Genomic DNA, 144179 nt, shown 5'->3' with positions numbered 1-144179 from the left:
TTTATAGAAATTATAGAGTTCCATATAAACTGCAAAGAAAAATTACCTATTTGAACAACTCACAAACGAGAAGGGTCCAGGAGTAAGTAAGTCAAAAAACTCATCCAGCTATTTCTTTGCCTCTTTCCTACACCGCCCTATTCCTCGTTTCTTTAGACAGGGTAACAATAGGAACAAGGGTGACTATGACAGTAAAACTGGCTGAAAATGCAAAACAAGACGATTTTCGCGAGGACAAGACAAACACGGAGCAATTGTAACTCGGTTCTTCCCTTGCGGAACACAGACATCGATGGCTGTAGAGTTTCTAGCCAGCTAGCAGACATCACACTTTGGTATCGCCCTTTTCCTAGCTTCTCATCCTCGTAACTTAATTCCTCGATCAAGTCAAGGAAATGAAAGACGTAGGGAGTATGAGAAAGGGACGAGCAATTGCAAGGCAGCAGCAAAACTCTAAAAAAAAGAGAAGAACGATTCGAGCGGCATCAGGAAGGGAGTAGGACGTAAAAACGGTGACTGGTACAAGGGACGTATGCTCTCCCTGGCCCGGCAAAGCTCGTATCGTAAAAATCGAATATTTCCACGAGCGTAGGCGAGCACAGGCACACACGAGGCGTACTAGAACTACCTTTATATCTATAGACGTGACTCCACTGCCACCACCGCTGCCTCTAAAGATATATGGTGCCGTAACGGTCGCCGGCGCGAGAAGCTCGTGTATGGGCCGAGGGAGAGACAACGGAGGAGATGGTGAGGGGACAGAGAACTCGGAGCGGCAGAGAAAGAGAAAGGGGCAACCCTATACCACCTTCCTGTCCGTTGACCTACGGGACCCTCCTGGCTCTGGCAACCCTTGCGACCCTGTTATTTGCATACGCTGACCTCCTTTGCCGATTTCCATGGACAAACACAGACGTCCCGCCGAATCTCCTACTCATCCTCCTTTCGCCGCCGTTTTCGCTGCCCATGAAATGTCACTCGACCGTGGAAAGGCGGCACACGTTGTGCGATGTATCGCGTCCTGAGTCACCACGATGGAAACGCGTGTGCATTTATTTGTGGAATTGTAGGCGAGAAATTGTGGTATTTGTAGTAGTAAGGGTGTTTATAAAGATAAAGCTGTATAAGGAATATAGACAGGACACATGGGGAGACTTCATTCAGGCTCGGTTGGTGAAAAAGATATGTATAGCGGATTTGCTGAATGTGGAAGTTCTCAGCTTGTAACCTTAAAAGAGTCTCAATCCTAGCTATTACGGTTAGAATGCCATGCTAAGTCTGATATACTAAAGGCAATTTCTGTAATGATTCAAACCAAAGTGTATATTTTGTGCTATTCATTACAGAGTCGTACTAGTTCAAAATACCTGTTCGCCTTTATAAGATATTGAGATCTGTACAGTCCGATTTTCTGGAGTTGAGCCCTAGTGCCCGCGTCCTCTAACTTGCGATATTGTCGCTTCTGTAACTCATGAATGGTGCTTTTCCCATCCGATACACGCCCTACTCATTTGGCCTTAACCAATTATCTACGAATACTTAATCGTGGGTCCTCATAAGTTTTTACTTATTCCTTATCTTTGTCTGGCGTCTGTCGTTTTTCTTTCTCAGCGGGGTCATTTAGCGCTATTTTAATGACGGTTGACAAGGATGTTGAATCTTAGTGACGATTTAGGGATGCTCGTGTCGTAGAGAAAAAATAGCAGACAACTCGGTTCTATTTAACTCAAACTCAGAACAGGTTAAACAGTGTCTTAAACTACCTCGTAACTTCTGGCAGGCCGTATAATATTAAATCGGTATCAGAATCACTTAGATTGAGAAACAAATACGAAAAATGTAATCAATTTAGCATTGGATATCTTGCAGATGAAGGAATCTGCTTTATCGAATCACTAAGAACGGCGCACTTGCTCCTAGGGATAGAAAGAGAGATCGGCTACACAGTGTAACAATAGTGCTTGAAATACGCATCTAACGTTGAGTCCCTGCCGGACCACGTGCTGCGCAGCTTGGCATGTCCAGAACTCAACTCTGAAAAATCGCAATGTAGTGTACTAGTGACACAAAAATATACACAGTAATACAATATTTCATAGTTCTTTTGAAAAGATAATTGTCAAAGAATCATATGAATGTTGTAAATTGGTAGCTTTTTACGTTACCGTACTCCAACATTGACTATTTATATTATTCGGTTACTTAAAAGTATTCTGTATTATGTATCTCAATTTCCTGCAAGCTCAAAACTTAAAACACTGACAATAAAAGACTTACTTAAAAGACATTTGGAAGGAGATTTAAGAAGAAACGTTAAATGCAATAAAATAACTGCCAGATTATCTCGAATAGTGGATCCTGTTATTATCTAGTGAGGTGAATATACAGATTAACGAATTGTTTAATCATTTTGGTTTAGTTTCTGGTAAGATTGTTTGTATTTGTCTCAAAAAATTATATAAAAATAAGAAGTATTTCACGTTTTATGTTGAATCTTTAGGAATCTGAACGTCAAAGATGGCAATTAGGTCACACGCTATGGTCTGTAAATTTTTAGTGATTCAACTATGGCATCGCGAGAGCTAAGATAACTACTTACATCAGATATTAATGTAAGTGAGCACGCAAATGAAGTCACCTATATTGCGGCATATTATTTGAAATTTATCCCCAAGAAAAGCCAAGAATGTTAACAAAAATAACCAATTCCTTATAAAAATTCACACTTGCTGAAAAGTGATGTAGTCAATTTTACCAACATTATTAACATTGTTCGAGGAAACAAGTAGCTTTCAGAGAGAAGAAACAACGCTGTCCACAGCAGGGTCGCATCAGCAAAGGTTTGATCTCTAAATCGATCCCCAATCCGACAGACCCATCACCGCATAAGAGACCATAGTCCCGCGAAAGCGGACGTAAACGTCTTCCAATAAAAATCGTCGTTTCCATCGACGGAAACCCGGTGGCTGGAAGACATATGAGATCGAAAAGACTCGATAGAACTAGACAGGTCGAGAGATCGGGAATCCAGGCTGTGACACGATGCTTTTCTTCGGTTTGGAATCAGGCCGTGGCACTCCGTGCATCCATTGTTCAGGGTATGGACAATGAGTTAGCAACGTCTTTATCACGGTGCCGCAAGAAGACGTTCCCCATCGTTATGGGGAAGACAGCCCAATGAGTATATTCGATTGTCTAGGGTATCTGGATATCACGTGTCAGCAATGCTAACTCAGCATCAATAGGCATAAGTGTAAATTAATTTTAACTATGTAACCTACTGTTAAAGAAGGGCCTGCTTCTTTTGTACTAATTCTGTTAATAAATCTAATTAATAAATTCTACTACACCAGTAAGATATATTTATACTTTTATGAGACAAATTATTGACCATCAATATAGATAATATTTCAGTAATCTCAGCACAGCGAACCAATAGACTTTCTGCGCTTACGCAATATACGTATACGTATCGACATGTCATTAACTTTTTGACAGTCATAACATATCTAATATTTGCTTCGTCATCGCCTTGTCACCCGAAAGTTGTAAGTAAAATACACTTGACAGTAAAAGAATTCAATGCGTAGGTACCTCCGTATACGCGGTTAGATACTATTGCCTCGCACATCACACAATAGGTCTGGTGCACACTTACAACAACCCTTAGCTTCCTTCTCCTCCTTGTTTCACAATCTTGCATTTTATCTTTGTCCATCTCTTCCCATCGGCTTCTCTCGGCCTCCTTGCCTCTTGATATCATTCTACTTTCTTACTTCCCCTTTTTGTTATCCACGTCTACTTCTCCATGAGTTCCCTTTGTTGCAGACCCTCTCTCTTGAGATCTCTTGCTGAATCCATGATCTCTCCTTCTCTTAGTTTCTATGTGCATCTCTTTTGAGCGTTTCTTTATCTCCTGATATTTCACCCCCTTCTTCTGTGTCCGTTTCTTTTTTTTACACGTATTCCGCTTGCATATCTTCTAGCTTGTTATCTTGACTGTTCTTGTCTTCGACGTCTCCTCCTTTCAACATTTTTTTTACAAATGTCTTTCAATGGAGATTTTTCGACTTACATTTCCTGCTTACCGGTTCACCTTCCTGCAGGTTAATTCTCTTTGAAGAACACCGGCTAATTCCTATCCAAAAATCGCAGAGCCATTGTCTTGTGCTTTGTATGATTTGAGATTTTTTGTTTTCAGTGTGTTTTTATTTAGAGACATTACCTTTATATTTTATACTAATTGTAGAAAGTGATGATAATAGAATGTATAGGTAGAGGAAACTTATGTTTCTGAAAGGTAAAATCAGTTTTTATAGGTATCGAAAACAACAGTTTGGAAAACGAATTTTCATCAAAAAGTACCGAATTATCCAACTAGTTTATAATTTTGTATTTTTTTAACATTGCTCGAAAACTTTAAGCTTCTCATAACATGGTAGATTCTTTAATACTGCATTCTGTATGTCTATACAAATAATCATAGATGAGGTGGACACTTTGTGATCAAGTGGCTCGCTTCAATCATTTAGAGATGATGACACCTAGTGGTAAAAAAGTGAGTATACTCTTGGAAGAAGACCAGAAAAGTAGGAAGTATACTAGAAAAACGTGACCTATGTTGCGTTGAAGCTGAGGCTTGGAACGATCTTCCAACGAAACGGATGCATCCAAGTCACCGACACGTAGAGCAGTCGCGGTCTGTCCCAAGGAAAATTACACCACATCGAGTTTATAGTCGCTTATGCGCAACTGTTCCAAGCACAGATGTTTCGCAAATACGATGCAATTTCAGTGATTAGAGCCGCCAGGTCTTCGAGGACTAACCTTCATGACATCCAATAATAATCAACGCATTTTAACGTTAAAAAAAGAACGATTGTTTTAGGGAGACTTTAGTTTTAATACAGATCGTGGTCAAGAGATGAAAGTAAATCTGACAAATTACGGTACTAAACAGAGGTTTTAGGTGGACTATTCAGCAATTGTAAACAAATCGAAGTTGTAAAAATGTTTATTCATGACAACAGAATCATTCATATTTTCTATCCTATTAATAGTACATTTCTCCCAATTACAGGTTCAAATGTGGATATACTATAAATCAAAGTCCGATTAAAATGAGAAAGGCCTGTCATTTTCCTTACAAAATAACATCAATTGTGAATGAATATATTATTCTTAATTAAACTTAGCAAAATTGACAATTACCAAAGAAATTCAGTAGAATGAGTATTGGGTTGAACGTTTAAATAACATCAGCAATCTTTTATATTTCCGAAAGGCAATTGTACATGAATTCGATGTACTTTTCACAATTGCCGACAATAATCCCCGCGCAAGGAGACCCGAGGACGGTCCTACTTGAACGCTTCGACAACTTTCAGCAGCCGGCCACCGTGATATCCCGTAAAAGGATAGACTGCTCGCTGGAAAGGAGCCAGAACTCATTCAGAAGAACGTGTCTGGACGGCTACCAACTTGCGAATGTGCCACGAACCTTGAGCGCACTGTATAAAGTAGCGTATACGTACGCAACTCGAAAAAATGTAGGAACAATTACATTTTCGAATCTGTAGATATAAATTTTCAATTAATATTTGTAACTATTTCAATAATGTTTCACTAAAATTTTAACATATATAACACATTATTTTAGACAAAGTTAGCAAATTTTTGTACTTAGAAGACAGTTCAGAAAATGATTAAACGTGTTTTTTCTTCATTTTTATAGTAGATTTTAAAAGTATTTAATTTTATGGATATTAAAACAGTAAACTCACCTAATTTTTAAATTTTGACAATTACTATTATAAATTATATATAAATTATTTTTTAAAAAAATGGTTGCGATTGTCTAGCGACAAGAAATTTAAAAACTATGTTATCACAAATTAGTTTACCGTTTGACGATAAAATACTGGCATCTAGGGAACAACTTGGGAATGTATTTTTACGAACTATGCTACTACTTTGTGACAATATACACTCTTGCCCATAGTCGATAAAGTAGGACTTAAAGGGAACATGACTGCATTCATCAATTACTGACGATGACAAGTATATAGGCATAGGCATAGAGGCATAAGTATAGGCACCGACCAGATAATGATAGACCTAACATTCAATGGGGTTTTGTGTCTCAGGTCAAACTGCCTTACCGATGCATAGTTTGTAGACTGAATTAGGCGACCTCTACTCACGAATAACGTTTACGTGGAGAACTATTTCAACCTGTGGTGAAATATCGAATAGTGTGTGTGCTTACATACGTGTGACTTCTCAGAATAGAGTCGAATTTGACAGTTCATTCAATATAGAAAAGGAGCTTTGCCCACCCACGCTTTAGCTCACATACTATGTGTTACGAATTAAAACATTGTAAAAAAATGTTATTTTGCATAGTTATACATATAGTCATGTCGTTACTTTTGTCTCTTCATGATATATAAATATAAACATATATATGAAAATATAATTTGTTCTTTTACATAAAAATAATAAACTAATTAAGAAGACCATGAAAAACAAATTCCAACTTAAATAATTAAATATGCTAGCGTTAAGGTATTTTGAGAGAGAGTTTGGGACGGTTATCCGAACGAGAATGTGTCTTTGAGGGATTTATGATAGGGTAATAGGGTCTTAGTCTGCCTGTGGCTGATTGAAGGTGCATGAGATTAAACAGTCCCGTTGGCGCCTGATGGCTGATGGCTACGTTTGGCCTTCCAGTTATTGGGTGTTGTGTGACTGTTTGAAAGAAGAGCGAGTGTTTAAAGAAGGCAAGCGGCCCGACACCGTATTGCTAAAGAATGGGAATATTGTTCCTAAAGGATCTGACCACGGAGTGGGGAAGGCTATGCCTTTCGGTAACAGGACTGTGATGAACCCCACAGCACTTACCCCAACCATTGTCTAAGGAACAGATTTCTTATTCTTCGTATTTTTCTGACAAATAAATTTCAATACAATTTCTTACAAATTTATCCAAACAAATTGAATCAGAGAACCATATCTAAATTTTAAAATTGTTTATTATTATAAACAATAATTTAACGGATATTTTCCAGTTCTATGTAAAAGATCAGAGCGTTATTTATAGCAAGTCATCTTGCGAAATAATAATTGAAACGTTACGAGTATTAAGAAAGTTAAATATATTCTTATAGATATCCTCCAGAAGAATATAGAAAAAAATATAGAATCTCGTTTCAAAAATATCAGTGACCTTGAAATCTCGTAAAAAGAATGACTGGGAAAAATTCTTTCCATTGTTAAATTACATTGTGTAATAATAAACAGGACAAGTATGTAGGTGCTCTCATTTAGCTTGTTTATATACTATAATTATTATGTTTATTTATTATTACTATTTACTTCGAAATACTTTGAAACTTTGAAACTTTACTACTTTATACTTTGAAACTTTACAAAGATTGCAAGTTAAAGTAAGTTATTATACAACTATTACAACATATAACAAATATTGTTTCTTAGTACCATGATTTTTTTTAGTTATATACATTAATATATATACATTAAGAAGTTTTTATAGTTTAATAGTTCAAATCGTTAGAAAATTGTACTGTTTAATAGCTTAATACATTACAAAATGTTAAACTTTAATATCTCAATGGCTGATACGTAGAGTATAGTTATTATTTATGTAAGTAGTATGTCTTATTTTCTAAATATTGCAACTTGATTTATATTCTTCATATTTTCTATATTTTGGCAGAAATGAATGAAATTCGCAATATAGTTATTAACTATTACTCTTACATAAACATTCAAAAATTGCGGGCTTAATATAACCTGCCTACTCCATTTTAATTGTAATTCCGAAAATTCGTAGCGTTGCAATCTACTTTGAGACTTCGCCGGTAATATTGGCGGTGACACTAAAATGATAGTGGGGTGCTAGCACCCCAAAAATCAGGGACAGAAAAATACATAGGATGTTAGGTCTATTATTACCTAGTCGGTGGTATTAGCACCGAACCTTACTTACATTTGCAAGTAATAAATTAAATAATGTGTATAGGAAAACGTTACTCGAAATTACGTCCTTTACAACATATTTCAAAGTTATTGAAAACAGTAACATGGTCTCTTTCCTGCATGATTACCGTACATTTAAGAAAAATTAGCGGCTTTCAATAAGTAGTAGTGAATATTTACCCTAATGATCATCAGGCCCAAGTACACTTCGTGGTTCCTCGCCCGGGTAGTCACGTGACTTTACGTGATTTCTTGGTCGGTATCTGCCGTTACAGTTTTCTTTACAGAAATAAAATTATCCACAGACATGTGGCTGCCTAATGAATGCGAGATGGAGCCACACTGTGATTCCCCCTCCATTATACAACTACTGCATGAGCCGTATGTACGTGAATTCGGCCCTTCGGATCACTTCGGATAGCTTCGGAAAGACGAGAGAGAAGGCAAATGTCAGATCTTACTGTCGCGTTTCTACAATGCTATTATGGTTTGATCCAAGCCACCCGCAAGCGGCATTGAGCGGCACGAATCACTCGCGAAATATTTCGAGTGTAAACTCTGATTTGATCTGCAAAAGTAAATCAGTTTAATAAAAATTACTTTTCGAATTTATATAATTTGAATGTAAAAGATGATATACTTACAAGTTTTACACTTTCTACGTTCTTGATACCAGCCTTTAAAATCAATTAAAACAAGTTCATGATGATTTTCTATTAATTTACTTACAAACAATAAGAGTAAACGAATTTTAGTTATCTCTTTGTATATGCGGGTATATACAAAATATTAGCTCTGGGTATATACAAAATAAGAGGAGACGTTGCTAAAAATACATTAATTTAATATATTTATAATAATCATCAGAATCTCGGTTGCCGCCGCGACCCCGACCGCGGCTTCTCCCGTACTTCCATTTACGGACTTTCTTTTTAAAATCCCAGAACTGTAATTTGAAAAATAGACACATGTTATTCACGAAGTTTACTTCGTTCTTGAACAAAAAATGAATAGATAAATTACTTAGCGCTTTAGCACAAGATCGCCTATGGTCTATGTACCTTTTGTCCGACGCCGACGCCGGAGTCGGTGCAAGCTTTAGAGGAGACATGACGACAAAAGGTACGTAGATCACAGACGATCTTATGCTAAAGCGCTAAGTAATTTATCTATTCATTTTTAGTTCAAGAACGAAGTAAACTTTGTGAATAACATGTGTCTATTTTTCATATTACAGTTCTGGGATTTTAAAAACAAAGTCCGTAAATGGAAGTACGGGAGAAGCCGCAGTCGGGGTCGCGGCGGCAACCGTGGCCTGGCCGGGGGGAAAGAAGGGGGAACGGGGGCAAAAATTTAATTATTAATTATTATAATTAAAAAATAAATATGTTAAATTAATGTATTTTTAGCAATGTCTCCTTTTATTTTGTATATACCCAGACCTAACCCAAACCTAAGAACATATAAATATTATAAACAATTTATATTCTTTATTTTTAGTTTATTATTGCATGTAGACTCGCTCTTTCTCGAATGTATCAGCTTGTACATAAACTTGTTTTAATTTAATTTTTCATACAAAATACACATAGAATGTCATCGTTTGATCTTTAAACTCATCCCTCAAAATTTCATAAAAATTTTTGAAGATCTCACCGAAGAATCTCCTTCCGAGTCGAAACGTGAAAATATCTATAATATCAAAAAGGCTGCTTGTGCCGTGTTGCGCTTGCCGAAGCGTTTCAAGCTTCTTTCCGAATCTTCTTTCCGAAACCGTCCAAAGCAGTCCGAACCGCCGAGCTCACTTTCTGTTCGAACTTTACAATGTTACTCGGAATGACTTTTCATGGAACTTCTTGTGGGACATGAACGAAACACGCAGCTCGTATAGTTGCATGTGTAGTAGTGCGTCAAATTCTCGAAACTCGCGTGCCAACTCAGGGCAGCACGGGCCTCCTGATTAGGCGCTGCCTGGTGTGTTCAAGCGGAACTAAACTTGTCAGCTTTTTACTCTGTTTTATTTCTAACCTGGCAAAAAGCACTGCCAAATCGCGCTGACGCTTTACGTCCTTATATTGGAAGGTTTTGAGCTGGAAAAGGGCTCATTCGATAGAGGAAGGATCAATCTAGCCCGCACTGGTCATGATTTCGCTCAGAACAATCTCTAAATTAGCTAAAAATGCTTAGATTTCATGGCTGTGAATTTGTCGATTTTTGCTTTACTTTGAACACTCATATTACTGAACATCAGCAGAATCTGATTAAATAATGACCATCGCGGGCCAGATTGAACCTTCCTCTATCGAATGAGTCCTTTTCCATCTCAAAATCTTTCAATATAAGGACGTAAAGCGTCAGCGCGTAAACCTCTGTTTTTGCCTAATTTTGTCGGTAATGTCACCGCCCTGACATATCTGATCCTAGGCCCTTAATATCGAGCGGCAGAGCCGGCAGGAGGGTTTAGGGACTCGCAAGCAAGGATTTATGACTTCGTCAGAGACTATCAACTTTGTTATTATGCATTGTATCATTAGGCTACGTGTACACGAGAGATAAAATATAGTAGAGTTTTACAGGAAAGAGAGATTTGCTCTACCACACGCGTTTACACGAGACTGTATCTCTACCATAAATTCGCTCTACGTGAGACTCTGTAAACTGTAGAGAATTTTTTGGTAGAGCTCTACATTAGTACTCTACCAGTTATTTACACAGCCTACTCTATTTTCTTGTCAGATAGATACATGGTAGAGCGTTAAACGACATACATTTATTAATTTATATAATAAATCGGTTTGATGTCTGTCTTTCTTGAGTAAAGAGCCGTTTAAAATGGCTTCACAACAAATGGAAGTTGCAGCTGCTACTATTGTGTATTTGTTAAGTGAAGACGAGGAGCAGAAGCGAAGTCGAAAGTGTTGGGTTCACGAATGGATTCAAAGACGAGAACATTGTGGGTTTTATAAACAATTATTGAATGAATTGAAGGCTGAGGATTCGAAGACTTATAAAAACTTTTTGCGTATGTCGCATTTGGATTTAACACAGGGGATTTATCACATCCCATAACTCTGATTGTGATTCAAATAACTCAATCAATTTGGATGTCTGATCCTTCGATCAAACATATGCACTGCATCCCCGACCTCTTTTTAAAGACATTCTTTTCGATTAATTAACAGAACTACTGAATGTTGGCAGTGTTGTCAAGAAACAAAACACATAAAACGAACTAGAACTCTACCGGCTCTACCGTAGAGCCGATGTCGAAACAAAAATTTTTTTGCTGAAAGGTATTTACACGGTAGAGAAATCTCTTAAAAAAGACTATCGTGTAGAGATAGTGTAGAGCTCGACGGTGCAATTCTACACGGTGTTTACATATCTCTACACGTCTCTAGCGAGATTTTTCTCTAAACTCTATCATTTTTCGTCTCTCGTGTACACATAGCTTTACGATAGTAATAGAGATGAACTTCTCTTGCTCTCTTGCTTAAAATGACACCAAACATTATGTATATCGCGAAGTTAGCTTGAAATTTTGCACATCTTTTTTCATATAATTTCTTCACAAATCATTCAAATTGTAAGTGTATTTCATATCATTTTCATCGGAAAAACATAAAGAATCGATTGATGGTACTCACGTTATCGAATAAGAAATGTAGAAGTTCACACATTCCATTATTAAGGCCTACTGCTATCTTTGTTTTAGGGGTATTCCTTTTCTCGAACATAGAAACTCCTGAGCAGGCCAAGGGTCTGGATGCGAAATTAGTATCCATGCTCGCTTAGCTATTCCGAGCAGGTCGCGTGCTTTTTATTTTTATATGTTGCAACGATTACAGAAAAATTTGTGAGTGTATAAAATAATATCTGGCACTCATGGGTTCGTACAGAAATGTGACCACATATGAGAACAGTATGGTAGCAGTATTCACCCTTCCGACCCGCCATCAGTACGGCATCAGAAAGGTTAACTTAAGCTCACACATATTACATACAGTGAGTGTAAAAAGTATTCGTACAACAAGTAAATTCAAACGAAACTTTGTATAACTCAGTCTATTTATAAAATTTTATAAAACGGACAGTTGGTATATATTTTCATAGATATTCGAATAATTTTCGAAAAAATTCAACAAAATTCCATTTTAGGCAAAAATATCTGCGTAAAAAGTATTCGCATAATTGCTATTTTTTAAATATAAACAAGAAATTAATATTTTTTAGAATTTCCTTTTGCTCGTATAAAGGCCTCACACCTCTGGCGTCGAATGAATTAATTTTGACGTTATATCCTGTGTAATTTTGTAGCATTTTTCCCGTAATGCATTTTTCAATGTTTCTTTTGACGAAATACGATATTTTCTTATATTTTCCTCTAAGTAATCCTATAAATGTTCTATTACATTTACATTTGATGACTGTGAAGGAGTTTTCACATATGATGATATGTTATATAATATTCATATCCTGATATTATAAGTGTTGGAAACCTAGCATTTTTCATCTTAATAAGAGTAAAACAACCTTGCTTTTCCTTCCAAGCGCAACCTTGAAAAAACCCAGAAAGCTCATTCAAGACCTATAGAATTTCCACCACCACCTATCCTTCGGTGAGAAGAGCAGATTTTGGTTCATTGTCGAAATGTACACACTGTTGTAATAATAAAGCATTTTATAATTAACACATCAATTAATTGTTCCTGGGAATCCAATATAAGCAACATACTTGGGGTCATGTCCTGCATGAAGACAAAATTATGTTTGATTCCTAATTTTTCCACACTAGCATGGAGGTTTGTTTTTAAAATGTTAATATATAATCCAGAATCTATGATCCCTTCTATGAAATGCAATTCTTCAACTCTAGTAGCACTCATGCAATCCCAAACACAAATAGACCCACCACTATGCTTCACAGTAGGTTGCTTGCAAGTTTTCAACATTATAAGCTTCATTTTTTCTTCTCCATACGGTATAACGTCCATCGGAGCCGAAGATATTAAATTTACTTTCATCTGTAAAAATTACACGATTGCAGTGGTTTATTGTCAGCATTTCTATAAGTTCTCGCGAATTCTAATCTCTTCGTTCTATTTTAGTCACTGATAAAACATTTCCTATGTGCTACTCTGGCATGACATCCTTGTGTCCGTAACACATTTCTAATGGTACTAGGTGAAATGTTGCCATCTAGGAAATTATTATAAGTATCCGCTTTTTGCGTGCACTTAGTTTTGGATTTTTGTTAATCGTACAGACAATAATTCGTTCGGCGTGTTCACTAATTTTTCGTGGACGCCTACTTCTCAAATTATTTTTCATTGTTTTGCGTAATCCGTATCGATTAAATGTGTCTTGAATCGTAGATCGAGGTCTGTTAATGATACGAGAGATTTCTGAAAGAGTTTTACATGGATTATGTAAATTTATAATTATTTTCCTGTCTTCAGTGTTCGTTTCTATGCTTTTTCGACCCATTAAGCTCTTATAGTCGTTAATACTGTCAGATTTTAAACACTACGGATTGTAACGGCGATTTCAAACATACTGGTACTGTTAAATACTGTATAGAGGTGGCCGACTTTTATTTACAATATACATTGTAGTCCTAAACAAGAGCTATACGAATACTTTTTAGGCGGCTATTTTTGTCTAAAATGGAATTTTGCTGACTTTTTTTTATATCTATACAGTGTTTTTATGAAATTGATAAAATTATATACCAATTGTTCATTTTATAAAATTTCATAAATAAACTGAGTCATACAAAATTTCGTTTGAATTTACTCGCTGTACGAATACTTCTTGCACTCACTGTACCACTTATTTTGGAAAAGAATAGTTCATGCTTGTTCATCTTCTTTCTTCAACGTTCAATTTGTATCCGTACAGAAAAAATTAGATTTTCTTGGTCACGATATTTTGCTTCTTCACGAAAGCTTTCCTAAAATCGGGCAAAGGGCACCTTTTTTATGATCCTGAACTCAGGTCAGTGGTAACTCAGATCGAACCTCTTGAACGACTTGCACCTAGGGTTCTAAATACGTTAGTTTTAAAGACAAAGATAGCAATAGCGCTTCAGGGTCTTGAAGGTCAATTCTATTTATATAAACATAATGATGCACTTTTCACGTTAAACTGTAAGTGTCACTTTATGAGCAGACTATGTTTCAGGCGAACGTCTGAATTATTCATGTTTTGTTTAATATTTGAAAGAATAATACGAAATTTTTATTTTTTTTTCACAACTATTATCAGTGATTACTTCGAAATTACATCCAAATCAATCATTAAATGGAAAGACAAGTCTGTTAAATACGTATAAGGAAGTTGTTTAAACACTCGTCATGCTTGGAATTACTATATATAACTTATTTTGTACAAAAAATACAAATGTTATTTCTACCGTTTTTTCATTTTTACTAATATTTTCATAAAAAGTATAATTATCGCAGTTATGTTTGCATAATGTTTATGTTAAAAATTTCTCGAAGTAAGCAATTACTTATTTACTGAAATGCATTAATAAAATAAGTTATATAACTTATTTTTTTTAAGTAATTTTAAAATTCAAAGTAGATTAAGTTTGAAATTCTGGCGAAAAAAGCAAAATTTTGACTGAATCGATAACGTCAAAAGTAACATGTTTGCCTTGGATAGAAAAATGCATTGGATGTTAGTTCTATTCCTATATTTATATGTATCTCGGCGACCGAGAGCAAAGGAAGCCGAATCGACTACCAGTCGCGGACGAGAGTCGCGACCAGACCCGAGAGCGGCTCTCGTCCGCAACATTACTGTAGATTTCAAATATGGGACGTATTACTTATAATGAAACTATCATCCGCAGCTACCCAACCGCTTGTTTTGAGAATACCATTAACTTCTGAACATACACAGGCAGGAGACGTGTGGTACAACCGGGAAAAGGATGATTCTACATACATATAAAAATAAACGAAAAACAAAGAATACAATACTTTTTATAAAGTACTTAGTTTTCAGGAAAATTAAATTTAAAGCTTCGTCTAGTCTACATGTATCTGACTATCTCCGAGCTTCATACATGTAATATATACATGTAATATATATGTATATACGGGTCCCAACGTCATATAATACAAAATTATGTATTATTTTACATATATAAGTATATACTAATTTAATATATATATATTTGAAATTGGTTTGAGCTAGGTCTGGGTTAGGATCGTTGGATCTTAAATACAGTAATAATATGATCGAGGGCCGTTTTGTCTACACGAACAAGAGTTGCGACCAGACCCGAGCAAAGTTCTCGATCGTACCATTACTGTAAATTTTAATAAGTAAGGTCTCTGAAAATGTGAATCATGACTGACTCGAACATTGGCTTTCATTGCCCGTATTCCGAAGGTATAAGAATAAACGTCCCAGCAGAACAAACTGAAGGCAATTATAGTTGTTTTGAAGTATTCACTTTTCTCGTCCGAAGTAAGAAAAAAATATGGCATAAACCTCGCCGTTTCAAAAAGGTGAGCGAGGGTGATTGTAATGGTACGAAGGTTCGATATGCGGTATAGAAAACGGCACTCGAAAACTGGGGTTGGTAATTTTGACTGCACGGAATTTCCGTGACAGTTTCATGGGGTTGGAGAACCTTCCTTTCTTTATTATACTTGACCATTTCTTCGACCTTGGCTAAAAATGAATAAACAATCGGATTTTGCAAGCCTCCCTTCCTTAATTTTCATGTTGGAACTCTGCGACAGTTACAGAGAATAGGCAAAATTATTTTTTCATCAGTTTTTCAGGAGCCTTTAGAACGTCTACATTGGTGCAGTGTACCAGTGTTGAAATGTTATTGTATCATTGTGTGTTTGTGTACATTTATGACTACATTTATTACAATGGTACAAATTCAAAAAACCAAAACTAAGGTTTTCTTGTCTTTCAAAGAACCAGAAGAAGGAAGTCCAACAATAGTACAAGAACAACCAGAATAAATAGAAACCCCCACAGAAACCCAGACAGAAGCAGATACAAAGAATCAGACAGGAAGAGTCATAACGAAAGAGAAAAGGCAGCATTTATTAAACCTGATACAAAATATAGTAAATTTATTTGCAGAAGACAATAAGCCGCTACAAAAATGGGGAAAGCCATGAGAGAAATGCTTGACGAAACTCAAGAGTAATGTATGTTAAGGAAGATAACATACATTATAAAAAAATAGAAGAAGGTATCATAAACATTTACAAAATGTGCAATAAGCTCTTGTAATTTTCATAATATTAATTAGTGTGAACTTTTTTACAGAATGCTCGAAATTGTATACTTGCACAAACTGCGAACAGCAATAACTAATATTCAATAAAATCCCAAGGTAAGATACACGTTTTAAGAATGTTCAGAAACATATAATTTTTGCACTTAATCTACGTAAATTTTATTACAGAATGCCAATCCATCCACCATTGCCCCGGATATAACCTAGACCTAACCCTTCAGTGATTAAACGAAGCTAAAAAACACCGAATGAAAAATTTAAATTAAACCAAACAAATAATTTGCAAACATTTTACAACTGAAAATTTTGTACAAATAATGATGATGCAAATAATTAACTAGAAATCGATCAGAATCGATTTGTCCACATTTATTTAAGTTACAGAATTGACAGTTCCATAATAGACTATACCAGCGTTTAAGAGGTACCTAGAACGGGGACCAACGGGGACAAGACCTCTGTATTTCTATCTCTGGCCGATAGAGGCAGTACTTTCGAGAATTTCTAATTAAGTTGGTCACACTATACATACAGGATATATACAGTGTGTACATGTAGTTTTTACGTGTACTTTTATATTTCATTCAAATCAATAAATGCTTTATAAAAATTACATATAAGCGGCACTAAATTTTATTAAAGCATTATTTACTAATTTCGGGTTTTTATGTTGCACTATAGAAATAGAAAACATTTGTTAAGATTTTTAATTTTATAAGCAAAATATCTAAACTCTAAGTCTGACTACTTCATCATGTACATATTTGAAAACAAGAGTTTTTGTGCACTGATAAAGCAAATTTTCATGACTGATGGTTCTCTAAAAAAATAAAAAGTGTTAAATATACTTAGCAATATCAGTTATTTTATTAAATTACCTATTAAGTTGTCAAACTCGAATTCGAGTTAACTATTTTCAATAACTATGTGCTTTATTTGTCAATGGGGGAAGGAAAAAATACAATTTCAAAAAAAAAGTGTAGACACTGAATGTTATGAATCATAGTGTTATTGTTATATTTTTGATAAAGAATTAAATAGCTTTCTTTTTAAATCTGAATCGTTTTAAATTTGGATCAGAAAAATGGGCGCTGAAGTCTCGGCGACTAACCAATGTCTTTATTACTCTTGAAAACGCAAACACGTGCAAAAAAATTTATAACTACATTTTATTAATGTTTTTGTATGCACAATCGATTAGAGTTAGCTAGAATTAGATTGGTTGACCTTGAGTGCTAACTTTCTAGAGCTATTTTTTCACATCTTCTTCGCACATAAATAAATTTGATAAAATATAAATTTTATCAAAAGAACAATGGACCAATATGTATATATTATTGGAAAATAAAATTTAAGTGTTAGTGAGGAAACACATTATACTTACAATTCAAATTTCGAGATACAGATTTTGCGGGGGAAATGGCACTACTAACCTAACCTCATCCTAACCTCAACATTATTTTTGACATTGATTAATAGATCTCTAGATGTGTCCACACTATCAAGCCACCAACGTGGAATTATTCTTGAACTTCTCGAAGATCAATTTATTTTCCACCTTTATTCTATCGAGTATAAAAACAAAATTTCAAGGATGATTACCAAGCGCAATCGAATTGATCATGAGATCGGAGCGTGAACCGATCGATAGTGTAGATTGGAGTTAAGATTTTCCAAGAAGCCATCTGAAAGTGAATAGAGGCTGATCAATTTATCTGGAACTTCTCTGTGTTGGCAGCATTTATTCTAAATGCTGTTAGCATTGTAAGTGCTGCCAACACTCATTAGAAGGTTTCCAGTTAAACTGATCACTCTGTGTACCAAGAATCATCACATAACTGTACCACGTGACAAAAATTGCACAACTAGCCGTTACATCATGTAGAAAACTCAAATAAATTTGCGCCAAATAGACAATGCAAGCTAACCTGTTTAATTAAACAGAAAACAATGTTGTTCTAAAGAGATCTTGTACAATTTTTATAAGTCACCATATGTTAATAACAGTAATTATATTTGGAATATATGTCGTTAGATATTGAACATTTTCAATGTTTGTGAAGCTGTCATAGTTTAATTCAGAAATTCAATAGCTATTTCGAGTCATACAGAATGTGTTAATCGTTTATTTATATCACTACCCTACTGCATTTCCAGATAACCGGCCGCTGTATTATTAAAAGTGCATAATGTAAACTGTTCCATTAAATTTAAACTGTCAAAACAAGTACTTTCTAAAACCATGGAAGAGATCTGGTTCCATCTATCAAATCAGTTTGAATCGTTTCAGGTATTCCTATGTTTTTAAAAATACTGCATTATTGTTTCTTTTTTTTCATATTTTTGTCGTGATTTTATATAATATCAATCAGCTATATTGTTATAAATCACAAGCAAATTTTTACATTTGTACTGTATTTTATCATGTAAAGTTAATAATTTATTTCATAAAATGTATGTTTTTATATAATTACATTGTATTTCAAATGTCAATTAATAAAAATAGAATATAATGCAATGTCAACAAATACATTTGCATTTTAATATTGATAATTCTAACATATCATATTCACATTAACAAATGAATAAGTTGAAATCCAATTATTTTACAAATTTAATATTTATTATTGTGTATGGTTAATCTTTTTTGGAAAAGATTCGAACATCAGTAGTTATACAGCAAGCCCAACAATGGATCACAACATGGTTAACACAAGCACGTCAACTTTTTTATGAATTATACAATGATGAAAACACACAGAACATGAAGGACATTGTACAACATATACTTTTTTGGATTCAAAAAGTCTGGGAACAATTACAGTTTCATTATTATAGCTCACATTTTAGTATGAAAGGATTTTATCAACAAATAATAAACTTATGTAATAATGAAGGTATAGTAATTGGAAAAATATTAGGAATATTTATTAAAACAACTGATGTTTATGAAGACCTTGTACTATTACTAATCAATTTTTTTTAGTATCAAAAAGGGAGCTAGCATTTTGCCTAGCAGGTGTAACCATAGGTACATTAATTGGTTATTATGCTGGAATTAATTGGGGACATATATCACATCATATGCATCATATGAAAGCTATTATCTGTCACAGTCTTATTGGTATCGAGGTATTACATAATATAAAACTGATAGATAAGAAAGAATATTTATGTTATTTGCTGCTTCTACTTTCTTGTTATTATTCATTTTTTAAATACAAATTAAAGACAAAAGATTTAATATTAAAAAACAAGAGTCTATATTGACAAATAATTTTGAGTCTGTTTCATTTATCAGTATATTTTAATTCTTCATGGATAAATGTCAGGATAGACTTCATATTTTCTATATTTCATTTGTAAAAAGTAAACCTATTCAATTTATAAGCAGTATCATAAAATTAAAATATCTAATATAGAGCTAATATTATTTTTGTAAATAATACAGGGTGTGTCTATGGTAGAAGATGTAGAAATGCCTATGATTCAAAGGTCTAACGAACTGCTAATACAAGTTAAAGCAGCCTCTCTTAATGTTATTGATGCAAAAATTTGTGAAGGATATTCTAAAGTATATAGAAGACTGCTCAATTCTGGAGTATGTTAAATTTAAATTTCTCTTAATTCAATACCAATATGATTAATGAATTAATAAATTTCATCTATTTATTTTCAGAGATACAAAGATCTTCCAGTAACATTAGGCAGAGATTGTACAGGAGTGGTGGTAGGTATTGGACAAAGAGTAATTAATTTTGATATTGGAGATGAAGTATTTTTAGCTGTACCTTCATGGGCTTCTGGTACAATGACAGAATATATAATCGTCCCAGAAACTCAGGTAGTTAAACGACCAAAACGTTTTACTTTTGAAGCAGCTGCCTGTCTACCATACAGTGGTTGCTTAGCTTGGGATGCCTTAGTTAATAAGTCTAATATCCAAGAGGGCAATGCAAAAGGGAAACGGTATGAATAAATATAAATAAATGTATGTAATACATAATTACATATAAAAATTAAATTTTGTAACCTTACACTCTCAGTGTACTCATATGTGGTGGAAATACGCCAGTCGGTTGTATTTTAACTCAACTGGTTAAACTGTGGGGTGGATATGTAGTTACAATGTGTAGACAGAATGCAATTTCTGTCTCAAAAGCTCTAGGAGCAGATGAAGTTATATTATTAAATGGTTCAAATATCGAGAAAGAGTTACAGTTATACGACAAGTAAGTTTAATTTCAAAGTTATTTAGTACAAAAAAGATATCAAATACAGTCACTGAGATTCTTGTAGATATACTGCTATTTTTTATACTGGGGGAGAACAAATTGATGAACGTATATTAAGGCAACATTTAGTGCCTTCTGGTTCCTATGTATCTACAGTTCCTGAACAATTAACATCAGATTCGTTAGGTTTTATATTTGGAAGTATATTTGCCGGATGTGTACGAATAACATTACTAGTACAGGTAAACAAAATTTTGTATTTAGGAATCAATTTTAAACATGCTATTAACTGGTTGTTTATACTATAGTACGTATTTGGATTTAATGTATATCACTGGAAAGATGGTTCAAAACTTAATGCGACGTATTTACAAGCATTGTGTGATCTAGCTGATGCTGATCAATTACAAATGGTTATGGACAGAGTATATGGTCCTCATAATATTGAACAAGCATTACATCACATACTAGACCCCAATGCTATTGGTAGTACTATAGTAACATTTCAATGAAAACTGAATGTTGTTAGTAAAAATGTTTGTTTTTACTTGTATATAATAAACATAATAACCTTTTATTCATATATATATATTGTAAATAGTAACGCTAGCGTTCGATCACTGCCAAATACCATATTCAAATTTCACAAATCCTTACAAAAATATAGTTGATATACCTGGTGCTAAAAGCAAGACTGAAAGAATGTTGTATAAAAATAACAATTGCACAATAGGTCATTTTAAATTGTTACTTGTAATTTACTTGTAAATAAAGCGAAAGAATGAAGCAATGAAATATAAATTATACAATAAACTCAAAATGCAAATATTGGATGATATATTTATACTTATATATAAAAGATACTGTTTAAATATGTATAATCTATTTTATCAAAATAAATATTAAAAAAATACAAAAGTGTTTACAATTTTTTGTAATGAGTTCACATATTGAGATGCATAAATAATTCGAGACGTTTTCGCATACACAAGTAACACTTTTAAGCACTGTATCATATAGAATACTATTTGGGTCGTCCTCGTTTTCCTACAGCACCTTTTTTAGTTTTCTTATTTGGTGTACTTGTTCCTTCTGTCTATTTTATAATAGAGTTCAGATATATAAATTCCAAATGAAGGACTATCATGTATATGTTTTACGAATTATTATAAATTGTACTTACTTTACGTTTTGTAGTATTTGAATTTGGCACCACTTTGAAGAATGTATCTAGTCTTCCTTGTGTAGAGGTATTTCGTGCTTTGTGCAGTTTTTTTGCCCCACTTCTCACTCTATCTTCATTAAATTGTTTATCACCACATAAAAACTTAACTAAACCCTCTTCGTCAGGTTCTAACCATTTTAACTTAAACAAAAATTAAAAACATTTGTTAAAAAACACATTATATAAATATCTTTAGATTTCAGTTTAAGCTATATGATCAATTTTACACATTAATATGAGAAAACTGTCACAAGTTAAAAATTTTCAATTTTCGTTTAATTGTAAAGAGTATTTTCTAATACATAAATACACCATCATTTTTAATTCTAAACAATTGATTTCAATTAAAATTTAAACTTTTTATAATATAATAATTATTTATTTAAAATTTAATTAATTTCATTTTTGCTAACATATGTTTCGTAATGCTATTATTAAATAATTCTGCAAACAGAAAATTTTTTTGTTGTTTCTTTTTTCAGAAATTTCATATTGCTAACTTGTAACAGTTTCTTTGTAGGAATGTGGTATGTTTAAACATAAAAAAATAGTAAAATATGTTATTCAAGTCATATGTAATATTTCTTACTTCAATTTCATCAGGATTTATGACTTCAGGCTCTTGAAACAATAATCGGGCTTGCTTATAATTCCAATCTTCTGGAATCGGAAATTTCTTGGTATCTAAATTTTCTATTATTTTTTCAAGTGATCTATGTGTTTTAATCAATTCAATGGCTCTTTTCGGCCCAACTCCTTTAATACTATTTGTGTAATCACAACCCAACATTATGCAGAGATCAATAAACTGTAAATAATAAATGACTTAAATAAAACATGTATTAATAAACAATTGACGATTCAAGTATCAATTTTACATACTTCGTCATGATTTAACTCAAAACCCTCTAATACTTTATCAAAATGAAATTCTTGCACAGGCATTTTTTTAGCTTCACTAAACGTTAATCGTCGAAGTAAAATATTACATCCAAACGTAAGTGCATCCATATCTTCTGTAGCTGTTGCAAAGACTTTTCCAGCTTTCACTAAAGCAGCACACTGTGCCTCAGCTTCACATGGAGCCTTTAATAGATATTTATTGTTAGTCACCATTAAAAACTTACAATTCTATCTTTCTACCTACATCAACATAAGGAATACCCATTAACTTTAACAATTGTTTAGCATCTTCTGCATGTTCTTTTGTAACTTTAACTAATCGTCTATTAAATTTCTCCACATCCTCAACATTTCCTAAAAACCATGTTAGAATAAAATTTAACATTCATTATTTAATACTAAATAAGATTAATTATTTAATATCATTATTTAGACTAAGGAAATATAAAACAACTTTCCAAATAAAAATTAATAATTATCTATAATTACCAGCTTCTTCTGCAGCTTGTAAAAGTTTTTGTGCTTCATCTCTTTTCTCTGCACGCTTAGCTAATTCGCCACCCTTTAAATTTGGTGGTTTGCCATCAAATACGTATACAGGTTTTACACCATTTTCTACCAGGCGTATTGTTCGATAAAATGTGCCCATTAAGTGACTGTAATAAAGGCATACAAATGTAGTAAATAAGATTATATAACAACTATAAGTATAAATCCTCTAAGATTTATCTTCCTATAGTTGTGGGTATAGTTATATATTTAATTTAACATTATACCCACATCTGTAACACTACATTGTTGCTTATGTAAAAGAAATCAACGAAATTTCAAATTACGTTTAATTTTAACATCATACACAAATAAATTTTTATTTTTATATGCTGCATCTGGAAACTATTTATATAATTTATGCTTTAATATATATTTTCTTGCATTAAATTGGAATGGATATTAATAAAGTTATGGAACTTTGCACTTTGAAAATTTTTTACTATACCATTATTCAACGAGAACTAGCAGAAAATGTAAACAAAAGCACATGGGCAAGACAAGGACAGGGGCAGTCGACACACGTCTACGTTTCCTGTCGTTTCTTATTGAACTAAGTACAGTATTCAAATAATAAAATTAATTTTGCCAGTAATGTACATTTTGTGTAGTTGTACATGTGAGGAGTACAGCAATTGTAGATTCTATGCACTAAATTAAGAAAAAAAGTTCAAGCATGCTTGATATCATTTTTTCAAGTTACAGTTAGTTTTTTTTCTATATGTAAGATTCATGAAATGTAAATGGATATCAGCTATTTTCTGCAAGATTTGAGGATCATGAAATCAAATGAATTTGTAAGCAATATTAGATATTGTATTATGAATGGAATAGTCAATATCGAAGTTATGTTCATTGATGTTTATCAGTTAAGGTATGCTTGTTGTGAATTACAGATAATTGTCAATTTGTGTAAAAAATAATATTAAAATGATAAAATGACTAATATGCATCTTATGTGTAGATTTGCAGAATGTAATGTAAGATGTATTCACACCTGTACTGAAGTTGGAGGTGGTCACTTTGTGCAATTTCTCTCAAGGTAGATAATCAATTGTTACAATACGAAACATGCTATAATTCGATTATTACAATACAAAACAAGCTGTAATTCAAAAACAATTATATTGGGCATATGTTTATATGAACCTTTTTTCTTATTTTAATATGTAGAATCTATATCTCTATATAACTCACATGTAACTGGACACTCTTTATATACTGTGTGTGGTGAAAATTTGATAAATGATAAATGACTTGTGGTTTCATTACAGATGAACCTGTAACATAGCCTTCTTAATTATCAGATTTATTGCCTTTATATTTTTTTCTATGGAGTTACATGAAATCAAAGGCGAACATGAATGAAAACTCTAAAGGATAAGCACATAACAAACAGATATTAACATTAGTAAGTCACTAAAAAAAAGATTTCATATAATTTCAAATAATTAATTATTATCAAAATTAAACAGCTTGAATGCATCTGATTACTTGTTGTTTATATTACTTGATCATCTATATTTTTAGGGCAATAACAAATTGACTCATCGTGTAAATAACATTTCTTGTTCATAGAATAACTATCAACCATATGAATTAAAGCATATTATTGTAAAAAAAACCTTGTCGTTTCTCCATCAACAGTAGTTAGCTGAGCACCTTCACTGCGTACTGCGATCAAAAATTGATACAAACACATAGACGCATCTATTGCTACTTTGCGACCTAAAATAAGATACAAAATCAAATGATAAGTAATAAATGTTTATAAAATCTTATAAAAATTAACTTTAAAAGATTCAAAATTTTAAGTTAAACAGAACTCTATAAAACATACCGAAATAATGCTTTAATTCTCGTTCTTTGATGGAATTCGGTGCTACATCTGCTATTAACTTCGCTAAACCTAAAATACCCATAGTGCTGCAGAAAAATTTATTCAAATTATACTTTACTGGAATGAAAATAGGCAATGGAGTCGAGAAACGAGTTCAGCGAGTAACATTAACGATTTCGCGCCAATATTGCGTTGTACAGACTACCCCTACCCCAGCCTGCAGAAGTACGAACTTCAAAAAAACAAAATACTAGCCTATTCCTTCCTAATAGCACCCTCCGAAAATACATACCTTTTTCATAAATTGCACCCTCACAGTTTTTCCAAAAAAGAAAAATTAAAAACAAAATTCCAAATTTCATTATCAAAGATGCTATTATCAAAATATTGATTTACACACTAAACGAAAACATTCACTATACGAATAATATTAACTATCCTCGCCGTGGTTACCTAACATACTTCCTTACCTAAATTCTTGCGACTTTTGTAAAATTAGGGGGGTGCAATTTCAAACAGTCTAATGGCATTTATTATACATTGGAATGGTTTTACAGTATACAGTTTTTCGTGATTTATCAGTATGTTTTCTAACATACCAGTTATAGCCTTTACTTCATATTACCATCTTTTAGCATATCTATGAAGGTGCAGATAGGAAAGAGTACATTTTTGGGATGTGCTAATTCCAGACTTTCGATTTACACTATTAGATTCATAAAATTCTAGGTGATTCACTCAATTTTCTGTTTTAGTTACGTATCAGAGCTTTAAATCGTTTAAATTTTCTGCCTATTGTCTTGTCACGCATGCACAATAACACTTGCTGTTTCAAGAAATCACTCAATTACTGATTTTGATGAAACTATTGTGAATCTCGAAAAAGTAAAGGTGTAATAAAGGGCAGCAAAGGTGCAAATTTTCTGTATAGTCAAGTATACTAGAAAAGCAGTAATGTAGAAGATATCAGTGTGTTTTCATGTATGAAATTTGGAATTTCGTTTCTTTTTTAAACTGAAACTGCAATTTTAAAAAAAAAGGTATTTTCAGAGGATGCTATTACGCAGGAATAGGCTAGTATCTTATTTTTTCGAAGTTCGTACTTCTGCAGGTTGGGGTGGTCGCATTCCGAGTTTCGCCTCTATAAAAATCGTCTGTGTTTCATTGAGCTATATAGGTTGTAACAAAAATGTTGTAGTTCCTTGAAGGAGGTGATTCAGAGGGTGATTCAAAACAACTTTTTCCTTAGCGAAAATGTTAGATGAGGCTTCGTTAACGAGTTATTAACGAAAAACACCGACCAATGAGAGCACGAGTTTGCCGCCCGAACGCCCGCGGTAGCGTTGGGTACGCGCTAGGCGCTACGGTTGTACTCCGAACAAGAAAGTCGGCATGCGTCGAAGGAAATAGCATTAGTATGAAAACTTAAAGCGACATAACAAACAATAGCAAGTCCTTTTTTTGTTTATCACTTGAAGTGAATAATTAATTAAAATCGAGGAAAAGTACATGCAACGTAAAAACACGAATACGTAAATTTCTTATTCGCATAACGTATAAACGAAAAAGCAATACAACAAAAAAATAAAGGGAGAGGAGAACAAACTTCACCTATAATTTGTAAACCTGTGTCACTGGGTCACTGTACCGATCCTGGTCATCGACCGTCGAAATGGTTTATGCTAGGGTAGAATTTTTTCAAAGAAGCTCCTTCTACCCTAACATAATTTCCCATCGTTCTATTATGAGTTAACTTCTACTACGACAACAAGATTGAGAGAGAAAAATATCAGTATCTGCAAAGAAAACATGTGCTTTGCAGAAGTCACAACGAGCACCATCAAGCAGTTTTACAAAAGCGCTCATTTCACTCTTTTACTGCCTACGTATCCAATGCTTCGAGAAAGAAAACGGACATATCGTGCATCAGTCCAAAAGGGTTCGCGAAGAAGAGAAAGTCTTTCCCGTCCCCGAAGAATAAGAAACAAATTTTTAGGACCATGTGTCGAGTTGTCGCTGCTAGGACCAGTCTAACCACCTTAGCGGAGATCAGGGGCACGCGTTTAGATAATTTATAGCTTTATTCCTTTGGCTTCGAAGGAGACGTGATCTCGGAATGTCCGAACAAGGAAGGTCTGAGGTGCTTAAACTACGTGGGGGTACAAGGAGCTTCTTTGGAAAAATTCTACCCTACCATAAACCATTTCGACAGTTGATGACTAGGATCGGTACAGTGACCTAGTGACACAGATTTACAAGCTACAGATGAATTGCATTTAATTCATTAGTGATTGTTATTTTTTAAATCTAACGCAGACTACTTTCAACGTTTTTATTTTCAACGTTAATTCTCCAATTCACCGTTCATTTTTTTGTTGCATTGCTTTTTCGTTTATACGTTATGCGAATAGGAAACTTACGTATTCCTTGTCCTTTCACATCAAGTAATTATTATTCTTGATTCTCTTTAAACAAAAAAAAACTGTGTACTCGTGTTTTTACGTTGCACGTAGTTTTCCTCGATTTTAATTAATTATTCACTTCAAGTGATAAACAAAAAAAGGACTTGCTATTGTTTGTTATGTCGCTTTAAGTTTTCATACTAATGCTATTTCCTTCGACGCATGCCGACTTTCTTGTTCGGAGTACAACCGTAGCGCCTAGCGCGTACCCAACGCTACCGCGGGCGTTCGGGCGGCAAACTCGTGCTCTCATTGGTCGGTGTTTTTCGTTAATAACTCGTTAACGAAGCCTCACCTAACATTTTCGCTAAGGAAAAAGTTGTTTCAAATCACCTCCTGAATCGCCCCTTTCAAGGAACTACAACATTTTTGTTACACCCTGTATGCCTAACTGGAGTGCGGACCCCTGTAAGAGAAAAAAGGAGGGTAGGAGGTCAAAGCGAGAGATCCGAACTGGAGTGAATCTGTCCTTGTTCTTCCCATTATCCTTCTCTTACTAATTGCTATACTGTAGAGGGGGTACTGAAATGATAACAATACACGTGCCTGCATAGTTAGACAGCGATAGCATCACCCCAGTCTTTGCCTCTCCTGGACGGCCGCCCCTCCGCAGTACGCACTTCAGTTAGGTATATAGTTCAATTTCAATGCATATAACTCAATGGTTCCATGATAGGCTACGACCAGTGTTAAAGAGGTATCTAGAGCGGAGACAAGACCTCTGTATTTCCACTTGTGGCCGATGGGTGCAGTAGTTTCGTGGGTTTTCAAAGAAATTGATCACCCTTACTATCATTACCTGAATAAAATAATATTTATTAAAATGATTACAATAAAATTAAAGATGAATAACGACATAAAACAGTATTCAATTAAAAATATACGAACATTTTAAAAGCATAACTGTAAATATGCACCAATGGTGTTTAAATCTGTTTAATATTTGTCTGATATCAAAAAATTTGATTACAGATGGTAAAAAATTTAAAGTACAGTTCTATATACGTTTCAAGATAAGAGGAAAATCAAGCATAACTGAACTGCATTTAAGCATTTGTTTGTTAGTTTTATTATGAGAAATTAAACGTTTAAAATAAGTAGTGACTATCATTATCATTGAAATAAGGGGGTTTTACTTTAGGGGACACTTGCTACAGCTGCGATGGGTTTTTAAGGCTTATTTGGATTGGTCAAATTATTTCAAGTTAAAATTGTATTCGAGTTTCGAGTTGTGCTCACACAAATCAAATTACTTGAATTCAGGTGTGATAGTATCAATCGTCTATAATGTACTATGAGTTGCTTATTTATTCTCAAAACGGTTAACTTTGGATAACTGCGCAGAAGAAAAACATATATTTAGTTTATATATAAACAGTTAAGTATCAATCAAATGGTTTGGCATTAGAATTTTTAAAAATTCAAAAAGCGGAGTTAATCACGTTTTGATCTGTGAATGGTTCATAAGTAGTTTGTATCACAAGATATGATATATTTTGTATTTAAAATTTGTGTTAATACGAAATTTACTAAACCATACATATTTTTCGTAGTCAATTATAACACAACAAGAAAACTTTGAGGTCGATGTTCCTCCATTTGCAGGACACATCATTGCAAACCGGAAGTTGTCTTTCTTCAGACCTTTTCTGTTTAGCACATGTGATGTGCGTATAGACTGGTTCAGCGCTGATCAGTTTTATTGAAGAAAATTGATCATCTCGACCAGGAAAACATTTAAACAATGGTAAGTAATAACTTATATACTATTTATACATTTAATCTTCTTTTTAGTTAAATTTTCATCATAAATTACGTTTTTTGCATAATAATTGTAGTTGCTAGGTTAGGTTACTTAGCACGCGACTCTTATACATATGTTTAACATAGATTTATTTTTTATTTTAAGCCTTTATTATTACCATATATTTATATGTATCAGTTATCTTGCGTTTATTTTAAATGTCAATCATTTAAAGTGCTTATGCAAATCCTATTTTTCGTAATATAAAATATTAAATAAGATACTTAAAATTATGCTTTAGGCAAGTACAAAAACTGATAATCCTGAAAAACCAGGACAGGAAGTAACTCCTATTCACAGAATCAGAATTACGCTTACCTCAAGAAACGTACGATCTCTTGAGAAAGGTAAACTTTATACAAGATAAGTACCGTCTATTATTATACAAATTTTTCTAATAATATATATTCTTTCAGTCTGCTCTGAGTTGATTAATGGAGCTAATAAGCAGAAGTTAAAAGTTAAGGGGCCAGTTCGGATGCCTACAAAAATCTTAAGGATAACTACACGCAAAACACCTTGTGGTGAAGGATCAAAAACATGGGATCGTTTTCAAATGCGTATCCATAAGAGAGTCATTGACTTGTATTCACCATCAGAAATTGTCAAACAAATCACAAGCATTTCTATTGAACCTGGTGTTGAAGTAGAAGTCACAATTGCTAATGAATAAAGCATTTCACAACTATGTAAGGTTTTAATAAAAATGTGAAAAAAACTGAAACCTATGTAAAATTTCTTTATATTCTATACCTAAATATAGGAGTATGTTATTAAAGTGAAAATATGCAATAGATACAAGTAGAAAATATAAAAAGACATTTTTAAATATATTTTTTACGAAAATATTAATTCTCGCATGACAAACCATAGTGTTCGGTGTTTGAGTCTGAGTGGTTGTATTACGATTTTCTTTCATCTTGTATATACGCGTTCAAAGTCTTGCTGGAACACATACAATATGTAAGAACTTTATTTTACTTGCATTGATTTACTTATTTTTTCACTATTACCATTATTATTATAATTGCATTCGTTTACTTAATTTTTTTCTATTGTTATTAGAAAAATCATCAAAAAAATGATTTACTTTTTTTATTTATAGTAAATAACTTATTGATTTCTAAATGTAATTCATAAAATTGCTTTTTGCATACACAGTGGTTATTGTAGATGTAATTTTTAGAAACTAATAATAATATAATGTAACGCAGTAAAGAAACTAGTAATATTATAATGTAAATAGTATATTACTAAGCAAGATAGTGAAAAAAGTACACTGGGATACTTTTGTCTGCTCACTCTGACTGTGTCTTCCAAACTGTTCCAAACTGACTTGTGCGAGAAATTCTCATTGCCAATTCGACTTCGTTTTTATTGCTAAACTTTAGCCACTCAGTCTAACTTTACACAGATGCTCAGGCTTCAAATGAATCACCATTGACCTAGTCACCATCATGCGACGGTTAATATAAAGAAATATACAGTATACTCCAACATTGTTCAACTATGGAGACAAGTAGTAACTTAACTACAGAAAAATGTGAAATTAAATTCTTTGCATTTTTGGATAACTTTGACCATTTTATATCTTGTTTTAGTGCGAAATAGCTGCAAAATATTTTTAGTAGATGCTGCTTTTCTCCATAATTGAGCAGAACAGGAATCCACAACTTGAGAGACAAGGTAAACTGTATTAAGTTGGATCTCGCTGGATTCGCTTTTGTTCTTTACCGCACTGACTGAACAAGAATAAGTACGTGGAAAGAATAAGGCATAAATTTCGTTTAGCATTATTTTTATAGAAAAAAGAAAACGAAATAGAAAGAGAGATGAGAAAATTAATAGAACAAGCGAGAATAGATGAAGTTACAAGATATTTTATCCATCTAAATCGTGAATAAAAAATTCAAGTGCTGCAAAATGAAAGGAAAATATCCTAATTCATCTACATTATAAAGATGGTATCGTCGTCGTTGTATCGAACGAAATTAATGTTTTATAACTGTTACCATCGTGATAATCTACAATTAAAGTAGTCGGAATCTTGTATTGTGAGCTGAAAGTTGGACTCGTGTCGAGGTAATACTGTATCCATTAACAGTAGTTTCTATCAATTTGGTTTATTTTTTATGAAGTTAATAGAAAATTATTTATAAATTATAATACATGGAGTTTTTTTATGTTTATTTGAAATGTTCTGCTTAACATTCAACAAGGCATACTTGTAAAAGTACAGTTCTGATGCAGAAATAATTGTCAGTTAATGAAATATGATTTATTAATTAGTCAATGTTTACTCTTCTTCTTGGGATTCATTTCCAGGCTTTTTATCTTCTTCTGTACCTTCACCGCCGCTAAAACCGTCCATTCCTTCAACTTCTTCTTCATCATCATCACCAGCTACTTCTGCATTTTCAAGTTCAGCTCGTTCCATTTGCCGAGCTAATTCTGCTTCATCAGTTGCAGTAACAACTTTGGGCTTTGAATAAAAAAATGTTCATTGTTCATATATCCTATGTTCTTAATACATTTTCACATAATAATAAAAGATTTTCAAAAGAAAGTCAATGTAACTTACAGCCATTTGCACATTAAATACACCTCCAAGTGATGTTATCTTACTCTGTATAGCTTCAATAGCATCGTTTAATGCTTTTAAACCATCTTGTTTTTCTGGTGTAGATGTTGTCATAACTGTAATATAATATAAATATAAATTTTATTAGTTATAAAATTGAAAATAAAAATAAAGCTTTTACAAAGAAGGAAGGAAAAAATGATATACCATATAATGGTGGTGCAATTAAATTAATTTTAATTGGGAGTTCATCAGTAGAAAGAGCCAAACCAGCTTTTAATGCAGCTTTTACAGCATCAATTCCTTCATAACCATAACAAGCTACTTCTACATCTGCTCGAATTTTAACTGCTTGAGAAGTTAATTTTCTTTTAATATTGTTCAGTAACACTTCTTTTGTATGTTCATCAAGACCACATTCTGCTAAAATAGAGGGGTCCCTGAAAGCATCATTTGTAATTATATAGTCATCATGGTATTTTTATACTTCTCTATATTTTCTACTTACAAAACTGATTGTTTAAAGAAATCATATGCAGAAGCTTCTTGCTTTTTATATTTTTTTTCAAAATGCCACGCTGTTTTCTGATATAATTCTTCCAATTGATCATCACTATCATAATGCAACAGTTCTGCTACATGTCTTAGTATTGAATTAACAGCCTTAGCTTTTGCATACCTCTCTGTACATTTTTCTACATCTTCTGCTGATACACGACGTTTGCTAAGATCGATATAACCTAGATTAAATTATTTAATATTCCCTTAATACATATTAATCAAAATTGTATAGTCACCCACATTTCTTAAAAAATATTCTACAAAATAAATTTTCACTTTACTTACCCTTTTCTTTGTCAACTCTTATAACAACAACTGGTTCAGTTTTTCCTACCCTAATAAGCTTATTAATAGATCTAATACGTCTTCGTGACAATTCAGAAAGAAGAATCATGCCTTCGATGTTATTATATTCCAATAAATGTACATATGCGCCCATCTCAGCAATACTGCGCACATTTACCATTACTACATCTTCCACTTCAGGGTACTTTTCTTTATAAAATCGACATGACAACACCATGTTTGCTGTTGAAACATAAAATTTTCGCTTATTTTAGTTCACTTGATAATAATAAAAATACAAAATAATTTAAATGATAATTAAATTTCCTATTAACACATATTGTTTCTATTTAATAATCACGATACTGATGACTCAAGCATCTACAATGGTAATACTATTACATCGATCGACGAGGATTAAAAAAATCTACGATTGTCAAGCATCTTGGTGAAACTTAGGAAACAAGTTGTTGTATAGGTTAACTCTATGACTGTTTCAAGTTCCATGACAATACTTATTTCATAATTACCGGTATGAGTTTATGCACAGAAGAAATAGTGAACTGTTTACTAACACTATCAAAAAATACTTAGAATGGTAAAAATTTGTCGCAGTCTGTCAATAATCCATGTGCAATCTTGACTTAATTTTCATCCAGGTTATTAAGAGGGATACACAGTGGTGATCAACTTGAATATTATTTGCTGACAATATTTTGTCGAATACAGCGACATCTATTGCGCTAATATCTGCATATAGATAAGTATCGCGATTAATATCAATGTACATATATTGAATAAAAAAGATTTACGTATAAATATAATAGAAATGATAATTTATAATATATATAGATATCTCTGATTAATTCCAACATTAGTTATAGCCAAATGGGTATATATCGACCAAGCAAACTTTATTCAAAATTTCAAATCGATTATCGACCGTAACATGCACACCAACCTATATTCTTTCCCTTACATTGGCTATCTAATTGTAATAGCTAATTTTTTCAATGCAACTATCTGCAATGACAATCGTTTTCGTGGATAATATTCGATTATCAAGAACGACATGTCTCGATCAGGTTAGAAAATGATTGTAATGTTAGACGAGTCGCGTGCTAGACAAATTTTAAACGAATGTAACAAATTAAAGTATATGTGTGATCTTACATTCTACGATCAATAAAAATCGACAGCACAAGCATCAAAATCCAAATGCCTCTCGTGTCAAGGAATTGTCCTCACGTCGCCAACCGTGGTGATCTTGCGTTTATTGAAGCTGTAGTGTCTCAAAAAGAAGGATTTGTAAAATGTAGTGAATGTGATACAGATGGGCCTAACTTATGGTTATGTTTATTTCCCGATTGTCGTTGGGTTGGATGTGCAGAAACCCATTTGGACCATAGTACTGTACACAACCAGAAATTTCCTTCCCATTGTGCTCATATAAACCTTTCTACTAATCGTATATGGTGTTACGCTTGTAAAAAGGAAGTTATTACTAGACATGTACCATCACCACCTTTATCGCCTACACAGGTGGATGTTAAGACACAGAATAATAAATATTCTGGTGATGCACCTAGTAATGTAGATTGCAAAACGGATGATCTTAATAGACTTATGTTGGATAAGTAAGTACATGTAACTTGTATTATTACTTATAACTTAGTATTTACTTGTTAAATTATTTTCACATATAAATCTACATTTATTTAATTAACTTAATTCATAAAAGTCAATGCTACTATAATATAAGCTATTATGCTATAATCAGTCAAAAAATATCTTGCATTTAAAGCCAAATGTGATACTAATAACAGAGTTCACAACAAACATTATATGTTTTATTAAATATATAACTGAGTAAATTGACAAGGTATAGAATATTTAGCTACAGCTGAGAGAAAATTTACATGATGATTCTGAATATTAAAATAAGATGTGTTTGAGCTTATGTTTATTATATAGAAATGCTCAAAAATTGGTAAAATCTGCCTGAAATTTGATAAGTCGAATAGTACCATTATTAACAAAAAACTCATAATAGAAATTTGACCATAAAGAATAGTAATTATCATAGCTATTGTATGGGTGAAAAGTCATAAAATCCTGCTGTAGTTATGTGAGGAAAATGTACCTTATGTCAGTGGCTATGGTAATTCCAATTTCCTTTAAATGCTTATAATTAACAAACAAAGTCTCAAACACGATTTTCTTATTCTTGATTTTCATCTTATTTTGATAAATGGTTTTCACACCCTACATTTTTCATGATTTGTGGCTAAACATCTTATATTTGTGATATAGCATAAGAAACATTCTGAAAGGAAATATATTAGATAAAGCTAATTGATATGAGAATACAAAATATTTTTGACATAAATCTTACTTTCGTATTTTGTAAATTACAGATTCTATGGTGAACTTATAAATAGAGTTAATTACGAAAAAGATGGGCTGTATAATGAAAAATCTGGTGATTCCCCAGATAGCACAGACTCAGATGAAAGCAAAGATTTTTCTGGAAAACCAAGAGGTCTAGTTGGTCTTCAAAATATTGGTAACACATGCTACATGAATGCTGCCCTACAAGCATTATCAAATGTACCTCCTCTGACTCAATTCTTTTTGGATTGTGGTCATATGGTTAGTTATATGTCCAAAGATAGAAAACCTGGGTTAAGTTTAAGCTACCTAAACCTTATTCGAGACATGTGGAATAGAAAAACAAGAGGATATGTTGTACCACATGGAATACTGTCTGGTATTCGAACAGTTCATCCAATGTTTAGAGGATATCATCAACATGACACACAAGAATTTTTGAGGTGTTTTATGGACCAGTTGCATGAGGAATTGAAAGAGCATATTGAAGATGATCGTGATAATGTGTTAAGATTAAAAGGTCTTGGGGAACAGTCATCAGATGAGGACGAAACTGAAATTGATGGAAATGGTTCCAGCCAATCCGATGCTGAATATGAAACTTGTGATTCTGGTGTAAGCGAACAAAGTTCCCTTAGTGATGAAGGTGAACGGGGTACAAAACGGAGATATTCTCGGGTTTCTCAGTCTGAAAAGTTAAGAAGTAAATTTACTAACAGAAGTATCAAAAAGTCTACTGTAGATCAATCTTTCTCTCAGCCACAGAGGTCAACACAAAATTCACCTGTTAAGTACAGAACCAAAAAACAAATGAAAACTCGAAGTATCATTAGTGATATATTTGATGGCAAACTTTTAAGTAGTGTACAATGTCTTACGTGTGATAGGATTTCAACAAGAGTAGAAACATTTCAAGATTTATCATTACCCATTCCAAGCAGAGATCATATTGACATGTTACATCAAGGATCTCTTACTCCACAAAAAGCAGGACCATGTTCAGATGTTGTATATGTAACTAATCAATCTGGTTGGTTATCTTGGTTCCTGCAATGGATGCGTTCTTGGTTCTGGGGGCCAGTTGTTAGTCTTCATGACTGTCTTTCTGCATTTTTCAGTGCAGATGAACTTAAAGGAGATAATATGTACAGTTGTGAGAAGTGTAATAAGCTACGTAATGGAATTAAATTTTCTAAAGTCTTAGAACTACCAGAGATACTATGTGTTCATTTAAAAAGGTTTCGACATGAATTGATGTTTAGTTCAAAAATAGCAAATTATGTATCATTTCCCTTAGAGGGATTAGATATGCGGCCATATTTACATAAAGAATGTGTGTCTAAAGTAACCATGTATGATTTGATATCTGTTATTTGTCATCATGGAACAGCTGGTGGTGGTCATTATACATGTTATGCATTAAATCCCATTGTTAATAAATGGTTTGAGTTTGACGATCAGTGCGTTACAGAAGTTTCACCAGAAACTGTAAAGCATTGCGAAGCTTATGTATTATTCTATAAAAAGTGGTCACCGGAAATGTCACAATTGCGTGATAAAACGACGGAATTAATGGAGATCTCATCTCGAGAATTATCTGATTTGAATTTCTTTGTATCTCGACAGTGGATAAATCGTTTTAACACATTCTCAGAACCAGGGCCTATAGACAACTCTGATTTTCTATGTCCACATGGTGGAGTTAATCCTGTTAGAGCACAATTTGTAGATAAACTTAGTATGCCCATTCCACAAGCAGTTTGGGAATATTTATACAATACGTATGTATTATTTAATAACTATAATCCTTTATTTTTAATTATAATTTATTAAAATATGATTAAGAATAACTTTGTTTTAGATTTGGAGGAGGTCCAGCATGCACGCATTTGTACGAATGTCCAATTTGTGAAGAAAAATATGAATCATTACAGAAAAGGAGGCAATATGAAATGGAAGTATTTCAACGGTTAAATCACAGTACCGATACTACTGCGATTTATGGATTAGCTATGGCTTGGTTACGCCAGTGGCAAAGCTTTGTACGAGGTAAAGAAACCCAACCACCTGGGCCTATTGATAATAGTTCCATTATAATAAATAAAAATGGTCAAAACATCCTGAAAGTAGGTAAGTTTACAGTTAGAATATATACAAGCTTTTAAAATATTTATACTTATGTGTAGATAGGTTTTGTATCATTAATAAAAAAAAACAATATATAGGTTCTGATTATGGACAAATACCAGAAGAACTTTGGCAATTCTTTGTCACAACGTATGATGGAGGACCAGAATTAATGTTGCATTCATGTCAAAGACCTACTCAATCTAATGCGTCATTACATTCCACTTCAAACCCAAATCTAGATCAGAGTTTTAAGTCCAGTCGCACAGAAATTAAATCTAATAAGCTCAGTATAATTAGGAGTTCTGAAACGATTTCACAACAAGACAGTGCTATTGAAAGTTTAACTTCAGATAGTGACTCACATCAAACACAAAGGGATGTAAGCGAATAAATTAATCATTTTGACATCCCATAGATATGAGTACACAAATTAACATTTCCAGGTGAACATTAAAGATATAATTAGTGTTGTTGTGTAAAAAAAATAATTTTTTAATTCTTATGTTCTAGCTGTGTTACAGATTAATCGTTAGATTAAAACAACGATGTTTTATTTGATGAAAACATTTGCACTGTTCTACTTGTATAATATATATAGTGCTACTTGTACAACATTGTGGAATATTATCTAAAACTTTAAACAATTTCCGTGTACCTTACGATATTCGCTTGTGTGTTTCACTATGTGTCACTGTGTGCAATTTAATGTAAATTTGTGGGTATTATATGTATTTGGCGAGCAATTAGCTAGTACAAAATTTGGTATTTGCGACTGTATTGTTCAAAGACAAATATTTAGGTATATTCTTAGTCTAAAACCGGCGATGTATTATTAAGTTTCTCCGATTTTAGCATGAAATTTAACATTTTTTCTATTTGTATATTTACTATGTGTGTCATTTTTGCATATACAAAATGATACAATACTATTCGTAGTTACATATTGTCTGATTTATATCCATTCATTTCAAAAGAACAGAAAATTATATATTATATATACATTTAAGCGGAAGACTGAAAAGTAAATCAACTTAATTTAGTAAAAATTATTTAGTTGATACTAATAAAGTATGCTGAGCGTGACTTGAAATAACAGAATTTTACAGAATATTAGTAACATATTCAAGCTTTGTATTGTAAAAAGATCTAATAGAAAATTGAAAACGTCTACTATAATAATGTTATTGTAATTAATTTATAATATGCATTGTAATATGTATGTTCATCTTTGTGGTAGAAGTTAGAGAAAGTGAGAGATAGAAAGCATTTTTTGTTACGATCTCACGGCCTTCTATTGTTACCAAAATTTATTAAATACAATCGTTAGTATTTATTTTGTACACATTGTACTAACGATATATGGTAATGCATGCTTAAATTCTAATGGAGTTGTTTCACCTAACTTCCAATAGCTTAACTGCGCTTTTTAGTATGTTGAGATCAATTTAACCAAACTAACTCGGGTTTTTTTCTGGAACAAAATTTTGACCTGTTACACGAGAATGATGATGCGAACAGACTTTATGGGAATTTAAGCATACACTACTTTATACGTACGTGTGAAACGTTCCATTTGGGTGTCTAATTATAATTTCAATTTTGCAAACACAGGGACACAAACTATTGTAAAGTTAATATCAATTATTAATAATCACTGTGAGTAGTAATATACCTAAGATAAATAATAGACATGTTGGTTTATTTATTTATTAAAATCTACATTGATCTTCATTAATATCTTTTAATATTGTATTATAATGAAGAATAAAAAGTATTGTATTATAAATTCAATTAATAACATGAAGTTCATCAGCTCTAAATATTTTTCTACAATTATAAAACCTTTTCTTATTAAATTTGTTTAATACTTTTTCAATCACGAGTTATTCAGTTCTTTTAAATGTTCACATACATAGTTTTGTTAATATTATCTTAATATTAGATACCCTTAATTCTCTTAAATATCCAAATAATAAGTATTTTAGAATATATGTTACCTAAGTGACATTCAAATGGTTTACATTATTAAATGAGAAAAGTAGTTTGATTTGTACTATGTACAAATACTTAGGAGCTACATATGTCAATGGTTGTAAGAAATAGTTGTCTTTTATTTTTTGATTGCACAGTTTTCTATTTTAAGTTTTATTTTATATATTACTGATTATTAATAATTCGTACTTTTTATAATAGAAATTTAATTTCTATTAATAAAATCGTACTGTACTTGTTAAGACTTTTCATACATAGTATTCTTTATATATTTTAAACTATACATTTACTACATTTGATACGTGAGTTTTAAACATATCGCTCATTCGCTGCAACAGTAATATAATTCAAGAATCATTATTTTTCGAGAAGTGAGACAACAATTTTACTTCATGCAAAAACTACTTTTTTATACTCATAAGAATATCTTAAAAACAGTTGCTTTTTGAATGGTGTGTCGTGGATCCCGCTCCGATTACATAATGACCTTAGTTGATTTTTTTGTTATGTCATTATTGCAGTAAATGAGTGATATTTTTCTTTCGTTTGTTTAACGCCAACAGTTAAAATTTGTATATTTATTTTTTTAAAAATTCATAAAAAATTGTATCATTCAATGTCTTCCGTCACGTTTGTCTCAAACAGTCGTTTTCTCATTCTATGTCCAGTATTAAATATCGTATTCATTTGATGTCAAAAGAAGACAAAGTTTAACATAAACATATTAAACAAAGACATATTAAAACCAATTTATGTATAATACATGTAAAATATTATTTATTAACATAAATAAATTTAAGTAATATTCAAAATATTGAAAATTAATTATATTTACACATTATTAAAAAAATTGTTGTCTAGCAAAATTTTATCTGTATTGTATAGATGAAAATAAATCGACTTATATTAATTTCTTTTATAAATGTAACGAATTGAATATTTTTATACTGAATAATATATATATGTTCCGATATATTCTCTATTTTCCAATACAAGTAATAATGAAATTTTAAATTATGAATAAGACTTTTATTGTTAGATGAATAAATAAATAAATAAATTACAAAAGTTTATATTGTTTCATTTGAAAAAGAGTCCTATGAAAAAATCTACAAATACTTCATTTTCGTATTTAATTTTGTTGGGAAAAATATATACAAAAAATGTGTTTCCTATTATCGTCTCATTTTTCTTTGATTACTTAATAAGTTTTTGCTTCTACTAAGAATGATAGTTTATATGATATCGTACATGTATTGTATTTTAAGAGCGACACAGCTAAAAACACTCGATTTTTGAGATAATATGACCTTAAGAAAGTTTAGTAAATAAATAATTGTTTATTATAATAATTTTACAAACTGAACTTCAAAACCTAGGAGCCAAAATAAAGACTTCCTTAAATAAATATAACTACAAATTATTTGAAATAGTGTAAATAAAATAACGATTGAGTAACTTTTTCAGACAAATTATATGAATTAGATAACTTTTATTGAATAATTTCATTCTTTTTACTAATTTTACTAATTTAGTACATAATTTTTTCTAAGCTTACAAATATGTTTTTCGCTTTCCCTGAAAAACATATTTTTCTGAGTTATGTCATTTTCAAAATGCACGTACACGTTATATGAATAATAAGAATACGGTGTCAGATGACACATATTACATTTATTGCAAACTTAATGTAAGTCGCCTGCAATCAGTTTTAAATATTTCAATTGAATCGGTGAGTTGAAAAACAGTACAAGTAGTCCAAAAACCACATTTTGAAATATTTGATCCTAACGTGCAGCTCTATGCATTTTACATAATTTTAAGATTATATTTGAAAATGGCGAATTTTGGATTTGTTCTGTTCCTCAACTCACTGATTCAATTGTATAAGAGGCATTTCTTATTAAAAAAGACCGCTAAACTTTTCTTTGTAAATTCAATTTGAAAATTTAACAAATTTATATTATAGTTCGTGTCAGACAGAAACAACACTCAAGCATGGCATCGATTAGGAATGTTTATGACAGACAAACGGTGAGCTTGATCACCAGTTTGAATTTCATGCTGCTCGCAGTCCTTGTTTCTTTGAGTCGTTTCAATTTAGGGAGACCCGATTTTTGGCTACAATACTGTCGTGTCAAGAGAAGTCTCGTGGTCGTCATCGATCGAGGCTTGCGCGTTCCAGGGATGCTGGCCATATTCTCCTCTGATCTCCCAACCCCTAGATACGGCAACCTCTTAGTCTATGTCGCGATTAAGGGCTCGCGATTAGAGACTCGACGATCGCGGTAGACCCGTAGACGACCATGCGGTGTTGTAGCCCACGTAGTTAGACGGTTTCAACCTTTTCATTTTCAAGTATTTCCGTTCTCTGGGACCTGCTGCAATCCTTCTTTTTTAGTTTAGCCACTGGTTGACAAAAAAGGTCTCGTACAGGAAGAGGTTGCGCCCCTCGTCTCATTCAGGAATAGTAAAGTTTCACTTGGAAGACGAATTCTATTCGTTGTTCGGTAAGTTAGTACAAAAATCAGAGATTCGATTGAAATTCAGGAAGCACGAGAGCAGCCTTCTGTGAAAAGGGTTCTGAATATGCATCATATTTAGAAGGTTTGAAAGTGATTGTTGAAAATTATAAACAACTAAAATTTCATTTATTAAACATCAGATTTCTTTTGAATCAACATTTTTAAAATAATTGTTATTCAAAGTAGATTTACCTTAAGCCTTTCTTTTCGTACCTCGAGTAGTCGGTTTGACCTACATAATATATTTATTTGTTACTTTAAATCCGCTTGGTAAAAGTTTTTAAAACCTACATTCAATGTTTTATAATGTTTTATTTTGTGTGTTTTAATAGTGTACAACGAGAGTATATAGTTTTTACATGAATTAGTGATAGGTCACTGTGTCACGAACAAGTACGATTTATAGTTTTCTCTACCTACATTTTGTAATTTTTGCATAATACAAGAAATGTATGAAAGAAAAAAGTTGTGTATTAAATAATGCCTAGAGATATCATTATAGTAGTATCGTTGTGTAATGTTGCTCATCCGCAACTGTTGATAGTCGACAATCATTTCGGTACCGGACTTTATTATACTAACCGTTATCTCTACAATTTTATTAAATTTACGGAACGATTAATAATCATATCTACTTTCATAGGTACAAATATTACGAATTTATAGAATTCATAATTTCTAAAAATCTTGTTACTTCTCTTCATTTATGGTGTCACCTGTAACAAATCTTTTCTCAAGCTCTGCGAAATAAATATTTCATTTCATTTACTAATATTCTCATATGTAATCCGTAAAATAATAGTAATATGGTATATCTTTCATTAATATTTTCAAATAACGATAATTATGTATTTAAGATTTTAAAAATGTATGGTGACGACGTGTTGAATTACGAATTGCAAAAAGGAACATATTTATTTACAGAAGCAGCGAATTAAAGAAAAATGGCCAATTTTCGCGGATTTTACATACCATCCTTCGGAGCAACGATCAACGTTCTCTGGGAAACAATGAAGGCTAAATGGCCAGAGAACAGCCCTTGCATGGAACTTATTTCTGGTAATGGCATGGGTCAACGACAAGCTCCAGAAGAAAGTGGTCAAGGACAATTTAAGTCTTTCGATGAAGGACGCGACAATACGGAAATGATGACAATGAATGGAGATCAAGCTTATCGGGACCAGAACAATGTAGCCATCGCGGAAGATTCTTTTAGCTATCAACGAAACGGGTAAATTATTGACCAGATCCATATATGTAAATTCGCATGTTAAATCCAAACATGCTGTCATAACATTTATATTAATCATAGTTTTCTGCAATCGAAATTTACCAACTCCATGCACCTATATTAAAACGAGCATTTTTCGTAAACAAGATTATACGTAAAACTTTTATATCTGAAATGTTTTGGACACTTCGTTACGTTGGATATGAAAAATTCTATGTGCCGCCTTCAAATGTGTGGAAGATTATTTATTGTTATTTAGTTTGATGAATACATTGTCCGAACATATCAGGATATAGATTTTATAACTAGCTTGACTATCAAAACATCGAAAACTGACAACACGTTTGAATTTAGTACAAACAATATTATAAAAGCTATTTATTGTAACTGATGTAGTAAAAAATTAATTAGGATTATGATTTGTTTGTTGCTCTATTATTTTCTGTAAAGGTATGTACGGCTAACTCGAACAATTTTGGTCGCATCGACATTTTCTATCTCTCCCTTTTTTATTCAATTACTTTCGTAATCTGAGCTAGGTGTATATTACCGACTAACAGTTTGAATCACTTTCTATATTAAGAAATCAAAGGTTCCTTTGTTAAGCTTATAATTCAAAAAACAATAAACAATTGTATAAATCTTTTTCCACAGTACACAGATAAAGAATATTACGTCTATACTAAAAGTATTATAAATACTTTTCTATGTAGTGTAGCTTTAATAAGAATTTGTAAGTGATTTCAAACTTTTAGCCTGTAGTGTGTGTGAAAAGTTTCAATTATTATAGTTTAATTTAAAAGAAAAATTTTTATATTTTAGTGAAAACAACAAGTACTAATTATGACTTATGTGCCCTTCAGTGCAGCTGTATGCATTTTTGAGAAAAGATCATTTGTATAACAAATAATATTATAAGTTACCTGTTTTAATCCGTAAAATGTACTTCACCATTTATTCATACTTTAATTATTTATTATTATATTTGTATTATTTACCTCATTACAGTGAGGCTTCGTTTCAGATTATTAATTCTTAAAAAAACGCTTAAAATATACATGAAATTTATTTGACACAGGACTTATTCTATTGACTTCACAGTTTCTGACTTGACTACATAATGCACATTGGCAGTAGAATAAGTTCCAAATCAGACACATTTCACGCGAATATCAAGTATTTTCTTAACAATTAGGAACTCAGAAACGAAACCTTAAACGCAATTTTATCATACTTGATTTTCACCTTACTTTAACGTTTAGAATCTTTTTGTTTTAATTTCTGATATCTGTTGTCAAACACCCTGTATAATAATTACTTTGTTTACTTCTTTGTCAACCTGGTTTAACACATTCAGGACAGAGCCTGAATTTACTTTCTTCAGTGTGGGGCAGCTTTGTTTTTTGACAATTGTGTATGTACCACTGTTGGCGCAGCCCATCCCTTGGAACAAACACGAATGTACCACCGGGTATATCCCGTCCCGAACGTGTTAAGTTGATTTATAAAATTTTATCAGTGCAGCTCTTGTTCTTATGGATGGTTCCTTTTCCATTATCGTTTGTTTGGCTCTCATTCAGATTCAGATTGCATTATATTTTGTCTACGCTTGGATTTAGGTTACATCATCAGGAATTTATCTCTAATAAGAACCTGATTTGATGTGCGCAGAAAAATCTGTTTCATTTTTATGTCTGTATTTTAAGCTATACTAAAAAACTATATACCAGGAAAAATCATTTTTTGTTGTAATTAAATACTATTTCTTCTTTAAATTCTATACCTATTCTGTGTTATGTGTTGCTGAAATTTAAAGTAAAGAATATTATCAAAAGTTTATATAAATATGTCGACAAATATATATCAAGATTCATGAAATTTATAAGCAATTATAGAATGTGATGCAATATTTACATGGAAATTTTTATTTTACAGAGACAAAGTTAGAACAGGAAGTGTTAGTAGCGGTGAATTTAGTGAATATGATGAGGGTGGCGGTGAATTCGGTGGGTCAGGGGTGAAAATCAACGAATGGCAAGCTGCGTGGAATGTTACGAATGCCATACAGGTATCTTCCATTTACCAAAATACCTATACGTTATTTTAAAATTAATAAATTAAATAGTACTGCCTATATTATAATTGAGCCATTCATAGACCAAAGTAATCAACTCCACTTTCTGAATTGTTACAAATTTTAGTGCCAAAGCACTTGATTGATAATTAATTGTGTGTATCTAAAATAAATATGAACATTTTGTTTCACGGAGTTAGCCGATTTAGCAAATAAGCGGCTCAATTATACTCTTGGATGAAAGAAGGACTTCAACGCTAAAATTGTGTTTCGAGAAAGGGATCTCTAAATACATATTTCTTATTTGTAGTGAAGTTATTTTCAAACTCTCCAAGATATTTGAGAATTCAATACTTTTCCTTTATATTTTCAATAGTAGATACCAGATGATTTTATATAATAAATAAATTAGTATGACCTTGACATATGTTATCAAAGTTATCATTCTAAACAAGTTTCCCCTATACTACAGCCGACTCTAGTATTAGCCATACTGAACGAAAAACAGCAACATTGTGAGAGTCCGATATTACACTGGATAGACAAAGGTACACAATGCTGCGTACTCTTTCTATTAAGTGTAAAATCGGACTCTCGTGGTGTTGCTGATTTTCGTTCAGCATGGTTAGCACTAGAGTTGACCATGCCTATACATGTATCCGTCACATGGCTTTAGTTTCTGAGATATTCGTAAAAAACTGTCGGTACGTATATACACGTCCATAGCAGTATCGTGTCGCATGGCTCTATGCAGCGACTGGATTTTTCTTTGAAGTACGAAAAATTAAGAAAAAACCATCAAGAATGTTCGTTTCGAAACTTGTCAAAAAGTTTGAATTGACAGGACCAGTGCTTGATGACCGTAAAGTTTCGAAACGGACGTTCTTGATGGCTTTTTTTCTTTCTTCTTACTTGAAGACCACCTTCTTCAAGCTTGCGTGATGTTTTGATTCGACATATAATATATTTTCACCAAAAAGTCGATTTTCGATAGAAATTCCCATTTTTAACCACTTTAAAAACTTTTAAAATTGCCACTAAAAAATTTGTTTTTTAAATATAAACGCACGAACAAAAAAAGTTTTTTGAAAAAGTGTTTTTCAAAAAAGATATTTCAATTTAAAGTTGTCATCTAATTTTTGTCCACCCTGTACATCGCAACGGCCTGTAGCTGATACATGCAGGATATGAAAAAAATTAATGATTGTGGCTTTCAAGAGTGAATCTACATATATCGAATCGGTGGATCGGTGGAAATTTGCAAAAAAATTGTCCGCAAAATTGTTTATAACATTGAAAATGAATATTAATTTTTGTTGGGAAAAGAAACGAGCCGTTTAGGCAGGAAAAGTTGTTAAAAATTTGGCATCGGTTTGACTATGTAAAGCCACATAGTATGGTACGCGGCAACATCTGCCCTAAACGTGAGGCCCAGCATAGTGGTGTGCGTACGAGTAACTTTTCTTTTTTTGTCAACATGATATGACAAAATTAACAATCATAAACTATAGGATTACATATAAATGATAATATATTTACTTACCAATTCTATGTTTAAACTTCCAATCTCTTTAATGTTTCATCTTATTTTTCGGCACACGTTTTATTTAGTACTAATTTAGTCTTAATTGTTACAATTTTACTAATAATGAAAATACTCTAAATAGCACTGATGGTCAAAGATTAACGATTAAGCATAGAAATACTAATAACAAATAGCACTGCTCCACTATAATAGACTAAAAAATAAAAACTTCTAATAAGGCATGAAGGAAATCAACGGTCACTTAGATGTGTTTTCGATGCCGGTGTTAAAACGATTCTAACCTGACCTGAGTTCTGTAAGGCCCATCCCAACATCCGAATTATCATAAACGCAGATGTCCAGTTAAAGTCAGGGTTACTTTCTCTATTATCCACCTCTTTTCTTAAGAATGTTAAACAATAAACAATTTTGTGGACAGGTATTTTTGCAAATATCCACTGATCCAGAGATGTAGATTCACCCTTAAAAGCCATGAACATTAATTTCTTTACACCCTGTACATATAATGGGTGAACTCATCGAAAATGTACCTCTTCATGGAATTTAGTGGACTTGAAATATGTCATGTTATAAGGGACACAATTCAACATGATTTCTCCGTACTCCACGGAAATATCTGTGGCTGTAAGACAAAACGACCTATAACACATCTTCAGGAAATTCGACTTCAGATTTTAATTGAAACCTAGAATATCGAATTTGTATTTTAGAAAGAAAAAAGACATTAAAAGATCTTTTTCACTTAAAAATAAGGGTTCAAGAAGATACAAGTCTATAAGACAGTATTGAAGTTAAAAACCTTAAAACGTCAATATCTCGAAAAAAATGTAACTTATTGTTAGGTCATTTTGCTTTACAATACAACGCAAAGCATCTTACACCGTATTTTACAATCACAGGTATAGAACATCCTTCCGGCGAATAAAGACTAAAATTGCAATTATATATAGTGAGTGTAAGACTAATATCGTTATCGTTATATTCCGCGGAATGTAGAGGAATCATGCTCTACAGTGTTGTTTATTACATATATCCGTATTTTAGGCTGAAACTCATTCTCCGGCCCCGATTCCATATAATTACTGTAAAAATTGCTGCACTTATGGCTATTTCAGGTCCTTCTTGTATAAAATACTGACATGTAACAAAATACGTTATTTATTAATATTATTTTTTATTATTTACTTAATATGTATAATTTTTGAAAATATAGACCATTATATAATATTAAAAAAACATATAATTGCAATAAAGTGGAAGATCTATTTATATATTTTAGTCAAAAAGGGCTTAAGTGTCCTTAGGTCAGTCTTATATCCAACTGTAAAATAATGGTAATAGCTTTCGTGTTTTAAAAAGTTTGCGAAGAAGCATTTAGAACAGTTTAACAAATTTCTAGATGAATAGGAAATATAAAATAAATAAAACATTTTGTAAGTAATTTTAAAAAGAAATATTATTTCTGCCTTCTGAGTACGTAAAAAATTCCATATGAGTTAAGATAATGTCGAAAATAATGGTAAATAATAAAATTGTGATAGCAAAATTTGTGTTAGGAATTCAGATTTAATAAGGCTTCATAAATACACGATTGAAATGTTACAAATTGTACATATATACATATAATAGATATTTACGTAGATAAAAAATTATAAATTTTCATTGGACCATTAAAAACTCTAAGGAATTTAATTATCTACAGAGATGTGAAAATGAATAAATTTAAAGCGTTTCTTAATATTTTTAGTTATTATTTGTAAAAGTACCAGGAAATAATAAATTTAAAAGTCACACAGTGTAAAAGCATTCAATTTTGACCGTATTAAGTTGTATAACTTATACACGATATTTGAATACTACCCAGTACCACAGTAGTATACATATTTCAAGCCCATCAGAATCTGTGAGAAACACACCGTATCGACAAGTTTACCCGATATCTAGATAATCTTATGTCTTCTTGTCTTAAATAATTAGATATAATATCATTTTTATGATACAATAATAATAGAGAACAATAATTATTTTTAACGTAACTAGGATTTCATCTTTTCTCTATCGTTCGGTGAACCTAAACATTAGCTTAAATACTACAGCATAACATGTCCTGTTATTTTGTCGCACTCGTTTTAGTTATAATTCTTTGAAAGTAGCTTTTACAATAGCCGTTTTCTCATATCGTACATGTATTTCAAAAGCGAAACAATTCAGAAAACGCGATTTTCAAGTTATTACTATGAATCAGTTTGGTGCATATGCCTATAACTATTCATTATACAAATTTTACTAATTAAACTTTAAAATTGTAAGGTATATTTAAAAAATACTTTAAATATACATTAGGGGAAAGTGGGGACAAAAGTAAAATTTTTTACATTTGGCCTAGTTGCCAATTATCTTTTTTTACAGATATAAAAGCAAAACGTATGCCTTAAGAAAATACATATTGGTCTATCATTTGACTGACATTTTAGTCTCATGCGATAAGCAGTCAAAGAGCTATAGCAGTTTTGCACAATTACTGTCATTATTACTTTCATCTTGGAAGGTGAGAACAAAAGTAACATACTATGAGGACAAAAGTAACAGTAATTGTTTTGAGGAAGACGAAGTAAAAATATTTTTTCCAGTGCAATAATAGAATATTTTACTATAAAAACGATAGAAACAAGCATTTAAATAAACGTATTTTAATATAATATTCAATGTACACATTGAACTTTTATGTGGACAAAAAAAGTAACATGTTGCTTTCGTCCGTTTTTCGTACGTTTTTCAGAATAAAAATGTTATACCTACCGTATAAACTACGAAAGACTTATTGAAAATAAATACAAGAACTTATAAATTATCTAAGAATGCCCTAGCAAATGGTTGGTTCAATATTTATAGTTGAACTATGGATATTAACAAAAAAATTAAAAAACAGAAACTTATCTGGATGTTCTGAATATCCGAATTCAACTTGAGCACTTGCGATTCGTGTTACTATTCAGCCCCGATTGATGAAATAAATGAAATATGTATTACTATATACATGTAATTGTGTAAAAGAAATTTTTTGAAAATGTTTATTAAAGGGTGGAGGAAGTCTGTTACTTTCATGACACCATTAGTTTTGCTTCCGCTTTCCCCTAATCAAAGACTGCCATGCTCATATTTGTGAAATATCCTAACAAAACTTAAGTATAATTAAATACGATAGTACACGCTTAAATTCCAAGAATTGTATCTTATCAGTGACGGGCAAGTCCTAACACTTTAAGAACATACTATATACATTATGATGAAACATCTAGCTACTAACATTGCACTTCCTATCATTTTCACCTTATCTTTATAAAAATATTACTAATGGATTAGCGAAGCTTTTCGAAAATAATGACTCCACGCAATCAAACTAGTCTCGATCCATTTTAGAAACAACTCCTTAACAACTGTTTTTAACCATACCTACTGTCACAACATTCTGAAAATTCTGCAAATTACTGAAATAAAATACATAGCAGCAATAAATCAATAAGATAGTTGTTATAATAATAAAACAACTTCTATGAGCAGACTTTTACTTATGCTCCAATATTATTGACTTCGTTGTAAAACTCCTTCGATTTATGTTGTATTTGAATCCATTTTCATGAAAGAGACTTCGTTAATTCATCGGTACCATTTTTATAAAGATAAGATGAAAAATATAGAAATTCAAATTTTTGTAATTAAATGTATGTATCAACTATCACTATCTGAATACTAAACGTTCAATGAGTTAAGGCACCAAATATAAACAAAACATTCACGTATTAAAACATATGATAGGAGCAACGATAATAACTATTGGTTGTCGATGACTGTCAAACGTTCGTCAATTGTTAATATTAGGAGTAAATTCGTATCAGGTAGTAAAAAGTGTTAAAACATTGTAATCTATATCGTTATTTGCTTCTTGTTTTCGTGTGTTTTTTATCTGTATTCATAGTTGCTGTATTATAGTTACATTTGTTATTTTTTTGTATTACACTGTTATATTCACAACAAATAAAACTATGACTATGCTTCTATCTCGTCAAAATGCTGTCACGTGTATTTGTTTATAACTGATGCTTTGACTCATTGAATGTAGTAACGATGGCCAAACCTTGGTTCGCAAGTTACATGTAATTGTTCTATATATGTAGATACAAATTGCTCTTAAACCGGCAGTAAATAGATTCATATGTAACTTAAACTATACATAAAAACAAAACATACAGAACACAGCGAAAAACTTCAGATTCATAGTAACATTATACTCTTCTTTTTAGAAAAAGATTCACTTTCTGCTTTAGGCGCAAATAATTTTCAACCAATCATTAATCATCACCACTTTGTCTAATCACTCCGTTGACAATCGCTAGATACTAGATACTTACTGTAGTTCCTGGGAGTCCTAGGTTCAGATTTCTAATACAGCTATTCTCTCAAGAAGACATATTTTAGATAGGCCTTTTCTGCATACCTACATAAACGTATGCATTCTTAACATAACGCAATAGTGATATCCGATTATCAATATTTATATTTATAAAATTCTGTCCCAATAAAGTGCTTCTGATATGTGAGATATAACTTCCTGTCATGATAAGGTTTGGCCACCGCTGAAATATAATACATATGTATTTTTCGTTTGCTCTTGCGTTGAGGTACTCAAATGACGAACTCAAATGTATTCCTGGAATGAAATCGTCTCCTGTTACAGAACAATTACAAAGCGAATTCTATTGGAATTTAAGCGTGGACTACTGTAATTGTGTTTTGATACAATTTCTTATCATTGCAGGGTATGTTCATCGTGTCGCTGCCATTCGCCGTTTTACGTGGTGGTTACTGGGCCATCGCCGCTATGATTGGTATAGCTCATATTTGTTGCTACACTGGCAAGATACTTGTTGAATGTTTATACGAGCTTGACACCGTGACTGGTCAACGTGTACGGGTACGAGACTCGTATGTAGCTATCGCAAAGGAATGTTTTGGGCCAACGTGGGGTGCTAGGGCGGTCAACATCGCTCAGATCATTGAATTACTGATGACTTGTATCTTATACGTAGTCGTCTGCGGTGATTTGATGATAGGCACGTTTCCGGAAGGCGCAATCGATACTAGAAGCTGGATGATGCTAATTGGCATATTTCTCCTGCCTCTCGGTTTCCTCAAGTCCTTGCAACACGTTTCGGTACTCAGTTTCTGGTGTACCATGTCCCACTTGTTTATAAACGCAATTATCGTTGGTTACTGCCTCTTAGAGATTGGAGACTGGGGTTGGTCCAAGGTAAAATGGACAATCGATTTCGAAAATTTTCCGATCTCCCTTGGCGTAATTGTCTTCAGCTATACTTCCCAAATATTTCTGCCCACTTTGGAAGGCAACCTAATCGACCGTTCCAAATTCGATTGGATGTTAAATTGGAGCCACATTGCAGCCGCGGCATTTAAGTCTTTGTTTGGCTGGATCTGTTTCTTGACGTTTCAGAATGACACGCAGCAAGTCATTACTAACAATTTACATTCGGCTGGCTTCAAAGGCCTGGTGAACTTTTGTTTGGTTGTGAAAGCCGTGTTATCATATCCTTTGCCGTATTACGCCGCTTGCGAACTCCTCGAGAGAGCGTTCTTTAGAGGCAGACCTAAAACAATTTTCCCAACAATATGGACAGTGGATCGCGAACTGAAAGTCTGGGGCCTCGCGTGGCGGGTGGGTGTTATCGTTTTCACTATTCTCATGGCGATCTTTATCCCTCATTTCAGTATTCTTATGGGCTTCATAGGTTCGTTTACTGGAACGATGCTATCATTTATATGGCCGTGTTACTTTCACCTAAAACTAAAGAGAAATTCCATGGAATGGAGTGCCGTCGCGTATGATTGCTTCGTCATTTTTCTAGGAGTTCTGTTCGGAGTAATCGGTGTATACGATTCGGGCTCTGCTTTGATCAATGCCTTTGAAATCGGCCTACCTTTTTGAATAATTACGTCTGAATCACTTTTCTTGATTTGTATATATGTTACAACAGAAAAAAGAAAACTTAAATTGTAATTTAAGTTAAGTTTCAGTTCAAAAAGTATCCAATACCTTTGCCATGTTTTATATTTCAAATCAGTCGATAATTAATATTGAAATTCAATTATATTGATTTTGAATTCTTTTAAATTAACAGTTTAAGTTTTGTTCTGGGCTGCTAAGAGCAGCCTTGAGAGTACGACAATGAAGCAGCAAGCGTGAAATTGAAGCGACAGTCTCATAGATAGACAGTAAGAATAACAATAGTAATATTGTGTGGATGACTAAGCCTTATCGTCATCGTTAATAGTTAGATCTAAAGCTTAGTCACTCATACTCCCATACGTCAGTTCAATTGTGAGACTTTTGCTCTTGAATACGCGACTTGCTTGGCTTCGTTACTCGAGAAATGAAAGCGACTCTTTATTTTCCGACGGAGCAAACACTTCAACAAGGTTGCTTTAGTCATGTAATCGCTGCTTAGAAATATGAACGTTTGCTCGTTCAAATGGATATTCGGATTCATTTCATCGAAGGCTATACAAGATGTTCAGATATTTCGATATTGTATATTTATATTCAACCAGAACTTACACATATCTAGTCAAAGAATCTATTTAAGGGAAGAAAAAGCGCGAGAAAGAATCACAGACAAAAGAGGAGTCTATTTCATGAGTACATATTTTGGCTTCCAAGAATTGTTCTATGTCTTCCTCTCACATTAATGTCTTAGTTTTCATAACGTTTTTTGACAATGATTCATCGACATCAGGGGCTTTTTAGGCAACATTTAGAACTATTTAGCGCGCAGTTAAAAGTGACAATATCTTGCTCTAGGTACGTAAGTATAATTGATGTCTTCCACACGCGTTCGCGTTCGAATGCGTTGTATATTGTATGTACGTACAACTTGAAATAATGTTACGCAGATTTCAGGATTTTATAATCATAATTGCGGATCTTGTAATTTCTACCGATGCGCCATGACTGCATGCCGCGCCCGTTGAGGAGACACTTACTAAATGTTGAAATTAGGAATTACGAGTCAAAAAAGATATTCGCCAATATTTTTTAAGGGGGTATCCTAATTTGTAATTTAAAAGAACTCTTTTTTTAATTTAAAGAGGAGAAACTACTAACTAATTTAAAGACATCGTATATTTTTACATACTATTCTAGAAGTTGAAAAATTGTTTTATATTAATCACTTAATGTAGACACAAGTGATAGATATGTAAATTTATACATATCTACGATGGACGCAGTTACGATACTGATATCACTGTTTGTTTAATATTGTGACATGAATTAATATAATACTAATTATGCAATGCCAGACATAAACAGATTTTTTATAAAAATGTTGTTTCAAATTGAAAGCTTGTTTAATTTTTAAAATAAGCTCGGAATTTTCATAATTGGAATTCATACAACTTTATTAACTTTTTAACTTTTGACGTAACATTTTTGTTAACTATAATTAATACAAAATAACTAAAATAATGAAAACTACAAAGAATAAAAATTGGCTTACTTAGACAGTTCAAAATACAATATCTCCTTAAATATAATGTGCGTTTGAGAATGTTTCAATATTGTTTATGTATTGTTACAACGAGTTGAATAACATTCCGGGTAAAGTTTTTAGAAACTATGAGGAAATAAGTTTCTGAATATAATTGAACGTTTATCATAATTAACACTTACCGGCTTAAATCGACTACTTAACTCAAAAATGATCATTGACAAACAAATACAACTTGCGTGAATTAAAAATGATAAAAATTATACAAACAAATACAACAAAAGGAATTTATTCCATATTTTTTGCTCCAATATAGTAAAACAATGCATTATATCTTTTGTTTCAACTAGAAAGCAAGAAATATCCATTATTTGGAGATAGTACTTGAACTTTCGTAAGAATGCTTTGCAACCTATTCGAATACATTCATTTTCAGGAATACTATTATCAAGTGTATATCAGGCCTAATGAATACCTCCAAGATCTTAGAAAGCTGCCAGCGCGATAATAATGAATAGCAATTTAACGTCTCCTCATTGTGCGGGTAAAATATGAATATGTGATTCCAGCACTGTTCATAGATATGTAGAACTTTTTCACAATTTTGTTTCCTTTGATAAAATTAATGAAGACAGAGTGTAAAAAGAAGTTCTATAATCCTGAACAGCATATGGAATCAAACAGTTATGTATGGACGAGTACAATTAGTTATGTAATCCAATGTCTTCCACGGCCTCTACAGGCTGCATAGATCACTCACTAGTCTAAGCAATATGAATGTAGTCAATGCAGTAGTTTGGCGGAAGCTATAAGATGTTGTTTCTTTCTTTTACTACTATTTGTATTCTACTGTTCAACTGTAGGTACTTTATTTCTCTGAATTATGTAGTAATTCAATGTTGCTATAAGAAAATTATTTTTACAGGCTGAGTTTTCATTTTATATTCAATGTAACAACAACAACTTTTAGAAAAAATTTTTCAAATCAATAATAAATCTAGCTATTAAACTACAGTATTAGATTTTAATGACATAATTTTGAGATATCTAAAATGTTTTGAACTCAATAAGTACTGTATATGTTTATAGAGTATGGGAAAAAAGGTCTAAAATTAAACAATAAGAGACTTTAGAACTTAATTCTTAATAAAACTTCTCGAAATGGATTAAAAATAAAAACAAGGAATAATAGAAACCTTGACATTTATTATAATAATATTGATATTACTTATTAACATTAATATTATATATTTTGATAAAATAATTCTAATTATAAGAAAAAAATATAATTTTTCCAATTGTCATTTATCCAGAGATAAATAAAGGAAAAAGAAATGAAGAACATCTTATAGCTACAGAAAAATGTTATTTAAATGAGATATGATAAATATTTATGAAACATGTCTTCCAGATGATGTCTTCCAGAATGATAATAATAAATAATTACTGTAATACGATCTATTGATCGTGGAAAATCTTTGTCAATGATATTAAACGTTATATTGAGAGTTGTAGGAGTTAATTGTTAAGGCTATGATCAAATTTAATGTGTAAATGAAATCATTGACACTGTTTACTTCAGTACTTTTTTTTATACTTTTACATTACTTTCTTCTTCAATGACAAATGGAACATGATATTTTTTGTTATTTTTAAAACATCAATATCATTAAACATCAGTTTTTCTGCAACATAATTTATAATTGTTAGTCAAAAAACAATAATAAAATAAAGCATTCTGTTATGTACAATAATATGATTATGATAATTATAACAAATATTGTATGAAATATGTAGCAACTAACCAGCAAGTGACATATTTGGTGACTATGTTTTAAGGACAATTTCTGAGAATAATTTTCATTACTGTAAATTATTAATATTTTTCTAAGATGTTAAAAAAGATTGTTTAATTTAGAGAATGTTTGATATTCATTGAATTGGAGAAGAAATGTTTAGATTGAAGATTAGCATTGTCATTATTGATGTTAAAAACAATATTTTGGTTGGATAATACTAGTGACACATTTACCTTTTCAACAATAAATATTAGTATTGTATTTGATTAATATTGCAATTGGTACTATTATATAAGTATGTTTTCAAATTTCTAAATATGAAGCTGATCAAAATTATGACGTAATCTTTTGTGTATGTATAAAATTCATTATAATAACAGAAGAACTATATGGAAAGTTAAAAACTGTTCTATCATTTCAAGAATTAATTTTTGATCGTTCTTTTCGTTAAAAATTTGTTTACTTAGTTTTGTAAATGTATTATATATTCTTTTGAATTCTGGAGCACTTTTTTAACACTTCACCTTTTGCGATGGATATTAACTGTAAGAATCGAAAAAATATAAATGAGAAAGTCGATAAATTTAAAAAGTGGGCATAATTACATGCGTAATAATTTTTTGAAAACGTCACACGATCGCTTGTAAGTAAATTGGTTCTAAATCATATTGTTATAATTGTCATTGTATTAAGGCATGCGGTGTAAGTTATTGTTCTTTGCAAAACATTTATTGATAAAAATACACTTGTTTTATATTCAACGAAGAGATTATGTATATTCGGAAAATTGAATGTTTTGTTTTACTTAATGTTTCGAAAGAACAACTTCGTTCGTGTAGGTATTGTATAAAACGTACGGGCGTTACAGAACAATGTAAAATGGGCTTCCATGTATAAGAACATGACATAAGTACGTATATGTATATAAATATATAAGTTATGAAAGATGAAAATACATTATCAAAATTTTACATATGTGCGATTCATTTTTCCCGTTTTCCCCGATCACTAAACAGAGTAGACGTCAACTTCATAATTTTTGTTCTGACTTCCTTCAAGGAATAGTACACAGTATAAGTAAAAGAAAAAATTTGGTAATTAACATACTTATGAAGATATTACAAGAATTTCTGATTTTATGTCGAAAATATTGAAAACGTTACATTCAGGAAAATCAATTATAACAGAAACAAACTAGAACAAGTACAGTACTGTGTAATGTTTTTATATTAATAAAACTAAACAGAATTAAACAGCGAAATGTAATCTCTCTTCTAAACAATCTGCCTCAACTGCTAACTGAACGATTCTTTTTAATATTTTTATTTCATCAGAGTCAGAAGTACTTTTTATTTGGATTTGTAAGGATAATACAACATACAGCCGTTTCACCGCCATTTCAATATAAGTAGTAAAAATTAACAGAGTATAGTATGTAAATGTTAATAGTTTAAAAATTCGTGGATGTACGATAATGACTTGTCGTCTATGTTGATAACATAGAAAAAGAGAGGAAACACAGTAAAAATATAAATATTGTAATATAGAGGGTGAAAAAATCGTTTATAATTTTTAAGATAGATAGTACTCGCTAAATGGAGCAGAAAAGTCGGAATGAACATGTAATAAAATATTGATATTTACAAAGTTATAAACAATTTTATATTTCTATTTCAGTGAGTGAATTGCTCATTTCAAGAGCTATTGTACCGTTAACGAAGACGTCTAACTAACATTTCTCATGTTTACTACATTGTTTACATATAGTATAAGAGCTCCTGAAGCGATCAAGTCATTCACTTAAATGTAAACGGAAATAAAAAATTGTTTATAACTGTGAAAATGTTAATCGTTTTAACCATGTTTATTAGAACTTTCCAGCTCTATTTGACGACTACTATTTACCCTAAATATTATGTATAAATCCTTTTATAAATATATTGGATATATGTATATAGGTACATACTTCGGTATAAATATATTGGATATACATATGTACATAGGTAAGTACTTGCTTGATAACATTCGATTATCCCTTCCAATAATCAAATTTACGGACAACCTATGGTCAATTGTTCCGTTAATCGGTGTTTTTATAATTGATGTTCTACTGTACTGTATCGTGTTCAATTAATCTTTTGTTATGGATCGAAAACAATTACAGCAAAGTTGAAATATTATTATCGCAAATGTAATAATTATTATGTTAAAATAAATCACAATTCAAAATTTTGCATTTATTCCGATATCTTTTCTTTACTGTAAAATTTTGTTCTTCTTGCAGTATTCGAGAATATTGTATGGTATTATATGTTGTACGTCGTATTTATCGTCTTGTAATATACATGTATATACATACTGGAGTTTGAAATAAAAGAATATTCTTTTAAACGTAACATACAAATTCTATTGTAATGTCCTCTGTTTCACAGTTTTACTATCATTTTCAAGACAAAAAAGGGACTTTCACTGTGGAGGAAAGTATCTGTAAACCACGGGAGAACAATATCAGTTACGCTCTAAATATCCCGTTTAATGCTACATAAAGGGATTGTATTATTTGGGAATGTCACTATTCTTACAACGATCACGATGAAACTGTTGATACTGTTGGTAAGCCTTAACTTATTGCTGTTAATTAAGAAATATTTTTCTACTTTTTTATGTGTCTGTTAATGTTACGTCTTTTTAGAAAATCATCTGTGTACTAAGTCTTTTTGTCGTAGCAGTTACTACAAACGCAGAACACAATGCACAAACAACATTTATGATGGATAACATAAAAAATGGTAACGTTAATATTATAATGTAGATATTATTCGTATAATGATGTATATTTTCTTAAAATACATGTACATTCCATTTGTTTACTTAAATTGTGTAGAATCCTTATAGACATAGACAGTACAAGTGATTTACAACTTTTAATTCCTTTTGCTTAAGATTATCAACAAAATACAGAGTGTCTCAGAACTGATGTTACATGCGGAAAGGGGGTGATTCTACATGAAGAAATGAGACGAAAGTGTAGAATAAAAATTGCCGATATCACGTTTCGTTTTCAAAAATGTGACTTTGAATTTTGACGGAGTATAAGTATACCAAACCTCAATTTTAGGCATTTGAGGCATAAATGGGGAAAGACGAACGATTCTACCGTAGAGTCAGTCAGTGATCAGACCGAAAATGTTCCCCTTACTTCATGTACCCTTCAAGCGCCCAAATCTGTACTTCTGTACGTTTGCACCCGACCATAATTCCAACTCAGTTGTCACGAAAGCGAAGCACAATATCATATTAAGTTTATTCTATATTTTCGATTTATCTTTTTATGTAAAATTACCTCCTTTTCGCTTATACCATCAGTTTTGCGGCACCCTGTAGATCAATTTGCAAAGAAAGATAAATTATCACGACAGGAGTTTTAGAATTATTTTCTCTGAATTAAAAGACTATTTCTTTTCGTAATCAAATTATAGAAGGTGTTTCCATACCTTTTAACCACTCTTTTTCAAGCACTTCTATTAATCTGACAAAAAATGTTTTGTTATGTAATTGTATGTTATAAGGGCTTCACCTTCAATTTTAATGATTTTCAAGTATGTTATAAATGGCGATATTTTGAGTAATTTTTTCATTTGAAAAAGTGTTCGCGGTAGTGTCTGGGTGAATCTGTGGTCACCACTTATTTACTATTTCTATAGATACGAAACGGCAGCTAGTATGGAACGTATATAACAGGTGAACTTTTTTAAACCTAACCCAGACCAACTATGTAATTGTAAAAAACAACAGATAGACGGTTGTCACGGCTCTCGGAACGCTGCCGCGGATCTGCATGTATAAACAGAATACAATGTACTAACAGCAATAGTTTTTTACAAATATCTCAGAAATTAAAGGCATTCGCCAATTTTTTTAGAAGAAAAAAGTTGTTCAATACAACGCCCTTTATAACATATTTGAAAATAAAAATCGAAAGTGGAGTCCTTATAACAGATAATGGACAATGTTTTGAATAAAAATTTATCAGTTTCTAGTTGACTATACATTTAGATATTATATTTGAAAAATTATTCATTTTTAACAAAACTCAAGGTCGCTTTGACGTTTTCAAATTATACCACACATATTTGAAATTATAGCGTTGTAGCTGATGTCAAAACAAATTTAACAACATATAATACTAAGACCTTGAGGTTTACTTAAATTGAGAAATTCGGATTTCATCAACAAAAACTACCAAAGATGGAAAATTATTTTATTGCAAGTTAAGTACACATTCAAAATAATGCCACAATCGTAAGACTGATAAGATTATGAAATAAATTCAACGAAAACAGTAACATCGCATCATCATGAAATTTTAGTTTTAGATAATATAACTTCCGGTGATACAGTGGCGTAGCTAGGGATCACGGGGTCCTCGTGCAGAAATCTTCTGGTCTTCATGTCATTTAAACACATTACTTACATTATGGTCGCTATATAAACGAAATGTAGATTCAAACAAAAAACTATTATTGCTAGTTAATAAAGAAGCCACTAACGTACAGAGAAATAAATAAAATAAAAAACAAACATTTATTTTCTATTTAAAAAATAGTTATATTACGAATGTGAAAAATAGTCTATAAGAATATAAAACCACATAGGTGGCATATATAACCATATTGATTCATATTCTACTTAAAGCGTAAATGTATGCATAGCATATTGACCTCGAATGTGACTGATAGATAATTTATTGGTATTTGTTTTTTGTATAGGTCTACATAAAATTCTTTCATATACTTCACAAATTATTTCAAAATGTATTACAAATAGAATAAAATGTTATTTGCTATCTATGTACCTATAAAGAATCATTTTCTAATATGAGTTACTTTCTAAACAATTTAATTTTTTTAGATGAAATAGCTCGTGTGAAAATAAATGTATTTAGAGGACCAAGCAAAGAACAAGATGGAAAACAGTTTACCACTTGGGGATTTTGGGTGAGACAATCAACAGAATAAATTCAAGGTAAACTTTAATCCTCCTTTAGAATGATACGACAATTCTAGAAGTGAGTGACTCATACATTGACAATGCCCACATAAAATATATTTTGACAGAAATCAATGCTGTCTACTACTATTAATAATGAAACTAATGCGTTCTACAAAAAACATGTCCTTTTTGCTTAATAAAATTACAAAGAGAAGAGATTAAACTTTTTAATACAAAATGACTAGATTTATTGTTGAGTGAATGATTTAAAAGTGATTATTAACCCTTTGCACTCGAGGGCTCCGGAGCGGAGCCATTTTAAATTTGTCTTCAAACTCGAGGGCTCCGCTACGGAGACAATGGAATTAATTTTCAGTTTTTAACATGAGAACAAAAACAAATCGTAAAAATATTTTTTTGGGGGATGGAAATGTGTACAGTAAATGCATATATATTGTACACTTCTGTTAAAAAAATAAATAATGAAAAACCAATGACACACTTGAAGTTTGTAAAATTGTTGGTGGACCAATTGATTGGGAATTTCCGACAAAACAGCACATCTCGAGAATACAGTTACACACCAAATACGGAGGCCAGACTCAACAACCACCTACATATTATACGTTCTGGAACCAAGAAAGATTGTGTAGTGTGTTCGAATAGAAAAATTCCAGGCGAAAGACGGCAGACCCATTATTTTTGTGATACCTGTCTAGAGAAGCCAAGATTACATATTGGCAATTGCTTCGAGAGGTATCACACTTTGGAAAATTACAAAATGTAATAATTTTATAATTTTTTTTATATATCCTAACATTTGTATCCATAAACAATTAAAAAAAATAATAACATACAACGATGACTTTTCTTTCAATGCGTATATCATGAACTTACATGTGAATATGATCTTTTCACTCAAATGGCTTCGAGTTGCTGGTAATATGACTCAAAATAAACTTCGAGTGCAAAGGGTTAATATCTGTCAACAGTACAAGCATATTTAGGTTTAAGTAGATGTGTGTGTGCAATTTATATTAACATAAAATTGTAGGAAATATAAAAGGATCAATGCAAAATCAAATGAACAAAACATGTTTTATGAATGCAAATGTATTAAAATATCATTAGGATATACTTATTACATGTTATTATTGGAGGTGTTACATTTTTTTGATATGCGTACGTATATATATATATTTATATATATAGACCATTTATTTTCCATATTTGGGATTATTAGGGTTCAATTGCTGAGAGTGGTTATCTAAATCAGCCTTAGTTCCTGCTCCATGGTATCCAGCAGTATGACCAGGACCACTAGGAGTATGATCTCGATTGCATTGATTTGTTCTGTTAGCGTTAGATGCTCGGTCCATCTATGAAAATATGATAAGCATACATGTATAAATTAAATGAAATAATACTCAATACAAAAACATGTGTAAACATATCTATTATTTTGACTATTCAATATGTATTATAAACATAGAATTTATGCATAAATGCAATACTGTAAACTGGAGGGACATTGGCAGTTATGAATTTATACGTTTTTAATGATACTATTTACATATAATTTTTGAAGATTTAAATACTGAAAAATTTATGAAACTGAATCTTTGAAGATTTGGATTGTAATATGTTTCTATTTTCAAAGATCTGAAGAATAGAAAGGTTGTAGATTTGAATATTTCTATTTGTAGATTTGACATTTCTTTAATAGGGTTAAACAACTTACAATTGTGCAGCTAAAGAAATTAAAGGTATACGGATATAGAATTTGTCGAGAGAACAATTAAATTTTGCTAAAAATAAATTTGAGTGTCAATATAATTGCAAACTGGTACAATTTTAACTGCCAATGTTATCGATATGAGGTTTCAATGTTATTCTAATCACAAACTAACATCGACAATTAATTAACATATGTTAAGAAATGTAACATTGTAATAAGATATTTAAAGCAAATATAAACTCTTCCATTTTTGTATTATATAGCAAAATGTTACAAAAATTTGCCAATGGTTCTGCAATTTATTGTATCTAATTAATTAAGAAATACTTAATATTAATAATATTTAAGCGAAAAAAATGATAAAAAACTGCGATTTCATGTGGTGCCAGAAACTGTAAAATGTTTTTAAACAATAGTTACATAGCTCCTAATTTATATAAAATGTTTTTATAATATAGCTACGTTTATAAATATTATATATATTTTTCAATTGAAAAAAAATATTTGAATTAGAAGATTAGCAAAATCATGTATTTTGTAAATAGTATAAAAATAAAGTATATAAAAGTAATGTAAGCAGAAATAAATCAAGATTGTATTTTAATTACCTTTAAAATTGTTTCAGTGTAGGCTTTTGACGAATTGCTTTTCGAAGATAAACTTGACTTCGTTTTACTCGCTACTAGTTAGAACTCAGAACAGTTATAACAAAACATATTTCAGCCGCTGCATTTATACTCAAGATAAACTGATGAAATTACGAAGAGAGGGTAGCATAGCGACAAGGGATTTCCAGAAAATCTGTTTGAGAAAACCTAAAGTCCCCCAAGAGAGAGTCCGGACACTCCGGCATAAGTGAGCCTCTTTTTGATTGGTCGCTGCTATTTTCAGGAAATGCTGGTTATTTTTAATTGTGTTGGTATTCAAAGTTTCATTTGATTCTGTCAGAGCTACTCTATCTATCTAGGGACTTTTATGAGTTGACCGAGATTATCAAAAAATTGCTCTTTGTTTAGGATTAAATGCTCTACCCATTGTAGGCTCTGGCCTACGTGACGCGATCTTAGGGGCACGGAAAATTACTGTACACGTGGTCTTCAGTGGAATTCTCTTTATTTCCTCTGCTCGTTGCGCTCGCTTGAGCTAGACTACTTCTCGTCGCGTGGGGATGCCGAGAATACCTCGGGCCAAAACTCCCTAGAGTATCCCGGCTTTTCTCCCAGTTGGCAGTGGCGCCGCTACGCCCTCTGTGGGCGTAACTAGGGAGTTACCTCACGCTCCCTACACCATAAAACAAGTTTTATACATAAAACTTGTATCTCAATAAATGATGGCTTAAGCAACTAAGGGTTGAGCATTTAATTCTAAACAAAGAGCAATTTTTTGATAATCTTGGTAGATCATTTTGTCTATTATGTTAGAAGTTTTGTTATATACAATGACCGTTGCCAACTCATAAAAGTCCCTAGATAGATAGAGTAGCTCTGACAGAATCAAATGAAACTTTGAATACCAACACAATTAAAAATAACCAGCATTTCCTGAAAATAGCAGCGACCAATCAAAAAGAGGCTCACTTATGCCGGAGTGTCCGGACTCTCTCTTGGGGGACTTTAGGTTTTCTCAAACAGATTTTCTGGAAATCCCTTGTCGCTATGCTACCCTCTCTTCGTAATTTCATCAGTTTATCTTGAGTATAAATGCAGCGGCTGAAATATGTTTTGTTATAACTGTTCTGAGTTCTAACTAGTAGCGAGTAAAACGAAGTCAAGTTTATCTTCGAAAAGCAATTCGTCAAAAGCCTACACTGAAACAATTTTAAAGGTAATTAAAATACAATCTTGATTTATTTCTGCTTACATTACTTTTATATACTTTATTTTTATACTATTTACAAAATACATGATTTTGCTAATCTTCTAATTCAAATATTTTTTTTCAATTGAAAAATATATATAATATTTATAAACGTAGCTATATTATAAAAACATTTTATATAAATTAGGAGCTATGTAACTATTGTTTAAAAACATTTTACAGTTTCTGGCACCACATGAAATCGCAGTTTTTTATCATTTTTTTCGCTTAAATATTATTAATATTAAGTATTTCTTAATTAATTAGATACAATAAATTGCAGAACCATTGGCAAATTTTTGTAACATTTTGCTATATAATACAAAAATGGAAGAGTTTATATTTGCTTTAAATATCTTATTACAATGTTACATTTCTTAACATATGTTAATTAATTGTCGATGTTAGTTTGTGATTAGAATAACATTGAAACCTCATATCGATAACATTGGCAGTTAAAATTGTACCAGTTTGCAATTATATTGACACTCAAATTTATTTTTAGCAAAATTTAATTGTTCTCTCGACAAATTCTATATCCGTATACCTTTAATTTCTTTAGCTGCACAATTGTAAGTTGTTTAACCCTATTAAAGAAATGTCAAATCTACAAATAGAAATATTCAAATCTACAACCTTTCTATTCTTCAGATCTTTGAAAATAGAAACATATTACAATCCAAATCTTCAAAGATTCAGTTTCATAAATTTTTCAGTATTTAAATCTTCAAAAATTATATGTAAATAGTATCATTAAAAACGTATAAATTCATAACTGCCAATGTCCCTCCAGTTTACAGTATTGCATTTATGCATAAATTCTATGTTTATAATACATATTGAATAGTCAAAATAATAGATATGTTTACACATGTTTTTGTATTGAGTATTATTTCATTTAATTTATACATGTATGCTTATCATATTTTCATAGATGGACCGAGCATCTAACGCTAACAGAACAAATCAATGCAATCGAGATCATACTCCTAGTGGTCCTGGTCATACTGCTGGATACCATGGAGCAGGAACTAAGGCTGATTTAGATAACCACTCTCAGCAATTGAACCCTAATAATCCCAAATATGGAAAATAAATGGTCTATATATATAAATATATATATATACGTACGCATATCAAAAAAATGTAACACCTCCAATAATAACATGTAATAAGTATATCCTAATGATATTTTAATACATTTGCATTCATAAAACATGTTTTGTTCATTTGATTTTGCATTGATCCTTTTATATTTCCTACAATTTTATGTTAATATAAATTGCACACACACATCTACTTAAACCTAAATATGCTTGTACTGTTGACAGATATTAACCCTTTGCACTCGAAGTTTATTTTGAGTCATATTACCAGCAACTCGAAGCCATTTGAGTGAAAAGATCATATTCACATGTAAGTTCATGATATACGCATTGAAAGAAAAGTCATCGTTGTATGTTATTATTTTTTTTAATTGTTTATGGATACAAATGTTAGGATATATAAAAAAAATTATAAAATTATTACATTTTGTAATTTTCCAAAGTGTGATACCTCTCGAAGCAATTGCCAATATGTAATCTTGGCTTCTCTAGACAGGTATCACAAAAATAATGGGTCTGCCGTCTTTCGCCTGGAATTTTTCTATTCGAACACACTACACAATCTTTCTTGGTTCCAGAACGTATAATATGTAGGTGGTTGTTGAGTCTGGCCTCCGTATTTGGTGTGTAACTGTATTCTCGAGATGTGCTGTTTTGTCGGAAATTCCCAATCAATTGGTCCACCAACAATTTTACAAACTTCAAGTGTGTCATTGGTTTTTCATTATTTATTTTTTTAACAGAAGTGTACAATATATATGCATTTACTGTACACATTTCCATCCCCCAAAAAAATATTTTTACGATTTGTTTTTGTTCTCATGTTAAAAACTGAAAATTAATTCCATTGTCTCCGTAGCGGAGCCCTCGAGTTTGAAGACAAATTTAAAATGGCTCCGCTCCGGAGCCCTCGAGTGCAAAGGGTTAATAATCACTTTTAAATCATTCACTCAACAATAAATCTAGTCATTTTGTATTAAAAAGTTTAATCTCTTCTCTTTGTAATTTTATTAAGCAAAAAGGACATGTTTTTTGTAGAACGCATTAGTTTCATTATTAATAGTAGTAGACAGCATTGATTTCTGTCAAAATATATTTTATGTGGGCATTGTCAATGTATGAGTCACTCACTTCTAGAATTGTCGTATCATTCTAAAGGAGGATTAAAGTTTACCTTGAATTTATTCTGTTGATTGTCTCACCCAAAATCCCCAAGTGGTAAACTGTTTTCCATCTTGTTCTTTGCTTGGTCCTCTAAATACATTTATTTTCACACGAGCTATTTCATCTAAAAAAATTAAATTGTTTAGAAAGTAACTCATATTAGAAAATGATTCTTTATAGGTACATAGATAGCAAATAACATTTTATTCTATTTGTAATACATTTTGAAATAATTTGTGAAGTATATGAAAGAATTTTATGTAGACCTATACAAAAAACAAATACCAATAAATTATCTATCAGTCACATTCGAGGTCAATATGCTATGCATACATTTACGCTTTAAGTAGAATATGAATCAATATGGTTATATATGCCACCTATGTGGTTTTATATTCTTATAGACTATTTTTCACATTCGTAATATAACTATTTTTTAAATAGAAAATAAATGTTTGTTTTTTGTTTTATTTATTTCTCTGTACGTTAGTGGCTTCTTTATTAACTAGCAATAATAGTTTTTTGTTTGAATCTACATTTCGTTTATATAGCGACCATAATGTAAGTAATGTGTTTAAATGACATGAAGACCAGAAGATTTCTGCACGAGGACCCCGTGATATTAATGAAAAATCATCCCTTTTTAATTTCATAAAATCAGATACAAAATGAAAATACAAAGTCAGCAATTTTAATCATTAACCGTTTGAGTACCAGACGGTTTTCACTAAGCAGCAGCGCGACAGCGCTTGTCCGATCTAACTACGAAATGACCCAATTGACGCTATAGCGCTTGTTTGAATTTATGTTTGCTGATGTCGTCTTCAAACATGGTATTTAATCATTTCATTCGTATGCTAGTAGGTCATTACATTACATTGCATCGCATTGCATTGTTCAAACGATTATTAACCACACAAATCGAGCATTCATGCAGTATTTACTTCAGTTCACTTCAGTTAAAAGATTAAATTAATAGGTTCTTTGGTATAGGCACCATTCAAAGCAATCTTGTCATCTTACCGACACGAAAAGAACTACTGCGGACCTCTTGCGGCTTTTGTGATAGCGTTGCTTCCGCTTTTCACCGCTAGACGCAGCACTTTCAAGGTTTCCAGTTAAGCTGATCACACTGTATACGCGTATAAACGTAATTCCTGTTTGCTATACATACATACGTTTGATTTGTTCAGCTTCTATAAATTAATTGAATTGGGGGCATTAAGAATTACAGGAAGGATGGTGTGGCACGGTGTGATATCATTGAATATCGTACAAAGTGTAGTTAAAATTTAACAAATGTAATCTATTTTGAGATGTTTAAATAATGCTTGTGATTGTGTGTTTTCTATAAGAATACGTTTTTTTATTTTCTAAGTGCAAACCAAAAATTTAATAAGGATTTTGTTAAATTGAAAATATTTGAAGATAGATGGCACCTAACCTAACATTGCAAATCTATCGTTGGTGTATTAACATTTATAATTTTCATAAATATACAGTATTGTGATATACATTAATAAAGGTATTATATTATAGAATTGTATGAAATTAATAGTAACATCATTTTGTATTGTATGAAATATTACGTATCAAGTATAAAACTCACATAATTCTATTATATTTTAACCTAAAAAGTAAATTATTGTATTATTCTAATTCTAATGCTAGTTTATTGTAATGACGTAATAATTATAGACTACAATCTATAATCTTTCAATCTATTTAAAATAATGTATGAATACATGTTTTGTTATATGTATATAAGTACGTAATTTTATTGATATATTATTAAGAAGCATTAAAACTGAATGTAATTTATGTCACGTTACTATTACAAATATCTTAAATATTCATTTAACAAGAAAGTTTTCACTGTTAGTATGTAATTCAAGCTAGTCACAGGTTCAATTTTTCAATGTTGTTCCTGTCTGGCTTTGGAATTAAGCAGCTATAATAATACAGCGAACCAAGTCAACTATCTTCTACAATATTCACACAATATAATTATATCATTCATGTGATATGTACTCATGGATGTATAATAGGCCCCAAACTGCTAACACTAATGCAAATGTCCAATTTTCGTTGCCATTTTTAAAATGGTTTCAAATCGATTGGACTTTGGCCTCATTGGTGAAAGTGGTGTGGCCATACAACGCGCTTGATATTATTTAATCCATGGGTCATTAAAAATGGAATTTACAATTAAGTTTAAACAATATGTTTTTCCTTAATGACACTTGAAAATGCTTTATCAACTATTAATGAATATCTTCAATATTTGATCAAATACAAAAAATACTTACATAATTACGTGAGTGAAAATAAATACATATTGACTATTAGATTTTACAGTATTTTAGCAGATACCTTAATATAGACATAATGGAGGTGGATAAAGAAGTTCTTGAAGCAACACTTGAATTGGGTATAAATTCTCGGAGTGAAGTGAATTTGGATGACCATCGAAGTGATGTTTTAATAAGTACAAAACAGGATATAAACATATCTGAAACAAAGAGCACAATGGAAACAAATACTGTCAACCAAAGTAGAATATTTGATAAAAGTCATTGCAATCATGCAACGGAAGAAAAACTTCTTTCTGTTGATGATGTAAATATGTGTAATAATTTCACTACTGAAGATTGTGTTATGGAGTACAATGCAGACAATATTATAGCAACAGATGATTTAAGACAATTTGATGTTCTGGATGATTTAGAACGTCATCCAGACCAAAATTGCTCTGATATGGATTCAGATACAAACGAAAGTATGGACTCTGATGTACCTGATGAAGAAATAGAAGCTATGCTTGAAGAAGGTAAATATTCACATTGGAAAACAATTTATTAAATGATTTTTACATTTCTATATTAACTAAATAAAATTCATAAATGTAAAAGTTTAAAATTTATAAAACATATCTTTATATGCCAAACAATAATAGACCAAGATAAGTGTTGTATCTAAATCATTTACCTCCTAATTACTTTTTCTGGTTGACTATTATATTTTATTATTAGGTTTGCCAGACGAATTTAAAGGAAAAAGAAAAGACAAGAAGGATAGTGTACCATATGAAGAAAAAGAAAAGCTTGTCTTAGATGGTAAGTACTTAAATGTTTTAATAGAACAAAATTTTTATAATTGATAGAAGAAAGCATGTTTGGAAAACTGAATTATAGTATCACAAAAAGAAATCAACATAAAAATTAATCATCTAATTTTCTTTGCAGAAATTGGTCACAATCACTTTGATGTACTTCCTGAAGGTTGGGTGCAAGTCACACATAATAGTGGAATGCCTTTGTATTTACACAAGCAAAGTAGGGTTTGTACACTTGCTAAACCATATTTTCTTGGGCCTGGTAGTGTCAGAAAACACGAAGTGCCTGTTAGTGCGATACCTTGTCTTCAGTATAAAAGAGCTCTCCAAGAAGAAGAAGAAGAAAAAAAGAAGGAGAAAGATCGTGATCCAAATACAGAAATTTGTAGTCTTCCTAGTGCGAAAATTGAAACGATTCAAGAAAATCGAGCAGCTCATTCATTAGATAGCGAACAATTAAGGAATTATTGTCAATCACTTTTTCGTTTCAAAGCTATAAAAGTAATGAGGTTTCAGTAAGTATATGTTTAATGACATTAAACAAACATAAATCCCTTCCAAACGTTATAAATGTAACCAGTATGTTTATTCAATCATCAGATCATGGTCAGCTAGAAGAAAATTCACAAAAAATAAAAAGCATCGTAAACAGCTTGAACGACCAACATTACCGGATGGTACTAAATTAATAACATTTCCAGTTAGCAGTTCTAGTATAGGAGGAAACGGTGGTGGTACTACAGGAGATGATAATGGTGGACAGCGTCCACCAAAGCATTGGATAATGAACCCTTCAGGCAAAAGCTATGTATGCATACTTCATGAATATGTACAGCATGCTCTTAAAAAGCAACCAACTTATAAGTTTAAAGAATTAGGTAAGTAGAATGAAAACTGGCCAATTGATAAATTAAACTGAACATGATAATAGAGAAGTTTAGAAAACTAAATAATTTATTCTAGAAAATGCTGCAACACCATATTCTGCTGTTGTTTGTATTAATGATATGGAATATGGGAGTGGTTTTGGTAGCAGTAAAAAGCAAGCAAAAGCAAATGCGGCTCGAAAAACTCTCGAAATTTTAATCCCTCAAATGAGAGATAAAATTTCCGGTGATAACGGTGGAGATACAGCATCTGGTAATAGCAGTCGAATGATTAAAGCATCGAGATCAAATTCTGATGCGGACTTATCGTTCTTTGATGAAATATCAATTACCGATCCAAGGGTTGCAGAATTTTGCGCGAAAACAACTGAACCTTCACCACATGCCATTTTAATTACTTGTTTGCAACGAAATTATGGATTAGGTGATATGCATATTAACTATTCTGTTAATACATTAAAGCATCAACGGAACGAATTTACAATGCGCGTTGGAAAACACGAAGCCACTGTTGTAAGTAAAATTGTATATGTACTAATTTATAATTGAAGAGCTCATAGCAAAAACGACCCTTGTCAATATATGTTTTTTGGCAGGAAAGCAAAACAAAAATATTATAATATTTTTACCCCTCTGTACTCAGTGGTCCTGATTAATTTGATCTAATTAATTCATATTATTTTTAATAAATGTTTATCATAGTACACAAATTATGTTTTTGATGGGATAGGTTCCATTATGTTATGAATCTCATTTTTAATCAGTAGAACGTGTCATTAAAAAAATCGTAAAATTTGACTAGGTCTACTTTTGCTATAAGCTTTTCAATTATTACAATGAAAATAAATGCTTGTTCATTTGTTCAAATAGTGAAACATTCAGCTACAACGTTTTATTTTTTTTATTTATTGATTACTTTAAAAGTTTCTTGTTCGTGGTTCGTTTATAATATATATATATGATTAATAAACATTCTAATGTTAGGTATGTCGTAATAAAAAAGACGGAAAACAACGCGCAGCACAAGCTATTTTGCAGCTCATGCATCCTCATATTCAGTCCTGGGGTTCCTTGTTAAGGCTGTATGGATCTCGTAGTGTAAAATCTTTTAAAGAGAAAAAACAATTGGAACAAGAAATCACATTATTACAAGGTAAAGCTGCGGTCAATCAGCCAAATCACGCTATCTTAAGTAAGCTTAGACAAGAAATGCGCAAGTTGGCTGAACAACGACAAGCTATACAACCTATCGGTAAGTTTGTACCGCCAGATCTACCGACGGGATCCGCGGCCAACTTGAACAATGTAGATTTATAGCATAGTACTAGTCAACAATATTAATTTTACAAGTGTTAATTTATTTTGCGAATTTCGAAGCGAAGAGAAAGTACTTTGGAGTACGTTCAATCTCAAAACTAAGCGCTACATATTTTATACGTCTCGTTTTACGACTATGAAACAAATGTAAATTTTCAAATGGTGCTGATCGTTATAGCATGACTTCCGTAATGTTGTAATATTTTTGTTTCTTTTTTTTTACATGTCTTAAACCTGATATTTTAACCTTCTAGTGGTGACCACCGTTTTAATATCACTAGTGACTTGATGTGAAATTGACTCCGCCGTCTCGCCGTAGTATTTGTAGTGACGTGACGTCAATTTGACATATCCTTAGATAGAGATATACTCTACTTATATTAAGACGCTATTTGTCATTCTGTAGATAATATTTTATTATATTTATAACTTTTCATAAACAAAATGCATTTTTTGTTAATATAATTACAATAATGAATTTTACTTCAATACGCTTAACAAATAATGCAATAATATATTGTAGTACAAGATTAATAATTGGGAGAATAAAAATTAATTAGAATGAAAATGTAAACATTTACATTACTTATGTCAATTTGATATAAAGTCACCACTATTGAACCACTTCCTTTATTGATAAGGAGTCAATTTGACATATGTCACTATTCTAAGGTTAAAATAAGTTGACAATGGTGCAATGAGATATATTTCATCGAGAATCAACTGAACTTGTGTAATTTAAATCAATGAAATTGTTGTTTTTAACAGATTTTGTAGTGAGTTTAGGTACAAATTGAAATATCGCAAAATATTTTACTACCTCAGGCGTATTGATCTTATTGCATCATTGTAGATTGTTAAATATATGCAAGTAATTTTATATCTTTTCTAATTAAGATTTCTTTCTATCCATATAATGAGGCTAACATGGTATTTGAGCAGTTGATCAATTATGTGTAATGTTATTATTTTATACACTATTATTAAAAGAATAAAAATTCACAGAACATGATCATTTATTTTCAAAGAACTGATTACAGTAAAGTATATGTCAGTTCCATAAATATTAAGGCATCAAAACTTACATGTTAATAACAGTGATAAGTTATTCAAAAGTATTACAATTGTTCTAACGAGATTGCTAATAGAATTATTAGTATAAATAAATTGTCAAAGTATGAATAAAACATTTAACTGCTTCCATGAATATATACATTGTTTTAATAAATGTACCTGCTATTTTCTTTGGCACTTCTACATAACTGTTATATAATTTTATTAACCCTATGTTTTTTTTAATTATTAATACTTAATTACTTAAAAATGGAATCAGCCCAAACATTCAAATCTATTCCATAATTCACTGTTATTCATTATATGATCACAAATACTTATTACATACATATCCTCAATATGGTCGAATGCTACTTTTTTGGCTACTATTTGTACAGAAAATACAAAGATCAACATTCAGTATTTGCAACCTGTAAATTGTAGATTTTAGTTATGTTCAGTGGTACATATGTATATTTTTATATATTGTTTGTTTAATTACGATGTATCATATTACATGTATAAGTATAAACGTTTTCCTACATAATTTAATACATTGAATACCTTTAATTATTTAGAAATGTGAAATATGTTATAAATTCTGATCAGTAATATATTCTAATTCGTTAACAGTTTTTCATTACATACAATATATTGTAGAATTTTTCTTTGATTTTTTTTCGTATCTATAGATATTACTATTCTAAAACATACGACACTTTAAAAAATCGTACATTTACTTAAGTGTTATTCAGTGCTTTAAAGATATTCAATTTTCATTCGAAACACGTAACATTTTACGTTGTATTTGGAATTACTTATATGCATATTTTTTCAATTACTCTCAGGGATTTTTTAACATACTGAATGTATGTATTCATTTAATAGGCACATTTTAAATAGAATAATAATAGATTATAGTTGCAACTGATTTAATTATAAAACGAGGAAAATTATGGATATGTTCACATATGTCTTAACCCTCGTCGAAAAATGCTGGATTTCTACATACGTATTTGGCCTTACTGTGCGAATGTGTACACAGCGAGAGTTAAGTTACCGTAAGCTTTTATTAAAAATATTGACGTATTCATTTTATTTTATACATATGACATAAAATTTGAATCTGTTTTGTCAACTATATGTGTGTTTACTATTTTAAAAATAAATTTTTTTCTCTTTGTTTTGAATGTGATAAAAATTTCAGTTATATCGACAAAGTTCTACAATTCAATATTATTACATTGATTCTTACTGTAAACATAATATTTCTATGTAATGATTACAAAGTATTAAGCTAAAGGTATAAAAGTATTTCTTCTTAATTTCGTTGATACTGATATTAATGGAAAAGCTTTTGATTCTTTTTTAATAATTTTCGTTTATAAAGGTGTAAGACAACTTTTGTTTATGTTACCTTTTATCTATTACATATCATGCACATTATGCAAAGTAATTAAATGTTTCATTGTATTGATTGTATACTAATACCTTTTCATCGGTGCATTGCATTATATTAAATGAATCTACATTTACTGCGTCTACATATTATTTACATAATTACATACAAATACGCTTTCATTTGTTTCTACATTGATGTTGAATGGTAACTTATAAATAATGTCACAGTTACTATTAAATTGTTAATAAGCTATGCGCTATTTGAGCACAATTAAATTTTAATTCAAATACTAAATATTATAGTATGTCTATTGACATTATGAGCCACTTTAATCAATTTTCAAATTAAAAAAAAAACTTAACCTGAACATGTATTTTAAAAAGTCACTAATTTATAAAAATTTCTCTTTGAAAATAATTAATCTACAATAATGAAAATATATTCATTATGCTAAGTTATCAATGTAGTTCAACATTTTAATATGCTTGTTATCAGTACTATTGCAGTACAGTACAGTAAATGCAACAAAGTGTTGCAAAACTACAAATTTTAATGAGATAATGTTGAATTTTTTCATTTATATCTACTAACACCTATTTCACGTTGAATGCAAATAGATAATTGAAAAAAATTATACATATCCGTATTTGAAAGCTAATAATGGTGTGTATAGAATTTGATCTACTTTTATTTGTTACGATTTATATTTGGTGTAAAGAAAGCATGTATAAAGTATACGAAATTATTACGTAAACACTATCATATGCGCGACTATCAACATTTTTAGCTTTTGCAGGCACATCAATCCATCTTTCATGATTTTTCAACACAATGTGTATATGTGTGTGTATGTAACTATATATATAGTAAATATATATAAATGCATGCACATGTTTGACTGTTTGTTTTTGTATAAATGCCTACAGTTGTATTAATAACTGTAATAATTATTAGTGTTTGTTTTGAGAAAAAAAAAGCATTTAAAACATAAACATTGTCAAATAATTAAATATTGTATATAGATTCAAGAACCTTATGTTCAATCAATCTTCATAACATATTGCAAGTGACTTAGTTATTTGTTATAGATTTATTATATAGTCTCATCATATGTACTGTTTCCCGACAGGGCCATTTTTGATAGACTAGAAAGACTTCTGCGTGGACTGCTACCAACTAAGAAACTACTGCTAGATTCTGAGAAAATTTTGCGGAAACTGAAATTGAAATTATTATTGAATACTTTTTAATAATTAAAATTGTATCGTGATATACTACTTACAATTTACGAATTCCAGATTCAGATGACTTTTTCCAGGGTGCATCATCTGGTTCGTAAGGAAGAGGTCCTTGTACAGGAGCATCTTTATCATCCTCCACTCTACAATAAAATAAATAGATTACTTTGTGGAAAATATTAACATAAGGTCATAATTTTGATAACATACATTTCAGGTTTTGGTCGATAGAGTTCTAATTCATCTTCCAAATCTGAAACTCTGGCTTTCAATTCATTTCGTTCATGTAAAATTTCTTTTAATTCAGCCGTAGTAAATCTAGGTCTATCAGGATCATCTAGATCATAGATGGCCTTGTTTGTTAAATCTGGACATCCTTGCAATTTACTCAAATCTTCGTTCTCTTTTTTTGCCAAACCGAGACGTGCTCGAAGATTAATCAGTTCACGATTTTGATCTTGTAATTGCGCCAAAAAATCCGCTCTCTCTTCTACCAAACCACGGGCTTGCATTTGCGCTTGACGTTGCTTACGTTTTAATTCACGTCCAACGACACCAAGCTTCTCAACTTGTGCTGTTAGCTACATACAGAAAGGTAATTAAGATAATGTGTATACATATTTGATAAATAAGATATATATCAACTATCATGGAGATAAAACAAAATAATTTTTGCAAACAAGAGAAGAAAATGAGGAACAATATGTGAAATGGGATGATATTCTAAGAATATATAATCACTATTTATGTTAAGTTACATACGAACATAAGTACCAATTTACATTTTCTATATCCATATTCTTCTGCACTAGTTCTTTGTCTCTTGCTCGAATTTGATCTCTTTGTTTATCTATCATAGATCTTAAATGTTGCAACACTGCTATATCAACTTCTTGACTAGCTGTAAAAGCTGAAGATATACTTTTATATAGTATGTGTATAAATACATGTAACACGATATTAACATTGTGTTAGTACATAAAAAATAATTTGTTAGTACTTTGTTTACTGCTGTACTGACTATCACTACGTGATTCTTGCAGAGCCTCTGCTAATCTTCTATTTTCTTCCTGTAATCTTGTGACCATTCCCACTAGATCATGAGATTCTTGTCGCCAATGTTCCTCAATTTGTTCTAATTCCTACACAATGATTAAACAATCCCTTTATATTTTGTTAATAGAGAAATAATACACACAGAATGTTTTGTAATAAGTACTTTAATTGAAAAATTTGTTTTTTGCGTTAATAAAAATCCATGAGTTCAAACAGAATATTGCTTTAGCAAGAATTAATGATTTCTATGCAACATTAGCTATTAGTAAGGAAATGGCTCTGTACTTAAAATAACATGACTTTAATTAAATCATCCATTACCAAATATCTTATGCTATATAAACAATTCTAGAAAACAAAAACATTAAGTTCAAGATATAGTTATAACGATACAAATAATATATTTAATACAAAATACCTTTTCAAATCTTTGTCTATCTTCAGCTTTTCCAATCTTATCATTTTCCAATTGCGAAATTTTTGCTCTTAATTCCTGAACTGTTGTATTTTCACGTTCATTTTTAGTTGCAAGATTCTCTAATAGTTCCAATGCATGTATAACTTTTGGCATAAGATTGGTTACAGATTCAACTCCATATGAATCTATAAGTTTCTCACATTCTTTCCCTATTTCTGAAGCAATATCATAAACATCTACAACTGACACATCTGATACTACAGTATAATCCTCCATATTGTGGGATATATAGTTCTCCAAACAAAAAGGCATGAATATTTTTTATATGCAATTATACCGTCTATGAACCTGCAACAGTTAATCATAATTGTTCATTTAGTTTAAACATTACTAAGATAATATGTAATAATTTCAATTCAGCTTTATGAAATATTTATCGCTGAAGACATAGAAATATTATATTTTTTTAGTGAAAACGATATTTCACTGACATTTTAAAAATAAATATAATGGAATAATATTAAACGTAACAAAATATAATGCATAGTAACAATCTAAAGAATTGACAATCTCTAAAAAATTGTACAAATATATACGTAAGTAAACACTGTTCATGATTTAAGCTAAATTTTTCTGAGAACAAATTACTGAGCTAGAATAACAATGAAAAATAATATTTTTATACTTTGCTGTCAATGCAACATGTTTTTATGATATTTTAGGCGTGGCGTCTTAATGAACAGCGCAATGTTAGACGTATGTACGTACAAGAATATTAATGATTGTATGTGTACATTGATGATTAAAAGTAAGTATCCGATCACGATGATTAATTGTACTCGCGGTGCTTATGTCAAATTCTACTTAGCGCTACACGTTATTACAGTAGAAGATATTACTTGAATTTATACATACACGAATTACAGAACAGTTAACTTTACAAGTCACACTATATGAGCGTCATTGGTAGATCGTTTGTGGATAAAAACGAAAGATTTAAAAGATTTGATCTAGTGACTCTTGATTAAGACTAGCCTCGTTTCTTCTGGTTCCGTGATTTTTGCGAACCGCATGCTTTTAACGAAAGAGATCAATGCGTTGCAGTGATTGGATCTTTCCGATCGAACGAATTTAATTCTTGTTTCAATTATTTAGCAATTATAAACACGCGTTTAATGATTAAAAAGTCTTTATTTTTAGAAGAATGGATAATAAAGTGTTTACTTATAATTTTGTATATCTTTATCTTTCCCGAGATAAAAGAAAAAGATTTAATCTATTTCGTTATCACGTAATAAAATTATCGAGTACGTACATACAGTATATAGTATATAAAGTTTATATACTTATACAGAACAAAATTGACTATATATATACATATGTTACGTATGGAATTATTTTACCTTTTAATTATTAAATATGCGTATGTTACATACACATGTTAAGATTAGTTTTCTTTCAATTCTTATATTGTATAATAAGAAAATATGCGGTGTCTCTTGCTATTGCCTTTTTCTTTAGTTATATACAACACAATTGAAATTACAACGAGAAAAACTATCAGATATTATAAATTCCTATTTAAATAAGCATACGTTATAATTGTTTCCTTTCTTTAATTATTCTTTACAATTAAATATTATATATTTATTTATAACATACTTATTATATACTGTTTAATTAAAATTTATAATTTATGTTATCCAAAATGTATTCTGAAATTATTAATTTAAGTAAATTTAAATATAATATCAATCTTTTATTCCTAATACAAGGATCTCTCTAAAAAAAGGAAAAAAAAAACATTTGTATGATGCTTTTTATTAAAACATTCTCAATATAACACAATATATAATGATCTATTTTTTATATTACATTTATAATGTACAATTCGGATGGTTATCGTTATTGTTTTTGCGTAAATTTGTACGTATATTAAATTTGTTTGTATAACATAAATTTTATAATAATAATTCTTTCTTTATAATAAAATCATTCTTTGATGTATAGAAGCTCGTTTAGTTATTATTATGGTATTTTATGTTATATAATCATTCTATAACAACTTGTGACATATATATTCTGTTGCAACAAAATATTGCATAACTTTAAATCAAACAGAGATGCATGTATATAAGTTACTCAATTGTAAAGATCCATTTCACGTAAATAATTGTAAAATGTATTCAACACGTCATTGTAAAACAATATAAAATATAAGTTTCATTACTAGAAAAGATTGTTATTTAAATATTTAAAAATCATACTACTGAAATTATATACATGCAGCTCTGAATGATCAAAATCCTTGGACAACTATATAATAGACTATTTTATTTTTTTTTAATTTACCAACAAGATTAAACATAACAATGAAGTAAATATTAAATTAATAATAAATACTTAATTACATTATTTGTAATGAAGCATTGATATTTGTTTGAAAATATTGCATGTTTTTAAAGAAAATTTCAAATAAACAAATTTTTATGGTAAAAGATAGAATTTAAATGTAAAGATTATCTTAATAATAAATAAAATATATTAATAATGTATAATACAGTATCATCTCAACATGCACTATGTTCAAACATTCATAGAAATTCTTATGTAATATAAAAATGATTTTAGTATTTAATTAAACACCATTATTCGTAAAATTTTTTACAAATATCATTTCGTATATATTCAATATTTTTCAAGTAAAAAGGAAACTATTCCCATAAAGACAGTTTACTCAGAGCCTAATTTAATATCACATTACGGCAAGTATTTTATATTAAAATATTAAAATAATTTTATATTAAATACAAATTTTAAAGTAATCAAAAAATATTCATATTACACAGATAAACATAATGCAGTTACAATATCTTTCAATATACATTTTGCACTTTTACAATTGCCTCTTAATTAGAGTAATACGTTAAAAATTGCACTCACAGTAATATCATTGCCAAATGTTTATTAAAGAAAGCTGGGTTGAATTATTTCACTTATTAAAAACGAAGCTTTGATATGTTATTTATGTATATGAAGATAAACATTTGTGCAATAATATTGAAATATTGACAAGTATTGACTGTTTTCTAATTTATTGTATCATATTTTAATTAATGACTATGCTTCACTTTGAATGCTGTAAAGATTGATCGTGCTCTCTATGCTATAATCTGTAAACTACAAATACTTAAACAAAAAATGTATGATAATTAATATATTTTAATGTAAAACTATATGATGAAGTAATGTTATTATGTAACTATTTTTATGTAATATCCAATGTCATATTATTATCAAAACTGTCATGAAATATGTTTACTTCACATTATCAGTTTTGATTTGTTTACAACCATAGTTACATAAAAATTCATGATTCAAAGTATAATTTTATCATGCTAGTAAATCATTAAAACATGTTTGTGCATATAATATAAATTATAAATCATTAATTGCATGAATTTACTTCTGTCATATATTAAGTACAAACAATAAAATCGTGTTTCCTAATTAATTTACTGTTTTCATTTACTAAAATTGTATTATGCCTATGTACATTATTTGTTTTATTTATAAAACTAATTTGTTATAGCAATCATTTGATCATTAAGTGCTTAAGAACATTTGGATGTAATTTTTAAAATGTCAAATATATTATAATGTATTAAATTAATAGCTTGGCACTTTACATATATATGTGTATTTTTTTAACTATTTGCTTAATTGAATTGTTGTGCATATTTAGATGCAAATAAGTTGATTGAGTTTGTGACATTCAGAGAAAGCAATGACATTGTTTAAAAACACAATATATATTACATAGAAAGTTGCTCTGTCAGTCTTTGTATAAAGTTCAACCAATCATTTAAATATTGATTAGTATTTTAAAAGTGTTTATTAAATTAAATTCTTTGTTATGCTCATCTGTTAACATAATGTTAATGTTACATAAATTATGTCTGTAATCGATAACACAAATACATTAATACAAACATAAATTTATAAGTCTGAAGTTAATTAACTACTTTTTGTATCTATATTTGCACAATAAAATAACGTTATGTTCATGTTTGCCATAGTATACTGTATAATATTTTTTTGCACTCTTTTTACATATTTATTTATTAAAACCCTGTGAAAGGGGAGAGTGTTTTAAATAGAATTATTCTATCACCGAATAAATTTTAATTTGTGAACGTCAATTATTTTACATGTTAAATTTTAAATTCCAGGCTATTTGTAAGAGACATAATGGCATGTTCTTGTGTAATAGCTGCTAATTCTTTTAGCCATTCATCTAATATAACTGCACATAAGACCACATTTTGTACAGGACTTACTTCGTTTGGAGATTCCCAGGACGTTTTTGTATAATACCTAATGAGTTAAAAAGTTTTTTTATCACTGTATTGTTTAAAAGAGATTAATATACGTATCATGTATTAAGGATATTTTTGTTTGCTAAAAACTGCATTTTTTATTTGTATTTGCATTAACATTATTCAATTATTTTACAACTGATATAATTTGAGAATATTTACCGATATCCTGAACCATGCCCAATAGCTTCTAACTGATTTTCTGATATACTAGTTGATTGATTAGGAGTACTAAGTAAACTATTTGAACCAGAGTTACCACTTGATCTTTTAAGCATTTGTGTAAATGATGACGTAAGACTCCATCTTTTACTTTCACCTGAAAACACTTTTTTTAAATGTATGACCATTAATATGTAAAGAATATACCTACATCGTTTAAACGCTTCCAGTGTGAACGGCATTTGTTAAAAACACAATATTAACTTATACAATTGCATAAGACATCAATAAAATGTCAACATAATATAAAATAAAATTAGTCTATATTGAGTGACAAAAAAAAAACAGACAATACCTCTTGAGAATGGTTCTCCGTTTAGAGAATTTTTTTTAGTGGGAACGTAATGAGCAGCAGCTTGTAATGCATTTTTTCTTGCATTTACTAATTTATCTTCACGACTAATTAAAAACAGGCGTGCTTGTTCTACTAATATGTCTACATTATTATGTTGTGACAGAAACTGATCAATTTTATGTTTCAATGATGCAAGTACCTAAGAGAAATAGAGTTATTTCTAAGATTTTTTTAAACAATTTGCAAAATATTTTTTGTTAAAAATACTCTATAAGTTTTACGAACCTGAAAAAGCGACCTAATACTCGGTTGAAATACGAGGGAATTATTTAAGAGAAATGATTGCAACAAAGGTTGAGGGTATATTGCCAGTCTACTAATAAGACCAGTTAAATGTAAGTTAACGTATAAATTATTACTTGTCATGCATTCAAGTTTCCGCAGAAGAACATCCAAAAATATACCAACATTCGGTTGTCCATTAAACACATCTTGACGAAAGCTGTCTTTACTCTGTTTATTTGCTATTAGTTCTTCTGGTATAATGGAATTAGATTCCATAATATCATGAAGATACATACTGTCTTCTTTATGTGATTCTATATCTATCTTTTCATGCTCACTCATTCGATCTTCATTAGGTTCATTATCCGGAGTAGATTCTGATGAACCTTTAAATGCGAAGCTTTCATATCCACTACTTTCACCTAGGGATAAAAGTGAATTCATAGCAGTATTTGAATCATCAATGCCGCTATCAGGCTCCTTTTTATCTACCAATGAGATTTCTTTAGATTCAGATAATCCAATATCTTCGCTTAATAGTTCGGCAATATCTGCATCTAATTTTGCTTGTTCTTCTAATGATAATTCTATTCCTGTTCCCACAGAGGATTCAACTTTTACATTATTTTCCGTTCCATGTAATTCCTTTACATCTAACATCGACTGAATGTTAACTAACATGTTATCTGTTGAAAAATTTCCACTATTCTCACTTGAAAGCATTGATTGTTTTAGTGTTTCTAATGATAAAGTTTTAGTTTCAGCTTTCTTCTGAGGCTGATCTAATAATATATTGTCATCTATTAAAGTAGTCGCACTACTAGTAGTACTATTTTTTGGTAATTCTCCATTATATTGATATGACCAATTAGAGCAGGCAATTCGACATGCTTTTATTTTTTGTCGAGCATCGCATAAGTATGCATGGTAATTTCCATATAAACTATCAGATAATCTGGCACCATAATTTATGGATGTTGGCAAGGATTTCAAGGACTCAAACGTAGTATTTGCATGTTTCTCATGTGTTATGCTATTGGGTAAAGAACTAAATTGGAAATTAAAAGATGCAAGTGATGAACAACAACTTGGTGTCAATGATAAAAATTTTTCAGCTGCACGTCCAAAAGGATCTATATCCCTTAACCTTCTACGTTGAGAAAGCATCACGTGAGAACAAGGGCTCAATGCACCCAAACATAATTCTAACATAACATCTTCACAATTTAAGTTAACTAAAGTTTCAAACAGCGCCAAAGTTACTATGCACAACTAAAACATAAAGACATCAGATAATATTACAATGAGTAAATGTTAGTAATAATACTGTATTTTATAATAAAAGTAATGAATTCTAAAAATGTACCCGTGATCTAGAAGATATTCTCTGTATAAGACTATCCAATATTCTGCACTCATCATAATTATCTTCGAGTAAAAATCTAACAAGTGAACGTAAGAGACCAGGTTCAGTTACAGATCGGAGAAATAGATCAAAATAAGCTGTTGCTGCAACTAATTCATCCACAGTTGTCTGTAATATTAAGAAATTATTTACCTACACTTATGTATAAATACTTACTACACGGTTCTTTTAATTAACTAATGATTAATAACAAATAATGATTTAATGTAATCTATTTCCTAATCTACTTTCTAGAAATATATGATCTAAAATATGTAAAATATATGAAAAAATTTTAATTAATATGTAAATAGTTATGAATAGAGTAAATACTGAAATTATAACTTAATATTTTCACACTTATAGTGTTAATACAGTTAAATTTAGTTTGTGGTAAAAGAAGGATATTGAAATACAAACAGCAAGAGGACAAATTAATCAATTTAGTTAACATTGAGCACACATTTAATTTAATGTATGTAAAATGATTGCAAAGCTACATAACACAAAGACTGAACTTAGTTTAAAGATGCAATTGATTTTTAAACAATTATAAAAGCTAAATTAAATTTTATAATAGGCACTCTATTTAAAACGTTTGAATAATACATTACAATTATTTGCTTATACTAAACACATACACAAAAAATTACAATTAAAATGACAACAACAAAACAGAACATTATCTTTAACCATTAAACATGAAAATAAGCATTAAAAAAGTAATAATAATACTTTCTGAAACATTATTTATTGTACAAGATAAAATATATAACAAAGGTAGGAAAGGTGAAAAAGCTTATAGTTGTAACTTGTAAACCACATACTGCCATAGAAATATGAACAAATAAAGATATATGAATTGGAGAGTTAAAGAATAGTACACATTCAAAATTAGCAATTTCTAAATAATTTCAAGATTATGGGATCACATATCTAAAAATGTGGTTTTTGGACTTGTACTATTCTTCAATTCACTGATTTATATAGTTATAATATAAACATTTTAACATTTACATAAATACACAGAAATTCAAATATATTATATTTAAAAACATTAAATTTTATTTATTTATAAGCACCAGCTAGTTCAATGTTTAGATATGTTTTCTATATGCATATGTGGGTCATAAGTTATGATACAAGAAAGACGTGCTCGAAATGTGTATAAAAGTTAGACATAGTATCTCAGTGAAAGCTTAAATCTACATTAATAGAATAAACAATAATAATAATATTAAATTAATGACAATAAACTGGTAATAAACAATTACATAGCTAACAAATTTATTCAATTTTAGAAAATTTGTATATTTATACTTTTGATATTCTTAATTATAATAACGCATTTATATTAATTTCAGATTTATGCTTTACTGAGCTTCTAATTATTGTACACACTAATTAAAGTGTTTTGTACTAACCCAGTGTTCTTGTGCATCTAGTTGTTTTATGGTCAAACCAACAGAATCCTGAGCACCACAAAAATGTCACCAGATAGCCACCAATAACCACATTGCAAAATAAATTATTTGTATGTCATTAATATTAGGCATGAGTGTTTAGATTTACCATCACCATGTATTGACAATGCTATCGTGCATTTGATAAGACATGTTTTTATCAAGATATTAGACAAACATGTGCCTATAAAGATCTACTAAGTACAAATTGTTTGAAAAATGCATAGTTTGTTATACATATTATTACTACTTATTTCATGTTTTTAAGTAAATAAGTGAGCAAAATATTAAATTGTTTTCATACAGATGTACGTATACAACTTTTAATATACGTATACTTGTAAATGTTAAGAAAAGTTTATAGAAAAAATTAATATATTTAATTTACTTAAAATATTTTCAAGTGAAAGTCTGCACATACACTATTTTAAAGTTTAATAAATATGTAGTAAATACCTTCTTTCACCACATGTAAATATTAAATAAAGAGTAGAAAATGTAAACGAGTATTTTGTAAATATTTCTTGTAATTATTGTATAATGTAAATCATACATATTTAAATTATTAAATTAATGATAGTCTTATTTTATTATTACAGTAAATATAAAGCTGAGACAGTGACATATTAAAAATATTATAATCCAAATACACATCTACTTACCTGTAACAATGCTGGTCCCATCACAGGTACTAAGAAACCATGGTATAAAAATTCCAATAACTGTTTTTGTACCAAAGGATGTGCAACCTGTGCCACAGCATTACAAAATTCTAAAGAATTCATTAAGTGCATGAGTGCTGGCATATCATTAACATCATCTGGGGTCAATCGATGCCAATCGTCTATTTCAATATCTAATTTTCTTGGCAATAGGGAATATAATCCACTCAATCCTGTAGCTAATACCTGGTTAAATAAAGTATATGATACAATTTAATAAATTTGCAGAATCTTTTAATTTCTATTTATAATTTTATATGCAGATTAATTTATTTAATACATACAGGACATATGTTAGAGTGATCAGCAATGTACAACCCAACTTCGTCATTTTTTTTTGAAAGAGACATACAAAGTAGCATAGCGTCACGTGCTTGCTGTCCTACACCTCCTTCTCTATGCACGTGTGGTATTAGTAATGTGAAAATAAGAAATCTGAAAATGTTTAACAGTAGTAATACTTTAATATACACTTTTTACAGGCAATATGTGTATATATATTCTATTAACTTGTTTTTTCCTACTGCTGTTGGGTGAAAGAACAAATCAAGTAATGCCATGTTTTGCATCAAAGTAACACATAACTGATTCAACAGCACTACTAGTTTCTTTTCTACTTCTAATGGCATAATATCATTTGCACAATCCTCAAGTAATCGTAATAATGGTCTGGCAACTGGTTCATGCGCAAGAAGAATACCACTATGTGATACTAAAAGTTCATACAATTTTAGCTGTTCCAAACGTACAGCATTTTTAAATCTGTAACAATAATGCATAATTTTAAATAAATATCAACAGTATAAGATATATATTTAACTTTTTCTGTATTATGAACTCATTTATAAATTATTTAAAAATAAAGATCTAAGACTTCAAAAAATAAGTAGTACTTAATCAATACAGATTCTCACATCAATGTGTTTAGAAAAAAATTTAATTTACAACTGTTTAGTAGAACAAATGCATCTCTTGGTAAAATTTTAAAGGAATCTATGAAACCAAATTATAAATATAATACAGGGTTATCATTAATGTTAATGAAACCATAAAAAGTATCAGTTTGTTTTTTTTTTTTTTTTACAAGAGATGCTCATTTTGTTTTTGCCAAATTTCCTTCATTTTTTTATATTACTTATTGTTGATGAAAACACTAAAAACCTTTATTAGGTTTATGTTGACCACATAATCTTTGTTAATTCAGTGATAATCTTCAATTGTGACACAATTTTTTCCTTCAATTTTTTGAGCTAACAAATTTTCAAGCTAAAAGAAAGAAGATATATATACAGAAAATGTTATACATTAATGTTTTAAATAATTTCTACCTTTACTATATTTTTATTTTCTAACTACCCTGTGTCAATAGATTCATATCTTAATAAATTAAGGATTTCTAATTTTAAGAAAATAAAAAATATAAAAAGAACATTTTTTTTATTCAAAAGTAATTTTACCTTCCAGTATGTATGCTCCAATCATATAATTTGACAAGAAGGTTTTCACTTAATAAATATTCCAAGCAAGGGGAATGTGTTGCAGTTGTAGTTTGCCGGTAATTGTTGTAAGAATGAGAATCTCGCAATTCTAAAACTAATAGTGTTACCATCTGATCTATGTGATTAACAACTCCAAGAACATCATCCTGATTAGGTATTCCACTGGGAGGCTATAAAAACAATAAAACTCTTGATTAAAATCAAGCTATTGTATATTCTGTAATCTCTATAATCCTTTCTTAAACTATTAGAACAATAACAAACATGCACTTGTGTATACTGATTACGTGACTTTTTAATTTTATAGAAACCTTAAAAATTGGACTCACTGTAGTATGCAAGATGATTTCATAAGCTTGTTGCCAGTGTTTACAAAAACTATCATAGCATGCTGATGGATCGGCATCCTTTGGTGGAGAATCTCTCGACCGTTGTTTGCTGAAGCTAGTTCTCAACGGACTACTTCGTAACCAGCTCATTTTGCCGTTTTATATTGTATCCACATTCACACTCATATCAAAGGTCCAGTTGCATGTATTTTTCCTTCTTTAAATCTTTCATGTTACTAATAAGTATAGGGCAAGGTATCTAGTACCCTTAGTACCCTTCGCGTCTCAAGCTAACCAAGTTTCCTTGTCAAAATTGTCCTACTTATAACGATAGTAGCCCACCTACGCTGCAAGGACACTGTGATAATACGAATCGCATATTTGTTAAGCAACGACTTGCGCATTACGATTACTTTTAACTAAGGCGCGTGAGTGTATACACTGTTGAAGATACTTCATATGTGATAGCAACCAGTTACTTTGTACATACATATTAAATGTCAACCCATTTTTAAGAAATCGCCATGTTCACTTGAGACATACTCTCTAGATCAACGTAGTTGTTTTTTTTCTTAATTATTCGTGCTCGTGCTGTCTCATGCGGTTTCATGTGTATATACATGTATATGTGTACATACAGCACTGATATAGAATACGACTGGATCACGGATCAGTTTTTAATCTTTTCAAAGACGCGGAATACCATTTGTATGTTTCTTTTTGTGGAACACTAATATTAATGTTTATGTAATTTAGTAAAATCTTAAATCTAAATAGCGATAAAAAAAGCATGAGGTTTTTAAAACATATATTCTATTTAGTGGCGGATTATACACAAGCATAAGGCGTATTAGGCGCGCGTGTGAGACCCAGTGGGACCTCTCAGGAGTACCAGGGCTCAGAGCTTTCTTAACTTAGTGAGGGAACCTCTGAAAAGAAAGTCGAAACGGGCAAAAGATTATACACTTTCCGATATAAACAAATAAAATTTACGTTTTTATTTTAAAATAAAACATTTTTAATTATCACAGCTTTTGTCCTGGTATTAGGGACCTAATTTTCTATTCCGCCTCGAGTTTCAGGTACTATACGTGTCCCATGAGAAGTCCTCTGGAAAGCAGTAAGGATAATGCTTTTTAGAGGACTTTTCGAAGAATTAGTATCTTAATTTGCCACCGATTCTATTAAAAAATATAGGTTATTATATAGTGGTAAAAAATTAAGGAAATAGAATGAAAAATAAGTATAAATATATAATACTCCAATTGAATAATAAAAAAATTCTTTTAATAGATGATAGATTTTAATAAATGTTCATTTTTGTAATTCCTAATAAATTAGGAAACCCAGGAAACCCAGTACATTTGCAGAAATCGTAGTTATTCCGGTCTTACGAAGTATCGAAATCAAATAATAAAGCCAAGTACATTAGCCTTTTATAGTTTATGTGAATAGTTCAGCGTGCGCTCTAAATAATTTACGAGACAAGCATCGCTTTAGGAGTCATACACAAATTGAAAAATTAATCTTAAAGTGTACTTGGCGGACCCTTTTGCATTGAAATCATAAACCACAATAGCTTAATTAAGAATAAGCAAGTTTTTGAACAAGTTAAGTACTATCTGTATATCAGTGAATTGTTGCAAAACGAAATATGATGTGTGCATCCTTGTACACAAAAACACACTCTCATTAATTCTGTCAGAACTAGATCTAGAGAATGCAGGGAGTTTCGAATAAACTTGTGCCAACTCTGCTAAAAATGTAGTTCTAGAATCCTGGCTGTCGCCATTAGTATTTAAATTTATTATAGTTGGTAGGATCGCTTATTTGACGTGTAAATTAATTCATCCCTAGCACTCGTGGTGCGCGTGTACTTGGCGCGAGTCTTCTGCGATAGAATTGCACTATTGCACATATATTATGTTTTTATTCTTGAGATAACGAAAACATGAATTGTATGAACTATTAACTGAATTTTCTACGTTACACCAGAATCATATTTCGTATCTGCATTTGTATATCAGTCTTGAATAGATTGTTTTAAAAATAGTACTTTATTATTTTGAAAAATGGTGAGAAACATCAGAAACTTTATGTATTTATCAAAATATAGAGGTTATGTTGTCCATAGTACGCGAAAATTGCAAAACTGTGTTCGACATTTTTTCAGTATTCCTTACTTAATAAAACAGAAAATGCTCACGAAGACAGTATTTGGACCTGTGCTTGGGGTTGTTTAAAGAAGAAAAAGGAAATTCAACCAGATGATGATAATTCACGGTAGTTAACCTTAATGTGACTTTAATTTAAATTTGGTTTATTTTATTACATTCATATTTAGAACTTTCTTTATAGTGATTCTATACGATCCAATGATGAAGAAACAGTAGAATACTTAGTAACTGGTTCAGTCGATGATACTGTTAAAGTTTGGGAACAAAGAGATAAAAGTTTACAATTAAAACATAAGCTAGCTGGGCATTCCCTTGGTGTGGTATCTGTTGCTGTAAGTTCAGATGGCACAAGTAAGTGAAAGAACTAAAATCAATTAAATATTCTCTGTTATGATCATAAAGTTATAATAAATATGATATGTGATAAACAAGAATGTTCTGCCGTTCTTAAAGTTATGCTAAGGTTGCTTGTATTTTTTTAATAAAATAATTTTGTTCCTCAATTCATATGGAACTATCCTTCCCCAACAAGAAGGTTGTTTACAATTTTCTATATTCAGAGATATATTATACTATTTGTAAATTTCATTTTTATAAAACTCAAAGATATAAAATATTATAATAGAAGCAACCTTCTAACTTGAAAGGCAAGAGAACTTTCTTGATTGTGTAATTAATAACCCATTTATGAATTACTTTGTACTGATTATTGAATTTAAATAAAATATTAAACAAAACTATACGTGATAAACAAAAAAACAAGTAGAATGAAGAAGTGCAGAGAGAAAACAGTAAACAATAGAATAACAAATTTATGAATTGAATTAACTTATTTTTCTTCTTTGTGTTTGAATACATGCATTGAAAACTTTATGACCGCTTGATTGAATCAGACTTATTGTTTTTAATTATTATTGATTCATTTAAACATACTTACAGAGTGTGCATCAAGCTCGTTGGATTCCAGTTTAAAATTATGGGATTTAGAAACAGGAGAAAAAATATCAAGCATTGAAGTAGGTCCTGTAGATATTTGGACAGTAGTATTTTCCCCAGATGATAAATACATTGTGTCTGGCAGTCATTCTGGTAAAATACATTTGTATGGAACAGAAAGTGGCAAACAGGAACAAACTTTAGACACTAGAGGTGGAAAGTTCACATTAAGTGTTGCCTATGTAAGCCATGAGTTGAGCAGTATATACTGTATTTTTATTTTGTGTGCAAGACAAAGAATAAGCTATTTGTTTGCTATTATTTAGAGTCCCGATGGTAAATATATTGCTAGTGGAGCAATAGATGGAATTATTAATATTTTTGATGTCACTTATGGAAAAGTATTGCGTACATTGGAAGGTACGTTCTAAAACATATTTTAATAATTCATATGTATCAAAAATATGTATATTTATGTATTTCAGGCCATGCTATGTCTATCAGATCTTTATGCTTTTCACCTGATTCTCAGTTACTACTTACTGCTTCAGATGATGGACATATGAAATTATATGATGTGTATGTGACTTATTTTGAAAGTTAAACTAACAAAACATACAATTGAAAGATTAATTATTCTTTTATTTTTCCATACAGAAAAGATGCTAATTTAGCAGGAACTATGTCAGGTCACGCTTCATGGGTACTTGGTGTAGCTTTTGCTCCAGATGGACAAAAATTTGCATCTAGTAGTTCAGACCACACAGTGAAAGTTTGGGAATTAGCGCAACGACAGTGTTTGCATACATTTAATGAGCATAATGATCAAGTAAGGCTTTACATGCAGTATTTTAAAATTTTCATTGTAAATTTGAAAAATTATTAAAATTTTCAATCAATTTTTATCTATGTATTTTTTATGTCCTTAGGTATGGGCTGTGAAATATAATCCACAAAGAAATGACATTATTGCGTCAGTGTCTGAAGACAAATCAATTAATCTTTACGAATGTCCAATGTATGATAAATAAATGTTTTATAAAAATCGATGAATAAATGTTCATATTTATTATTTTTTCTTGAAATATTTTTACATTTCATGAATTATTTTTTTTTTTTGTAATATATGCAGTTTTAGTAAAACACAGAGCTGTATTTGTTCCTGTCATCAAGCATCAGATGAAATATAGACATTAGTAGCTATAAATTTATTGTACTGCAATTATTAATATACAAACCATTAAGATGTTTCTCAAATCTAAAATACAATATAACAAAATACGAATTACACTTAAAATCTAAGTAAAAGACAAAGATTATTACAAAAGGATTGTGAAACAGAATTCAGTGTACAGACCAAATCTTGTACGAAGGAATACAAAAGTACCCTGATATGGTTCCAAGTTGGAAGGGTTAAATCTAATTAACTCGAACTGGAACAGGGTAAAACACAAGTAACAAATCTCTGTAAATAATATACAGTAAAATGCATTCTATATTGTGTCAAACGTTTTCCTTCTAATAAGATATCCAAATCGATTTGAAGTATTTAGAAGGAAAGATGACGCGATATAAGATAAAAAAGCAAAGTACGTATTCTTTGATTTTCCAATCGCAATTTTTCAATGAAATCAAGAGAAACCAATCAAATAAACATCGATAAATACTATGCCAAAGTTTTCAATTTTTATGTCTATAAATAATTGATCCGTACACACTCTTGACCATACCTATATGTATTTTAAAAAGGGTAACAGTCGAATTGGTAGACTTCTTACATGCAAATTGATTTTATGTAGTACACATGATCAAAATAGAAGCTACTTCACTTGTAGATTTTCAAGTAGACTAGAAACTTAAAGTAAGGCTTACAAAATCTTGTCTCTTTATGTAATGCCAGTTCAGCGTTACTTAGACCGCTACATCAATACAAATGTCACTACTTCTTTATCATAACATTCTGTTTGTGTCGAAGATATCCAAGCTTTGTCCGAATCTTCATCTTGTTTCTATCAGTCTTTGAAAGTAATTAGACTTTGTATTCGTCAAAAGAATACAAACTAGTTGCGATGGAAACAAAATACAGATCTCATTCCCTGAAAATTTATCTATTACGAAGATGTATAGCGAAATATCTCCAGCGATATACACCATGAGTCATAATATATATCACTAAACTTTCTACACTTTTTCATCCACGTTCGATATATACAAAATTGAATAAATAATCGAGGATAATTACTGCTACATACTATCGATTTTAAAGTTCCTTTGTAATCGTAGAATTTCTCAATATAATGTATGTACAACACGCAAAGTGAATAGGAATGATATCAGAATATCCGGTTGCTAATTCACACTTTACTCGTACCTCTTAAAAAACTTGCATCACGATGCATGCAACGAACAAATTATTCGAGTGATCATTCTACATTCAATGTGTAAAAATCAGTGAAATACGATGGAGATTTTTCAGTACTATTCGAATAATGAGATGAAATGAAATCGTAAACTTACTTATCAAGTACTTATAATGCATATTGTATGCTGAATCACTATCAGCACAACATAAAGCAATATACAATGACTAGCCTGAACAGAAAAAGCGATACTACAAAAAATGTTGTTTACAAATACAACGGGTGTTCCTATACTGTTGTTACTCTTGTAGAAGCTGTGATTATGTCACTGTGACAATCCATCACTCCAAATTTATTTTCGCTTCCATCTGGCGTAACTTTGGTTATTTGCGAAGGAATGTCTTGCTTGGGGTTATAATTAAAAGGTGGTACAATAGCAGATGCAGGTGTACGCACACTACTGCCACTGACACTGGTTTGTGCAGAACCCTCTGCATTTGCAGAGTCTACTCTTATAAAGGAACCAAGACGTGATATTCGTTTTGTGGGATCCGTATCCACTGCGGAAGACTCAGTATTTTGTTGCTTCCGTAAAACCACTGAAGCGTCTCCTACTTGCACAGTGTCTCTCTTATATATTGAACTGTCGTTAGACTTCATAGGTATCTTGCAAGGGGCGTCATTTGCATTCATTCCACTTAAGTCACAAGAATTTCTATACTTCATTTTATTAGGTTGTACACCCATTACTAAAGGTCTTTTCAACTTGGACTTATATAGAGTCGATTCAGGATTATCATTTTCTTGGGATATTCCTTCAAACGTTGAACTACGAAACAGTCTGAAAGCTGGTGGATTACTTACTGGAGAGGAAGTATCCACGTCACTGGCACAGTTACCAGGTTGTACCCATTGTCTGGTATCTGGTTTCTCAAGCCGTTGTTTATTTTTGCTTTCTTCCACTTTTTTCCAAAGACTCGCGATTTTGCTGGTCGCTTCCTTTGCTAATTTTCGAGTTTGCATTCCTGTTGATGAATTGGATACGATACTGGAATTACTATTAGACCTCTGACCAAGAGGTCCTACTTTTCGAAAAACCTTACTATTTTCAGCTTGGGTGGCAACTTGATTGGCAGCTGGAAATTTCATAGTGGAAGTCACTTTTCCAGTAGGTAATCTTTTTGGCGCCACGAGGAGAGGTAACGCTTTGGGCGGTTGTATCTTATCCGACGAGTTCCCTTTTGTAATCTTTGATTGATGCAGCTGCTGCACTTTTGGAGTGAGTTTAGTTTTTCCCACTGCAGGATATACTTTGGATGTGGCTCCTTTGATTGGTTTGGCGATTTTCGTTTTTATTGGCGAGGACGACGAAGAGACCACTGTTGGTGCATTCTCTACTTCTGGTTCGTCTTTGGTAAATGTGCCTTGTCTTTCTAAAGGTTTCATAGTGACATCTGACTTACCATCTTGTTGAAAGTTTGAAGAGGAACATGATGGTGGTGTACTATGCCTTTTTACAGATTTGGTGAAGGTTAATGAAGAACCTTTTTGAGGAACTGACGCACGTTTTGCGGCTACTGATAAACTTTTTCCTCGTCTCTCTCCGTCAGTTGAAATAGGAGTCATCTTAGGACTTGTTGACTTTGGAGATTCTTTTGTTGTATTGCTTGGACTATTGTTGTTCTGTCTAAGTGTGGTAGCCCTAGTCGCTCTCACGATGGGTGAAGTATTACTACGACCTACTGGTATTCCACTGACAGGATTCACTTGTTTCAACGGGGACGATTGTGGTGTTGGTTTTCGTGTTATAGGGTTCGAATAAAGAGCTTTCCTTCTTCCACGGATAGCCTTTGGACTTTCTGGTTCTGACTTATCGGTGGCATTGGAATCATTACTAGGATCCCGTACCATTCCTGGTTTAATTATTCGTGGTCGTTTTGTCTCTCTAGCTGGCTCTTCAACATTGTTGGATTCATCCTCACTTTCACTTTCTACTGTGTCAGTGTATCTAATATCTTCTTGTGACTTAGTAGTTTCTATCTCAATAGTTTCTCCATAATTATCATCTGATTCTTGCGCAGTATCCATTTGTCGACTGCAAGCACCGATCAGTTTCTTAGAAACACCATTAACAAATCGCATACGTAAATTTCGTTCAGATTCTGACTCATTTGACGCCAAATTTATAGTCTGGTAGTCTGACAACGTTTCTTCTTCGTTTTCATTCATTTTATTTGGTTCATTTAAGTTATTTAGTACGATGGTAGCGTCTTCAGGTGAATGAATATTTGCAGCTGAAATTTGATTTCCTGTTGTATGTGGAGCGACATTGCTTTCTGTATCCTTGAATATACATTCAGAGTCGTTTAATGTTCTCGTACGATATCTCTCTCTGTTTTTCTTTTGCTCCATCTGCTTTCTTATCACTGTTTTAGAAAACTTTGCGAGTGTAGGAATAGCAGATTTTATGGGAGATGTTGCTTCTGTTTTTTCAAAATTTTCCTGTTCACCAGACTTATTAATTACTTGTTCTTGATTCATTTCGGGAAAAGGATTTTCCAATACTTGAGTTTGAAACCTCGCTCTATCTTCTTGTCTACGTTGTTTAGGTGTCAATTTAGAGAAAGGTGAACACTTTTTACGTTGAATTTTCTGTTCTTCACCGTTTTTAGTTTCCTGTTTGTCTTCTTCCTTTTTTTCTAATTCTGCAGCTATAGTGTACGTTCTGTACCTCTCCTTAGCTAAATTTCGCTTTTGTTTCGGTGTTAAATTTCTGTGTAATCGTTTTTTTGGTGTAGATTCAGCCGAGCTGGAAATACCGTATTCTGAAGAGATAGGAGTAATAGCTTCATCAGTATCGTTATCTCCTTCATCGATCCTATCTACAACAACAGGATGTGGAATTTCATCGGTGTGAAGTTCCGTATCGATGCATAACGTATCACTACAGATCGTCTCCGTAGCCTGCTCCATTGTCGATTCATCCATCTCACAAACTTCATTGAACAATGAGGGTGGGTTGATATTTTCTAAACATTCGCTTAAACTGTTGTTTGTACTGTTCTGCATAGCCTCAGCATAGCGCATACACGTGATGGAAAGAACGTTTGCAACAGGTTTCAAAAGATCAAATACAGCATCGCTTCCAGTTAAACTTTGTGAATCCTGATCCTTAGGATCTATCACTTCCGATGTGATACTCGCAACACTTAGCATACTATTTTCCATATCGTCTGGCAGTTCATCCATCATCGAAGGTGGTTTAACGCTGTCCAAGTGTGAGCCACTGCATTCGTTCAACAGATTTTCCAAACTTCCAGTATGACTCTGAGTTTGACTAAGAGCTCGCTTAGCTACGACACCAAGAGGAAGAGATTTCTTGCGACAGTTTCGAGAATCAATCGAAGATAAATTCTTCAGCTGAACTGGAGGTAAGGACGTGGAAATACACTTATCTCTATTAACGACTGTCTCATTGCAATCACCTGAACCTGCATAACTTGCTGTTAAAGATAACAAACTTCCCATCGAGGAGGGAGGTTTGATGGCTTCTAGATCTATGGATGTCATGCTTGTTGTTTCCACCTCCTGTTGCCTGCTCATTTCTGCATCCATCGCTTCAGCTAGTTTGATTGCTTCTCTTTGAATGATTTTAGAATTTGTCATATTGGCACTTCCACTGCTTGTTGTTTCTTCTTGTATGTCACTCTTGAATGAGGCGATAATAGGAGCGCTGATGCTGATACTGGGAAACGAAACTTCGTTAGGAGAGTCCTCGTTCCATGTGTCGCTTAATATGCTCTGTTTCATTGCGCTAGAGTCTCGTTCTTGTATCGCTTCTGTTTGCTGCACTAAAGTTGCAGTTAATCGATCTAACGAAGCAATCATGGCGTCGGGATCTCTTTGACGACGATAAATCTCTTCTTTCCTTTCATCTTTTTGTGTTTCATTAGTTTTCTGTATTAATTTGTGTTTTGAATCAATTTCGTCTTTCTTAATACCATCTATTTCACTTGTATCATTGCACGTATTACTGCTTCTATCTGAATTGTTAGTTTCCGTAGATTCAAATTCATCAAGATCTTTATTGAATTTTAAGGCGGCTTTGTCCGGATTAATGCTGTTGATAGGTTTCGTTAACCTAGACTGTATACATAGCTCCAAGAGAGCATGTTCCGATTGTTCAACGGAATCAATCGATTCGCTGCTCTCAGAGTCTGTTACTTTTGTGAAAGACTGCTGCATAGATAAATTCTCGGTGACTTTTTCCTTCAAACTATCTGATATTTTGTCGTTTTCGTTGACTTCCGTGTTTTTTTCATCTTCTAGAAGGTCATTATGAATAAAGGATGACATATCTTCATTCGATTGATTATCGATACTCGACAGATACTGTTGTTGACTAGGTTCTGTATTAAAAATTACTGTCTCATGCAATATTGGACTATTCCTCAAATTTGAAGGCAACGAAAAGTTACAAAGATTATCATCATCTATTGTTGAATTATGTTTTATATTCTTGTCTTCCCTATCCAGCTCATTGTGAAAAAGTTTATTTGATTGTTTTACCGTGACTTCGCCGTTTATCGCCTGTAAAAATTTGGATACTTGAACCACTAATCACATACATTTATTTTATAATTTTAAAATGTATATATAAACTTGTTTTACCTTTTGCAATAACCTTGTTGTACACGGAGTGTACTCAGATGCTATATTTGGTAAACTGTTCATAACTCTATCCTTACTAGTATTAGGACATGTTTCATTGCATGACATTTGTATTTTGTCTAAATTGTTTGTACTAGTATCAATCATGGTATTACTACATTCCATTTGATCTAATGCAACACTAGTCTGGTATCTAGTTAGGTTGCTTTCATTCCGTGGAAGTTTTTCAAAATTGTTTCCTATGTATGAATGCCTGTGTCTACAGAAACAGAAACAAGAAAAATATTAGTTACATGTATATTTCATTAGTTATTATTATGAGGCAACAAATTAGTAAATCAAGTAAAAATATTTACCTATTATTTTGCATTCCAATATTAATGCAAGCTGTAAGAAGATCTTCATCGTCCTCATCCCCATCACTGACTTGATCTAAACATTCGAAAGAGTTGTTTATATTTAATGTGCAAGGCATGATACGTGTATCTCCTTTTAGTTCAAATTCCTTACATCCTGAATCATTAGAAGCCTTTAATGCACTGGTGACGTATGAATTATCTCTATTAAGAGGTATATCAGTTTGTGTTTCATATTTTTTTTCTTTATCTATAATAAAATAAATTTTAAAAATAACAATTTAAATTTTTATACAGCTTACTTTCTTCAATAAATATTATAATAATTCAGCAGACGAATTATTTTACCTGATCCAGGTTTGACAGATGATGCTGTATTGTCACTTTCATCATAATGCGAATTATTTGGAGAAACTTGATTAAGTGTAGTTCTAAAGCTGTTAATAAAAAAAGGCGAAGTTACATTTTCTTGCTTAGGAACTATAGACTATAATTAAGAAATAATTTTACTTACATAAAATGAAACATTTTATCAGTATTATTAGATTTCACAAAATGTATCTTGAGTACTATGTTAATTGATGTATGTATTTTTAGTATACACTAAATCGAACTGAATCTTATCGTTTAATGTTTGTATTTAAAAAATACCAATTTTTTTATAACATATCAAAAATACTTTTTGCTAATCCACAAGTTGCCGTAGTGTATAAATTGTATCTATACTAACCTTAATGGGCTTTTGGTAGAAGAATGTCCACTTTTCTCAATGTTATCACTCTTAATGTTTGCTTGAAAGTAGTTCAACCTTTCATCCAAAACTTTTATTGTGCATTCCAAAGTAATTTCTTCTTTATTCTGTAACTGGCTCTGTATTTGCATTCTGGGCGAGTTTCTCTGTCGGCTATCATCTTGCAGGTCAGAAGCAGAAGCAGCTCTGGATGAATTTAAGGAAGTTCCATGTGGTGTCCCCTCCGTACAATAAATTTTTACTGTGTCTTCATGAATAAGTTCCTGCTCATTGCTCACAAAGTAATGGGAATGTTGTTTCTCTTCATCTTCCAAGCTACGCTCTGCGTAACGCAGACCATAATCTGTAGGCTGATCTAAATCAGTTTCAGCATAATTGCTGAACAAGTTCCCTTCTGTTTGATGACTAAGAGTAGGAGAAATGGTTTTTTGTATCGTATTCAGTGAGTTGTTGACGAATGATAATGAAGAAGGAGTATCAATTCCAGATTTTAAAGTAACGCACTGATACTCTGCCTTTGAGCAAACATTCAATTCTGTTTCCTCGGACATGCTAGATTGGCTGCCAGCTTTTGATGCCGACGACATGTTCTGCGATAAATTGTCCTCAACAGAAGAATGCAGCAAGTTCTGCGAACAGGCAGATTCTTGATCGGGAGCAGAAGACCAGGAAATAGTGGAATTTGTACATCTGAGATCGCCAAGACCACTGAAGGCGTCTGACGTTTTCAAACGATCTGGAATCGCATTCTTGTACCTCAAAGTATACTTTTTTTCAGAGGAAATTTTTGTATGACTGTCGCTGGACATCCCAGTATCGAAACCAACCGCGGAATGCAAAGACGAGGACTGTTGCTTTATCTGAATATCAGTAGGGGATAGACCATTCATCACATGGCGATTCACTCGTTCAAACATGGTGTCAGAGTGAGTGCTTGTTATCGAACGCATGGAATCTCTGCTTTCGCTCCGAGCGACCCCGTTGCATTTCGTACCGGATATACCAGGTTGATTGTGTAGCTGATATGAGCGTAAAGTGCGTGCATTAATCCCAAGAAAACTGTGGTCCACCTTAAAAGAGAACTTGTCATCTTTGTTTGTTGGGGACGTACTAGGTTCAATGTTGTCACAAGTTTCAGCTAAGTTCTGGTCTATTTCTTGTTCTAGAGCTCTTTGTCTGCGGGCAACTAAAGTTGGCAAAGTTGGAAGGCCCAAACCACGAGCCGTTGAATCTAAGTGGACGAGATTGTTGCAACCTGGTCTTGCGCTTAATAAATTTTTTAAAGCTGCGCTCGAGCCCATTGAGATCATTTTGTGCTTAGAATGAATAAGACTACGAAGCATTGGGACAGCACCTAAATCCCATAGCAAACGCTGATCTTGAGGGCAACGAGCAGAGAGATTCCAGAGAGCTCCACATGCATTACTGACGACGGTTAAACTCGGAGATCGTAACTGCTGCAAAAGTACTTGTAGACATCCCCTTTCTCTCACAATGGCTCGGTAGTCTTCCCTAACAGCGATATGACTGGAGACATTTCGCAGTATGCCACCAGCATTCTCAACGATTGCTAAAGTTTTGGACGGTGCCTTGTAGCTTAACATATCCACGAGGAAGGCGAGCGCACCGTCCACGGCGCAAATATCCACTTTATTTGTGCTGCAGTGTGCTGAAAGGTTCCAAAGTGCTGAGAGAATCGACTTCAACGTTGACTCTTTTCGACCTTCCATCGCGGCTTTCATTAAGCCAGTTACCGCACCGACTTCCCTCAAGGTCTGTTTGCTGCTGGTGTCTGCTCTCCATGACAGATTTCTTAAGACACTTGCTGTAACTTGTCTGAGATCGTCACTGGAACTACGTAGTTGCGAAACCAGCGCCTTCATAAATTCTCGGAAAGAGCATAACAGTGCTTTGTTATTTCCGTCTCCAAACGTTAGATTTGTTAGCGCCATCCCAGCATACCTACGGAGGGTGATACAGTTTTGATCGTCACACTCACTACCGTGAGCCATGTGGTCCATCTCAATGAGCTCTGCTACTGCATGCAGACCACCAAGCTGACACATAGCGTGACGATGAGCTTCGTCGAAGGAAAGCTTCATTAACGCGGCTATCGTTGTTCCTGGCTGTCGTTCCAGATCATCTGGTATTTGTCCTGTCTCCAAAGATGTTCTGAGAGTTTGACAGTAGTCTCTTAACTGCTCTAAAAATCGGAGGACTCTAGCTTCTCGACGTCCAGCTTTCTCATCGCTTTTAGCGTGTACTATATTGTGCAGAGCTCTCGAAGCGCGTTCTCTAGTTTCTGAATCCTGACCAGGTGCATGAATTAATTGCACCAAAAGCGGCAAACATCCTGATTGCCTCATTATGAGACAATTGTCTATTGAGTTGCTCATTGAGAGTAAAGTGGCGCTCATATCCTCTCTGCCTTCGGAGCTGCCAAGCATTCCTAACAGATTGTACACCACATCTACTTTTGCTCCTAACCTTCGGTCACCTTGCATCTCTGCAGAACAGCCAAGTGTCCCTGAATTCGAGGAGAAGCTCATGACGCTAGCAACATCCTATAAGCCCAAAGTAAATATCAATGCAAAAACTCTGATATGTTTTATCATTATTCTAATTTTAGCGTTCGAATATATTCTATGGCAAATATTGAGCAGAGGTGAAAGAAACAAACAACAAATACAATACAAATTTGTAATTAATGTCTTATATCGTAAGTAAACACACATACTGAGTTATTAAAACAAAAGAAAGCGTTCGCATGTCCGTCATGCTGTTTCAATTACCGTCAATAAGTGATTGGTCACAGGGAGATTATACTAAGGCCCATAAGACATATGTTTCATTTCCAAGACTTCTTTTTATCTTCACACAGTAGTGATCACAATAATTGATAAAAAAAGTGGCTTACATTATGTACAGTGGTTGATGTGCTTTGTTGAGGGGAAAAGCCCATTTGTTGATTGGCCCATAGGTCTCTTCTGATAGGCCAAGTTCCTCGATAGGAAGAAGGTAATCTGTGACCTTGCACTGACGAATCTGGTTTATTATCTTCCTCACTGCTGCCACCATCATTGTAGCGTTTGCTTCTTCGTCTATAAATCTGTTGAATATAAAAAGTTAGAAAATTATTAAGTTATAGTTCTAAAAATCCGTGTGATCATGAGATAACGAAAGCTTTAAATCTTTATTAAATTAAAAAATTGAAAGTGTCTCCCACTTAAAAAAAGAAATATCGGTTACGTGAGATACAGTTACTCTTTATGCATTACTTGAGATTTTTTGACAAAAAATAAGTCAATCCAGATTCCGGGAGGAGGGAGACTGTGCAAGGTTATTGCCAGTCTATTGAGCTAAAAATAAATACCGAACAAGGTATAAAACTACTAGCGTTTTTGCACGAGTAGCAAAGGGACTGCAATAAATTCTTGCGGCAAGATTTAGGGGAATAGCAAGGCGAGTTAAAGGGCGGTAAGAGAGAAAGACAGAGAGGTAAGAAGGAGAGAGAAAGGAGGTGCACAGTACGTGTGCGTAAACGTACATAACAGAGTCAGAGAAAGATAGAGAGCGACTCTCCGTAAAATCAATACGCGGTACGTTGGTGGAGGTGTATATAGGAAAGACTCGTGCTCCACAAACACACGGCGATACAAGTGGTTTTCAGCAGTTTCTTTTTCATCAGAATCGCATCTTAAGGCGAAAGAAAACTATCGAACTCTCGTAAACAACAAACCAAAAGCACTATGCAAATGCAACTCGTGTACATTAATCAAACTATGAAATTAATGCGTATATTATTGCTAGTTATATAACAATGCAGTAACCCATTCTACGATACTCAATATGAAAATAACTGTAAATACATTCACAAATTTTGATTGATGGACTTCAACAGCTCAACAGGATAATCATAGAAGCAAATTTTTGTATTCAATAGACAAATATTGTACGTTATAAACTTTGCTAATACATATACACTTGAATATTCACTGGTCACTAATTAATGTACTTGAAAATCGGCAAAGTTTTTAAAGGTCACATTACGCTTTTAATAAGGTTATCTTCCTTGAAGAATTACTTGACAGCCTGTTCAATCGCTGCTTTAATGTTGACATTTAGGGTCACAATACGTTTCCCAGAAAAATAGTAATACTAGTGTCAAACAAGAGGCACTAACAAAGAGCACACCAAACAAGTTAACGAAGACAATCAATCAAATACCACCTGTTATACACAACTATTTACGATTCAAAATGTTTCGTAATATTAACATTAGATAACATATTTACAATTAACTTTTCACAAAAATACCATTCATAGTTATTATCGTTCCCGAATTTCCTACAATTCTTTGCTAACTCTGACACTCATATTTTTATCTCTACACTAAAACCAACAGAACTAAGTATTACTAAGCAAAAGAGAAAAAAAGAGATTCAGATCTCAATTAATTTTAATGCTATCGACTGATCAGATTCAGCGACACATTGGTTGTATTAAATATCAAGACATCAAGCAAGCAGAGTGCAGGAAGAAGCGAAATGACGACGAGAAATGAAAGAGAATCGAAGGGAACCAAGGAGAAATACCTCGGGGCTCGGCGTGGACGACCTTCGTTCGTCCTCCTCCTTGACTTCCGGCTCCATGGCATCCTCCTTGCTGGTTTCAGCGATCGCACAGTCTAGGTACAACCTTGTTCTCGAGTTGACAGCATTGACAGATGAACAGGAAGAGGAAGATGGAGCCGTTATCAGTGAGTTCTTTGCGGCAGAACATCGCGCGGATGTCACCGCTGTTGCGACGACGACGGGGTTGAACGCTGCGCCGTCCACGGATGACTCCAGCTCGTGCGCCGCGACGTTGGTCAGGGGCGTAGGTACGTCGACGCCGTGAGGGCGCCTCTGGGCCCTCCAGGAACCGACACCTTCCACCCCGACGCCTACTGGCACGTGAGATACACAACACTCCTCTGTAGACAATCTTTCTGGCCTCTTCTGGCTACCCACCGACGAATCCTCCTACAATGATAAATTTTACATTTCTTTGTAAATTATGCATCACTTAAATAGAGAGATCAAATGTAACTTAAAATTTTCAATTAATTATAAAAGGCAACAATTCTTTTACTGTTATTTTTCCTGCGTTAAGGAAACAGTTATAAAATGAAGCATATTCACTGAAACTTCTATTTCATACATTTTTATATAAATAAATAGAAAACATTTGTTCTCTTAGAAGTTATTTTCTCTTTAGTTAAATAGGAACATTTATTCTGTTTTAAAAAAGTTAATGTTCTAGCAAGTAAATTTCTCATGATGGAATACATTAGCTTAATGTTTAACACTAGAATTAACGATGGCGTAAAAATTACGGGTACGTTATATTTTAGATACATTTCATTTTTTCTAAACGTTATTCTTCTTTCAGCTAACGTCAAATAAAATTAAAGGAACATGAAAATAAACGTTATTTCTGTAAATTATGCACTTCTTTAAAAACCTGTAATTTTGATATGCGGTTAAAAATTTATATACGTTAAAATACATAATAATAATAATAAATAATAAAATTATTTATATACGGCAGTTCTAGTGTTGACTCTTGAAATAAGACATTCCTTAATATAAATCATGTATTAATTTTGCCCTTTACAATTTATATGTAACAAATGTATTCACTTCTAAGGGTCAAGGATTTTTATTGTGCGATATATATCTCTACTCTATTTTATTACCATAAAAAGTTGAAAGAAAATGTTCTGTTATTTAAATATGTAACAAAATAAACCTTGCTTTCACTTCCTTAAATAATGGTCATTCAATAATGCTAATTAAAGAAATAATTTCAACTTTTACATTTTACTTTAAAATATCTATTAAATAATATATGTATGATCCTTCAGAAATTTTAATAATCAAATACAAAATAATTGTTAACATTGAATTTTTATAAAGAGTTAAAGTGTTTAAGTAGAAGGTTAACTTAAAACAGGAAAGAAATAATTTAAAACGATTTATTGAACACTATTTTATTTGACCAGATGGTATTTGAAACGATTATGTGTTAGTTAATTTGACGAAGCAAATGATATTTCTTAGAATTATTTCATTGTCTGATTACTAAATAAGATACTATTGTAGTTGATATCTTGCTTTTTATAAATGTTTCCTGAAATAATTTCTCAAATAATTTCTAATTCTGATATGTCAGTGTTTTGTTATGTCAATATTGCTAAGAGCGTTAGAAATATCAATTTCCTCACGGTGTCTAACGCACACATACTTAGATACATGTGATCCATTGGTAAATACATGTATAAACATATTTGAAGCAAGAACAACCTAAATCAAAAATCTAGAAACGTTAAATTGATCCACAGACTTCCATATAAAGCCAATTCTACACACATTGTGAATATTCCTGAATACTCCCTCTCACACTACTTGCTCATACTTGAACTTAGATAGCCTCGTATAGTCGGCGGCAGGATACAGCAATTTTAGTAAAACAACAGAGTATCGGTACTTCACACTTTTAATAATTAGCGTTGAGGTGGCTAACTGGGGACTCAATTACGTACCAACATATTTTTTCCTGATTCCTACCAATTCGGGGACCCAGAGTTAGCAAAAGGGTTAGCAAAACAAGTTTTAATTTTATAAAATTCATTATTCAACAATTTATTATCATCAGTAAAGCATTAATAATTAATTAAATATTTTAAATAGTAAAAAAAGTGCCACAGAAAAAAAATTTGGCATTTTAGTCAAGTAGATGTCAAATGGTGTGTTTTAGCAATTTTTACATAAATACATACATACTATGTATTTAATTGATTATACTGTATTGATGTTAATGCCCCCTCTATCACTCCTAGTGCTCCAAATTGGAAGGAATCAGGAAAGAAGTCCTGCATTCGGAAGAATGCTATTGTTTTTTAATAGAATGTTAGTTAATTTCTTAATTTCGCTTTTTTTCTGATTTACATCTTGTGTATCTATAGATGAATAATGCCGAAAAATAATTTAAAGATATTTATGATAATAATTATCAGCTTATCCTTGTAAATTGAATTATTGTTTTCTCATTGTTTTATATATCGTATACAGCTTTTACTCGTTACAGTCTCGTAATTCGTTAGCAGGAATCAGTTTGCACAGTTACCTAGTTTCTGAGTTAATAAATATATTAAGAACTCTTCTTTATGTTATTAGAAATGGAACTGTAAGAAAATGGAACAGTAATTCCAAGAAATACTAAAAATAGCAACAAGCTTATGTCGTGTAAAAACTGTAAAAAGAACAAATATTAAAATAAATTCGTATGATTAATGTTTATTGAAGCACAAAGATATTGGATATTATCATGTAAATGAAGGCTTGAAAATGCCTAAAATAAGAAGTTCCTATGTAAAATAGAGCGGCAAAGTGACATTTGATATTGTTACTTAACAGTGGTAATCAGACTGATACTCGAGCTATAATCTGTTATATAATGGAGCGTAGGCAATGCGACCTTATCGTATAACATCTTTATACTGAGAATAATGAGTAATACAGTGTTGTACGGAATTACTTCCGCTAAAAACAAATTCCTATCTTGAGACTGAGTTTATTCTCTGAATTGATATCTCTTTGATACCGTGTGCTGACTGTATTAAGTGATTAATGTTTCACTTATTCATGAGCTTTCTGCAAATACCGATACTCTGTATATTTAACAGTGAGCGTTCATGATACTTTCATAGCAAGTATTTCAATACTGTTGTCGATAACTTTACATCGATATTTTAACACCTTGTATTTCGAAGGGTACTTAAATACTGAGACTATTAATTTTTCAACGACGGTGTACTTTTATACGTAAAAGCACTGTGTACATGGAAATGACAATCATATCATTATTAATTCTGTGTTTTTTATGTTAAATAGTTGAGACACATTTTACAATGATTGAAAATATGCTTACAAAATTCGCCTAAAGAAAAATGGGGTACAATACATAGCTGCCTATTACCTACATAAATGCATTTAATGAGAGTCCGTACGAAGAACAGAGCTCGTTCATGAGGAGTTAACTATTTTAGTATTTCGATATCTTAGTATTTCAATACTCAGATGCTTTAAGGAGAGAATTTCTTTTTCTGTTGGTAAAAAAAACGTTATCTTTTAAATCTTGTGTTAAAAAAACTATACGGTAAATCATTTTCAATTTTTTTGTATGTATTCTGTATGTTCGAGAAGTCATAACATTTTTGAGGAAAAAATTTTATTATATATTTTATCTATATTCTTTCTTACTCACCATGTCTCTTCATTCACTGATTGGCATGATTTATGTAGAATTCGATATACTATTGTATCGAAAATATTTTTGCTATCTCTAAAACTAAAGTCGAGCAGCGGTTATATGTACGTCTAACAAGGGAACACCGCCAGGTGTAAATCTCCGATTTTTATGAAACTTGTAGGATTGTGAAGTAGTTGAAAATATTCGACACGTATTTTTTTATTGGCTCTAATTCATGTTAAGGGGAATGAAAACCACCCCCAACGTTGGGGGTGGGAAACATATTTCACTTAATATCTCGAAAATTTGCATGTAGCAAAATAGTGTGAATGGGGCGATTGCGTATTTTTGAACAACGAAGTCTCCTATGTAAACAGTGTTTGAAAATATCACTTTGTTTAAAAAATATATTAAAAAATATTATATTTTTGTTGTTTTCACCGACTAAATATTGATCGATCATTTCACCAATTTGTATGCGAATACTATGAACCAAAACACAAACTACGGATCAGGGGTCGCGGCAAGTAGTTGAATGGCGCGTGACGCTAGCAGTATATTTTTTCTTCGCCCAAAACGTTCAAAAACTTTGATAGCGATTTATTCTTTTGACGCAGTGTGTAAAATAAGCCCTCACACTAGTAAATTGAGATAGGAAGAGGTGAAAAATATTGAGATATTAATTTTATGTGCAGGAGTAATTTTACATGCTCAGTTTCGTCTGACAGAAATACTTTTTTCTGGCTTTCACATTTTTGCCGCTAGATGGCTTCAGTTACGCAGCCAGGAAAGTGTCAAAATCCGTCAAGTTTTGAACGAAAAGGTTAATAACAAAAGCCAACACATAAGAATAATAATAAAAAAATATCAGAAGCAATAAATAAAAAAATCGAGGACTCTTATATCAACATGCTCTAGCACAGGGGAAGTTGTTATACAATAAAAAGTGAATATCAAAAATTAATAAGTATAACATCAAAAGTGTGTTTACTATGGCATTGCAAATAGCTTCGAAGAACGTACAAAGTTATTAGTAAGAACGTACAAACTTTTCTCCTAAGGCAAAAGAATTCTATATGAGTGCGTGCTGATGACTGTAACATTCGTCAGACGCGTATGAGTCAGTATCTCTATTCGCACTAGACTATTAGACTTTCTTATAAATTTGTTTAATTAAACCATATTTTTTGGAGAAACTCCACGTGTTTGCATATAGTAAATAATAACTATTGATGGAAAATGATTTATAAAACATCTTTACTATCTACATTTTCATCTATGCAAAGTTCACCGACAATGAACCCCTAGTACTGTTTGCAATAAGTGTGAAATGTTGCGAGTATTCATTAGCGATATTATTATTTATACATTTAGTAAACAATAAACAACATGTATCATAATATAATGAAAATATTATATAAGGACATAGTTTTTTCTTAAGACCACTCGTCTCACTGCCCAATTTCGCACAAAATGTAGTCTAATAAAAGAAAAAGAAATATTACTATTTTATTTGTAATGTAAAACTATAACATTATATTATATTCGTAGTTTGTGTTTTGGTTCATAGTATTCGCATACAAATTGGTGAAATGATCGATCAACATTTAGTCGGTGAAAACAACAAAAACATAATATTTTGTAATATATTTTTTAAACAAATTGATATTTTCAAACACTGTTTACATAAGTGGATTCGTCATTTAAAAATACGCAATCGTTCCATTTACACTATTTTGCTACATGCAAATTTTTGAGATATTAAGCGAAATATGTTTACCACCTCAAACTTTGGCAGTGATTTTCACCCCCTTAACATGAATTAGAGCCGATAATAAAAAATACGTGTTGAATATTTTCAACTACTTCACAATCCTACAAGTTTCATAAAAATCGGAGATTTACATCTCATGTTATTCCCTTGTAAGAAAAAAATGGGTAATTGTGCATAAAAGTGTATACCTCACCGATCTTTATAATCTTTGGATATATTATAGAGGACGACATTTTGAACAACTTTTTCTTATACATATAATCGCAGTTCGGCCTTAGTTTTCAAGATATTTGCAAAAAAACTGTTGCTACTATCCACTGAATTTTGCTTATACGTCCACGTTCGTGGCAGCGTACGAGCCAATATCGAGCTCGCCCACTGTCTTCGAAATCTTTACTTATTGTCAGTAGTATAAGTTAATTTAGCGGACAAGTCTGAAAAAAATCCCCCAGGCGACTCAACACCTTATAAGGATCCAGTGGATCTAAGTTGACCCAGTAGATAAAGGTAATTTAAACGTCTTATATTCTATGTTTGTATACTGGGTAAACTTATACCACTGACAATAAGTAATGCTTTCGGAGAGAATGCTGTTTCGATAGTTATAGAAACAGCAGAAAAACGGCTTCGCATACTGACTCATACACTGCCAAGGATGCATACGTATAAGCAAAATTCAATGTGTAGTAGCAACAATTTTTTACACATATCTCGAAAACTGAAGCCGGGCGGCAATATATAGAAAGACGTTGTTCACAATGTTTATTTCTATAATATACTTTAATTCTATCAAAATCGATGTGGTGTATCCCTTTAAGCATAATTACCAAAAATGTTCAGGATATTAAGCTTTACAACATGTTGAAGATCATCGAAATTCGTTGAGTATGCCCTCATCTATACATATGTATAGCTAATTGCTTAAGAAAGAGTTTCTTCCAACGCAAGTAGAATACAGGATGTAAACAATATATGTGGAAATATTTTAAAGAGGTGTAGGAGAGTTCTGATAGAACACAAAATATCCTATGACATAATGTGTGATCAGCCTCCACTTTGCAATCATAATGCCTTAAACTTAACATATTTATATGTTAAACTAGCAATCAGAGACTCTTGTAATTTTACAGATGCATTGAAGTACAGAAATAGAGCAAAGGAATCTTAACCCTTTGTATCCTATAAGCAGGTAAATTGGCCTGAAAAAGCACCGCCTATATCCAAATGGCTGATTTACCAGCCTCTGCATCTACCTACTATATTATTTTTTTAATGCAATAAATAAAAAACCATTATTATCTTTTATGTTATGTCGAAAATCGCTTAGATTTTAGATAACAGTCCCTATTAGGTACATGGGAAGTTTCAGGTTAAAAGGGTTAGTACATTTTATTGGATCTTTTACGATTTAATTTTCATAAAGCTTTCCGAATCTGAAAAAGATCTTGGACTTTTAAACCTTTATAAAAGTTAAACCGTAACAAATACGACAAAGTGTATTGCGTATTTTTTGCTCTATTTCTACCCTTCAATGCATTTGTAAATTTGCAAAATTTTTTAATTGTTAGTTTAGCAATTAGAAAAGATGCTCGAATGGTCCGCCATTACATTCTGCTAATCCGGCACTTTCAACAAATAACACTTACGAGTTTAAAGCAGACGGCAACTGTCAAGTGTAAACTGGAAATAATATCGTTTAAAGTAATAAATTTTCGGTCTAAGTGTCTTAATACTTTTTTATCGAGAATAAAGAAGTGCATCCATTGGTGCATAGAAAATGTACCCTTTCGTTTAAATATATAGAGATAACCTTGAAATCCTAGAAACGTCTCCACGTTGTCGGAGTAGACATGTGCGCTAAATCATACACCATCCAATACAGTTTAAGTTTGTCCAATGACATTTTTTCCTATTCCCTACTGTTTAAGAGCCATGACTTGGCCCAACTGTGTGAAACAAACTGTATACCTATATTTCTATAAATACTACTTGTAAAGAGATTCATTAATGATACCGAATGTTTGTAAGTAATAAACGTTGATTTTATATGGAAAATATTGCATTTAAGACCAATATTGATTAGACATTTTTTACTACACTATACGTACGTAAGGGAGAGTAGGACGAGAGTAGGGGAGATAGTTACGTTTCTCAATTTGTTTCTTCTAAGTTTTATAAAATTCTTTGAAAATATCGTACACGACAGTAAACCTACATTATTAAATCACATAATCAACTAAAAAAACTAGCAATGCATTTCTTAATTTTCTCAAATAAGCCTTTTCGTAAAATATGCCATTTTATCGCATAACATGCGATAATATGAGGTAGGGACGACATCCTATTTAAGTTTAAAAATTAAATTAAGTAATAGAAAAAATACTTTTGAAAGGTATTTCTGTTTATTCTGAAGGTAAAAATAAGTATAAATATCAACATAAATTTAATATAAACTTTTAAGAAGCCAGTCGAAGATCTGTTTTTACGAATGTTAGACATTCTGTAAACATTAATTCCGCATTTGATAATCACGAGAGAAAAATGTAATAGAAACCATTTTTGTCAATTTTCTGTTTTTTGTTTCGTCTGTTAGTCAAAAGGAAATGCTGTTATCGTACATCTGAGTTGAAAAGCTGAAAATCTTGACGAGTTCTAAAGTATGAATAAGTATTTCCATAATAGGTGAACAGGAAATGACTTGATAAGTTCATGTGAAATAGGAGAATAATTTAATAAACCAACAAGAAACTTAAGATTATTAAATAATTTCTATTAATTTTATTGAAGAACGTTAGTTGCACTAATCGCATAATGCGTTTTTGTTATTTTGTAGCGTTCTGTTTCAAACTTTAAAATTGCTCTCTCGTAACATTTAGGAAATGTGACTTATCAAATTTTTCCCCTAATAAATTTTAATAAAATAACATACCCAGTATAGCAAAGAGCATAGAAGAAAGATGAAACGTGAAATCGAGACTAAAAGTAATTTGTTACTTTTATCGCTTCTAGCGGTATTTCTCATAAACGTGTTCTACATGTTAATCTAACTTATAATCATAACAAATTTTACCTATAAATTCAGTATCTCTTTAATACAGTACAAAAAAGTCAAAGAATTTTATGAAGCCAAAACGAAAGAATACGTAATTGAAACAGACCCCACAAGTTTTTACACTATTTCAATAATGTATTAGACATTTCAGATAATACAATACAATACGAAGAAATGCTTATTATCGCGATTTGCCTAAATCTGAGATGGAAAAGAGACGGAAGTAATGTGTAAAGATGGAAGCTGTGAATTGTTCGTCGATTAGTATTTATTTTATAACATTTGTTATATTTGTCTCATGTTACGTTTGTCCGTCGTCGCTCCAACATCTCACGTTAATGAACTCCTAAAGTGCCAGACTCCTTTTTAACATCCTGCATGTATATGAGTTTCAATAACGAAAAGGTTGATCCAATTTAGAAGATTCAAAAAGTTTGAAAACTTTAACGAAATCGAAACCAGCTATATAGTACTAAATATTATTAAATATAGAACTAATCTTTAGAACAAAGTATCGATTCAATAATCGGTTACTCCCGTAAATTTCGCCATTTATTAATTTTTATCTCACTCAATTTAGGCTTGCTCTTTTTCGTCGTCTGTCTAGTCCAGTGCTCTTTTATCAAACCACGCAAACATCTCCATGGAAAGCAGTGATTATTTAAATTCGTTCTAAAACATTGACAATTTCTGTTCCTGTACTTTCTCCCAGATTCACGGACATTTCTTAATGGTTTCCGATCATCGTTACAGTATGATTGCGGTTAATGTTAAATCATTAGGTACGTAACTGGTCGCTGCGTGCAAGAAGCAATTAACCTGTGCGAGCCTACGGAAAGGAAAGGTCACAATTGCAATCCTGCAACATTCTCTGCAGTTTAATCCTTCACTGTCTAATACTGTAGAAGAAAGAATCGATGGGGAAAGTTTTGGAAGTGATTATTTTTCTTCAAACTGTTTACCTTGTATCTTGACTGATGATGAAAATGTTGGATATTAAAATAATTAAGTAATATCGTCAAAAGTATTGGTAATTACATATGCATGTACAGAAGAGGACACATCTTACTGAATTCGATGATCTTGATGTATGCTGTCAAAGTCAATAGCCTGAGTAATATTCACTTGTATCTAATATGTAATCTCCACTCGAATGTAGTTAGTTTCCGAGGTGTAAGCAAAAGAAGACTTAATAGTATCTATTAAATTGTATTATCTTAGAGTTCTAGTTAGGTTTGAGTTAGTTAAAAAAAGAGTAATTACTTAATAGATAGATTAATTTGATAGTACATTACTATGTATTAGGCTTTATCATAACTGGATGTCACGCAACGACAAAATCCATCCGACCGATCAACACGACAGTACACAAACAAATAACATTTATGTGTCGCGTCTTAAATTCCATTATATGTATATATAATGATATTGTCGACAAAACGAAAATTTTGCTATATGTATATTTCCGGCATAATATCGTTCGCAAATTTCTGTTATTAGTTCTTCCCCATGAGATTTGAGATACAGGGAAATAATATAGCGAATTTTTAACTTTTGTTTTAGAGATTAAAAATTACATAGACTTGTGGAGTTAAAATTATAGGATTCTACATATAAAAAGTGCAATTGCATTTTGTAGATGTAGCAATGCATAAAATTATATTCGAACTGTGCAGCATTTGATACCATTTAATTTTGCTTTATTTCATTTTTATCTATCTTTAACCGTCTTAAAGATAGGGCAATTTCGACACAAACATACCACGACATTATATTTCTTGCTTATAAAGTTTTAAACAAAAATAACTGAAAATATGATAGGAATAGTTTAATTATTTAGTTGAATCTGTTTAGTAAAATTTAACATTAAGTCTATGAAACCTTTATTTTAGAACTGTACTATGCTTTTTAAGAAAACTATGGGCTTGAGGATAAATGCACTTTCATTCATTTGTACCTTCTTCTTCCTACTTCTATTCTTTTTTGATAGATGCTTCATGGAATCATTTTAGGCAATGTAAGTAAGAAATCCAATCTACTTTATACCTGGTTGTAATTAGTTTTCCCTTTTAAACTAATCCAAACCAAATGCAAACTTAAATTTAACCCAAATTCAGTTCCCATCTAACCCAACCTTAATCCAAAACTAACTCAAAGCCTAGAAAACTATATGCATACCAAATGTTTCCATACATGTGGGACATAATTAGAAAGTAGATTTTAAACACAAAAACAATGACAAAAATACATGTGCACAAACGGCCGGAAACGCTTAGTATTTTAGTTAAACGCTATTTCACATAGTGTACAGTGTGACACTTTCTTTAAGACAATGCACCACACATTCAGATGGTCGGAATATCTCTGGGCCTAATAGGTCATTCAAGAGAATAGCAGACGGTGCGGATAATTAATGGGCCAGTGTTTTAGGCAATATTAATAGCAATGTAATTAAAGAAACTATGCATTTCTGAGCTCATGTGCATTTGATTTTTTTTCATTATCTTCGTATCTCTTCTTCAAAAGTGTCCCACATTTTTGTTATTTTCTACAGATTCTGGCCCAATATTTTGCGCAACACAGAATAGCGTGTAGCTGAAAAACTAGGTATTTTTAAAAAGTTTAAAAACTAGATTAGAGTCTATTCTCCAAAAATACTCTACATGTTTAGAAATACCCTGTACATATAATATTAAATACATGGTATCTATAGACGTTTCTACGAAAATATTAGCGGACCAACTAATTGAGGCCATTATTACTACAATCGATTTTGTAAATTGAAAAATGATATATGTATGTATATTTATAAATTTCGACCAAATATAATGTCAAAGATAAACCTTGTGTTGTAGGCCATCGCTACTCATTAATCATCACAAGTATTGTATAAAAATGTAATAATATTAATTCAAACAAAAATACCGATGAAGTGTTCAATCGTCTCACTTCTTTCACCAAAGAAAACCTAATCTAAAGCGTCTACATTATAAACTAAAGAAACAAACGATAAATAAGAACGACTAATAGAAAATTTACCAGACCAATTCTTTGACTCCAGACTGATCACAGTCGAATAAAGACTACTTGACGGAAGTATAAATTGGACACTTTTACACAGGACTTGCATTAACGGGTGCAGCTTGTTCAAGACTGCATCCATTTCAGCATGCATAATTAAAACCCTCATGTTACAGCCATTGTTGCTGCTTATTTGCTACTTTCACTCGGTTTTCTCTGATATTCTAGAAAAGAGTGGGAATAACGAATGCAGAGGAGCGCGCGCAGCGTTGCTCCGAGAATAATGTCTTCGGATGCATTTGCATTACAACTAGGGTAAGTATGAAGATGGCGTGAAAAGACTGCAGAGCTGATCGTTGATTACTTTTATTGTCAGGGCAAGTGCATTCCAGGACGATATTAAAAATGATATTACACTATCATTCGTGAATTTTCATTCGAAGGAGACTGGAAAGTAACGATGACTTTCAGGGTGTACAGTTACTCATTAATTTATTTTCATGAAATTCGAATAAGGATATTTAGATTTCATTTTATCTTCTAGTCACAGGTATAAGTTATAACGCTATAAATCTAGGTGTATTTGTAATATGATTTTTGCTTGGAATAAATAAAGAGGAATAGAACGTTTGAATTATTTAATTCAATTATTACTTTGAAAGTTAAGGATGTTAAATTGAAAGTGTAAAAAAGAAGTACCCTTTTAGTACAAGAATGTGATTAAAGCTATATTAGGATAATAAATATGTATTATCTTCTAACCTATCACGCTTTCTAATATATCGCACATTTGTTTCAAAAGTGACATAATTTAAAAAAGAACGTTTACGAAAATATATTTTATATTACACTGCTTTATAGTCGTAATTTGTAAAAGACGTTTCCTGAATTGTGTTACCCTTGAAGAGAAGGTGTGATATGTATACTGTACATTTTTGAAAGAAATTCTTTTTCTTTTTTTAGCAGAATAATTATTATGATGCATCAATTTATACATTCTTCAAAGTATCGCACAAATTACTATGATTAATTGATATACTTGCGGAGCTATAATTTTCATCGCTAACTCGATGACTATTTTTCTTAAATTTAAAGATGAAAGAAACTTTCGAACAGAAAAGATACACTATCAGAAGGCACTACATACGATGATGTAAAAAGATACTAATGTTTTTTCAAGGTCATTGAAAAGTCATCATTATTTCACTATTTTTAATTTACGATTTATTCTAAGAAACCTTTAGATTTATTCTTAACTAATAACGAATAAAACTGAAGAAATGTCTACATATTTGTACATGAATTCTATTTTCTCTAATTATGCATTATTTGTGCTCCTATGATTTTGAAACAAATGTATTCATTTATTGTTGGTAGTTCTAGTGTTAATAATATCTGTAGGGTGTGCCACGGAAAATCAGCTCGTCTCTTTTACATCAAGTTTTAATTTTAGTTTCGGATGGTGTGTGGTGGAATATTGAGTGCGTAATTAACACTGGATAGGGACTGCCATGTTGATGTATACAACGGTTAGACATTCTACAGATTCTTTCGAACGTATAATAAGATATAAAACATCCCCCAGGCGACCTTACACCCTGTAACTATCCAGTGGGTCTAAGATGACTCAGTAGACAAATGTAACCCAAACTTAACAATTTTACATTGCAATTGTTGCACATGCTAATGTAAAATAATGAGTTTATGTTATCTTTATCCACTGGATCAACTTAGATCCACTGGATCCTTATAGGGCAGTGTTCTCCAACTGAGGGCTCGCGAGCCCTGTGGAGTGCACTGTCGCGAAGCATGTATGATGATTCTTTAATTTGACTGCAAACGTAAAAATTTTTATTTTAAAAAGTTTACAACTATGCATGTAGTGCACTCCTATGTGTATCATGATCCTTGCGCAAAATATGACACTCAGAATTAGCCAACTTGACTGTTAATATATCAGAGTGGGGTAATTCAGGAACTTTAATACTATTTTTCAACATGAATGATTAAAAATTTTCATATTTCTTTTCTTATTTTTATAAATCTTTAATTTGACCGAAAATATTTTAAGCTAATCCTCGTCTAGGTGAAGACTTATGAGAACTTCTAATCTAGGTAGTTGGGAAATATATGTATATTGTTTGGATAAAAAAGTAAATAATAGAAAGACCCAGCAAAGAATTTAGTTAGCTTTCACTCTGAAACTTCGTCTTCTTTCTCCTTTGGCTGAGCCAACCTCTTATCCAACTATCTAACGCCGTTGCCGGAAAGATAAGCGGCTCTATGCAAATACGTGCAGAAGCAAAAGCGCGTCTGTGACGAAGGAGTCATCAGGTAAACCGTTTATCTCTAACGGACAGCTATTTTTATGGTTGTCCTGACGGATAGAACTTCTCTATGCTCTTAAATCGAATTGCGACTTATTGAATTCTGCACAGAGAGCGCGTTTATCCAGAGGAACGAGAAATTACGATAAAAACTGTTTCAAGAGATAGAAATTGAAAATAAAAAATAGAAACGGAATGGATCATTCTTTTACATAAAAAATTGAAACAGAAGATTCGTGCGATTTAGAGCGCTACTGTTAAATACTATTTCAGTTTCGTTTAAGGTTTTGATAATGAAGTATTATATTTGTAATTAAGAATTTTTCCGAATTTTTTAGTTTGTAACGTTAAATTCACGAAATAGGACAGACTGGAGGAATACCGGTCAGTCAAGTCTACTTCCTACACATCTTTGTTTTATACGAATCTGTTCTTATGCTATGATCTACCCTCGCTCCTGTAGCATGTAAGAAAGATACGCTAATGAAAATTTGATACAGTTTCATTAAAATTTGTGAAAAAATGTAAAAATGATCAATATCAAAGTGAACTGACTGTTAAATTCTATTGAACACGCTTTAGGTGTTCAGGTAGACAAACTGTGCCGAGCGGACGAACCGCGACATGCCGCGGACAAAAATCTGTCACATGGATCAACCGCTCTAGTGTGTTGCTAAAGCTTTACAGTTCTTTTTTTTATTCAGATACCGAAAAATTGAACTTCAAAATCTGATAGAGCAAAATGAAAAGATGTAACTGACTTTTTAATTTTTTTTTTTCAATATTACATTCAGAAAACTTATTTTTGTACCTCTGTTAGCTTATACCCTAAATACATTAAGCTATCTATTAAAAAAAATTTTTAATAAAGCTGACAATATGGACCAATTTTCAAAAAACTTTTTTTAAGTGACTGATATTCTCCCTGGTTTTTATATTAATTTGCTTTCTAAATATCATTATATAAACATCCCGTATATTTGTACAATAGCAGAAAAGATTTGCATTATAAAGCTAAGTATCTGAGAAAAAATTTTTGCTCTATAACAGAAACGTATTTTTTTATATAAGTACGTACAAAAGTGTAAAAATGAAAAAATTTTACTATAAAAAATATACTGTGTGAGTAATTCTTATCATTGGTACATTCTTCGTTGGCTTCGACTTCAGACTTTTGTTGGTTCCGGAACATAGAAATCAATTTCTTACCGACCATATTTTTATTTTTGACACGACAAAGCAACGAAGCGTATTTTAGTCACGTGCGGCACATATGTACACGCGGAAAAAACACCGCAGCTTTAGCGTGCGTTCAAGTTCCGACAAAATATCTTTTCATTATCAAAATCATCGACATAACAAACTGGAAACTCAATTTATAAAATGGCTAATAACATCTAAAAAATAAATATGACACAACAGTACAGCATTTGAATTAGTATACATATATATAGTATAGAAATGTATATACAGGGTATCTTATGCAATAAGGACAAATTAAATATATCTTTAAAACGGTTAGAGAAAGATAAAAACGTCATGAGTCAAAATTAGACGCAATCGAATCATGTACAATTATCGATATAATTTTAAACATTTGTATAAATTGGTGCATCTAAAAAATGCAACTCGTATCTTTTTTTTGACACCACTATTCAATTCAGTTTTTTTATGTCTACAAGAACTAGTGAGATACTTATACCTTAAACCTAATAGTTCAGAAATTTGCTAAATTATTTTGATGTATCTACAAATATCGTCGGACACTTACACTAAGAAGTGTCCGAATGGTCCTCCATTGCAATATTTTTTCATTCTCTTCTTTACGTAAATTAACACTTTTTTTTATTTCATTTTGTTTAATTTATGATATTTCCTGAGTGAATACATTGATGAATATCTTGCATACTAATAATAAAACGAGAATACGCTTTATCTTTTAAATATTCCTATAGAAAATTAAGCGGTGTTAAGCTTGATGATCGCGATAGCCATAAGATTGAATCTCGTGTAACAATTCAATTGTTTTCAATCAGTGAATTCATAATATTTACGAATATCGAAATGCGTCATAATACACAAGAATATGTCAATGAAAATGTAGAGATACACTAAAATTAACAAACTATAATAATTAGCGAACTATTAGGTTTAGGACAAAAATATCTTTTTAAAAGAAGGGTGCAATTTTCAGGAAGGTGCAGTTATTTAGATGCACCAATACTTAAAATTATATCAGATTGTGTATTTATTATTTGGTACCATTTAATTTTGCTTTACGACATTTTTATCTATCTCTGACAATTTTAACATATTTAGTATAGGTGATGTTACAGGTAAGATTTCAAGCGGGATGAACAGATCGTACAAATGATACCTTAAGATTTAAGATATCACAAAACAAAGGCAGAACGGAAGAAAAGAAAAATTTCCGTAAGCGAGGTAGAACTCTCGAAAACGTTCCGTACTGAATGTGTTAACAATAAAACTTGTCCCAGTTACAAGAGACACCCTGTACAGAAATTAAATGAATAAGTATAAAAATTAAGTAAAGTTATTCATGGCTTGATTTAGAAAAGAACAAAAAAAAAAAACATTTCATAACAATTTTACAATTCAAAATGAAGTCGTTTTCAAAGCGAAGAACGCTAAATTAAAGATCTGATTTAACTCGGCAAGGTATCGAAGGATTTTGAATTTTAATTTTGAATTAAATACTATGTATGTGATTTGACTTTTGCACTTTCACGTATGAGGAATATTTGTTTAATACATTAAGAAATAAATTAAATAGTCCGTTGTTTTATTAAATATAATTTTAAGAATCGATCAGTCAATGCAAGGTTTTTCATTTTAATGCACGAGCATTCGTATTTGCATTTAAACGAAACGATTTCTGTCGAGTGAATGCTTAAAGAATTTCCGACCATTTTAAATTCACCAGCAGCGTGATAAAATTACCCCACAAGTGCTCTTTCTTGTCCTATTTCAGTCCAATTGTAAGAAATAAAGCGGTGAAGCTCGCGAACGTGCTGCGTCTTATGACGAAATACTGCCATCGTAAGAAGTAGTCTTTGTAACACGTCATAGTAGTCTGTTAAATTACTTCAGCAGACAGATTTGGGAACGTGGCCATTCTCGAACAATCAAGCTCTTAAAGTAACTTGAAATGTGCATTGATTAACACATTGCTTGCCGTTGATGTTTTTTTACGTCATTTTTTTATAGCCAGTTACCACCGATATTGTTCTGCGTCATTTTAATGTGCATAGCTTCATAAACTTTGGAAATTGCGACCTGTGGAACGATTAAACCAGAGTTGGGTATTGTTTGAACTGTTTCGAATAAATAATCATCGGAATAAAAGGTGAATAATTGATATCGATAATAATTACTTATTACTCTCTATTTATTCGAGTGATTCATCATTATTTACTCGAATAACTCATTGGAATAATGATTACAAACATATTTGAATATAAATACAGATAATAATTGTTGCTTGGTATGATTTCAAGTTAAAAGTGTCTTTATACATACAGACATATTAAATCATATAGCTTAATTCACGATCAGAGCAACTTCTACTATTCTATTCTAGTGGATACGTACATCTAATGTTTAATACGTACATCTGCTTAATTCTTAACTGTGTTCTAGGAAAACGTTTAAAGAAATATTTTATGGTCAGAGGATTTCATATACTGTTTATGCTATTTCATATTTTGTCTAATATTGATTTAAAAAAAAACCATTTCTTTATATTTAATATGTATACTCTACCGAGTAACTTAAATAAATTTTAATGATTCAAAAATTGTTAAACAAAGGGATTAAAAGAATTACAGAAATATTAATAACTCATTTGAAAGCATTTGGCTTCATAAAATATAAATTGAAAGGAAAACTCAACCAGTTTTTCTATACATTTATAGATTATCTATAACAATTTTAAGAAATTGACAAAATTTCAGGAACTTGCGGAAACTTAATTGAAATGTTTGAATTATTTTGTATGTCTTCAAATTATCTGTTAATTAAAACAATTCTGAATAGTTCCAAATAACTGGAAAAATGTAACTACCCTAATAAATTTCAAATACGTAATCAAGATAATTCCCAAGAGTTTAACACGATTCAAGATCCAAGAAGTCTCAAAGTTATAAAGAAGCTTAAAAAATTAAAAGTGTAGTGTTTGAAATTCTTACAATACAAGAAAATTACGCACTAAAAAAATCTAGATTGTATAACTGTTTTCTGATGGCGAAAAGAATTTGTCTAGACGAAGCCAGCGAAAGCTATTTAATTTCTGCTAAAACAAATTTTTTGGTGCCGTAAAGGCCTCGACCTCGAACTGTCAATTTTTTGTTCTCCAAAATATATTTTAAAAATGCTATATCCTTTAATGTTTTACATTTTAGAGGATTAAATCATATTTTTTAAATGGAATTCACGTATGGAAATAGTTAATATTTTTGCAGTACGTACTAATCTGTTTTAAAAATTGTTCACTTTTGCCTCTAATATCTAAAGAAACTATTGTATCTTAAAATGTTATTGCAATTAGAAATAATATTGAGAGAGAAAATGCAGAGAGTTATATGTATAAATTTGGCAAAACATACATAAGAAAATTCATGAAGTCAATAAGAATGGCAATATGTGAATAACTTATGACACCTCAAATTTATTCTCGAGTTTAGATTTTGACAGCTATAAGTATAACTATAAAAGCTAGAACTCGTAAATAATAAAAAAGATCATGTCCTTATATTTTGTTCTATTGTATTGCATAACATGCAATAACACGGTTAAAAATTTACACAAGTCTAAAAATTTTGTTAAATTTTAAAGAACTTCAAATTATTTCAGAGAGTGAAAGAAGAATGAAGTCAAATAGTGACAGAAATCAGGTCACTCGTGTTCGCGTATGAATTATAGAAATGAAGAAAATAAATCTTTCATGAGCGAATAAGGATATGAAACTGAAACGAGCCTAGAAAACGGAGCGTGCTAATCACCGGTGCGAGAAAGATGAAAGTAATCTTCCGGTAGATGTTTCAAAAGATACAACAGATGTGACTCATTATTAGATTAAAGTATCAACTGTATTTAACGATACTTGCTTTCGAAGAAATACATGGATAGTATACTTGAAGAATGCATTATCTAAGTTTAAACATTATATAAATAAAATATTGAAATAATGTATCATCTTATTTGACTGCATGCTATTTTAAAATAATTATACATAAGTTTCTTTGAATAAGTAAATAAGTTTTCCACGAATTGTTTCACTATTTGATTATGAAAAGAAACAATATTTTATTTTATTTCACTTGATATTTTGTTTTTCAACAAATGTTTCTTGAAATAGTTTCTCAAATAATTTCTAATTCGGTTTTTCTCAATATTGCTAATTATGAACGTCAGAAATACAGACTTCCTCGCAGTGTTTCACGCGTAAGAACTTAAACAAATATTCAATGACAAATACCTATTTATTATAAGTGTTAAACATGTTGCGAAAATAATTAAGGTTATAGTACACGGTTACAGTATAAATATCCTCAGACTCTACGTCTAATAATTTATTGCTGTGAAATAAATCTATTCAAATAGAAAAAGTATTTGAAAATTATTTATTTAATCTTATCACAAAATAGAGTTACTTTTTCTGTTATTTCTAAAATAAAAGTAATAAATCACATAAATTCATTATTTCAAAATTATAATTTTCATTTTTATTTCAAACCAAATTTTTCCAAATTTGACTTTTAGTTTAAACTGTTAACGAATATTTCGATTCAAAAGTTCGATTCAAACTGTTTTCTATACAAAATGATTCAAACTATTCGACTAATTTAATTCAATCGAAACTAATTTTTAATTTTTATTGCATTTCCAAGTGCTTGAATATTTTTTTCTAGGTAGTAGATAATCCCATTTCATCAATATATATAAATATACAAATGCAAGCAATATTTGAATTATTAATTATAGAAATAGTATTCAAATTAGCTTGCTATAATGCTGTTTGTATACAGAATTATATAGAAACTGAGTGAATACACAAGAATAATTTAATCAAGCAATAAGGTAATATTTGATAAATAGTAGAAGTTTTCACTCGAAATTAATTAGTTTACAATTACTTTAAAAAAAATTTGATTTCAGCCAAGTTTAATACACGTCAATAAATTATGCAATGACTTAGGGATTAATAAAAGCGATCAAAAGTTCCATTCAGAGTCAACATTAATGCGTATGAAATTAGTACAAGTGTTATAGCAATAACGTTAAGGAAACTTCAATGCAATCTAAATCGAATATTCAATGATAGGAAAGCAATAGATTCAGTCATTCAATAGTACAAAGTTTAGAGACAAAATTAAAATTCATACTGTAATAAAAGAAATAATATGATACCGAAAAAGGACTGAAGAAAAGTAGAACTAAATTTAAAACACACTGTTAGTATTAAGACTATGTATTTCATAGAAAATAAGTCTTCATGTACAGATAATAGATAAGATAGTTTATCTGAAGAATAAGTATTGAATAAATTGTATCATTATGAAGCTAATGATAATAATAAAACAATATAATATATAAAATCCTATAAATTCTAAAACGATAAGAAGAAGAAATATGAAAATATAAATTCATAATTAAGGGTGTAAATTTTTTTTTTGCTTAAATCTTAAATATCATTTTAGATTATCATACTTTCAGCCAGTTTATTTTATAGTTTATATGTTTCTATGTAAAATAAAGTTACTATTATTACACTGCTATTATTGCTTGCACTTACTGTTAAGAAATAATTGACTTCGAATTTAAAGAATGACAATCAGAGTCAATAACCATAGAGTATAAATAATAAGATACGAAAACCGTACTACGTCAAAAGTATTCGTAGAAGCTATAACTTGATAGGAATCAGTATAATACAAAAAGAACTTCATATGAAATTGAAAGTAGGAAGTAAGCTTTCTACAATTTTGTAATTATAAGACAAAATTAAATCTTCAACATATTTATAGACTTAAACATGATTTTTGTCAACACGATTGGGATTCAAAGCATCGGAAACACTATTGTATTACCCTTCATAATCGTTCTAAAAAGTCTATCTTTCTACTACCTCCCGATAACATGCTACATTCTTAAAATACTAATGGAAATTTTATGAAATTAACATATCCTGAACCACGTATATCGTCGGTAGCATATGACATTTAGACATTAAATGTTAGTATTTTCATCAAATGGATCAATGCATATATTGTGCAATTTACAATCAAAATGAAATGTAAAAGAAAACAAATGTTCTTTCATATAATCTAATAATCTATACATTAATCTGTTACCCGGATCATTTTGTACCCAGAAAAGTTTTTTGATAAAATACGTTCCTCTGAAATCAATTAATGAGTTGATGATTCGTATTTGTCTCCGAAACATATTAGAAATGGGGAGTAACTATTATGGTTATTCAAAAATGATTAAAGATAAATTGACTTATTTCATTCACTGTAGCTGCCCCAAACCAATAAATTAGAACATTTTACAATTTTCGAGCTAGTAAAACAACTTCCTCTATAGAAGCAGTGAAATGCATTATTTATTTTCTGCGATGTGATAATCAAATTGAGTGCCATCTTTGATAAGACCATCGATATAAGCCTTTTACCCATTTAGAACATCTTGTCATTTCCCAATATGTATTAAGTTTTGGTTATTTAAATCTTCATAATAAGACACTTAATACACATAATGAAATATTTGAATACCAACAAACGTAAAAATCACAGTGAGATTGATTGAAACTATAGGATAATCTGCAGATAATGTCATTTATGACATAATTTCCTAGTTAGAAAAGTACAATTTTTGCACGTGGTTCTAATTCGAGGATTAAAGGCTATACACGCATAGAATCCATCCGTATTTCCTTTCTGTACGAACGTTAATATTATCAACTCCAAAGAAATTTAATTTATTCAACCTCAAGGAACGTCCACGCTACGAACCATCTCAACTTCCATAGTTAATACGTTAAGCAATTCGTAGATTCTCGTCACATACCTGAAATGTTGTCGCACCACGAAACGTGTGGAGCACGCTATAACTCAAAGCACATCGAACTATCGTAGGCTCCCCATGAAAAATAGATTTCTTAAACATAAACACACCGATTTTCCAACGAACAATCTCTCAAGGCAAAATCAACCTTTTCACAGCACAATAGGCGTGAAACACTAGTGACACTATCCCAACCCTCCCCAACCCCGAAGATTCTATTTTAGTCGATGATCGATGAACAGTATCGCAGCAAAACAACAACCTCAGAAGCTTATAAACGCAAGGGAATCACCTTTCGCATAGGACATCGATACGCGTTGCAGGACAGGTCGCAGTATCGCTGCGAGTGCCGGGTGGAGGACACCCGATACGCGTCCTGGGACGCCTCCTCCACGTTGATCATCCGCTCCTTCTCGAGGGTGTCCATCAAGCCCCTATTGTCCATGATCAGCCTCAGTCGATTCTTCTCTGTCTTGACGATTTTTTGGTTCTGCGTGGCAAGCGCGCGTGGAAGAGGGATCATTGAGGTGCCGCGGGCTCTGGGGTCGAAATCGTTTGTCTTCGATAAAGGAGAAGCGTCCCTGCCGCTGGAAGCAGCTTTCCGCGGGTTGAGCTCTCTGTTCTCGCCTGGCATGCTTCTCTAATTGCCTGTCCGAACTTCTGCAGAACGAGATTCGACACGTACCTCGATTGTTCAATTTCCAGTCAGAGATCAGTGGTCATCCAAGAGAACTTCAAACAATACACGCGTCGCGACGCCCGGTGTCTTGGCTCTTCTGACGTCGACGTACCGTCAGGAAGCCGCTCTTCTCCGGGTTTCGACCCTTCTTCATCCAACGAAAGGCAGCTTCATCGCGCTCCATCGGGCGTCGAGTGTGTCGGAACGCATGCGTCGAAGCAAAGATTTTCAAAATGTCCCTCTGGCATTTCTGCGCCTCGTCTCGCCGCACGAGTACCGTTAGTGGTTTCTATTCCAGACGATTATTATCCTTGTCGTTTCTCCCGTTGCGTAATGAATTTGATTCGAACGACCACCTCTGGGAGACCTTGAAAAGCGACTTTGAGATAGGAACTGTTTTTCTGTTTCGAGTTTCCTTACGCGGCGTGATTCACGTTGCGATGAAGAATACTTTTACTGTAGAATTTATGAGCTAGGATATTTATTCGATTTATGTATTTAAATTTGGAGGTAATTATCTACAAACTCCTCGATGATTTGACGTATCAGGAATTTGTAGTCTTCATAGAGAAAGTTTCTAAATTTCAGGAACTGTTTTTTAATGTGACAATATTTACTATCAATATTTTGGAAGCAGAGGCAGGACTCTTTTAGTTATATACGCTTAAAAGAAATTTGTCACTGTCATCAATTATAATCGGGTGTTAATGAATTATTAACGTTTCCACAAATTATGCTAACTGTATTCTTATTTGTAATTTTTATAATGCTCGATCAAGGCTTGGAAGAAGATACTTATATTTCAATTTTTTCCATGAGATTTTTTCGCTATCAACTCAATATTTCCTTGGTGACAGATGTCAAACCTTCAGCGTTAAACGTTCCATTTATAGTTGCACGCTGGTAGTCGTTTGCGACCCACGTTTTGCTATTCGTTTCGCAAATCAACCGGACGCGCCTTTTGCGGTGGTAGATAGAGACGGAAAATCTATTTTCCTCTTTTATCAGACATCGACGGAAGAAACGATCAATTTGAATCTTATTCCCACTAATAATTTTAAACTTCTCGATTTAAACTTGCTTTGTTTTATCTGAAAATGCTGAATGAGGTACACTTTTTAAGAAATGCAAATTTTAGGAACTGTAAAATTCAATTCCAATTTGTTCTCTTAATGGTCTTTAGTTTCTGAAAATATAGTTTATTTCTTCTTAATTTATGAAGTTTGAAGGAGGGTTTGATTGATGTGTTAAGTACATATACGTCGATTCTAGAAAGTAATCACAAAATGTTTACTATTTTCACAGAAATTCCTAGTTATTCTAATTAACTTTTTTATAGTAGCTTCACTCGCACTTTTTTGAATTTCAGTATTCTTTCAATGACTATTGAATGATTTATATTTCTAGTTTAAGTATATTCCAACTTCATAATTTCTTTCAATACTTTACAAAATGTATTTTGTGTTTCACAAAATTCTGTGTATTTACAAAAAATATTAGTTTACTCCACTCCTCCAATTTAACGAATTCCAGGATTCCAATATTTTGTAAGCAGATCATGAGATTCGTAGGACTCCAAACATATCATAAACAGCTCATTTCACAAGAGTTTGCTTCGATATAGTGCATTTACATTCGAAAAATTAATCACAAAGTTTAATTTAACACCAAAAATCTATCAGTTTACCCAGCTCAATTTTGCCACTTAAACTTCTCCAAAAGCAGATCTATTCAAAGCTTTTACACTATTTAAAGTCCAGCACGAACTCAAAATTCACTTCGATTAACCTCTTCACTCAATTTTCCTCCAATTAACCACCTTCAAATGGTATAGCGGCACTTTTTCGAACGCACTTCGATCCCAAGGGTCACTCACTTCAAGAAACATCCGAATTGAAGCAGATTCAAGCACCAGCCCCTTCGAGCTGCACAAAAAGTACTTTTCCCAAGCTCCTCGACAACGGACCACGTGCGGACCCCATTCTCCGGCTGCCGATCATTAAAATATTCTCCCCTTTAGATCACAAAGCCTGCAACGGGAAAACAAGCCAGCACTCGACGCACCGTGACAACGCGTTACACAGGGCGAAAGAGAATGATCCTTGGAACAATCGTAGCTGGGACTAGGTAACGCGATGCGATCAATTCGTTATTTCTTCGGTTCGAGGTGGTCGAAGGGTCCTCGGCGATTCAAAGGCCAGCTGAAACGCGGAGGATAACGAGGTTCAACTATGACGAAGGCTTTGCATGCGTTTTCTTGCACCGTGAAAAGCTGGATGACTTGTCGACGGGGTGAGGTCTCTTTGGAGCAGGATCGAGTCTCATCGCGACGTCGGAGCATGGGAGCTCTCGTACGAGAACGAACGTGCTGTCGCAATCGATTCACTGTTCACAGAGCTAGGAGACGTTTCTCTGAGCCATTAGTCACTTTGTATTTCTTTGTTTCGTTCTGTTCCTCGTTAGCGATTTACACGACGAAAGGGAACGACAATACGCGAAGGGACGCCGGCGATAGGAGACCGATAGAACCGGAAGGTCGAACAGATAACGAGGCTCGCGATACCACGGAGCGTTCGAGACCACGTAGTGTTGGTAGCTGAAATGAACTGGCGTAGGTTAGGGGATCGAAGAACAGCTGGGCTCGGCCTGGCTGCTGTACGCCATCACTGACTCACTTGATTCCTTTCCTCTCTCTCTCTCTCTGACTCGTTTCTTTCTGCGCCTCCTCTCCTTCTACCCTTCGCTGGTCTCTTTCCCTCTCTCTGCTCTCCCTCCCTCCCACGTTCGTCGATACTCCATAGCTCTCGTTGCTCTCTCCTCCTCGCTCTTACAGATAAATTGTCCCTCTTCTCTGTCCCTCTAATCTTTCGTTCCTCTTCGTCGCTCTTTCTGTATAAATTTGTTGTTTCTACGTTTTGATGTTTTGATTTGCCCCTTTTGCGGCATTTCTTATGCCAGATCGCCTACTCTCTTTTTCTTGTTCTTTCGCTTCACGAGATCCCTTTTATTCTTTCGACAGCTTCTTTTGTTCCTTTTGTCCAATCTGCTGGTTTGTTCCTTTCTGTATACAAAATTATGCCTGTTTTATGTGCGTTGTCTTCGTCTTATTGTGAAGCATAGCTTTATCTTGGCTACTTGTGTGATATATTAGTGTTACAGATAATTGTTCTTTGTTGCACATAATTACGCCTAAGTTTCATTTTTCCTGTTGAAATGGGTGTCTTATTTAATTTAGCTGGCTAAATTAGATGAGTCGTCAGCACGTTCTGCAGATCAGGCAAAAAATTGATTTAGTGGATAGTATACCCAACTATGAACTGGTCGAGAGAAACTATTTTTAGTCTCCTAGCTCACCTTTATAACTTTAAATCTTTTCTTATGGGACACTTTAAAAGAAGATTAAAAATATCTACTCAAAATACATGAATTATAAGAATCAACATCACAAAAATTCAATAACTGAGTTTTCCTTCAAAATGGGAACACAGATACTATGTTTATGTCACGTTTTATATTTGACTATTATATTAATATTGTATTATTCATCCTTCCTTTGTATTTATCATATATTTGTTATTTTTATTCAGCAAAATTGATTCATGTTCACGTTTGTACAAAATTATTTTGTATATCTTATGGATATCAATAAAATATTATTTTATAATAACTTGAAATTATATGTTACTATTTAATATAGTCATTTAATTCTATTTTATTCATTGAATAAATAGTATGAGATGTATAATCCTAACAGCAAAAAAAGTACTTAGTACCAGAAATTGCAAAATTATAAATTTAACAGTGTGTAACAATAAAGATTTACAAAAATTTATGTAACCAATTTTCAATGATATAAATAGATTAAAAGACAACAACTAAATGACTTATCTCCATACATGATGCAATACTGTATGCAACATATCCTGCTTTATATTACTCTACATATTTACAATACAGAAACAAATTATCTTTAATACGTCACTACTGGAGATAATTTCCTTCTTCTCCACACAAATGAATTTTTTCCTCGTTCACCTATCTCTTGGTAGATATCATATTCTTTTACACAAAAACATTTTCTCTTTTTTTCCCTATGGTTATTGGCACTCTCCCTCCATGGTCGATCTTTCTCTTACATCTAGTTTCTAATTCTTTCTTGCTGCTTCTTTTCTAAATCTACTCTTTTTTACTTTATTATATTCCGTGATAGTTGCCCGCTTTATCTTGTGTATCTAATCGTATTTCGTGTTCTCTTTTCTCTAAAGACCAGTTTTGTAGAATCCTTTCATTAAAAAACTGAATGGTACATTTAAGTATATGTAGATCGAAAATGAAGCAGTACTGCATGCGAGCTACTTTGTTTTTTAATATCGTTCCGTATCAATGCGCTTTGTGCGGTTATCAAACATCTAGAAAAATATACAAGATATCTTTCTTCTTTTCACGATAAATCGAGGTCCATTTTTATGATTTCTATTGCTTAGTTTGCAGTGTCCGCGTGGTTTTGTCCCGAATACATTTTATGTCAGATAAAGTACGTAAATAATAATCTTAAAAAAACTTTACAATTTGTGATTATGCAATTATTTTGAGGTAATTGTCCAGCTAGAAGCACATATAACCATCGCAAGCTCTTCTCGTGTGTAAATTTGTCAATGATTAACCCCTGAGCCATTAAATAAGAACTATATCAACACTTTTATATTTTTAATTAGAATATTATCATAAATAACAGATTCTCTTGAGTGATCAGACTATTATCAAACATGTAGACGATTAAGTGTACAAAGCAATTAATTTATTATTAGTAGTTGTTGAAGCATATAACCCCTACTACTAATTACCTCAAAGATAATTCTGAGGTCTTATAAATCCGTGGCTAAAAGACAAAACAACTTATGTCACATTTTTAAAAAATTAAGATTAAGAATTAAGTACACTCATAAGACAGAATTTATATTTTTGATAAAAGCAGATTAAGTTAAAGGAACTTTTTTCTTTAACGAACGGGATTATAACAAGACGTAAGTCCATAATTCAGATTTAAAATTCAAAATGTTGGTCATCGATATCTGAAAAATAGAACTACGTGACATATATACCGTTTTACTTCTTAACCACAGAAATGTCGGTCGTTTAATTGCTCTAATCAATTTCACTGTAATTTTCAAGTGAAATCAAGTAAAAATATTATAAGTTATACAAAATTTAATTGAAAGAAATTCAATTTTGTTTGCTAATTAAATATTTTATTATGCCTATAAAAACTTGTGCTCCAGAAAACCTTAATTAATCGAAAATCAATATGGGGAACGACAGGCTATCTTAAATAAGAAAAGAGCTTACACTGATCATTGTAAATGTTTAATGAAAATCATAGACTTATGAAGAAAGATGTTTAGCTAAGTTGGAAATTTTGAATGGGGCTAATTCGTCAGCCAGTTAGTTTTACTGAGTACTGTGAATTACCAGAAGAAAACTATTGTAAAAAGGTCTCAAATGGATACGCATTCATAACTACAACATATAAATTCAAAGAAGATTTCTATCAAGTACTTTCATATTTAATATACATTTTTTGACATTCATACACATGATAGAGTTTAAAAATAAAACCAAAAAGAGACACAGTATGTACCTGTTAATACTGAGTACAATATTTTTAACTCTGATTATAATTTTTAAGTTCAAACAAATCTATGAGCAATTTTATAAAAACAATTAGTAATTTTTAATTTTATTTTCTGATTTCTCAATTTTTATATTAATTCGTATACCTATAATATTCAAACATATTCTAAATTGATAAATTATAAATAATCACGGGTTCACTATTAGTGGAGTTCCATTAGTAATGAAATATCAATATTCTAAATACAAAAATACTGAAAAATAATGGAATACAAAGAATACCAAAAACGTGGAGTGATATAATAGGTAGGTAGTAGAGATCAAGTGTACGTAGACATGGAACTACATACTAGTCCATCAAACCCTCAAAACATTATAATTACGCATTTTCGATTTATCCTGTACGTTAATATTCTAATTTCAATTTTATATTTGCTTCATTTCAAGTTCACTATCTGTATAACAAATATAGTCAAAAGTTCTTTAAGCTCTACGAACAACTTCATTATGAAAATTCTGCAGTCAGTCTCGTTTCTGCAATCAGTCCCTGCATGAAGTCTCGGTCATTTTTATTTTATGCTACGTATACAGAACCCTAATGTACAAAGGAAGAAAAAAATCGAGGCGTGCCCCCCTCCCCGCCAGTATGGTACACACTTGAGCCATTTCGAAGGGCGGAAGAACCTCTGATCAATAACATCGCCCCAAAGAGAAGCAGAGCAGCAACCCCTCTGCAATAACTTCCCCATAGTCGCGTGGCGCATGCTCGCGAATTAATACCATCCCTTCGTGCAATTTTATCGTACTCGCCCCCTCTTTCTCGCATGGGGGCCCCGGAAAATGAATATGCGGAAGCGCATACGCAAAAAGGGATGCAACGTGCATGTACACGCTCATTGATGTTGGCGAGTTACGGTGACCTTGATCGTGAAAATATCTCGTCGAAGCAAAAAATGATCGACAAACACAAAAAAGGAGGACGGAAATCTCAAGGCGAATGTAGTAATAAAACCTGGATTAATTCTATATTAACCGGGGTAACGATTACTTCACCAATTAACGATAACAGTATAATGGGACAGAGAACTTAAACCATGATTTAATCTTAATGAAAATCTAATAAAGCCTTGACAATTAGACCTCAAGAGAACATTATACAGTATTATTCAGCTCGCACTTTAATATCACTTATAAGCGCTTACGGAATATATAAAACTTTACAAGATATTTAGAACCGAATAAAGTAAAATAAGCGTTCTAAGAAAACAAAAGAATACTATCGAGCTTGTATCAAGACAACCATCTCGCTATTTGATTTGTAATCAAGTAATTTTAATATAATTTTAAGTATACCTTTAAAAGTAGCATGAACGATATCTAGTGTTGTGAATAAAATTGTCTGAAAAATATAAATTTTCTTATACACATAGTAGTTTTTCGAATTCGATCTTATTGTTAGATCAAAATAATAATAATAATAAGATCAAAATTACTTAATTAGTAATCAAATGACAAGAGACCTGATTGTTTAAAAATTACTGGCATCCTAATTTCGATTACAAAACAATAGAATAGTATATTAATTTAAATATTAATATTATTATATTTACTTAAATGTTATTTAAATAATACATATGTCCTTTTTAGGTATTTAATGAGAACAATGACAAAACTTGAAGTTAGAACGTTGAGATTTTAATATGACTGTTAAGGTAATAGGCGTTTATATTATGATTCAACTTTTGACTTAATTATTTGTACAGATGTTGATTTTATGCCTATTTTATTCTAAATAATGCCATGTATTTTTTATTTCACACATATAACTTGTAGCGAAACGGACTGGATTTGAATAAAAGCTATAGACTCTTTAATTACAAATGAGTAAGAGCGAAATCAGAAATGATGTTTGAAAATTAGAAATAACCTGATGACTTGATCGAAGGAAAGTTGAAAGATTTTTGTGGTTATATCGAGAATATATAGTCAATCCCCCGATAATTCGAATTTAAAGTGAAGTGTTAAAAATCGGACTATAATAAATGTATACCGGAATATAATAAATTTGATATTATCAAAATTTTCAAGTGCAAAACGTTTAACAAACGAAATTTGTGGCGACTTTGGTCTTGGTCCAAAAGTTAATATTTTTGGAATAGTAGAGACTTAAAAAGAAACAAATGTAACTATTAGCGGAAAATGATTTATAATCTATTTGTACGTAAACATACAATATGGACGCAGCTAACTCTAGTATTAGCCATGTTGAACGAAAATCAGCAACACTGCGAGAGTTCAATTTTGCACTTGATAGAAAGAGTACGCAGCATTGTGTCTCTGTTTATCCAGTGCAAAATCAGACTCTCGCAGTGTTGCTGATTTTCGTTCAGCATGGCTAGTAGAGTCGGCTGTGGTATATGCTATTGCACACTAACTTGATAACTTTTGTACCACCAACAAATGTCGCGGTGTGTCTCGATTCAGGTAGATGCTAACAGTGTAAGTTATATTGTTAAGTTGGCCCGCATGCCCTAATTACAGTTTTTGGGCGTCTGCGAATTAACAAACTGGAATCCAAAGAAGAAAGATCAGAGAATATGAATATATCTTTTTCAAATGTTTTGATACTTGAACCAGGGTTCAACAAATTTGCAAACTAAGAATATTTTTATTTTTTTTGTATTGAAAAAGTTTGTTTCGGAATATGAAAAAAATGTATTCAGTTATACATATCCTTCAAGATTAATAGAAAAAAAGCTGAATTTTGTATCTTTAATCGTTTTGGAGATATAAATGCAAACATGAAGGCAGTTGTAGAAACCGGCAAAAATGATACACTTCAACATATTTAAAAATCATTAAAATCCCTGACATTGGAGAGCAAAGGTGATCAAATGGGTCTTAAACGGTCTATATACATATATAAATATAATTATAAAATGAATTTGAATTCTGAATTAATATGGTGTTAATACTATAACATAATATACTGAAATCACTGTAATTAGATTATAAAAAATTATTTATGTCAGTATACAGGAAATTGAAAACTTTTTCGTTTATTAATCCCTGAAAGTTTCATTTATGCTGCGACTCCCACTATAGTAACTAACGATAAGTGTTAAACAAAGAATGAATAACAGTTTGCCATTTTGTGTAGACAATCATGCTTTACTACTAGAAATTGTAATTTTACTTTATGTAAATATATTATTATAATTCGTGTTTTTTAATCAAAATGTAGATAGTATATGTATACCTGTACTGACCTATAGAGGAAAACATTGATTTGCAATGATCGAGTTTTTTTCAATTTAACTCATAAAGGTAAAACGAGGCATTTAATCGTATGGCAAACAATTCGAGATAAAGCAAGCTTATGTTTCAATTTACAAAAATTTTCATGGCACAGCGGTAGGAAATGAATAAAATTATAGTTTTATAGAGGTTTTCGAATTAAAGAGACTTGTGTTATCGAAATTCGATTATACAAGGTTCTGTTGGGAAACGACCCTTTTCCTTAGCTATGAGCATGGGTTACCGTGGCTGTGACTCACGGAAGAGTCACCACGATAACCGATGTTTTCGGGAGTTGACGAAAACAAATGAGTAAGCTAAGATACCTATGTTCAAAGATTACCTGGCTCGCGCCCTAACAAAGTACCGAGGGTTAGACTCATCATTCCTGCACCAAAATCCTAGGATACGTTGTATGTATATATTATGGCGGGACACCAACATTCAAAAAAGTACTCTCGACTCTTTCACGTAGTAACCTCGTTCACGATACTCGTCTAAACAATTGTTGTACCCGTTCAGAAATATTATAGTTATTGTTGAAATTAACAACGTGTATTCCTTCGAGCACCCGTGGGTTCCCAACAGTTCATTTTACTAATTGTACCTCGAAGCATGCAGTAAACTGGATGTAATATGCACGTGACACGTGATTACATTATCTGCTGACAATAAATTCAAACAGATTCGAATTGAATAGTATCTATAGATTCCACTTTGAATAATTGTTTCAATGCTAATGAAGCCATACCGATCTGACATTAGTTTGAAATGTGAATTTTTGACGGCAGCAAGTCAGCAGGCTATAGTACGATAGTTTAGCACGGATGCTACGTATTACCTTATTCGCCACTTTAGCGTATCATCGTCATTAATGCACCGCATGGCATGTGCATCATCACTTACAGCATAAGTGCATTAATGCAACAACGAGTAGGGGCTTTTCAGAAAAATTTAGAAGGCAATGAATCACAAAAGGACATAGAATCCTCTGAACAGTAACTTAAATTTTAATACGATATCATTCATTTAATTGACAAATTATTGTTAATTAATTTTTGTCTTTATTAACAATAATTCATCTAATTATGTCAGAAATGTTTGTTTATAAAAAAAGAAGGTTTCCCCATACAAAGATTGAAAGATTTACATAAACCCTTTTAATATGTATTAGTGTGAACAAAAATATAGAAAATTTAAATGATTCCAAAACACAATAAAGTTGTGAACTAACTGATCGTTATTTATTATCTACGTGAATTTATGTTATTACGAACAGGAATGATGAACTTACTTGCAAAATTATTGGGCGACGACTTCGATTTCTCCAAGTTAAAAGACGACTCGTCAGCTCCCCTGCATGAATGCCTGCGCTGGAGTCCAGATTTTGACACAATCGTGGACGAAATCGAAAATTACTGTAACACAAAAAAACTTCTTTAAATTTACTTTAACATGCATTTTTTATTTCATAGTTGTACAATTTTTAGGTGCTATTAAATTAGATAAACTCTAAAATTCCTTTCTCTTCCTTTCAACTAGTAATATATTGTAATTCTTGTATTAATTCTTCTTCATTTTAAGCTTGATGTTTATAATTGTCTATAAACTAAGTACATATACAGCACTTTTCGTTATAAATTCTTAATCTGATACAAGTAACGAACTTATACAGAATACATGTATATTTTTTGAGAAAATTTGCTTGTATAACTCACTTTCCTCTTATTAAAGGTAAAAATAAAAGTAAATAAACTTAGAATTAAAATATGCATTAATATAGGGCACACAAATAGAGTATACTAAATATTTTTCAAGATTAGACCTAATTGAAGTGTATTGAAAAAAACATAGACAAATCTTTTAATACTATTTTTACTTATAGTACCGGACAAATTCTAATGAACTTTCTAAATTACTTAAACTCATTCTGAAATTTTTAAATCCTAATTACTTTGGTATTTAAGAAGCATGAAACTTTCCTCGTAAGAATATTATTAAGATGGAAAGTACCCAAATACGTATTTAATAGATAAATGAAGCTGTTATAATAAAACAAGAAGAGGAATATAAAATGGAATTAAATTTAATCGTAACAGTATACATAGCGAGAAGTCCTTTGAATTGAGAATAGCATAGCAATTTAATTTTATACTATAATTTGAAATTAATTTGTTCCTATCATTTCGCTCAAAAACTTTCTTCTTTCACATAAAACAGAGTATAACATAATATTCTGTAAAAAAAGTTCTCATAATTCAATACATTAGGTACGTAGTACCTGTACAATCACAACATTAAATAATAAAGCCCCTTGAATAGAAACGACAAATAATATTATTATTATTATTATTATTATTATTATAGTATTATTTTACTGAAATGAACTGATTTTCATTTGATTGTAAATGAATTTAATAAAAATTGAAATATGATACTTTCACTTATAATAATTTCCTATGTGCATAGAACTAAAATTAAATGAATCGAGTTTTGATATCTTGAAAATAAATTGTAAAGCAAGGAATTAACAGGTTGGAAACAAATTTAGATAAGTAGATATAATAAAAATGCTACTGGTCCTGCCGGAATATTTGTCGTAATAAATGTTTACTGTCTGCTGATCATACAGACAGTGAGATAAAACGACACGTTGAGGATAATAGCACGCATTAAAAGACACCCTGTCTGGCGTGGATGGGTGCAACTTTAAAGCGAATGCGGAAGCATCTTCAAAGACGTCATTTAATGCTGTACTCACTAGAACTCAGTCAGGGGTTGATTCTGTCCCTCCTCGTTTTTCTTACTTTTCTCGCACTGTCGTATTTGACTGGCGCTGTCTGTCAGATGTCTCCCTGTAACACACAGTTTTCGTAAAGTTTTAGAATTGGAGCAATACTATTATTATTCAATATTTTAATTAGAAGTAAATTTATCGACGAACAAATCAAAGGTGTCACATCCAAATTAACTTAAAGGCTTGTCGTTTGTGCCATCTATCATTCGAAATAAAAATAAATAGTTCAATATTCGAAATAAATAACAGTAGAGCATTCCATATAAAGAGGAACAAATAAACAGATAAAATTGACAATTTTTCCAATATTTAGTAATCCCATATCTTTTTACGTGCTAATGCGTAACATATAAAAAAAATTGTGTAAAGAGAGTCATATAAAAATTGATTTGTAAGTTCCAACTTGCAACTTGAAAATCAATTTTTACACGACTTATTTTTACACATTACACATCCACCGTGTAAAAAGAAACTTAGGTGTACGTTTATTAACAGACGTAAGTAATTCTGTAGAGTCATATTGTTTTTGTGCCCCAATATACCGAAACACTTTTTCGAATGCCTCTTATCCTTCGATATGAGAAGACACATCATCATTAATTTCATTTATTGTTTAAGCTTGCACAGAAATATGCACGATGCCTCCGCCGCTATTATCGTGTTTATCGTAAAAAACAATATCTAAGTATACTGTATACGCTTAACATAACGATTGCAAAAAATATAATATACTGTATGTAAATACAGTTATGCATGCTTAAATTCTAATAGAGTTGTTTCATCTAAATTTTAATGAAACATTCCTACCACTCATTACTTCGAGGATCAGTGCAATCTAAACCTATTGAAACTTCTTCGAATTTGAGTTTTTTCATGGAATAAAATCTCGACTTGTTACGCGAATATTACAATGCAGACACCCGATTCTATGTAGATTTAAGTGTACATGGCTGTATTATACACAGTGCTCTCGAGTTAAATGACCAAATTCGAAATATGAATTTAAGATCTCAAAGCAAACTAAATTTTCAAGGGAAGTATGCTCGCAGAAGCTTCGTTCAAAAAATATTGACTCTTAAATATATAACGCATATCCCATACGGATGGGCATTTATAGTGCTCGTGGTCTTCGAGCGTGTACAAGTGCTCAAAAGCGGGTTCAGGCAGGCTTGCGAGCGGCTTTGCTCGTCAGAAGACGAATAATGTAGACACACCATAAATGTGAATAATATCAAAGTAATCTAGGTACACCTCCTCTATTAGTTTACAAAAATGAAAATGTAATTATTAAATATTTTGTGGAAAATGATAATCTCAAGCCCAGAGACGAGCATTGCACCTATCGATGAGAGTGAGCGGCTGTAATTTATTTGCACGCTTGCACTATTCTTCGTTATATTTACATTACTTATTTATATTCTCCAGCAGATACGTCATACATGTTTTGCTCAACGGTGCCCCATCCAAAAAAGTTCAGTGGTAATTAGGACAATCTTCAAAGCAAATATAATATGTACTTCGAAGTTGTTTGAAATTCTTACAGTCTTATAACTTTAGAAATTAATATCTCTTGAATAAAACAATTGCAAGCATATTTCCAAAGGAAAATTTGTCCATTTTGCCCATTAAACTTTTGTAATAAAACTAGGCGGTTGTTAAAAGATGCTTTTCAAATAACAGACCATCTAGATTGTATAACGCTCAGATACAAAGGTATTCGGATAATCACAGTTCAGATACGAGAGGCTCCATTGTAGGTATACATGCAATAAGATTTTGAAGAAAAACTTTCTACAGTAAAACTGAAGGCTAAAGTTACAATTATAAATAACTTACACAATTGCAAATAAATGTCATAATGTGTAGATTTGTAATAACTCTGGAATCTTTGAGTTATTTTTATAAAAATTTATATTCATTGATCCTACACTAGCAGAATGCAGTGTAGAATTTTCTGTGTTTTTAAATATATTCTAATGGAAGAAAGGAACGGACCCCTTTCAATCATTTGATATTTTCAACGCACGTAACACGTACTCGAGATTTTCAAGCATATTCCTTCTGTGAGGAACGAGGACTTTTTCCTTTTCAGTTATCGACACGTCTCACAAAAATAACCAAATTCTCCGAGGAGGGGTTGGAAAAAATAAACCGTCAGAAGATGGTGAGCAGAAAAGCGCAGTCAGTCATGACACTCATGACGCAAGTGGCGAGAATTGAAAAACAGGGTGCAACACTAACAAATGCTTCAGAATTGTGCTGGGACTCCTGACATGCTCATGTGATAAAGAACTATAACAAACAGGACGTATATAGATGTATTGGAGACCCAGTTTCCATTTATATTAAAATGTCGAAATTTATCAGAAAAATATAAAAACAATATTTTGGATGGCAATCTGAAAAGACCACAGAAAACTAGTCACTTTACTCGCTGTGCCCACTGATCTCAAGATTTGAAGTTTACAAATTTACAAATTTTGTAGATCTTTGATGTTTTTTAAATTTGTGGAACTGAAATATCGAAAACATGCATTCATGGAATCTATCTTAAAAAATTATAATAAATTATTTAATTAGGAAATAAAATTAATTATTTTGCACTCGTAGCACTTACTACCGAATTTAATATGAAATATATATTTTTTTCCACCAAAAAAAATATCTTACTTTTTTAACACTTATATCGTTTAATATTTAAATTCTAGTTCACCAATTACAGAGTTATAATATGACGCATTCAAACTCTAAACCAATGAATTCCCAAATTTAAATATAAAGCACAAGCATTTCAACAAGATCATCTTTTTAAATCACTTTTTAGATTTAAAAATCACAAATTTCAAAATTGCAATCTTACGAGTTCCAACACTTCAAAGATACAAAATTCGTAGTTCCGCAACGCGGCAGTAGAGTTCCAAATACTTCACAGAGGTCGATCACTGACATTTAGCTTCAACGTTCAAAACTCTGGCTCACGAAATAGTTGGAACTTGGAACGTTCCCAATTCTTGAAAAGAAGTTACAGTTGCGCCTATACTTTAACTTTCTCTTTGAGAATACATTAAGTTCTCTTTATTGAAAATAAGAAAAACAATAATGAACATTGCGATTTCGCCCCCCCCCCCCCCCCCCCCCCCCCCGAGATTCACAAACTCATGGGAACCGAGATGCAGAGAAAAAAGCAAGGCAGGTAAATTGACCTACAACTTTACAGCCATCTTACAAGGGATAAGTTATATGAATATCTCTATGAATACTATTCATAGAGAGCTTGAAATCACCCTGGCCACAAATAACAGAAGGAACTCTGTACAACCGTGTACAAGTATTTGCAAGCTCTAAAACTTAAAGTCAGGAGATAAGACACGTTTGCATTGTAAAGAAATTTAACTTACATCGAAGCTGAGATCATCAGATTTTCTTTAGGCAAAGATAAAATCACCTACGTGACGTCACACACAATCAAGATGTATAATCTATGCTAGTATAACATATTTGTAATTTCGAAAAAGTGACCATACCGATGTTCCGAACGTGTTAAACTTTTTTACTTTTCGAGATTAATGAGAATGTGAAAATGTTTAACTCTCAGAAAATATATTGAATTGATTAAATATGGAAATATGCATATTTTGGGAACTATAATTTCACAAAATGCATTTAAAGTGTAATAGAGACGTTGATAATATTCAATTTGTAATTATTTTCTTATCATTTGTTTTAATTTAAAGAAGTGATAAAAAGAATACGTAGATGTCTGGGGAAAACCTATTTATTTATAATTACGGATTGCAAAATAAAATAGTTTCCCACCATTATTAATTATTTCAAAACTAGAATCACACAAGCTGCTCGTAGCTTCACGTGGATTGCGATGATCGGTAGCACAGGCTTCCATATAATACATTAGACTAAGAACTCTCCATGTATAGTTGCAGGCGAATGTACCCAAAAAGTATGTATTAAAACTGGCACATGCGTGATAAAAATGTGCAAAAATATAAGTACTTACACATACATACGGTAAATATATAGATACCTATATAGATCATTTTGACCTTGCTCGCATTGAAGCAGATTGAAACATCGATCAACATCAGTTTTCGTCAGCGTGTAGTACGAGTTATTTGTGTAATTATGTGTATCAAATGTGTAGTTTATCACTCCGGAAGTATAGCTAAAGGTTCCGGAATTAGTTTCTTCTTGTGAGAATTATATTATTTTGAAATTGTACAAAACATGTTTTATTTTAAACTTTATTTGAAACCTAACTTCTTGCATTGAAAAGCCTTCAGATTCTTGTTAAATAAACTACAATTATTGTCAGCATGAATCGCAGCAGTGAACAGAAAAAATTAGCTATTAAATGCATGAGAAAGTGAACAGACTAAAGTCAGGTACAATCCCTTCACAAAATTTATCTAAGGATCAGAATGCACAAGGTCAAATTCCGTCATAGACACGTGTAATTTCAATAATAATCTTTATTGATATATATTATAAATATGTTATATGTAGAAATGTATCAGACAATATTTACTACATACATGATTACAGCAGGACTGCATGCTTCAACATCACAAGTTAGTAATCTGTACAATGAATTTCAGAACGAAGAAAATATTTGAGGTTAATTTTATAATTTGTATGAATTGTAATGTTTTGCATTATTTTTATCGTGATTCCTTATGTTTTCCCGATAAAAATGATATACGCCACAGGATAATTTATAAAGAAATTATGTACAAAAACCATTTTTACAATTTTACCCTAACTTCATTAAAAATAGTTCAATTTGCATAAGATTTGTACTACTTTAATAAGCAGGTTATAAGAAATTCATTTGTATTACTATAATAATAATAGCACGCATAATAACAAAGTTTACATTTTGCGGAAAAGGTATAAGGGTCATTCCACGCGAAATCGGGCACGTTTCGGAGCAAGTTCTTGTAATTTGCTCAAATTTGAATATGTTGTAGTCTTTAACGATATTTAAACGTGCCCTAAAGGATTTTTCAAAATTTTGAAAATTGTCGATTTTACAGCTGTTTGAAGTTAAGTGCTACCTTTTTTTTTAAAAATTATAGCTATTGAACTAGTAAGCGGATGGAGATGAGCTTTACGGTGCTTATAGAGAAAACATTGAAGTTTGTAAAAAAAATTATTTCATTTAAAAAAACTTGTTTTTTAATCATCTTTTTTGCAATTATTTTAAACAAATGCAGGTTTTTAAGATGATGCGCGATTTTAAAAATCTGAAAAAAAAGGAGAATATAGTTTGATCCTTCCCCTTGATGGACAAACTTTCAAAAAGATGGACATTTTAAAATTGGCCCTGTGAAAATTGCTGAAAGTTAACGCTGCGTCGAGTCGCACTGCTGTGGCGGGCGCGTCGTCGCTAGCAGCCTACTCGACTCCAGCGGGCGAACGTGCGTTATTATTTGGAATCAAGGCGACTTCACCCAACATTACTCTACATTATCTCCGAGCATTTGCAAGGTTTAATGCAATCAATAAATATTGGTAACTCAATCTTCGTCTTATTCTTGAAAACATAAATCCAATCTCTTAAATCCTAGCTTTCATTTCGAAGATTTTGGTATTAATGCAGAATGGCACTTTTTTGCAACTTCACATGGCAAAAATGAATGTGAACTTGTCAATAAGTATCATTGACAAAGAGTGAGTTACCAATATTTGCCGCCTTGATCGCAAATAATAACGCACGTTCGTCCGCTGGACACGAGTAGGCTGCCAGCGACGACGCGCCCGCCACAGCAGTGCGACTCGACGCAGCGTCAACTTTCAGCAATTTTCACAGGGCCAATTTTAAAATGTCCATCTTTTTGAAAGTTTGTCCATCAAGGGGAAGGATCAAACTATATTCTCCTTTTTTTTCAGATTTTTAAAATCGCGCATCATCTTAAAAACCTGCATTTGTTTAAAATAATTGCAAAAAAGATGATTAAAAAACAAGTTTTTTTAAATGAAATAATTTTTTTTACAAACTTCAATGTTTTCTCTATAAGCACCGTAAAGCTCATC

General features: G+C 31.6%; 12 protein-coding genes and 1 long non-coding RNA gene across 22 annotated transcripts; 6 read left to right on the top strand and 7 right to left on the bottom strand.

Annotated features, from left to right (window-relative positions):
• Positions 1–12641: 12641 nt before the first annotated feature.
• On the bottom strand, positions 12642–13488 carry LOC143188855 (uncharacterized). The gene is made up of 4 exons (XM_076393337.1): positions 13314–13488; positions 13139–13200; positions 12737–13025; positions 12642–12661 (listed from the first exon to the last, which is right to left on the bottom strand). The coding sequence occupies exons 1-4, from the start codon at positions 13486–13488 to the stop codon at positions 12642–12644; spliced, it is 546 nt and encodes a 181-aa protein (XP_076249452.1).
• Positions 13489–17757: 4269 nt separating this feature from the next.
• Positions 17758–21349, top strand: LOC143189066 (NAD(P)H oxidoreductase RTN4IP1, mitochondrial). 2 transcript variants are annotated; one of them, XM_076393703.1, is made up of 9 exons: positions 17758–18285; positions 18437–18569; positions 18936–19176; positions 19266–19411; positions 19731–19880; positions 19959–20248; positions 20326–20511; positions 20579–20756; positions 20823–21349. In XM_076393703.1, the coding sequence occupies exons 2-9, from the start codon at positions 18522–18524 to the stop codon at positions 21024–21026; spliced, it is 1443 nt and encodes a 480-aa protein (XP_076249818.1). In that variant the 5' UTR covers positions 17758–18285; positions 18437–18521; the 3' UTR covers positions 21027–21349. The 2 variants fall into 2 exon arrangements, with proteins under 2 accessions (XP_076249818.1, XP_076249817.1); XM_076393702.1 differs by having other exon boundaries at positions 17758–18569.
• Fen1 (Flap structure-specific endonuclease 1) lies at positions 21335–29092 on the bottom strand. 2 transcript variants are annotated; one of them, XM_076393704.1, is made up of 10 exons: positions 28747–28777; positions 28213–28292; positions 25032–25117; positions 24817–24919; positions 23132–23298; positions 22887–22996; positions 22622–22825; positions 22329–22547; positions 21698–21880; positions 21335–21610 (listed from the first exon to the last, which is right to left on the bottom strand). In XM_076393704.1, the coding sequence occupies exons 2-10, from the start codon at positions 28287–28289 to the stop codon at positions 21539–21541; spliced, it is 1221 nt and encodes a 406-aa protein (XP_076249819.1). In that variant the 5' UTR covers positions 28290–28292; positions 28747–28777; the 3' UTR covers positions 21335–21538. The 2 variants fall into 2 exon arrangements, with proteins under 2 accessions (XP_076249819.1, XP_076249820.1); XM_076393705.1 differs by lacking the exons at positions 28213–28292; positions 28747–28777 and adding an exon at positions 29034–29092.
• Positions 29093–29098: 6 nt separating this feature from the next.
• Positions 29099–30021, top strand: Rps20 (ribosomal protein S20). The gene is made up of 3 exons (XM_076393706.1): positions 29099–29240; positions 29539–29644; positions 29714–30021. The coding sequence occupies exons 1-3, from the start codon at positions 29238–29240 to the stop codon at positions 29968–29970; spliced, it is 366 nt and encodes a 121-aa protein (XP_076249821.1). The 5' UTR covers positions 29099–29237; the 3' UTR covers positions 29971–30021.
• Positions 30022–31467: 1446 nt separating this feature from the next.
• Positions 31468–34163, bottom strand: Eif2alpha (eukaryotic translation initiation factor 2 subunit alpha). Of its 2 annotated transcripts, none has more exons than XM_076374645.1 (6): positions 33898–34163; positions 32725–32967; positions 32387–32618; positions 32086–32318; positions 31879–31994; positions 31468–31779 (listed from the first exon to the last, which is right to left on the bottom strand). In XM_076374645.1, exons 2-6 carry the CDS (start codon positions 32960–32962, stop codon positions 31594–31596), a joined length of 1005 nt encoding a protein of 334 aa, XP_076230760.1. In that variant the 5' UTR covers positions 32963–32967; positions 33898–34163; the 3' UTR covers positions 31468–31593. The 2 variants fall into 2 exon arrangements, with proteins under 2 accessions (XP_076230760.1, XP_076230759.1); XM_076374644.1 differs by lacking the exon at positions 33898–34163 and adding an exon at positions 33255–33409.
• Positions 33711–39036, top strand: Usp20-33 (Ubiquitin specific protease 20/33). The gene is made up of 4 exons (XM_076374643.1): positions 33711–34361; positions 35142–36896; positions 36977–37245; positions 37341–39036. Exons 1-4 carry the CDS (start codon positions 33943–33945, stop codon positions 37634–37636), a joined length of 2739 nt encoding a protein of 912 aa, XP_076230758.1. The 5' UTR covers positions 33711–33942; the 3' UTR covers positions 37637–39036.
• Positions 39037–41492: 2456 nt separating this feature from the next.
• Positions 41493–53868, top strand: Vgat (vesicular GABA transporter). The gene is made up of 4 exons (XM_076393598.1): positions 41493–41747; positions 42687–42993; positions 44929–45061; positions 51430–53868. Exons 2-4 carry the CDS (start codon positions 42707–42709, stop codon positions 52612–52614), a joined length of 1605 nt encoding a protein of 534 aa, XP_076249713.1. The 5' UTR covers positions 41493–41747; positions 42687–42706; the 3' UTR covers positions 52615–53868.
• Positions 53869–62061: 8193 nt separating this feature from the next.
• Positions 62062–63834, bottom strand: LOC143188893 (uncharacterized). The gene is made up of 2 exons (XR_013003584.1): positions 63313–63834; positions 62062–62345 (listed from the first exon to the last, which is right to left on the bottom strand). It is a non-coding gene; the product is annotated as an uncharacterized LOC143188893 (long non-coding RNA).
• Positions 63835–67959: 4125 nt separating this feature from the next.
• Pasha (microprocessor complex subunit partner of drosha) lies at positions 67960–73405 on the top strand. Of its 2 annotated transcripts, XM_076374828.1 has the most exons (7): positions 67960–68356; positions 69190–69661; positions 69864–69947; positions 70077–70461; positions 70547–70824; positions 70910–71346; positions 71818–73405. In XM_076374828.1, exons 2-7 carry the CDS (start codon positions 69220–69222, stop codon positions 72148–72150), a joined length of 1959 nt encoding a protein of 652 aa, XP_076230943.1. In that variant the 5' UTR covers positions 67960–68356; positions 69190–69219; the 3' UTR covers positions 72151–73405. The 2 variants fall into 2 exon arrangements, with proteins under 2 accessions (XP_076230943.1, XP_076230942.1); XM_076374827.1 differs by lacking the exon at positions 67960–68356 and having other exon boundaries at positions 68691–69661.
• A 1644-nt stretch (positions 73406–75049) lies between these two features.
• Positions 75050–78363, bottom strand: Rilpl (Rab interacting lysosomal protein like). 3 transcript variants are annotated; one of them, XM_076393575.1, is made up of 7 exons: positions 78233–78363; positions 77318–77665; positions 76844–76985; positions 76626–76753; positions 76054–76424; positions 75888–75986; positions 75050–75822 (listed from the first exon to the last, which is right to left on the bottom strand). In XM_076393575.1, exons 2-7 carry the CDS (start codon positions 77627–77629, stop codon positions 75699–75701), a joined length of 1176 nt encoding a protein of 391 aa, XP_076249690.1. In that variant the 5' UTR covers positions 77630–77665; positions 78233–78363; the 3' UTR covers positions 75050–75698. The 3 variants fall into 3 exon arrangements, with proteins under 3 accessions (XP_076249690.1, XP_076249692.1, XP_076249691.1); XM_076393577.1 differs by having other exon boundaries at positions 76865–76985; XM_076393576.1 differs by lacking the exon at positions 78233–78363 and adding an exon at positions 78003–78053.
• A 2844-nt stretch (positions 78364–81207) lies between these two features.
• On the bottom strand, positions 81208–88452 carry LOC143177237 (FHIP family protein AGAP011705). Of its 3 annotated transcripts, XM_076375092.1 has the most exons (12): positions 87917–88452; positions 87546–87757; positions 86599–86850; positions 86373–86523; positions 86029–86274; positions 85328–85375; positions 83865–84032; positions 82499–83770; positions 82214–82412; positions 82070–82081; positions 81859–82015; positions 81208–81694 (listed from the first exon to the last, which is right to left on the bottom strand). In XM_076375092.1, exons 1-12 carry the CDS (start codon positions 88064–88066, stop codon positions 81532–81534), a joined length of 3030 nt encoding a protein of 1009 aa, XP_076231207.1. In that variant the 5' UTR covers positions 88067–88452; the 3' UTR covers positions 81208–81531. The 3 variants fall into 3 exon arrangements, with proteins under 3 accessions (XP_076231207.1, XP_076231209.1, XP_076231210.1); XM_076375094.1 differs by lacking the exon at positions 82070–82081; XM_076375095.1 differs by lacking the exon at positions 85328–85375.
• A 1386-nt stretch (positions 88453–89838) lies between these two features.
• On the top strand, positions 89839–92101 carry LOC143188609 (uncharacterized). Its single transcript, XM_076392940.1, has 8 exons — positions 89839–89991; positions 90090–90199; positions 90275–90444; positions 91033–91271; positions 91356–91449; positions 91515–91608; positions 91687–91858; positions 91959–92101. The coding sequence occupies exons 1-8, from the start codon at positions 89989–89991 to the stop codon at positions 92058–92060; spliced, it is 984 nt and encodes a 327-aa protein (XP_076249055.1). The 5' UTR covers positions 89839–89988; the 3' UTR covers positions 92061–92101.
• Positions 92077–127523, bottom strand: LOC143188608 (uncharacterized). 2 transcript variants are annotated; one of them, XM_076392939.1, is made up of 9 exons: positions 126017–127523; positions 103763–104191; positions 102085–102276; positions 99147–101731; positions 98765–98853; positions 98571–98666; positions 98417–98492; positions 98061–98319; positions 92077–97979 (listed from the first exon to the last, which is right to left on the bottom strand). In XM_076392939.1, exons 1-9 carry the CDS (start codon positions 126356–126358, stop codon positions 93678–93680), a joined length of 8370 nt encoding a protein of 2789 aa, XP_076249054.1. In that variant the 5' UTR covers positions 126359–127523; the 3' UTR covers positions 92077–93677. The 2 variants fall into 2 exon arrangements, with proteins under 2 accessions (XP_076249054.1, XP_076249053.1); XM_076392938.1 differs by having other exon boundaries at positions 98417–98666.
• Between the last annotated feature and the right edge of the window lie 16656 nt (positions 127524–144179).

This window comes from Calliopsis andreniformis, chromosome 3, assembly GCF_051401765.1.
Source record: "Calliopsis andreniformis isolate RMS-2024a chromosome 3, iyCalAndr_principal, whole genome shotgun sequence".
In the NCBI taxonomy this organism is placed as follows: Eukaryota; Metazoa; Arthropoda; class Insecta; order Hymenoptera; family Andrenidae; genus Calliopsis; species Calliopsis andreniformis.
The sequence above is the reverse complement of the archived record's forward strand: the minus strand, read 5'-3'. Positions and strand labels throughout refer to the sequence as shown.

Bases quoted from the DNA above. Each gene is read 5' to 3' on its own strand.
- Vgat (XM_076393598.1), top strand. From the start codon at position 42,707: ATGGCCAATTTTCGCGGATTTTACATACCATCCTTCGGAGCAACGATC. The intron at 42,994-44,928 runs GTAAATTATTGA...TTTATTTTACAG, and splicing joins TTTAGCTATCAACGAAACGG to AGACAAAGTTAGAACAGGAA. The intron at 45,062-51,429 runs GTATCTTCCATT...TTATCATTGCAG, and splicing joins ATGTTACGAATGCCATACAG to GGTATGTTCATCGTGTCGCT.
- Fen1 (XM_076393704.1), bottom strand. From the start codon at position 28,289: ATGATAGTAAGGGTGATCAATTTCTTTGAAAACCCACGAAACTACTGC. The intron at 25,118-28,212 runs GTCTTGTCTCCG...ATTTTTCTGCAG, and splicing joins CCACAAGTGGAAATACAGAG to CACTATGGGTATTTTAGGTT. The intron at 22,548-22,621 runs GTATGTAAAATT...TATTATTTACAG, and splicing joins TTGAGTTAAATCATGACGAA to TTTATTGATCTCTGCATAAT.
- Eif2alpha (XM_076374645.1), bottom strand. From the start codon at position 32,962: ATGGTGTTGTCATGTCGATTTTATAAAGAAAAGTACCCTGAAGTGGAA. The intron at 32,619-32,724 runs GTAAGTAAAGTG...AATTTAATCTAG, and splicing joins AAGAGTTGACAAAGAAAAGG to GTTATATCGATCTTAGCAAA. The intron at 32,319-32,386 runs GTAAGTAGAAAA...TGATGCTTTCAG, and splicing joins TTCTTTAAACAATCAGTTTT to GGACCCCTCTATTTTAGCAG.
- Rilpl (XM_076393575.1), bottom strand. From the start codon at position 77,629: ATGCCTTTTTGTTTGGAGAACTATATATCCCACAATATGGAGGATTAT. The intron at 76,754-76,843 runs GTACTAACAAAT...GTATATCTTCAG, and splicing joins TCAGTACAGCAGTAAACAAA to CTTTTACAGCTAGTCAAGAA. The intron at 75,823-75,887 runs GTAAGTAGTATA...TTTCAATTTCAG, and splicing joins GAATCTGGAATTCGTAAATT to TTTCCGCAAAATTTTCTCAG.
- LOC143188608 (XM_076392938.1), bottom strand. From the start codon at position 126,358: ATGCCAGGCGAGAACAGAGAGCTCAACCCGCGGAAAGCTGCTTCCAGC. The intron at 104,192-126,016 runs GTGATTCCCTTG...TTATCATTGTAG, and splicing joins ATCGATGTCCTATGCGAAAG to GAGGATTCGTCGGTGGGTAG. The intron at 97,980-98,060 runs GTAAAACAAGTT...AAATTTTTACAG, and splicing joins CAACAAGGTTATTGCAAAAG to GCGATAAACGGCGAAGTCAC.
- Pasha (XM_076374828.1), top strand. From the start codon at position 69,220: ATGGAGGTGGATAAAGAAGTTCTTGAAGCAACACTTGAATTGGGTATA. The intron at 69,662-69,863 runs GTAAATATTCAC...TTTTATTATTAG, and splicing joins AGAAGCTATGCTTGAAGAAG to GTTTGCCAGACGAATTTAAA. The intron at 70,462-70,546 runs GTAAGTATATGT...TTCAATCATCAG, and splicing joins ATAAAAGTAATGAGGTTTCA to ATCATGGTCAGCTAGAAGAA.
- LOC143188609 (XM_076392940.1), top strand. The intron at 91,450-91,514 runs GTACGTTCTAAA...TATGTATTTCAG, and splicing joins AGTATTGCGTACATTGGAAG to GCCATGCTATGTCTATCAGA. The intron at 91,609-91,686 runs GTATGTGACTTA...TTTTCCATACAG, and splicing joins CATATGAAATTATATGATGT to AAAAGATGCTAATTTAGCAG.
- LOC143188855 (XM_076393337.1), bottom strand. From the start codon at position 13,488: ATGGGTCGAAAAAGCATAGAAACGAACACTGAAGACAGGAAAATAATT. The intron at 13,026-13,138 runs GTAGCACATAGG...TAATTTTTACAG, and splicing joins CACAAGGATGTCATGCCAGA to ATGAAAGTAAATTTAATATC. The intron at 12,662-12,736 runs GTATGTTGCTTA...TTATTACAACAG, and splicing joins CATGCAGGACATGACCCCAA to TGTGTACATTTCGACAATGA.
- Rps20 (XM_076393706.1), top strand. The intron at 29,645-29,713 runs GTAAACTTTATA...ATATTCTTTCAG, and splicing joins CGTACGATCTCTTGAGAAAG to TCTGCTCTGAGTTGATTAAT.
- LOC143177237 (XM_076375092.1), bottom strand. From the start codon at position 88,066: ATGAGCTGGTTACGAAGTAGTCCGTTGAGAACTAGCTTCAGCAAACAA. The intron at 87,758-87,916 runs GTGAGTCCAATT...TTGTTTTTATAG, and splicing joins AAATCATCTTGCATACTACA to CCTCCCAGTGGAATACCTAA. The intron at 86,851-87,545 runs GTAAAATTACTT...TTATTGTTACAG, and splicing joins TGGAGCATACATACTGGAAG to ATTTAAAAATGCTGTACGTT.
- LOC143189066 (XM_076393703.1), top strand. From the start codon at position 18,522: ATGGAAGAGATCTGGTTCCATCTATCAAATCAGTTTGAATCGTTTCAG. The intron at 19,412-19,730 runs GTATTACATAAT...TAAATAATACAG, and splicing joins ACAGTCTTATTGGTATCGAG to GGTGTGTCTATGGTAGAAGA. The intron at 20,512-20,578 runs GTAAGTTTAATT...AGATTCTTGTAG, and splicing joins GAGTTACAGTTATACGACAA to ATATACTGCTATTTTTTATA.
- Usp20-33 (XM_076374643.1), top strand. From the start codon at position 33,943: ATGCCTCTCGTGTCAAGGAATTGTCCTCACGTCGCCAACCGTGGTGAT. The intron at 34,362-35,141 runs GTAAGTACATGT...TGTAAATTACAG, and splicing joins AATAGACTTATGTTGGATAA to ATTCTATGGTGAACTTATAA. The intron at 36,897-36,976 runs GTATGTATTATT...ACTTTGTTTTAG, and splicing joins TGGGAATATTTATACAATAC to ATTTGGAGGAGGTCCAGCAT.